This window comes from Podarcis gaigeae (assembly GCF_964106915.1).
Source record: "Podarcis gaigeae genome assembly, chromosome: 4".
Taxonomy (NCBI): domain Eukaryota; kingdom Metazoa; phylum Chordata; class Lepidosauria; order Squamata; family Lacertidae; genus Podarcis; species Podarcis gaigeae.
The window spans coordinates 30,846,759-30,968,654 of NC_139677.1; the positions used below are offsets into that span (position 1 = coordinate 30,846,759).

The 121,896-nt window shown below is 42.7% G+C and overlaps 2 protein-coding genes and 1 long non-coding RNA gene across 19 annotated transcripts; 2 read left to right on the forward strand and 1 right to left on the reverse strand.

Annotated features, from left to right (window-relative positions):
* The first annotated feature begins 4,881 nt into the window (after nucleotides 1-4,881).
* ST6GAL2 (ST6 beta-galactoside alpha-2,6-sialyltransferase 2) lies at nucleotides 4,882-87,214 on the forward strand. 17 transcript variants are annotated; one of them, XM_083735571.1, is made up of 9 exons: nucleotides 5,097-5,444; nucleotides 5,970-6,055; nucleotides 41,512-41,605; nucleotides 47,213-48,214; nucleotides 56,423-56,520; nucleotides 59,047-59,148; nucleotides 62,000-62,174; nucleotides 72,240-72,465; nucleotides 87,046-87,213. In XM_083735571.1, exons 3-9 carry the CDS (start codon nucleotides 41,533-41,535, stop codon nucleotides 87,149-87,151), a joined length of 1,782 nt encoding a protein of 593 aa, XP_083591697.1. In that variant the 5' UTR covers nucleotides 5,097-5,444; nucleotides 5,970-6,055; nucleotides 41,512-41,532; the 3' UTR covers nucleotides 87,152-87,213. The 17 variants fall into 17 exon arrangements, with proteins under 17 accessions (XP_083591703.1, XP_083591693.1, XP_083591697.1 ...); XM_083735570.1 differs by lacking the exons at nucleotides 5,097-5,444; nucleotides 5,970-6,055 and adding exons at nucleotides 29,799-29,976; nucleotides 30,835-30,959; XM_083735572.1 differs by lacking the exon at nucleotides 5,970-6,055.
* LOC310843098 (parapinopsin-like) lies at nucleotides 67,818-114,606 on the reverse strand. Its single transcript, XM_083735646.1, has 5 exons — nucleotides 114,443-114,606; nucleotides 106,135-106,811; nucleotides 96,566-96,885; nucleotides 89,072-89,305; nucleotides 67,818-70,613 (listed from the first exon to the last, which is right to left on the reverse strand). The coding sequence occupies exons 2-5, from the start codon at nucleotides 106,469-106,471 to the stop codon at nucleotides 70,374-70,376; spliced, it is 1,131 nt and encodes a 376-aa protein (XP_083591772.1). The 5' UTR covers nucleotides 106,472-106,811; nucleotides 114,443-114,606; the 3' UTR covers nucleotides 67,818-70,373.
* On the forward strand, nucleotides 114,466-120,614 carry LOC310843150. The gene is made up of 3 exons (XR_014563536.1): nucleotides 114,466-114,494; nucleotides 116,536-116,749; nucleotides 120,596-120,614. It is a non-coding gene; the product is annotated as an uncharacterized lncRNA (long non-coding RNA).
* The last annotated feature ends 1,282 nt before the right edge of the window (nucleotides 120,615-121,896 follow it).

Below are 121,896 nucleotides of genomic sequence, written 5' to 3' on the forward strand. Positions count from 1 at the left end.
CATCTTTAGCGGGCCATTACCAGTCTGACCCCCTGCTTGTATTTTAACATTCTAAATTCAGTGTCTTTCACCCTGGAATTATAAGGGGGCTCCAGGACTTAGAAGGGGAGTCCAGACTCACCTCAAACTCATAACAATACATGCAAACAAAAAATGTGTTGGATCAGAATGCCATCTTTCTTCACATTTCAATGAAATGTCATATAATTAGATTTCTTTTCATATATAAATAGTCTGTTATGCATGGCTAAGGTCACTTCCAGGTGACCTGTTTATTAAGCATTCATCCTGATTTATTTGTTGAATGTAGGGAGGCTAGATAAATGTTGGCTATCATGCATTCGTGCTGATTTCATTTTGGGGAAGTTAGATGATCAAACATTATCTCAGAATTTCTAATTCATTTTCCTGTCGCTTCTCACAAAAAGTCTAAAATGGGTGGGTGGTTTTTTTTTGGGGGGGGGGACACAATTTGGTTGGCCAACAGCACAAAACCAGTTTAGTTCTGCAACCTGAATTTGTCAGTATGTGACTGAATCTCACCTGAAAATGGTGACAGTCTGGAATCCTAAACTGAATACAAATGCTTCCCATTTAATAGAATGGGTTAACAATACAATGTTGTTAATTTGCATCTGGATATTTCCTGGGAAAATAAAGAGTTTTCATCTGGTGACATGCACTAAGTGGCATTTGGTAAAAGCAGCAGAAAGATATCTCAGCTGAGTAGAATTTTAACTGTCTCCAGAATATCAAGCAGGATAAACATGCCCTCCACACAGATGCTCCCCTATAATTACAGTACAGCAAATCCTCCAATCTGACTTTGGCCCAGTGGTTTGATTTCTGCTCCACTTGATGAATTTCGTACAAGACTAGTATAGACATTGGATAGACTAGTACAATTATATGTCTGAGAAGCATTGCTAAAAACACACTGAGCTCTAGGATAAACGAGAGTGGGGTAAACGAAGGGCAGTTTTCTTGACCTGCTGCAATTATGTGAAGGTCACAAAAGCAACTCGCTGCCTTTTCTTTTTTTTGCAGACATAGCTGCTTTGGTGTTTATAATCACTGCTGATTTCTCCAGATCAAGGGCAATAGAGCCTTACTGCATATTGCATTCTTAACACTGGGGACTGGGGAGTTAAATATATGTGTAGAAAAGCTTCTTTTCCCATCTTCCAGTCAATGCCTTGTTAGATTTAGCATATATTCACAGGATGCTAATGCGGAGAATTATCTTACCAGAGGCTTTCTGAGGACGTATCTTCTACGTTAACAGCAATTGCTTCCTGATAATTTTCCCGTTTAGAGATGTAGCGAAAAGAGAAGAAGAAAAAGTAATCATACCAACAAAGCAACCTGTTTAGAGTTGGTCTCATTTCTAATAGTCTGGCTTGCAGTGCAGTCCTTTCTTTAGTACTTCTGAGAAGCAGCGCTCTCGAGAGCCTGAAGGTGAAAGATCTTTCTGTGTTACAAACACACAAAAGAGGAAGTGGAGAAGTCGGGAGTGAAAGGGAAAAAATAAATTGCACAAATAAAGATATGGACTAGAATGCAGTGACTGCAATATCCACCTGGCAACATACTCATTCGTCTATATAAATACTTGCACAGAGAAATGTATAGACACATAACACCTGTAGCCATACAAGTATTTCAGTTTGTCACAATTTGAAGATGTTGCTGCTGAAGTCTACTAAGTCTGCACTCAAAGGGTTCAGGAAGCAATAATGCAAACACACAAATTCTAATACAGAGATCAGTCTGCATTTGGACCCAACTTTTCCTATTCATTGGGACTCGGGTGGCGCACTGGTCTAAACCACAGCGCCTAGGGCTTGCCGATCAGAAGTTTGGCGGTTCGAATCCCCATGACAGGGTGAGCTCCCGTTGCTCGGTCCCTGCTCCTGCCAACCTAGCAGTTTGAAAGCACATCAAAGTGCAAGTAAATAAATGGGCACCGCTCCAGCAGGAAGGTAAACGGTGTTTCCGTGCGCTGCTCTGGTTCGCCAGAAGCGGCTTAGTCATGCTGGCCACATGACGCCGGCTCCCTCGGCCAATAAAGCGAGATGAGCGCCACAATCCCAGAGTCGCCCCCAACTGGACCTAATGGTAAGGGGTTCCTTTACCTTTACCTATCTCCTATTCATTGCAGAGATCCCATTGGAAAGAACCAACTGGCCATGCAGAAAGGAAGACCAATAGGCAAAATAAAAAGCAAATACTTATGTGTGATGATCATGCAAGTGTCTAACAGTGATCTTAGGCATGCATGTTGATGATTTGATCATACAGTACAGTTATCCCAAGTGAAGTACTGCAGATAGCAAGTGCTGTCTCTGTCACCTTTGATAATTTCAAAGCAAGGACTTAGTAAGAAAGGGCTTTTTCTTTCTTTTTGGTGCCCAGGTTCAGCTCCTGAACATTTAGTAAGATGGCTGATGTGTATGGGAAGATCCTGGTTTAAAAAGAGGTAAGAATTCTCTTAGCTCCAGACAGTATATTCCTCACACCCTGTGACATGACTTCTGGGCAGATAAACAGGAAAGCAGAATGGAAATAACTTGCCTGCTTCTTACTTCTTCACACAATCATTCCTTTTGCTGAGCTGAATTTCAGACTTTAGGAGGGTTTGGGCTTTGGGCACCTAAAGTAAGAAGCATCCAAATAAGAAGTCCAGTTTTCATGACATGCCCAACATCTGTCAGACGTTAAGGCGCAGAGGACTCTTGCAATTATTTCCGCAACAAACTAATACGGCTACACAATCTCTGGAAGCTGCAGAATGGGTGCATACTGAACCTTCAGATTACCATTTAATTCCAATCTGAATGATGCAGGGATCCACATTTGACTCATATTTATATCACAACATCCTCAGAACACACTATTCGGCCACACAGATCCAAGGTATGTCTTAAGATCCATGCACATTCTATGCTGAAGTTGCATGTGCTTTGCTGCAAACACACTGGTGTTTGCCAACATGTACTGTGGCAATGTAAAGTAGGAAGAAAAAACAGTTGTGAAAACATGTCAGTCAGTATGAAGTCACATCCCAAACCACAACCCTAGTATGTTTTCAAATGTCTACACTTTCCATGAGCCTTGCTCAGGTGTTCTGAATTTGTCAATAATCCCGACTGGATTGATATGAAAGTCTGATCAGAGTCTACTCAGCTACACACAAAGAGAGAAACTATGCTGCCAGTACAGTTGTTGTTGGTGATGTTCAACAAGTATACAACTCTGACAAAAGAAAAAGAGTAAACACAAAACAAAACAAAAATACAACCACGGACATGAAAGGAATACATATCATTTTTACAGTACTGAGTCTATATATGGTACACTTTTTAATAGACATTCAATGAAAGAGCACTAGCATCTAATTGTAAACATACAGGCAAGATTAAGTCATGGTTGGAAAAAGTAAAACAGAAAAAATACTAGTTAAAGGTGCTTGCAAAAAAAAATCATAATTTGTAGGGGACGATAATAATATGTGGATTACTATTAAGATATGTCCACCAAATGCACCTGTGCAATTTTTAAGGCTTTATTAGGGTCCAAATTTAGACTTTCAGATCAACAGACAGCGGCTGTAACTAGGCACAGAAATAATGACATTCTTCTCCCCCTTTTCCTTGCCGATTATGAGTGCTTGTTGGTAGGTGTTTATTGTGGGATCAATGCTGCTGCTCACATGGGCACGTTTTTCACAGCGCCCACACAATGCCATTGCCATCAACATGCCAGCCTGCATTCTCCCTCTTCCATTTAATCTGGATTCCCTCTTTCCATGGAAAACCCAGTAATTAAAATAAATAAATCAAAACCTGTAACCAACAGCCCCTTTGCAACATCTACACGACCCTTTTGCTATTATTAAGCCCCCCCCCCAACCCTGGAAGTGTTCTTTTATTAGCCATTAGCATTCAAAACGTCTGGACAGGGCCAGTCCTACTATAAGGCTGCCTCAGGTGTCTAATTTGTGCTGTCCTGAAATGCAGGACATCATTAGCTATTCAGTTTAACTCTCTCTCTGTGTGTGTACAGTGGTACCTTGGGTTAAGTACTTAATCCGTTCTGGAGGTCCTTTCTTAACCCGAAACTGTTCTTAACCTGAAGCACCACTTTAGCTAATGGGGCTTCCCACTGCTGCCGCACCGCCAGAGCACGATTTTTGTTCTCATCCTGAAGCAAAGTTCTTAACCCGAAGTACTATTTCTGGGTTAGTGGAGTCTGTAACCTGAAGCGTATGTAACCCGAGGTACCACTGTATATGTATATGTATATGTATATATACAGTGCTTTTTTTCCTAAAAAAATGTTTACGGGTATTCTCATTTTGACTCAAGAAAATCACCATTTTATAGTTCAAATTGGGAAAAAGAAATACAGTAATTGGACAAAAGTACAAAGATTCACAAAATGTTTTGGGGTATTCGTACCCCTGTGTACCCCCAGAAAAAGCGCTGGATATATATGTGTGTGTGTGTACCAAAAAACTCCAGGGAGAGGCACTTGAAGGGTTCTTTGCCTCTGGCTCCAAAATGACTTAGGGCCATGGCTCGCGGAGGGTGGGCAACCATTTGCCGCTGTGCTTCAGGCGGCAAAAAATATTGAGGGGGGGGGGCGCATCTCACAAGGAACCCAAGCGACGTCGCCGCAGCTGCGCGCGTCAATTTGGTCTCTCCCGTCCCACCTGGGCATATTGGAGTCCGTTCCCCTCAGCCCCAACTTGCAGATGACTTTTGAGGGAGAAGCTGCTCGCTAAGCCTTGGGCGCGAGTTGTGCCGCGGGAGACCATATGAGTGCGGCGCGGGAGAGGGAGAGACACAGCGAGCAGTAGCAGCGGGTGCGCGCGCACACACCCCCCCCCAGAGACCACCGGCAGCATCCCCCAGTTTCGAGCGAGGAGCCCCACCCGGGCGCTCGCTCGCTCTTTCTCTCTCTCCCTGTGCGCAAAGGGGTTGCCCGCCTGCGTCCAAGTCTCCTCGGCCGCCCTTTCCCTCGAACAATGAGCAGGGGCCGCGCGCGCCACCACCCACCCCTCCCCTCCTCTCCAGTCCCTCACCGCTTCCCTCCCGCCCACAGCCCGGGACTAGGAGCCGGCGGAAGCAGCAGCAGCAGCAGCTGCGGCAGTTCCCACCCCTCAGCAGCTACACAGAGACACCGGCAGCAGCAGCAGCAGCAGCAAGACACGGCAACGGCGCCGGGTTTGGTTCAGTATGTCCACCACCGCTCGGCGCCGGCGGCGACCGAGGCTTGCAGCGGCCAGCCGGCAGCAGCAGCAGCGGCTTAGCTTCCCGGGTCTTTAGCTTGACCCTCTGCCTCCGCCGCCTCCTTCTCCTGAGGTAGGGGAGGCAATGGTAATGAACTGACCCGGCGGCAGCGGCCAACAACCCACCCTTCTTCTGCGCTCCCCACTCACGGTAAGGAGCGGCGAGGGAAGCGCGCGCTTTTCTCACCCTGCCGCCCCCACACACAAACACCCGCCGTCACGGGAGGCGGCGAAGTGAAGTCGACCCAGTCACAACAAAACAGCAACAACCAACACAATATTTTCCAAAGGGGTCGAGGGAGAGAGAGGCGCTGCTCTTTGCCGAGGGAAGGAGAGGCAGGCAGGAGCGCGCGCGCGCGCGGTGGAGCCACACAGCGTGCAACCTTCACGGCCATGTGCAAGGAGGGGAAAAGGCGTGGGGGGGGGGGAGCCGGGGTCAGAAGCGGGAGTCGCCCAGGCAAGGGAGCTGTTTTTTTTTGGGTGGGGGGGTGGGGACTAATAATGCAGTGCCACTGAAGTGGGGAGGGCGTGGGAGATAGGAGGAGTTGACAGTTGGGCGGCTGGCAGGCAGCAGGAGGAGCTGGGGGAGGGGGCTGCCTGCGTGTGTATTGGGGGGGGGGGAGAGAAGCTGGTTGGCGCGTGCATTAAAAGGACCCGACTCCCCCCCCCCCGCCAGTTTCCCTCGAGGAGCAGCGAAGGAGATCTGCTGTCTAAAGCGAAGCTTCGGTTGCTGCTGGGTCTTTGAGGAATTCCTAGAATGTGGTACGTTGCTGGGTTTTCTTTCTGCACACCCCTCCCCTCCGTGTGTGTGTGTGTGTGTATCTCTATATGTGCACGCGAGAATTCTTCGCCAAAGGGAAAGGCGTTCTTTTTTTACCCCCCCCCCCCCGCTAATGAGGGAGATGCTGCCTTTCTTTCCCCCCCAAATGGAACATCGCCGCACGGGCTTGGCAACAGCAGCACCGGAGCGAGCGAAGTGGCCCCCGGCGCAGCGAGCACACACACTCTTCTCTCACACCGAGATTGTGGCAGCTTGCAAAGTGCGTGGGAGATCAGAAGTATTTTGCCCTCTGGCTCTTCGAAGAGAAGTGCGGCCGTTTCTTTCTTCCTCTCTCTCTCTCTCTTTTAATAACCCGGCGCTTTTGTGTGCAGGGAAACGCAAGCCTCATTCAAGGAACGGGCTAAGTTGTCCTGCAAATCTCCCAGAGCTTCAGTGATCTTGAACATGAGAACCGGAGGAAGCCGAGATTGGTTCGACTCCTAATCCCTCTCGTATACATGCAATTTGAGGAGTGTGTGTGTGTGTGTGTGTGTTGTTGTTGTCGTCGTCGTCGTCGTCGTCTTTGTTGAGATCAGTTCCTAAACTATTTTATTTATTTATTTTTTCTAATGTTTAGTAGAGCCCAGCCTTTTTGTGTTTTGTTTCCAGACTTCTGCGGCTTACAGTAGGCAGTGTGGTTATTTATTTATTTATTTATTTAGTGAGACTTGGCTGTTCAAAGAGTTGAATAGATATGTTTAGAGAAGCAGTGCTTTCCAAGAATTTAAATGAGGTCTTTTTTTTTTTTTTTTAATGGCTTTCCAGGACTTTTCTATTAGCTCTCGTTGTTTTCTCTGGCTGACCTTTCGGTAGTTTAGCAACTGCATTGAATTTTAAGACAGAAGTATATGGTCACACAAACATTTTGTTGTGCGTCTTTTGTTTGTTTTTCTGTGCAACTGGAAATATTTATCACAATCACCATGGTGGGAAATATTTGCATTTAACAATATGATTTACAGTTATAATAAAAACAATAACAATATGCTCTAATACCAGCTTTTCCTTCAATCAGATGTTTTGTGTTTTCATAAAGTGTTTATGTGTTTTAGAATGGTATAGTCGAATTACAAGGACAGAAATTATTTAGATTGCGAGCCTTGTTACTTACATGCTTATGATTGCACTGAGGTCACAGGTTACATGAGTGTTCACATGTTTCACTGAACACAGAGACATACTGTCTCCACACATGTACAAGTGTTTGTTCATTTGCACAGTTAGACTGATATGTACAGAGACTGTGCACTGGTTGAATATAGCATGTGAATTGCTGAATGAGTGTGCAGCTTAACTATCTCTGTATTTGTACATTGGATGTCCATCTAGACATGTTTACTCAAAAGTAAGCCCCATTGAATTCAATGATCTTTACTTCCAGCCATAGTTTCTGATTTCAAGCATTTGCACTTCAATCCTAAACACTTTGACTTTGAAGCAGTTTCTATTGATGTGAGTAGTTTTGTTGAGAATACATTATATGGAAAGAAGCTTCCCTGAAATTAATGGGTTTCATTGCAAGTGAAACTACTCAGGTTTTAAGGCTCAGTTAGCACCTTGGGGGGTATCTCTGTGTGTAAAATTAAACCAGGATTTCTTCCAAGAAGAACCATTGCACTGTTGCTTTTTAATAGTTGAAGAAAATAGCTCAGATAATTTTTGAGGAATCATTTCAAGTGACGGGGGAAAGTGTATTCTAATTTTAGAACTGAACTCTTTTTCTTTTTCAAGAAAATGCCAATCACTTCACTAAAATGCCTGGGAGTTTAAAGTTGAAATTGGACATGGAAATAGCTAGTACTCAGCAGAAGTGCTTTGAATCTTCAGAGAAGATTTGCCATGATTGGGGCTGAGTTAAAGAACCTGTAGAAAAATCACATGCTGTGAATGTGTGGACTACTTTGCAAGAGGTTTTCCCCTCAGAGCTCATAAACCGCACAACTAAGGGAAACTGTGTGATGCATGCATGAATGGTAAGATTTCATTGTGTAGCATTGCACTGCAAGTTAGGAATGGAAGTCATTCTGCGCAGTATCTGGATGTGCAGACGAGATATGAGCTGTAAATACACTTGGGTGCATCTGCATTTCTATCCTACCTTTCCTCTCGGGAGCTCAAGGTACAGTGTAAATGGTCCTCCCTTCCTTTTATTCTCACAGCAACCCTGGGAGGTAGGCTAGGCTGAGAAACAAGAGGTCCAAGTCACCCACTGGATGGCTCAGTATGGATTTGAAACTGGGTGTTCCAAGTCTTAAACGTTAGACTACGTTCTACAGATGTAGGTAGCCCTGGTCTATATTAAAGATGGTTGATGGGAGCAACTGTATAATTTTGGTATAAAAGTTTGGGTCAGAGCTTCGAGATAGGAGGTCTTAGATTCGATAAACTTTGTAGGAGAAAGCCCTATGAACCTTTTGATCATACACAGTTTATGATATTTGCATTTCTCCCAGTAGTTCCACATACAGTGGTACCTTGGGTTACATACGCTTCAGGTTACATAGGCTAACCCAGGAATAGTACCTCGGGTTAAGAACTTTGCTTCAGGATGAGAACAGAAATCGTGCTCTGGTGGCGCGGCAGCAGCAGGAGGCCCCATTACCTAAAGTGGTGCTTCAGGTTAAGAACAGTTTCAGGTTAAGAACGGACCTCTGGAACGAATTAAGTACTTAACCCGAGGTACCACTGTATATGGAAAGCAAATTTATAAGATGTGTGAACTGTCGAATCTTATGTTTCAGAATTTCTGTGAACTTGAGGTAGAAGACCTGTGAGATTCCTTATCAGTATCATGAATCGCCCACCCACCCAATAAATATAGTATTAGAGCCTATAGCATTGTGAGATAATATCAAGGTCAGGTTGCACATCAAGACGATTGTTGTCATATATGTACTTCCATTTTATGAATGTTGTTTACCAGTAATAATGGCATCTTTATGCATTTGCATGGATGCATGTTGCTTCTGGAAGTATACACGATGCATTTGCTTATGCATATAGTGCAAGGCATACTTCAGTAGGGGCAGTGTTTTGTACATAAACTTTATATAACCTTTCAAGTCTGGGTGACTTCAACAAGGATCTGCCCTCTGCCTCCTCGTTCTAAGGGATCAATACTTAATTTTTAGTTAACATGTACTAAGTACACTGGAACACGAACGCAAGATACAAGGTTTTTCTTCTTTGCAAAGATTTTCAGTGGAAGACTGTATATTTGCATTTGTGTATCTTAGGACTCATTCACACATGCATGTTGACTCATTGACTGTAACACTGTGATGACTGGCATGTGTGAATCACAGATTCATGTCCATTCGCATGCTTACAAGAGTAAGCATGCGTTGAATGTACAGTGGTACCTCGGGTTACATACGCTTCAGGTTACATACGCTTCAGGTTACAGACTCCACTAACCCAGAAATAGTACCTCAGGTTAAGAACTTTGCTTCAGGATGAGAACAGAAATGGTGCTCTGGCGGCGCAGCGGGAAGCCCCATTAGCTAAAGTGGTGCTTCAGGTTAAGAACAGTTTTAGGTTAAGAACGGACCTCCAGAACAAATTAAGTACTTAACCCAAGGTACTGTGGGTTAAACCACAGAGCCTATGGCTTGCCAATCAGAAGGTCAGTGGTTCAAATCCCTGCAACGGGGTGAGCTCCCGTTGCTCGGTCCCTGCTCCTGCCAACCTAGCAGTTCAAAGGCATGTCAAAGTGCAAGTAGATAAATAGGTACTGCTCCTGCGGGAAGGTAAACAGCATTTCCGTGTGCTGGCCACATGACCCGGAAGCTGTACGCCGGCTCCCTCGGCGAATAAAGCGAGATGAGCACCGCAACGCCAGAGTCGGTCACGACTGGACCTAATGGTCAGGGTTCCCTTTACCTTTACCACTGTACATGAGTGAAACTAGAACTCTTAGTTACAGTATGAGACACTCAGTGTTTATATCATTTGTTCTAATGCATGAACTCTGGTTTCAGAGAGCATCCATGTTTGTAGATGGGTCACAAGGATCTACATGGAGGTGTGATGTTATGCTAAACTACTAAACATATTTGAGAGCAAATAACGTCTGTTGCAATCTTTTCCTGGGGTGAGAGGTATATGCAGAAACAACAGGTCTTTGTGAACAGCTTGATTGACATCACTGACCAGTGGAACTGACCTCTGGTTGGAAAGGGATGATGAGAAGTTACTTGCTGAACTTGGCAGAAGGGAGAGCAGGAAACTTGGCATGGTGCAATGTACTCAATGGAATTGGCATGGACAGCATCAATAGGAAAAGGAACATGGGAGGTTTTGATTTAAGTAACGAAACCTAAACCCATTTTCTTTAGGTGGATACTACTTAATCGTTGTAGGGACGTGGGTGGCGTTGTGGGTTAAACCACAGAGCCTAGGACTTGCCAATCAGAAGGTTGGCAGTTCAAATCCCCGCAACGGGGTGAGCTCCTGTTGCTTGGTCCCTGCTCCTGCCAACCTAGCAGTTCAAAAGCACATCAAAGTGCAAGTAGATAAATAGGAACCGCTCTGGCGGGAAGGTAAACAGCGTTTCTGTGCACTGCTCTGGTTTGCCAGAAGCGGCTTAGTCATGCTGGCCACATGACCCAGAAGCTGTATGCTGGCTCCCTTGGCCAATAAAGCGAGATGAGCGCTGCAACCCCAGGCCACGACTGGACCTAATGGTCAGGGGTCCCTTAATCTTTACCTTTACTTAATCGTTTTAGTTCTATTAAGGAGTCTGTGCCACACACCCTTTCTGTAGCAATGCTGTTGTCCCTTCTCATGGTGGTAAAGTGTACCTGAAGTGATTTGAAGAACCAAGGTTTTATATTTTATTTTAGCAACGAGTTTCGGTAATTTAACAGGGTTTCATGATATGGTGGTTTAGACTTCAAACCGTTTCACTGCCTCTGGGTCTGAACTGAAGCAGTGCTGGGACAGCATGTGGATATTGGTTTTGCCTTCTTTGTTTACTTGTTCCTGCAGGTGTGGAATAAGATCTGAGTCTTTGCTTTTCATTTCTTTAAGAGTACACACTGGCCCAGTTCACACATAACACTATGCCTAACAATGGCTTAGAGCAAACAAGAGAATGTATGGATTCTCAGAAAATCTGCCTTCCCTGATACCCAGGCCTTAGCCAGAGTTTGGCTTAGCATTATGTCTGAACCCATGCTCATGGTTTTGTCTTGCTTCAGAGCAACTGCAAATGGTAAACCAAAAACAAACCTTGATTGCAGCTTCTGATTTGTCTGAAGTGAGGCAAACCATGAGCCTGGGTTCAGGCATAATGCAAAGCCAAACCATGGCTTAGGACCTTAGGTGTATTAAGTGTAGTGACAGCAGGACCAGGGGAGGAGTGCAGTGTCTGTGATTTTCACTCTGAGCATCTGCATGTTTGCTCATTCACACTAAGTCATGGCTTGACTTGGCGTTAGGTGGGAACTGGGTCATTGTGCACTTGCTAATGAAAGTTATCTTATAGAGCAGCATTTTCCATGCATAGATATAGTTGACAATATTATAGTTGGTGCTAAAATTGCTGCAGGGGACAAGAACTCTGCTAATCCCCATATTTCTTGAATACCATACCTCAGATTTAAGGCAAAGATTGCACCATTTTCAAATACCTGCATGGCTGCTTTTCTGTGCTGAGTGGTACTGGTTGTCTCTTGATCTGGTAGTTCTTGAGCCTTGGGTATGTTTGTCAACAATGTATTTCAGAAACGTCAGAAAGCAGTTCTGTGTTTATTACTGCTATGTTAAAAGATATCCAAAACACTTTTTTTTTCAAATTAGAGGCCTTTCTTTCTGACAAGTGCTTGGCAGCCCTTCTTATCTTCCTTAGAAAACATTTCCCCAAATATTATATCCTTATTGGCAATTTTTGGACTTTAGCATTACCCAGAAGGCTCCCTCATGATTCGGCAGTGAGATAAATGAACTCGGAGCACACAGACCTCATCCTTTATGAGGCTAAGATGTAGTTCTGTGTTTGCTAGATGGTGCAGCCAATTACTAGGCATTCCTTTCTTATGCTTCCTCTTGGTCGCAGGGAGAAAGCTTCCTATTACTTTAAAAACTTGTTACTGTAGGATACTGACATAGGTATGCATCCATAACGAAAGGTAGGCAGATATCAAAGCTCTTGGAGGACTAGGTTTCAAGGCTAGCACCTGACAGATAAGTAGAGTTGTGGATTCCAGTTTCCAAAAGGTGTTGTTTACTAACTGAATGCCACAGTGTAGTTTGGAAGGTGAGACTGTGTCACAGAGATGAAGCACACCTGCTAAAACTGTTCCCTACTACACAGATTTTGAAGAACAGGGACTTCTTTCATGTCACAAATTGGCAGCAATGCCAGAGAAAATCTGTTCTTTTGCAGTAGTTCACCTCAAGCATGTTATCTATGGTTAACATTATGCTATGTATGTGTTGAACACTTTCCCAAAGACATAATCAAATCTGCAAGAAACAGTGAGGGGAAGGGACTTGACCATGAATGTTGGTGTCAACAGATTGACTCTTTGCTCAAAAAAAATTGCTAACGCCTCTTTCAAAGGTCTTTGATCCAGTGAGCTTTGACATAAATAGTTACAACCACTTTGCAATTGCTTTGTTGAAAAATGGTAAAGAAAATAAAAACCACTTTTGGTACTTTCAACAGGTTTTGCTTTTATAAGTCAGTGTAAAATTCACTGCACATTCTTAACATGCATGAGAAGAATGGGGGAGAAGGGATGGCTGGGAAGGAATTAAAACACAAAATGTGGTACCTTCCGCTTGTCTTTCCACAAAATGTTATAATAGTCTTCCACAACTTGTTTGTTTTGTAAATGGCTTGTTAGGCATCATGTGATCTTTGTCTGGTTTAATTATCAAAGATCAGCATGGCAGTCTATATATGCCATTGAGCTACAATAATAATATTCAGCCCCTAAAATGAGCATTTATTTGTTTAGGAGCAAGCTTGTACATAATGCACCATAAACTTTAAACCTTTCTCATCCTTAATTGTTGCAGTTTTGGTACATACAATTAAAGTGCGTGGGAGAGGGAGTTTGTTTTGCACTACTTAAAAGAAAAGAAAGATAAATGCCACTGGATGTAATTTTTGAAGCTGTGTTATTTAAACAAATATTTTGTAGTTAATTATACACTATACTACATATTTAGGAGCTACAGCATGGTTTCCTGGAACTTGAGTTATTTATAACTATAGTGGGTTTCTCAAAATAATCAAGTGAGGTTCCCATCTTTCAGGCTCAGATACGTTTATTTGAAATCATGTTTGCTAAAAAGTCAGGTATCTTTATTCTTTCTCTCTCTCCCTTTGCCGCACTCTGCTATGACTACGGCAGCAGTCTTATGCACATTTACGTGGGAGTAAGTTCTGCTGAAATCAGTGGGGCTTCAGGTTTTACATGCATGGTAAGAAAAAATACCCAATATGGTACTCTGCTGATAAAAGCAACCCTAGTTGGTAGTGACATGTATCAAGCTGTATGGAACAAAATAAACAGGCTGTAATCAGCAAAATTTTGAGGGTGTACAAAACTAAATCACCCTCTCAAAAAAATAAAATGGGGGAGAGGGTGATATTTGGACCCCACGCCCAATGTTGTCACTAAGTCTGCACCTTCATACTGCCACATATTACTTCTAGAGCTGGGCGATACATCAATATATCGTCCAAAACCGGTTCAAAGTCCATATCGTGATATCGGTTTCATATTTTTTGACCGGGCAATATATTGCAAATCATGGAGTGTTTGTGTATGTGTGCTATGCAAAAATCATCATGCGGGGAAAACTGTGAAGTCAGCCAATGCCTCTACAGAGCTCCATCCTTACTTCCTGATATATCAGTATATTGCGATGTTTAGCTGGTGATATATTGTGATGTATGCTGTAGATTTGGGTTTGTGTAATATGTGTGTTTGTGCACAAAGATGCAGATAAACTCATGAGTTCTCGAATATATGGATCTTTGCCCCATTGTAAAGCTGGGTGTTTTATTTCTTATTTTTTGATACTTAGTTTTTATTGTTTGTTTGTTTGTTTAACTTGCATTCTGCATTCCTCCCAAAGGTGCCCAGTGTAGCAAACACATTTGCAATAAAAAGCGATGTAACTAAAAAAACAAAAACAAAAAACATACGGATACATTAAAAAAACTTAAAAGCATTTAAAAACAATAAACAGGGGGGAAATGTTGAACAAAATTTTAAAGCGGCAGATTGTTGTGTCTGGATAGGCCAGCTGAAAAGTTTCCAGCAAGCATCTTAAACAGTGAAGTGAGAGTGCCTGCCTATCATCAAGAAGCAAGGAGTTCCCGTACCTCACTGATGTGGTCCAAAGGAAAGCAGAGCAATGCATTTTGCTGGAAGGAGGCGTACAAGGGGCTATCCAACCACCTTAGGGACTCTAATCCGGATTTGTGTAGGGTTCACTTCTCAGCTTTTTCTTTTCCCGGAGAAATAATGGATCAGAGATATGCTTCCTAGATGGGCTACCTTCCGGGTAGACCAGTCCCCATCTGCCACTCACTTCCCTCACTACAGTATGTCCATAAAATTGCCTTCTTGACCATTGGACCAAGTATTGGTCTCACCTGCTTGATCTGTTGACGTCTGTCTTCACATGCGGGGGAAGTTCCTAACTCACCAAGGGTTTGAGACACATCAGCTACCCTCACCTGGTTCAGCCAGCCAGTTGGAGCCATTCCCAGAGTGTGGCCACTGTGTCATCCTGACAGCTTCTAGGAGCCACAGGTGAGAGCTGAGTGGAGGGTGAGGACTAAAGGTGGACAAACTACACCAGAAGGAACATGGTGTGTCCCCCCACCAGAGGTACTACCCCTCCCCTAACATCCCATACCCCCCAATCCCCCCTGAATATATATATAGAGGGGGGGGAGTTTCTCAGGATGTCATGGACTTCATTGATGCTTTATATTTTTAAAGATCAGTTTTTAAAGATCAGTTATTGGTGTGGTTACAAAGATTCCCTCCCCATGCCATGAACAAGAGTTTTTACAATCAACCTTCAAGGTGAATTTCATGGTTAGGGGTCTTGTCCCCTCGCAAAGAATTCAGGCCCAAGTGCAATAAGACACGGGAGAATTTATTTACTCTTAAAAACTGAGCTGCACTGTTACAGTTTTATCTGTCCAAAAGACATCTTTATCCCACCTTTCTGTTAAGAGTGGCTTCCGAGAAGGTTTACAGATTCAATTTTAAAGCCATCAAATGACAAAAACTAATTAAAAGTTCCAGATCTCCATATCTTTCCAAACCTCCAAACCTTGATGTAATTATCCTTAAAGAGATTACTATTCCTATTTGTTAATCAGATACCCAGATATTTTGTTTTGTTCACTATTGCCAGACCTGATGTTTCCTGTAAATAATCTCTTTCCTGTGTTGACATGTTTTTTGCTAGCATGTTGGTCTTACTTTTATTTAATTCGAATCCTGCAACCTTTCCAAATTCTGATATTCTTTCTAAAAAATTTGGCACACTTTCCACCAGATCTTCAGTTGTTATTATCAAGTCATCTGCGAAGGCCTTTATCTTATGGGATTTCCCCCAAACAGTTATACCCTTTATTTCTTTGTCTTTTCTAATTGCGATCATTAAGAATTCCAAAACCATTATAAACAGTAGGGGCGAAAGAGGACAACCTTGTCTAGTCCCTTTATTTATTCTGATTTCCTATGTCATCTCATTGTTGATAATTAACTTAGCTCTTTGTTCTTTGTATATTGCCTCTATGCCCCTGCTGAAATTTTCTCCAACTCCTATCCTCTTCAATGATCTTTTCATAAACTTCCAAGAGATGCCATCAAAAGCCTTCTCCATGTCAATTAGCATTAAGATAGCATTTTTAGCCGATCCTATTTCTAAGTACTCCAAAATATCAGTAATATTCCTTGTATTGCTATGCATGTGTCGACCCAGTAGAAAGCCTGATTGATCTCTGTTTATTACTTAATTTAGTACTTTTTTTAACCTATCAGCCAGAATGCTCGCAAATATTTTATAATCATTGTTTAATAGAGATATAGGTCTGTAATTGTTTACTGACGTTCTATCTGTTCCTTGTTTGGGTATCAGCGTGATATACACTTCTTCCCAGGACTTTGGTATTTTCCCTTCTTTCAATATACCATTTAGTATAATTTTCATTGGTTCCAATAGCACATCTTCTAATTTAATTAAAATTATCATTACTAGGTAGAATATCTGTGGTTAAAATGAGCATCCTGCCCAGGATGATATTCTTATTTCAAATGATACCAATAATTGGTGGGGTAGGATGATTTAAACAATGGGGGGAAAATCTAACCAAGTTTATTTGGCAATATAAAACATAGAAAATTAAATATAAATTACTAAAAGATAGTAAAAACACAGGTTTGTCATTACCTGACTTAAATTTATACTATGATGCAGCATGCTTTATGTGGTTGAGAGAATGGCTAACATTAGAAAATGGTGACCTATTGGATTTGGAGGGGTTTGATAATTGTTTTGGATGGCACGCTTACCTAGGGTATGAGAAAGTGAAGGTGCACAGAGGTTTCCTTAATCAGGTCATAAGAAAATCATTATACAAAACTTGGGATAAATACAAAGAACTTTTAGAACCCAAAGTACCCTGGTGGCTGTCACCCATAGAATTGTTAATGATTAAGAAGAAAAACATGGGAACAAATTGGGCCAGCTATAAGGATTTGCTAGAAGAGAAGAATAAAAAACTAAAATTAAAGGTTTATGAAGAAATGAAACACCACCTAACAGGGTGGATTCAATATCACCAGCTACTAGTAATCAATATCAATATCACCAGTAATTTTAATAAAGACAAAAGAAATAAAGGATTTGTGACAGAAGTCTCACTATTGGATAAAAATTTATTACAAAGCAAAGTAAAAGTAATTTCTAAAATGTACAGATTATTGTTAGAGTGGGAGGTTAAAGACAAACAAATTAAAGAAGTAATGATAAAATGGGCCATAGACTTGGGTAAAAACAGTCAGATAACACAATGGCAAAAACTTTGGAGGAGAAACTGGAAGTTCACAGCATGTGAAGCTATAAAAGAAAATATGATAAAGATGTTCTTTAGGTAGTATTTGACACCTACAAAAATCTGTAAAATGCATAAAACTAAATCCAACTTATCCTGGAGGTGCAACCGATCAGAAGGCACGCTTATACACATGTGGTGGCAATGTGAAAAAGTTAAGGGCTTCTGGGACTTGGTTTTTGAAGAAAATCTTTAGATATAATTGGGGGGGGGGGGGAGAGAGAAGCCTTCTTGCTGGGATTAACTGATACAGATATACCCAGAGAAGACAAGAATCTATTTTTGTATGCTGTGGCAGCAGCTAGAATCCTGATCGCAAAAAATTGAAAAAAAAGAAACAATTCTATCTAAATGAGAATGGCAAGATTCATTTACATTGAACTAGCCAGGCTGACGGGACGCAGGTGGCGCTGTGGGTTAAAGCCTCAGCGCCTAGGACTTGCTGATCGAAACGTCGGCAGTTCGAATCCCTGCGGCGGGGTGCGCTCCCGCTGCTCGGTCCCAGCGCCTGCCAACCTAGCAGTTCGAAAGCACCTCCGGGTGCAAGTAGATAAATAGGGACCGCTTACCAGCGGGAAGGTAAACGGCGTTTCCGTGTGCGGCTCTGGCTCGCCAGAGCAGCGATGTCACGCTGGCCACGTGACCCGGAAGTGTCTCCGGACAGCGCTGGCCCCCGGCCTCTTAAGTGAGATGGGCGCACAACCCCAGAGTCTGTCAAGACTGGCCCGTACGGGCAGGGGTACCTTTACCTTTAGCTTTAGCCAGGCTGACAGACATGATCAGGGGCCACAGCAAACAAAAACTTGAGAAAGACTAGGGAAAATATAGTGATTATCTGAAGAAGCAATGCCTGCAAATTACTTCTTGGACTTGTTTTAATTCTGTAAACTGATGTGGGACGTGGGTGGTACTGTGGGTTAAACCACAGAGCCTAGAACTTGCCGATCAGAAGGTCGGCAGTTTGAATCCCTGCGAGGGGGTGAGCTCCCGTTGCTTGGTACCTTCTCCTGCCAACCTAGCAGTTCAAAAGCATGTCAAAGTGCAAGTAGATAAATAGGTACCGCTCCTGCGGGAAGGTAAATGGCGTTTCCGATCGCTGCTCTGGTTCGCCAGAAGCGGCTTAGTCATGCTGGCCACATGACCTGGAAGCTGTACGTTGGCTCCCTCGGCCAATAAAGTGAGATGAGCGCCGCAACCCCAGAGTTGGCCACGACTGGACCTAATGGTCAGGGGTCCCTTTACCTTTAAACTGATGTACGGTTAGAATAAAGACAATCAAAATGGAAAATAAGTTTAAAAAGAAGATTAAAGAAAGCAGATTACTATGGTTGATATTAGACGCGCGTAGAGGACGAAGGAAGTCAACAAAGAAAATAGAGTCAAATTTAGGTTAATACATATCTTTATTTTTTGAGATACGTTCTTTTTTTCTTATTTGTTCTTTTTTCTATTTTTATTTTCACGTTTATATATTATTTGTATTTTGTTTGTAATATATTGTATGTCTATGTGTTGTTTTCTGTATGTTTGTCAGCATATAAATAAACTATATATACAAAAGAAACCACTAATTAAATGTTTAAGTGAATACAAGAAATAAAAAGACATTTTAAACGACCGGCGTGAAACAAAATGAATTGTGCACTAAGTATTGTTAAAAGCACAGGCAAAATAGGACAGACTTTACCTGGCACCTAAAAATAGTAACAGTGTTACCAGGCAAACTCACAGTTTGGGTACTACCAGTCCCTGTGTCCAGTAGCCACCCATTAATTCTCTGATGGTGGGAATATACAATTCTGGCAGATGTTTAATTGGCTGACAGGCTCCTAGGACAGCAGTTGGTCCTTTAGCATGGTACAAACCGCTTAAACCTTTGCAGTATGGTGAATGTGGGGGGTTTTGCCACTTCTGCAGGATATTGCAATATAGATGTGAGAATACAAACGTTAACATTTCAAACACCACCGTGATAGTAATAATAATTTATCTTAATACTTAGGTGCTAAAGTAATTACTTTGTTCCTGTTCTCTTATGCTCATTGCTTTCATAGGGGGAGAGCTAGGTAGGCAGTATAGAGTATATTGATTCTGCTGGGTCTTGTGTCTGGAGCAGGTCTTCTAACACCTAACACTGCCTGTCAAAACCGTATTATAACAAACCCTGGTTCTGTGTTTGTGATTTCCAAGCATTCATTTCAATTCTAGTGCCAAGCTCCTAAGATACCAACCCTATCCTTGACATATAGCCTGCTGCAGAGATGGGGAACCTGTGCCCCCTCCCCAAGATGATGTTGGCCTCCAACTCCCATCATCCCTGACATTGGAGCAGTATATCCAGCACAAAGTGCAAAGAGTAAGTATGCACTAAGGGCTGCTTCTTTACTGCTGCCATTGGTGAAAGCAGTGGGGAGCGCAGCCATTTTGAGCTGGGGAAACACCACACGTTCCATCCTCTTCATTCCTCTAGTAGACCATTCATAAGGTGTCCTATCTTTCAGGATGAAAGCTGAGGCATCTGCAGCAGAACGCACAAACAACATGCAGAGCGCTCCAGCGTGTACGGGATGTGTGAGTATTATATTAATGACTACTTTGTCCTCCCCCAGCAAACGAGTCTGCAAATGCAGACATCAGTGGAAGGCAGAGCTAGTCTGCAGGTGTCTCCCTTTCTCGAGACCTCACTCATGAGCCCCTAATGAACCCCTGGTCATTATACCTTTTGGTTACAGCTGTTACCCATTATGCATTTTCATGTACATGTTTCTCACTTCTCTCCACAGGCAACCAGGCAAGCATCCAACACAAGCAGAGGAAAGGATGTTCCTCGCTTCTAGTCCAGTGCCCAGTGGAAGACCAGTTGCTCATCTGGGAGATTGCTCTGGTATCTTTCTAGAGTGCATGGTACACAGTATTTAGCAAATGCAGCATGGACCTGAGATGATGATGGAATGAGCTGTCTGGTGTGCAACTGTCGCAGGTACAGGAACCCTGCTGCCCTAAATCCCCATGTTGTGATACAGTTTAATAAAAAAGCCATGACTGTTTCATCTGTGTCTTCACGTTTATTTTATTTATTTGGAGAGTTTATATACCACTTGATCAAAAAGAAAATCTCCAAGAAGTTTACAAACAAAATCATAGAGAAGATGTGAGTAAAATCAACAAACGAATTGGAAACAAATACACACACACATCATTATTATTAAAGATGAGGGCGGCTCTGCAAGCCACTGTGACCAAACCACACCCACCTGGCCTGCACCTGACGTCATATATGACATCAAGTGTGTGGCAGGTAAAGTCACACCTGGGACAAATGGGGTTTGCAGGGACTGCTGATTGGTTGGTTTGGTTGCCCCTATGAAAACTTTGAAGACACTCTGAAGCCCTGACTATCAGCTGATTGTCAGGTTTTCAAAGCACAGCAAAGAGCTCTCTGCAGGCACCAATGAATGGTTGATTGTTGGTACTTGAAGAGGTCCCTGCACAGCCAAAGCCAAGCCAATCATCTGGGACTGGCTGTACTAGTGCAGTCAAGGGGAATGGAGGAAGCAGCCTGGAATCAAAGTGCTTCCTCCATTGCTTTATAAGGACATAAGGTGGGTGCTTCCCCCCCCCCCATGTCAAAGTACAGTGGTACCTCGGGTTAAGAACTTAATTTGTTCCAGAGGTCCGTTCTTAGCCTGAAAATGTTCTTAACCTGAAGCACCACTTTAGCTAATGGGGCCTCCCGCTGCCGCCACGCCACCGCTGTGTGATTTCTGTTCTCATCCTGAAGCAAAGTTCTTAACCCAAGGTACTATTTCTGGGTTAGCGGAATCTGTAACCTGAAGCGTCTATAACCCGAGGTACCACTGTAGGCCTAAGCAAACATAGAGTCATAGAATTGTAGAGTTGGAAGGCATCCAGCCCAACCCCCTGCAGTACAGAAACCACAACTAAAGCATCCAAAACAAATGACTATCCAACCTCTGCTTAAAAACTTCCAAAGAAGGAGAGTCCACCACCTTCTGGGGGACTCCATTCCACTGTCGAACAGTTCTTACTGTCAGAAAGTTCTTCCTGGTGTTTAGTCGGAGTCTCTCCTTTCTTGTAACTTCAATCCATTGGTTCAGGTCTTACCCTCCAGAGCAGGAGAAAACAAGTTTGTTCCCGCTCCTATGTGTCAGGTCATTAGATATTTGAAGATGACTGTCATATCTCCTCTCAGTCTCCTCTTTTCTAGACACAGATAACTAAGTCATGCTTCTCAATAGGTTTGCTGAAATGCAATGGTTTTCATCAGGCATCTAAAACAATATGGTGTGGGTACCTGCCTTGGGGCAGTAAGTTCCAGAGCACAGTAGCTGCCCCACTAAAGGAACGACTCATCAGGAGTTAGCTAGCAAATAGGGTCCCTAACCCATTCTGATTGTTAACCTCCACCATCTTCAGGATGGTACACAATGGGAGGAGGGCTCAATTAAGGGTTGTGACTTGCCTACAGTACAGTGGCTGGTCCAGCAGCAAGAAATTAGGGGGTGGCTCTTCCAGCTTACTGCCCTCCTGACCCTTCTCCTTCCCCAGCGGTTATGGTGTATTGTCAGCCGGTTGCGTGAAGTGGGCAGAGAGGAAATGGATAACAAGCTCTTGTGGGGAAAGGGCTGGTATCTGCTGGTCTTCAACCAATTTTGAAATGTGGAATGTGTGGCTGGATTGGATGACATGAAGCTTGGGGCCCAATTAAGGGATACAGCTGTGTGAGGTCCCAGATGTGTGTTCCCCCATCAGCTCTTTCTTCCCGTGTTCTGTGGCCAAGTCAGCCCCCTGCCTACTGCGTCTGTGCTGCTCCACTGATCTACAGCTCTTCGTAGACCTCCTTGAGTAGCAGGCTTTGTGGTCAGGGGCATGATAGTCATGGGAGACTATCGAGCCCCCCTCCCCCAATCATGAGCTCTTCTTTCTGTGGCTGTGTGGTTAAAAATGATTAACTGAGTGGAATGGGAGTTGTGGTTTCTACTCTTGCTGACTCACTCCCCTTTCTATCTATAATTATTGTTGCTCACCAGGCACTGTCTCTATAGAAGGGCTTTAGTTTGTGGTTGCCTGTCCATTTCTTTGGTGTGAGATTCAAGTTCATCCTTCTCATTTTTCTGCTCTTTTCCGTTCGTTAGGTCTTGGAGCGACTTCCTGCTTATGCACTTCCTGTTGTAGCTTCCTCCTTGTGGCCCATTCCCCTCTCCGTGGCAAATGCATAAATACCAACATAGGCATTGTGCATGCAGTGTTATTTGCATGGCTTGCTTGGAATGTTTAGTTTTGCAGGAGGAGTTTCTCTGGAGGGCTTGTTGTCCATGTTTTCTTCATGCAGATTTCATGCAGCTATGGAACTGGTGGACTTTTTCTGGACCGGATTGACCATTTCCCCTTCAACCATGTCTAATTTATTGGCAGAAGAGTTGCTCTTTTGGTACCTGTGTCCTGCGTATATCTGAGAATTTGAACCCTTGCCTAAAGCAGCCATAGTTCGATCTGAAAAAATATAAATATTTAGGTTACAAAACTATAAAAATTAAGAAAAATTAAGTTTGCAAAACAATCATTACCATGTGGTTAGGGTAGATCAACGTGTCAGTGTCCACTTCGCCCCAGTGTAAATATGACATACTGTATCAGCAAAAGTCAGAAATTGAAAGATAACTATAGCACATACACGAAAATTGATTTCAGATTTGAAATCAGCATTGAAAGAACATATAAGAACAGTTGAAAAATCTCATGCAACAGAAAATGAAGAAAAAAAAAATTGTTCCCCAGTATACTCTGTATCCCAAGGGAATACATTTTTTTTGCATACCTCCATCTGTACATAGATATACATGTCATTTTCAATGCTATACATATCTTGTTCAATGCTATATAAGTCACTTACATTTATATTCATACTGTATTGTACTACTTCGGCTATGTTTAATAAAATATTGAACTCTTGCATTGTGAAAAAGAAAGATTATGGTGAAAAGTGAAAAACACGAATTGCAAAAAAACGAGCTTACAGAACAAAACCAACTTCAGATATGAAATCAGCACGTCAAAATTAGGTTAGAACAACTGCAGGTGTCAATGCAACAAAATTTTTGTTTCGCAGTGTTACTGCATCAGGTGTGGCCCTTTCTAACCATTAAACTAAGAATTTGCAACTGTGCTGGAAGAGGTGCTGTGGGTTCACCCAGTAGCGGAGCTTCATGCTCTGGGGGGCAGAGAGCAGGCGGCAAGGCTGGCACGCGTCCCAGGGATGTGGCACCCAGTGCGGGGGGGGCAGCTGCAGTGGCACCCCACTGGGATCACGCTGCCAGGGAAGGTGTGCTCCCCCCCCCACTCCCCTTCGTCCACCAGTGGGTTCACCCTCACAGCGTGGTTTTGTCTTGCATATGAGAGAGGAATTGTGCGGGTTAAGTGATGTTGTCATAGTGTTTATGCTGTCACTGCATGTTAATTGGTAGTTTTCATGAGAGCCAGTGTGGTGTAATGGTTAAGAGCAGTGGACTCGTAATCTGGGGAACTGGGTTCGCGTCCCTGCTCCTCCACATGTAGCTGCTGGGTGACCTTGGGCTAGTCACACTTCTCTGAAGTCTCTCAGCCTCACAGAGTGTTTGTTGTGGGGGAGAAAGGGAAAGGAGATTGTTAGCTTCTTTGAGACTCCTTTGGGTAGTGATAAAGCGGGATATCAAATCCAAACTCCTCCTCCTCTTCATGCCATGTGGAGGCAACTTGACTGGTGGATGGTGGAATGGTTACAGGGGTGCCCAAACTTGTTTCAAAGAGGGTCAGATTTGATGAAGTGAACGTACATGAGGGCCAACCAAAGTTGAGCTTTTTTTACAATTTCACCCCAAAGATATTGAGGTTGCTTTTTTTACAATTTTGCCCCAGGACATATACTGCCATGGGAGCCCAGATTAAATCGACTGGTGGGCTGGATTAGGCCGCCGAAATGGACTTTGGACATGCCTGGGTTACAGTCTCTGCATGGGAGTAGCCATGCTGCATTTCCTCTTTTCCCAGCAGTGTTCTTGTGCTTTTATCATTGCTGCTTGGGAATGCATAGGAATGCAGCTTGCTACACCAGTGTAAGCTATAGCAAAGTGGCTAGGACAAAATGGAGAAGTCCTGGCTTCCAGGCATCCTTCAGATCCCCCTAGTGACTATCTGCAATTAAATCCTATGCCATTGTTACAGAAGTTTCCTTGAAACAACCAAATGACGGGATAACTGGAGAATTGAAAATTGCTTTAATTCTGGATAGTGCCTCTTAGAGGGCTATAGAAACATTGTTCTCCCAGGAGCTATGGGATAGGTAAGAACATAAGGGAATTTGATTCTGAGCTATTGCCATACAGGGCTGTGTGGATAATGGAGGGCTGAACTCCGAGATAAGCAAATTGTTCTATTCCCAGACACACTGTAGTGGCGTACTTTAAATGCAGAAATACATACACAGTATTTAAGCCCTGCAAATAAAACATCTCTGACAAATGCATGATTAGCTAAGCCAAGAGATGAGGAAAAGGCTTTGTACAGACTATTCTCTTGAGTAAATAATCTGAATTTTATGGGTTTTGTAGGTTTGAGGCATAACTTTAATGTTATTTAAATGTAAGGATTTCTTGAGTGTGGTCAGCTATAATAGCGTATTGATTTTTGAAGATGCAGCGAGTAATTGCAGACACTTGGAAGCTTATTCTCCTTTTGATGCACTCTTGTAACTTCCATCAGTGTGGCAGTCATGCATGCATGCATTTGAAAAGAACAGGCTCCTTTGTGGTCGAGCCATTTTTTCACTGTAGATACATATTTGCAGAAACCGAGGCGTAAATCCAAGTTAAAATGGAGCCTTGGATTTTCTATTAGCTGATACTGCATGCAAATTGTAAATGACTCACAATGTTAATCACCCACAATAACCACAAATAAAAGGAGAAACTACATATTTTCAATAAAGTAATTCCCCTTCATATCGTATGCTCCCTGGTGGAGGTGGGGAATAAGTTAGAATTAATAGAATCAGAGTATGTGGTAATCCCTTTTCGATGGTCGCACCCAAGCATTGTTGCCATGCAGTCACTAACGATTAATTTCACTGGGACTTGGCTTGGAATTCTGGTGTAAGATCCTCTACCTTGAATGGAGAGTCTCTGTTAACAATTGGGCAAGGGTACATTTCTTTGCTTTCATTTTTTCGTGTAGCTATTGAGCTTGGAGGTTGCTATGTGAAATTTTGATACACTTGGACCCTGCCTTGGGCTGGTCCTGAACACCATTTTTTTCTATCACATAGAAGGTTAAGCATTTTGCTTGCCATTTTGTCACAAGCCATTTCCCCCCTCTTAAGTTACAGCAGCATGCAATAAGGCTTAAGTCCTGCACCTTTGCAGAAGTAGTAGTCCTTCTCTATTCTGCCTTGGTCAGATCACACCTGGAGTACTGTGTCCAGCTCTGGACACCACAATTTAAGAAGGATTTTGACAAGCTGGGGCTTGTGCAGAGGAGGAATACCAAGATGATCAAAGGTCTGGGAACCAAGCCTTATGAGGAATGGTTGAGGGAGTTGAGTACGTTTAGCCTGGAGAAGAAGAGACTGAGAGGAGGTGAGATTCCTGCATTACAGGGGGACAAACAAATGGTCCTCAGGTTCCCTTCCAACCATATAATTCTATGATTCCATAACTGATGACCAACATAGATCAAATAAGTTGCATGGAGGAAGAGAACGGGTGGCCATCCAGATATAGTTGGACTTCAATCTCCCATCAGCTCCAGTGGTCAGGGATGATGGGGATTCTAGTCTAGCAACATTTGGAGGGCCACAATTTATGTACCCATGAGCTAATATCAGGGGTGGCCCGGGATGTTCTGCCACTGTAGGCACCAACCCCAGTTAACTCCCCCTGGAAGATCTGGGCCCCCTCCCTGACCATACTGTCAACACCCACGCTGCTACCGGCCCCACCTCTGCAACTTTGCCTGTGGCTACACCTGCACTGTCACCTTGATGCATTGGCAAGAGTAAGGGCAAGGCTACTGTGGCAGCAGTGGCAAGTGCAAAGTTGGTAGTGGTGCAGTGGTGTAGGAGAGGGTCAGGTCTGCCACCTGAGTCAAATTGCTTTGCCTTGTCTCAAGGAAGCACAGAAGGAATTCCAAGTGACTGTCTTGTTGAACGGTACTGCCAGTGTGAACTGGACATAAGTCACATCTTACTACTTACATATAGAACTGTACACGTACGGCATGGCATACATGGGCTTTTACTGGGATCTTCGGTATCTGAATGAATCTGTGGGTTAGGTTCAGTTAACCCACTGGCTTAGTTGAAACCAGCCAACTAGCACAACAGGGCTTCCCCTCTTGCCCCCCGTGCGTCCTCCAAATCTGCTCTGGAGGATCAGGAAAACTCGCAGAACAGTGCACATCGTGGAGACAGGGAGATCGTTACATCAAGCAAGCAGAAACGCTTGCACCTGACAGAACAATCATAATAGCATGACCTTGAATTCCTCCCATTGTGTTAACAATAATTGCTACTCTCGCTCAGTAATTTCAGTATAGCCATTTCAAATATCAATGAATTTATGTTTTAACATCCTAAAACTATAGTGAACTCGTTTTTGACTACCTAGCCTGATGTAGTGAGAGGGGTATAATCTATGCACAAAAGGGGAGGTATCAGCAGACTTGTGGAAGCTTCAAAGTTTGCAGAAGTTGTCGTCTCCCACCCACAAAAAAGCATTTAGAAAAATTCCATAAGGATGGGGGAAACCCTAATCAGCTGGTGAGCGTGGCTAAAGAATGATACGGATCTGTTGAGAAGGCTTTGGGAATGAAAACCGGAAGACACAGGGAACCCTGAACAGGAGCACTAACTCAGTGCAACATTTTTGGGTCATGCACGCCTAACTAGTTCTTTCTGATAGAAAACTTGGGTAATGGCAAAAAAATAATAATTATGCATTATGTAAGGTTTAAGGAATATAATTGTAGACACAATACTTTTATGTTAAGATGGAATAAATTTCTGGCTTGTCCTAGGCTATGTGGAATACCTTTGAGTGTTAATTATGTATTTCCGGTGTTTTGAGGGAGCTTATCTGTATTATGTTTTCTCTTTCTGTTGTTGTTACCGTTGTCGATATGGAATGGAAGTTTGAGTACTGAATAAATAAAGGTTTTTATAAAAAAAGGGGGGGAGGAAATAATAGTAGCAAACACAGATACAGAGAGCCAAGGGGATTCTAGCCAAAACATAGCAATGAGAAAAAGGAGCGAGAGTATCAGCATGCTCAAGGGGAAATCAAGGTTTGCAAAACCAAAAAATAAAAAAGCAACCCATTGAGGCCTGAGATTGTTCCAATACCTAAGGAGTATAGAGTGGCAAACTGAAAGCAGATTGGGAGGAGTGGAACATACTTTCTTGGATGGGATGGATGGAACCCTGAACAGAGGTTCTCCTTAGTGCCATGCCACTAGACTACAAGAGGAGGCTGGGCCTTTTATCTCTGCACAAGCCACAGCTGTGGGTTTGCTTTTCTCCCCAATAAGGAGAGAAACATGGAATTGCAGGGATGAACTCTGCTGAGGTAACTCTTTGTTCCTTCATACTCTAAAAAGATCAAGCCTTCATGAGTTGATTGCTTCACGATGGAATGGAACATCCTCTCAAGAATGAAGCATGTCTTCAGTTTAATATTGCTGTTGTTGGTGTTGAGGAGTCTTAAGCTATTAGAAACTTGGTCCAGCGTGGTTTCAGATTGGACGGGGGACCACGTGTTGAGATTCCTGCATTGCAGGGGTTTGGAATAGATTTCCCTTGGGGTTCCTTCCAACCCTACGATTCTATGATTCTGTGAAAGGGTTTCTGATTTGGGACAGACTTCTTCTGTTGCAGACTCTTCACAGTTTTTTAAATTTGGCCATTTGATTTTGCTTCATTCTTGCATGGGGGCTGGCGCAAGGTTTCTTTGTTTAGTGGTTGTTTTACGGTTCTTTAAGAGCAAGGGGTTCGTGTCAAGAACGCCACTTATTCAGCCTGCCTTAGGTAACGTGGGTTTAGTTTGGCAGCTGGTAGCAGATAGACACATTTGGAACTAGAATGGGAAAACCAAAAAGGGGCAGAGTAGCAGGGAAAATGTAGGAAAGGAGGGTATTGGGCAAGAAAAATGTGGTCTGCAGGAAAGGTGTGGCAGCCGGCCAAGATTCCACGGCACGACACAAATTGTGTTACTTTGGCTTTCTCAAACTCAGATAACTTTACTACAAGCAAATTCTAAGCTCCCAGGGGGGTCCCTGCAGAGGTTCTTTTTGTAAAGCCCCTATTTATGGAGAAGAGAGACACCTGATTACAAAAAAAAGTATTGCTAAACTGCTGGTTTTGGGGTTGTTTTTTTAACCTGGGAGGGAGGAATGGAAAACTAAAGTCCACTAAAACCCCAGGGTCTACTTCATTATTTCAAGACTAACTATTACTTCCCAGAAATTGTTAATATTACAAGCTGATGGCTCAAGTTTATTCATTTGGCTCTGATCATTGTAAGACCCCACTTCTCCAGAGCGGAGTTTTTCTCCTGCCTCTTAAGCATGGGGGTGTTGCAGATTTTGAAATTGTGAGTATTTGGTGGACGTGAAGTTACTGAGCTTGTAATATGTCTGTAAAATATTACTGAGGAGGAAAAGGAGGCATAAGAGCTCAGTCTAAATGGCCTGAGAACTACAATCCTAAATACTCATGGAACTGTTAAGTTGTACAAGCAGCTTTTACCACACTGGCGCTAGTTTTTCCACTGTGCAAAAATGTCAACAAGTGGTGTTGGCAATGTGTTGGGACTGATATTCCGCACATAATTCAATTTCAATTAATGAGCACCCTCAAATTAGTCAGAGGCACTAGCTTTTGCCAAGATAACATGAAAGTAAGTTTTAATTTTCCGAGCCAAGCCATTTTGAAATTACAACAAGCCAAAGGAAATTAGGAATATATCCAAGAACAGTAGAACACCTCATTGGGGGGGGGCAGGGGGGAGGACTCATTTATCTTCAGAATGCCCAGTCTAGTATGTCTCAGATTCGATAAGTAAACAAACCCTCAAACTCTATTATAAGAAAAGGTGATGCCTGTAAGTTGGCATTATGTGAAGTTTGCTCTGCTGAAAATATGTATATGTTGTGCTTTTGCTAATGTTTCTTCCCCCACCCTACCCCGGCAGAAATCATTTACGAATTTTCTACTACAGAGGATTTTTAAATTATTTATTTTTTAATTTTGTTTGGGTAATTTTATTTACTTACTTTAGGAGTTTCTAGCCTATCCTTCAGATATATATTTTTTTCTTGGATGGCTTATTCAATATTATTAATAATAATAATAATAATAATAATAATAATAATAATATGCAGAGGGGGGAAATAGACATATAAAAAACTAAAGCAGCAGGGACAGCACATTGTGCCAACGTGAGAGATAAAGATCCAACTTGAAGTGTGGGTGGACAGGGAGGATGACTCTCCCAGTAGGTACCAAGTGAGTTTACCTGGAAAGTTTATCACGAGTTTATCATGACATCATAAGAAGGTCTGATGGCTTATTGCCACTCACCATCACTGTGACAGTGGAGGAAACCTGAAGAAAGTCTTGCAGCAATAATCTTGGGAGTATTAGCAGATGGACTTGCCTTTTCAGACTCTCTACATTCCAGGACACACTCTGTATGTGAACTTGTCTTCCACATAACTGTGAGTTCTTGGGATTGGTCTAGAACATGCATTCGGTTTATAATAAGATTCTGAGCAGCTCAGTAGTGCCTTGCCAGTGCTCTATATGCCACAGACAAGGTCCTTTAGATGTAGCCATCACGTCATAATTGAAGGTAAAAAGGTAAAGGTAAAGGACCCCTGGGCAGTTAAGTCCAGTCAAAGGCAACTATGGGGTGCGGCGCTTATCTCACTTTTCAGGCCAAGGGAGCTGGTGTTTGTCCACTGGCATCTTTCTGGGTCATGTGGCCAGCATGGCTAAACCACTTCTGGTGCAGCGGGACACTGTGACGAGTGCCAGAGCGCACGGAAACGCTGTTTACCTTCCCATCCGGAGCGGTACCTATTTATCTACTCGTGCTGGTATGCTTTCGAACTGCTAGGTTGGCAGGAGCTGGGACAAAGGAATGGGAGCTCACCCCGCCAGGTGGATTCAAACTGTGGACCTAACAATCGGCAAGCCCAATAGGCTCTGTGGTTTAGACCACAGCACCACCGGTGTCCCCTCTGTAATTGAGGACAGTGGACCAGCTGCCTTTCAAGGAAACCATTGTGATCTCATTGAGGAATCCTTGATAAGCTTCCACAGAACCCATTTCTGTACCACTTTGAAAGCCACTGGAGTAAAGTAGGAGGGGACTGTTCAAAATGCAGCGGACTAAAGATGTTGCAAATGTTGGAAAGGGGATATCGAAAACGCAGCTATATTTTTACAATATATGGTACGAAGCAGCTCTAAGTAGGTAGTATTTCTGGAGTTAAGAGACTGAGGCTGAAATTCTTTATTCACTTATCTGGCATGAATATACATTGAACTCAATGAGGCTTACTTCTGAATAGACATGCATAGGATTACGTTGCCAGAATTAAAAAGGAGAAGAAGACGATTATGCTTTGCCTTCAGAAAAAGTGGGAAATGGCCTACTTCCTTCAGCAACTTTCTGAGCTACAAGCAAGGTAGACAGGTAAATAGTTTCTCAAAATAGAGAAATGTGGGGAGATTCCACTTCCTGTATCAAGCCAGGTAGTTAAAATGCGCGTTCTCTGCAATAACTACCTTTTGGAGCCAGGCCAATGTTAATAATCTGGGGCTTCTGTCAGCTGTTCTGGTCCTATCTAATTCCTGTCACTCGCTTTTGATAAGCCAAAACTCCATTTATCCCTGTTCACCATGCTGACTAGCAATGATGAGAGCTGGGAGTCCGCAGTTGGTGGGCACTAAGCTAGTTACCCCCTGCAGTATTCGTTATAAAAACAAAAGTAGTTAAAGAGGTTTTTCCTAACAGCAACAAGTATTTGATGTATTATTATTATTATTATTATTATTATTATTATTATTATTATATTTATACCCTGCCCATCTAACTGAGTTGCCCCAGCCACTCTGGGTGGCTTCCAAGACATATAAAAACGTAATAAAATATCAAACATTAAAAACAGTGCTGCCTTCAGATGTCTTCTAAAAGTTGTGTCGTTCATTATCTCCTTGACATCTGATGGGAGGGCGCTCCACAGGGAAGGTGCCACTGCCGAGTAGGTCCTCTTGCCTAGTTATAATAATAATTATTTATTATTTATACCCTGCCCATCTGGCTGGGTTTCCCCAGCCATTCTGGGTGACTCCCAACAGAATATTAAAAGCACAATAAAACGTCAAACATTAAAAACTTCCCTAAACAGGGCTACCTTCAGATGTCTTCAAAAAGTCAGACAGTTGTTTATTTCCTTGACATCTGATGGGAGGGCGTTCCACATGGCAGGAGCCACTACCGAGAAGGCCCTCTGCTTGGTTCCCTGTAACCTCACTTCTTGCAGTGAGGGAACTGCCAGAAGGCCCTCGGAGCTGGACATCCATATCTGGGCTGAACAATGGGGGTGGAGACACTCCTTTAGGTATACAGAGCTGAGGCCGTTTTAGGGCTTTAAAGGTCAGCACCAACACTTTGAATTGTGCACTGAAATGTAATAAATTTAGCACTACTGCTCCTGGGATAGATCATACACAACGCCTCTTTACTACACTCCCCTTGGTGCTCCACAATTGCACATTTGTCACCTACGCTGGCTGGTTCCTTCAAAGCAGACATTGACACTCGATTTCTGATTCTTGTCTGCCAAACAGAGCTTGTAATCATGTCTTCCTCCACCCCCTTCTCTTTGAAATGCAATACTTTTCTAATCAAAAGACTTGTTCACTTTTCTTTTCTTTTTTAATCTCTCTGGCTGAGAGACAAGAGGAAGAAAATAACACAGCGAGTGTAAAGTAAGCGAGGCATTTGAAATACGCTCAAAACACGCAAACAAATAACACTTCATGACTGATTGGCTTAAAGACCTTGACAACTGCTGTGACTCCCCCCCCCCCCCCCGCAACATCCTTTTTTAAAAAAAAGAAATAAAAAGATAATGCAATCTGAAGCCAGAGCTTAAGAAAGTGCATTAACGCTAGAAACTATTTGGATGGCATAATTTAGTCCTGGAGTGCATGAAGTAGAAATTAAAGGAGAGTGTACTTTTGAGCATGTGAAGTGTTTCAGATAGGTCTTCCTAGCCCTACTTGGAAATGCTGAGGGATGGACCTGCGACCTTATGAATTAAAAGCAGGTGCACTACTGTGAACACCTTTTTCTGTTATTCGCAGGAGCTTGAATTTCAGCAGTTCTCAATTGGGTAGTGATGGGAAAACTCCTCTAAGTCTGTTCCAGAATTAATGTGGGGTTGGGGATGACTAAGATAGTGCTACTCTTTTGGCCGTGGTCCAGCGGTCCACCCATCCCATCAGATGTCTATATTCAGGGAGAAGGCTCAAACTGTGGTCAGAGGAGTTCAGAGTCATTCACACCATTATGCCCTGAATGATACCATTTCGTGTTTGAAGGGGTCTAGAGGCCTAGTGGAAAGCCTATTTTAGGGTGTACTAAGTGGCCTGAATGCCTCTAAAACAAAAACAAGTGTGAGATCACGGTGGCCATTTTGGCTGCTGCAATCTTGCACGGCGGGCTCTCGCTTTTTGGGGGCCATGATCTCGTGTGGCACCCAAAAACACACCTCCCCAAAAAGCGCTTTTTCAGGATGAGGGTGAGGCCTGGGTCACATGACGTGGCTGGGAGTGCGTCCCTGTTTTGGGTCTGAAAAGTTTGGATGGTGTGAAGAAAACCAGATACCAAAATGAGCCCCAAATACCCTCAAGTGACCTGCCTGGGTGTTAAAATTGTCAGATGATGCCCTGTTTGCAGTACAGTCATACCTCGGAAGTCAAACGGAATCCGTTCTGGAAGTCCGTTCGACTTCCAAAATGTTTGGAAACCAAGGCGCAGCTTCCGATTGGCTGCAGGGAGCTCCTTCCCCTGCAGCCAATCGGAAGCAGAAAAACACGTGTCGGCCATTCGGGTTCCAAAGTGTGTTTGCAAACTGGAACACTCACTTCTGGGTTTGCGGCGTTTAGGAGCCAAAACGTTTGACTCGTAAGGCATTCGACTTCTGAGGTATTACTGTACTACCATTCTACGTGATCCTAAAGGTTGTGGTAGTTCATGAGAGGGCCTTCTCTGTGGTTATGGTATTTTACCCCACCATTGTATGCTTTTGGTAAGTGGTAAAAACAAACGTGTACTCAGGCCTTTGGATATCTATCCTTCTGTATTACTCTTCTGGACTTGTGCTTTGTTAACTCTGCTATTGGTTAGTTTTGTGGGTTTATTTTATGTATTTAATGATAATTTGTATATAATTTTTGTAACCCACCATGGGATTATTTAGGGAATTGGGGGTACTATATATACAAATAATAAATCAGCAATAAAACAGTTTGCAGAGCTCCAATTCGTGAAAAAAACCAACACTTATATTAGGTAGAAGTAAGCACTGCTTGTTTGCCTCAAGTTGTATGTTAGGGATATTCTTTGAGTCATCTAGAACAGTGTTTTTCAACCACTGTTCCACGGCACACTAGTGTGCCGCGAGATGTTGCCTGGTGTGCCGTGGGAAAAATTGAAAAATTCAAAAGATTTAAAAATAAAGTATTTTATAATTTTTCATATTTCTGTTTACTTACTATTTCATAATAAAGTAATTATAAAATACTTCCTTTGTGTTTATTTGATTCCTATTCGAGAGAATTACTTTATATATAGTCAATATAGGCACAGAGTTAATTTTTTTAACATTTTCTAATGGTGGTGTGCCTCGTGATTTTTTTCATGAAACAAGTGTGCCTTTGCCCACAAAAGGTTGAAAAACACTGATCTAGAATCACAGGGTAGCCACCAAACAAATAATAACATATCATGCCTAAAATAACTGGGGGGCAGGATAAGAATTGCAACATGATCGGTGTCTCCCCTTTCTGTAAAAGCTGGGATATTTCATCATCCTCTAAGTGCTTTGATCCACACCAAGCCTAGCAAACAAAAGATTGTTTTTTGGTGCATGTAAGTGTGCAATTTGCTCTTCTATTTCTATTAAATATGGATGGCTAACCCTCAGTTTGGGGGCCTGATCTAACCCTCAGAGGTTTCTGCTGTTCCAATCAATAGTGTTCTGTATCCACAATTTCTGTTGCTTGCACAGTGGCTTGGCATATTGGAGCTGGGAAGCTCAGTGCTAATTGCAGACTGTCTAGGCTGCATTCCTGTGCCCATTAATTTGGGAGTAAGGGCCATTGTTGAGTAGACACATACAGGACTGTGTTGATACTCCCTGTGGTTAAACCCCTCATGCTATGGAATGTCTGGAGGAGTCAATTTACTGTGTAGGTGGATACATTTGATTGACCAAAGGGTTTCAAATCTGTGAGCTTGTGCAAAACGTACTATACATTCAGCCTCATCTGATTTTGTTTACTTTGAGCATCATGTGCAAAGGTTAGTGCAGCCAGCTGCCAATTAATCCCCAACCCACCCGGAAATTAAACTGAATAGAATCAGACCAGGGGATCTAGGATACTCATTTGCACTGTAGCATCAGGAATTTGAGCATGGGAGATTAAAGCAGCGACTGTCTGGTGGGTGTATCTGCAGTGCTGGTGCCTGAGAATTCTGGGATGGAAATTGTATTGCATGCTGATGAAAAATGCTGTTCTCAGAAAAGCATACCCTTAGGCATGTTTTGTTTGAAAATATGTCATTATACTTCATGTAATTCCATATCAGTATGGGAACAGTGACATTTACTGTATCTGCAGGCTGCAGCTCGAGTATTTCCTGTGCATTACCCCCCTTTTTTAACAGTAATCAATCATTGCTCATTTCAGAAATTTCAAAGTATGAGCTCAGGAGTCTATGACACGAGCACTTAATGGTTCGACATGCACATCTGTCTCAAGCAATAAACTTCAGAAAGTCTTCTGAAAAGTTTTTGCTTATGTATGATCCATCCCCTCCAAACATAAAAGTATGTTGCTTGAGACATTTTTTTTTAAGGAGCTTAAAAGTAGACAACATGGAAAAACATTTTCCGTTGTGAATTGTAATAATGTGGTGTTTAAATACTGCATAAATTCATAACAGTTAACCCTTCTTATGTAATCAGGAACTTCTAAAAAATCTATGTCACTGATAGCGCAGTTAATAAATCTTTGAATTGACTTGTAAACATTAAACCAGAAAGCAGAATTGTTGCTTTTTAAAAGATACTGTTACGAACATTTTCTTGGTGCTTAATTAGGACTTCAGCCCTTTATAGCCAACACTTTTAGAATACTGTACCACAATACGAAAGAGAGAAATGAAAAACGACGCTTATAATAGTTTTAAATCAATCTCTCTCCCTTTTTCCAGTTCAGTAGTTTTAATCATTCTTCGAGTCATAAAAATGTTAGCTTGGAAGTAAGTTTCATCTGTGGCCAAGTAGCTATGGATTCTAACTTGGTGCTTAAATATCTGGCTGAAATGTATTTTACCTAATAAAAATTATTTGAATCACAATTGGTAACCCAGTCCATTTTTATTTAAGTAGCTGAGGGAAAACTGTGCATAACGATTTAATATCAGCAGGAACAGAATACTGCATGTTTTCCTTCTCACAGTGAAGTTAGAAAGACTCTTCACTTTTTTCTGCTGCTGCTGCTTCTTTGGTGATCATTTGTAGCCAAATAAGATTGTTTTTCATAAACACGGTTTTAACAGTGAGTCCGTAAGTGACTGTGGGGCCAATTCTGGATCCGCACATGCTTCCACAGTGGGGACATTGGTTTCCAGACGGGAGCTGATCATGGTGAGGGTTTGCCAAGCGTGCCTTTCTCTTAGCACGTTTCTCCCTTTCTTCCTGAGTTCAAGTGTCTTCAAAGCCCATTTACAGATAGGTAGCCGTGTTGGTCTGCCATAGTCAAAACAAAAAAATTCCTTCCAGTGGAATTTTCAGATACCTGAAGAAGTGTCCATGCACACGAAAGCTCATACCAAGAACTGACTTAGTTGGTCTTTAAGGTGCTACTGGAAGGAATTTTTTTGTTTTGTTCAAAGCCCATGACACCTTTGGTAAAGGCTGTTCTCCAACTGGAGCACTCGCAGGCCAGTGTTTCCCAATTGTCAGTGTTTATACTACATTTTTTAAGATTTGCCTTGAGAGAGTCTTTAAACCTCTTTTGTTGACCACCAGCATTACGCTTTCCATTTTTAAGTTCGGAATAGAGTAGTTGCTTTGGAAAATGATAATCTGGCATCTGCAGATGACCAGCTCAACAAAGTTGATATTGAAGAAACATTGCTTCAGCACTGGTGATCTTTGCTTCTTCTGGTACACTGGTATTAGTTCACCTGTCTTCCCAAGTGATGTGTAACATTTTTCGGAGACACTGTTGATGGAATATTTCGAGGAGTAATACTTTAAATATGAAGTGTGTCTGCATCCTGGAGCTCTGGTTTCCTGGAACATCTCCGGGCTCCCCTGTGACAGCTGCCCCATGGCTCAACCCCGTGTCCTGATAGGTGTTTTGTTAACTTTAATTCTTTGGAATAGTATAAACAAGTCTAGCGACGGAGGGGCAGGACTTACAGGCTGGGATGTTCATTTGCTTGTAAAGGCGGGCTCCTTGACTCCCCTCTCATGTGTCATTAGGTAATTCCTCTTGTTCTCGACTTCAGATGTAAACCGTTATAAATTGGGAATAATGACGATCCACCTCAGAGGCTTGTTGAGAGGGCAAACGCAGAGTAGACGGTAAAGCACCTTTCCAGTTGAAATGCTATATAAAATAAGCAGTAGCATCAGCACTCCAAACACAATAGAGATGATGAAGCTCCTTTCAGTATGAAATGTTATATGAAATTAGCTGTAGTCTCTTCAAATGCCAACCAGCAAAGTCTTTGTGCTTACTGTAACTTCACCTCTTCCCCATTATGCTCCTTCCTGAATGTTCTTATCCCTGCGTAACTTTTTTCTTCCTTTCATTTTTCTTCCCCATATTTCTGCCTGCCCCCTCTTAAATAATACTATGCTTGTACCACTCCCCCCCCCCTTCTTTTTCGAAGAGGAAAGGTAAGGCAGCCATGGGCCTGGATCAGGCATACATATCTGGGCTAAATAATCTTTTCTCCTTAGCATGCCCAGAAGTCTGAAAAAACCAGTATCTTAAATCACTGTTTAAAGTTAGGTTAGGATCCTGGCTTGTTCCAAACTTGATAACCATAGTTTCCAGTTTAAATGTGCACGGAAACTATGGATAATTTAAAAAAATCCCTGGTTTGTTGTTGCATACCGAGCATAGCTGTCAGCTTACAGATTTGAAAATAAGGGATCAGCAGCCTCGAAAATAAGGGATCAGCAGCCAAAATAAGGGATTTTCAGAGCACAGGTATGTTCAACTTCTGAGCCCCTCCAAGCCAAAGGCACAAAGCCCAGCCAGCAGCCAAACGAAGCCTCAAGCAGTGGTTCCCACAGCGCAGCAACCCGGCAAAGGGGATGCAGCAAGGAAAACCACCATCACCTCTCCGCTGGGAAGCGCTGAGCAAAGCCAAGTCCTCAGGCAACGCGGCCAATTTGATCGGCACAAGGCATGCAAGCTCCACCCCCCAGTTGTTCTTAGACTCCTTATTGGGTGAGCAACACAACCAAGCAACACAGTTGGAACCTCCCTCCTCCCTGGCCGGCAGGGAGGGAGGGAGAGGAGCTGCTTCCTTTGAAACCCAGGAAATTTAAGGGACATCATCAATAAGGGACAGCAGCAGGAAACGGTGCTGGGATAAGGGACTTTCCCGCCAAATAAGGGACGATTGACAGGTATGATACTGAGTGGAGAGATGCAGTGCAAGAATGGTCTATGTGGACAGTATTCCACCTTATACATCAGAGCTGAGCCTTAAAGTGCTTGTACTGAGATCCTCTTCCAAACACCACTAGGTTGGTGGCCTGGAGGAGACGTGCAATAACACAGCCCCACCTGCAGACACAGCTACCTTTTGCAGCTTAGCTCCTTGAGGTTTAACTGGCATCCCTTAATTTTAGGAAAGGGGGCAGGGGAAGAAAGTGTAATCGCCTAGGCACCAGCCCTAATAATATCATCATTTCTAGTAACTGAATTGCTGTCTTTCTGAACCCTTACATGTCGGGATTTGTATCCCATCCCAAGAAATTCTTTGAGTTCATCCCAAAATTACTTATTTTAATTGAAGGTGTGTTTTAACATAAAAAACCTGAAGATGAAGCATTAGAAATTTGAAGACTGTTAAATGTTGCATTAATTGCATTGGAGACAGACTTTTTATACTATAATAGTAAAAAAAATGGTGGCGGCGAAGAAAATGATACCAGAAGTGAAGTTGTTTTGTCGTGTATTTTTGGAAGCAACATTGTTAACAAGTTTTACCATCACAAACCCATATATGTGTGTATATATATATATATATATATATATATATATATATATACCGTATTTTTCCTTCTATAACACGCAGATTTTTTCTTCTAAAAAGGAAGGGGAAATGTCTGTGCGTGTTATAGAGCGAATGTGTGGTCCCTGGAGCCGAAAAATCATGCAAAAATCAAATCGCAGCGCTGCACGCTGCACGGAGAAGCGAAACCTGAAAAGAGGAAGCGGCTGCTTTCCTGCATTCTGCCTCAGGGTCTTACTGCCCACCCTCCTCTGTTTTGTTGCTGTGTTTGCTGAAACGGAACAAAGAGCAGGGAAAGCCCCTCCCCTCCAGGCAAGCTCCGGTGCTGCTGGGGGAGAGGGAGAGAGAGGGGGGAAGGGAGAGAGAGGGGGGAGGGGGAGGGAGAGAGAGAGGGGGGAGGGAGAGAGAGAGAGGGGGAGGGAGGGAGGGAGGGAGGGAGGGAGAGAGAGAGAGAGAGAGAGAGAGAGAGAGAGATATGGCTGGCTTGGGTGGGGGGAAACTTTTGCCTTTCTCTCCTCCCTCCCGTTAAATCCCTCTCCTGCATTCTTAGCCAGCTGCTTCTCTGCACACCCCTCTAATGTCCCTTCTTTGTTTTTCCTTCGCTCCCCACTTAAAATGTGGTTACAAAGCATGGATCCTCAGGATCTTTGCATTGGGTCACCCCAAATTCACCATCAGATCACATAGCATGTCCATGGCTACAGCCTGCACCAAAAAAATCACGCACCCACTGTTGCCTGGGGCTGCAATGGTGCAAAAATGTGGTTAAAAAGCATGGATCCACAGGGATTCTCAGGATCCTTGCATTGGGTCACCCCAAATTCACCATCAGATCACATAGCATGTCCATGGCTACAGCCTGCACCAAAAAAATCACGCACCCACTGTTGCCTGGGGCTGCAATGGTGCAAAAATGTGGTTACAAAGCATGGATCCACAGGGATTCTCAGGATCTTTGCATTGGGTCACCCCAAATTCACCATCAGATCACATAGCATGTCCATGGCTACAGCCTGCCCCCCCAAAATCACGCACCCACTGTTGCCTGGGGCTGCAATGGTGCAAAAATGTGGTTAAAAAGCATGGATCCACAGGAATTCTCAGGATTTTGGCATTGGGTCACCCCAAATTCACCATCAGATCACATAGCATGTCCATGGCTACAGCCTGCCCCCCAAAAAATCACGCACCCACTGTTGCCTGGGGCTGCAATGGTGCAAAAATGTGGTTAAAAAGCATGGATCCACAGGAATTCTCAGGATTTTGGCATTGGGTCACCCCAAATTCACCATCAGATCACATAGCATGTCCATGGCTACAGCCTGCCCCCCCAAAATCACGCACCCACTGTTGCCTGGGGTTGCAATGGTGCAAAAATGTGGTTAAAAAGCATGGATCCACAGGAATTCTCAGGATTTTGGCATTGGGTCACCCCAAATTCACCATCAGATCACATAGCATGTCCATGGCTACAGCCTGCCCCCCCCCCCAAATCACATACCCACTGTTGCCTGGGGCTGCAATGGTGCAAAAACGTGGTTACAAACCATGGATCCACATGGATCCTCAGGATCTTTGCATTGGGTCAGCCCAAATTCACCATCAGAGCACATAGCATGTCCATGGCTACAGCCTGCCCCCCAAAAATCACGCACCCACTGTTGCCTGGGGCTGCAATGGTGCAAAAACGTGGTTACAAACCATGGATCCACAGGAATTCTCAGGATTTTGGCATTGGGTCACCCCAAATTCACCATCAGATCACATAGCATGTCCATGGCTACAGCCTGCCCCCCCCCCAAATCACATACCCACTGTTGCCTGGGGCTGCAATGGTGCAAAAACGTGGTTACAAACCATGGATCCACATGGATCCTCAGGGTCTTTGCATTGGGTCAGCCCAAATTCACCATCAGAGCACATAGCATGTCCATGGCTACAGCCTGCCCCCCAAAAATCACGCACCCACTGTTGCCTGGGGCTGCAATGGTGCAAAAATGTGGTTACAAACCATGGATGCACAGGGATTCTCAGGATTTTTGCATTGGGTCAGCCCAAATTCACCATCAGATCACATTTCTGTGGCCACAGCATGAAGCACAAAAATGATACATCCACTGTTTCATTCAGAATGTTTTTTCCCTTGTTTTCCTCCTCTAAAAACGATGTGCGTGTTATGGTCAGGTGCGTGTTATAGAGCGAAAAATACGGTATATATATATAATTTTGAAAGCTGCTGTTCTCTCAAGGTCTCTGCATGGTATAGGAAGACTCTGACATAAGAGCAGCATGCAGTATGTTAGCAATAGTAATGGGAGGTTCAAATTCCTTTGTGGCCATGCTGAAGCTCACTTGCTTAGTTTTGGGTGTTGCTGTATTTCTGTTTAAGTCTACCTTGTATAGAATTGTTGGGAGGACAAAGCAAGAGAAATAAGTTTCAAACTATTCTGTTTGGATAGAACAGTAATAAAATACAAGGCTAAGTTCATAATCGGGCCTTGTGTTTGGGGGATATGGAAGGCAGAGATAAATTTACAATCCAGCTTAGTTTTTAAAGTATTAATTTTAAGTTAAAGTTTGTAGATTATTTCCCTTTCCCACCAACCCCACTACGGATCTTTTGCTTAAAGTAGCCTTAATCGTTTGCTTTCCCTAGCCTTTGTTCAGCATCCTCTTTTGCTCCTTGTAGAACCATGTGTAGGTGTGCATAATGAAGACTAAAGGTCCTGCAAAGAAAATTGCCTCTTTTGCACAAGGTTCTGAAAGAAAAAGACTGAAAAAAGGTATGTTTCCAGAGAAATGCCGGCTAGAACAACTCTTGACTAAAAACATTGTGAAAATGAGGGAGGAATTGTTATGATTTGAGTGGGCCTCCTCTTTGCGCGATTTCTATGCTCATGATTTATAGACATGCTGCATGGTTGCAAAGAATTCTAACCAGGTAGGAGCCACGACTAAATCCCAGTGGCTTGTGTTAGGCTACATATACAACTGCATCACATACAGAAGAAAGCCTTCTTGATCAGATGCTGGCTTAAAGTACTAAAATCTCTCAGCCATGTGTGAAACTGTGCCAGAAAAGAGAAAATGTATGCATTAATACTACTTTATTTTCCTTGAGAAGGCCAAATAAAATATCCCAGCTGGTGTTCGTTGGCTTGTCATCAGCAATTTAGCCTTATTATATGTTGTTTTTTGTTTATTAAGTTATACAAAAGAAAACAGTGTTAAAAGTCTAAGAATTTCAGGTTTTTCATCATGCTTTATGCATCACCAAGCAATGAAACTGATATTTATCTTTAGTTTTGGCAAGCTTCCTCATAGATCAGAGGTGGCAGTAAAAGTTTAAATAAGATTTCAAATCAAAGTTGCTGATTATATGTCTGGTGGCCGTCGCGCAATTGCATTTGGAGTGTCTAGGACCAACAGCGATGGGCTCATGACCTCCTGATTTTCTTGTGGAGTGTTAAGTTGTGGGTGAACATATCAGACGACACAGCAATTCTTCAAACAGCTCTTGTTTATTCACAGGCCAGAACAGAACTGAACTGAAGGGTTCAGCCAGCCTGCTTATATAGAGCTCCACTAGAACGCAACAGTAACCATTTCCTGTAACTATCCAATCACTGAACGTCACTTTCTATCCCTTATTTGCATATGTGGACCTAAACTATCTACAGTATCCCCCTCCTGGCTCAGGGTGAGAACTTCAGTACATAACATGGAGTGTTTTGTTTTGTTTTTTAATGACTAGGGTCCGATATGGTTTCTCTTTGTGGAGCTATGCAGTTGTAGCAGCCCCACCAAAAGCATGATATATATATAATCAAAGCTACAGTAGTAAGCATCTGTTTTTCACTGATATATTATTATTTACTTAGTCGTCTGAAAGTTCACTAGAGTGCAAGGTCTGAAACATTAACACAACAGACTGTGTGACATAAGCATCACTATTAGATATTAGCGACTATTCTAAATCCTGTATTATTGCAATTGAGATACTAAAGCTTTTATTATAATATTTGTCTGAAGGCACACTAATGCGAGTAAGGCAAAGAGGATTAGAAGAGAATATTAAACTTTGAAATAATATTTTCCAGAATTAACTCCAAAGCAAGTATCTGATTAATCTTATATTGCTTTATGAGCCACCAGCAACCTGTTGAACAGCAGAAGGACTAAAAGGTACAAAGAGAAAAGGAACTGGGCTGATATTTAAAATATTTGGTACAATTTATGTGTACTTAGCAGTTTTATTCTAGAGAATACCAGCGCTAGCAGTGCAGTCCTCTGTATGTTTCTTTGGATGCAAGTCCCACTGTGTTCAGCGGAGCTAACTACCTAGTATGTGTGCTAGGAATGATGCTTAGATTTCTATAAGGGGGAACAAATGAGGTGTCTTTGGCCATATGACCCTGAATCTTTGTTCCTTGAGCCTTAGTGGTGAAGTAAGGACACTCTGTTCAAGCACAGAGGTTATGAGCAGTTCCCTGGGAGGGCAGAGGGGGAGAAATCCCAGGGTTGCACCATGTTCAAAATTAAGTTCCACTTACCGTCTTCAAACAAAAACATCTTGGAGGTGTCGGGCCACAGAGAGGTTAGGAGCCAGGGCTTTTTCGGCTGTGGCTCCGATCTGGTGGAATGCTCTGTCACAAGAGACTAGGGCCCTGTGGGACTTGACATCTTTCCGCAGGGCCTGCAAGACAGAGCTGTTCCACCAGGCCTTTGGCCAGGGCACAGCCTGACCCCCTCCTTTGGCAATCCTCAAGAACTCTAGCCCAATGGTTGCCGTTGCCATTAATTTGAATTAATTTTATAATGAAATGATTTTAGTATGTTGTGTTATTTTACTGTTGTTAGCCGCTCTGACCCTGGCTTTGGCTGCGGAAGGGCGGGATATAAATAATTTATTATTACTATTATTAAGTTTTCAACCAACCTTTGAAAGTGCAGACTTAAGAAACAGCAGTACATGACTGTTTAAAATACTGTGAATTCAGGGCATACAAAGTTGAATCAGCATTAACAGGTTAAGATTAATAGGTTAAGGAGGAAGAAGAGTGGTGATGCACAGGTCAAGGTAAGTTTCACTTCCGTTTTTTCAACCCACGCTCTGTTGTGAGCAAACAAACTTGCGCCACAGCATGGAACCCAAAAACACACGTCTTTCGGTCTGGCGGTTTGGCACAGCCAGAGCATGGGATCCAATATGGGACATCTGAGATGGGGATCAGAAGCTGGGGAGCATTCTGTCAATCCAGAATGTCCCACTTAAAAAGGAGCCCCTGGAATATATGCAAGTTCAATCCCTGCCATCTTCAGATAAGGCTGTTAATGAACCCTGGAGAGCTGTTGCCAGCGGTCAGTGTAGACCACAGCTTTCCAAACTTTTCATGCTGGTGACACACATTTTAGACACGCATCATTTAGTGACACAGTAATTCAGTTTTACTAGCAAACCAGACATACTAACCCAGACATAGGCAAACTCTGGCCCTCCAGATGTTTGGGACCACAATTCCCATCATCCATGACCACTGGTCCTATTGGCTAGGGATGATGGGAGTTGTAGTTCCAAACATCTGGAGGGCCGGAGTTTGCCTGTGCCTGAACTAACCCCTTCTTTCCAGCCCCAGGAGGAGCGCGGGGAGTGTTTGCGCAACACAACTACACACTGAAGCCAACACACTAATGTGTCGCGACACACAGTTTGGAAAGCTCTGGTGTAGACAGTAGCAAGCTGGAGAGAGCAATGGCCTCACTTGCTATACTGCAGCTTCTTATCTTCCGATTCCCATTTTACAGATGGGAAGTAGAGGTTGACAATGACTTGCCCAGTGAGTGCTGTATATATGGCAGATGTGTGTTCCATATCCTAACCCAACTCTCCATCACTGCACCACAGTTGTATTCTGTAAGCAAAAAAAATTTATCTTCCATTTAGAAGACTTAGCATAATTTGTTTGAATTAATGACTAAAACTTTGTAACTGCTGGTATGTAACTTTTGGAATGATGATTTCCAGTGCTCTCGTGGCTGGAAACCTTAGAAATTTTGTCTTGGAAAGCAATTTCGTTTGTTGCTCTCAGCTGCGGTTACCTCTGTTGATGCAGAGTAATGTAGCAAGAGCAAATATTTGTATAGCAAAGAAAAGAAACCTTTATTCTGATCATGCTGAGAGCAGATATAAAATGAGTTATTGCATATGGAGTGTGAAACTTTGTAAGGGGCTATAATATCTTATTTCTAATGGCCACGTCTTGCACCCAGTCACAGAGGTACACATAACTTTCTGAGACCACAGATTTATTTATCCTGTCAAAATGTTTTAAAACTCCTCATTTTGGCTGTTTATTATGTTTCTTTAAATACGGTGTCTGGAGTCAAACACAAAATCCATCCCAAGCTATGCACACTCATTTGTGCAGGTGTGATTAATGCAGTTCGTAAAAACGCTGCTATAGGCCGTTTCTGACGTTGAATGGTTCATTCATTACCAATAACTCCTTCTCCCAGCAGCCATTTCTGGTTGTAATATACCACAGAATACTCCTGCAGTCATGCACAGTTACACATGATGTCAGAGCAGAGGAACGTGCTGCTTTGAGCGGCAGTTTTTCAATTCATCTGCTCTTCTAAATTGAATGAAGTAGGCTGAGAGAAATCAGTTCCATAGGAGATCAGAAAATGGCTTAACAGTTTCTTGCTTGTACTCCCAAATTAATAGTCTCGCTGTGCCAATTCACTTGTGTTGCCTTTCAACTACGGAGTGCTTAATAACACTACTGTTAACATTTCAAATACATGTGGACAAATACCTGGTGGGTTGTGTGATAGAGGATTTTCTTTTCTATTGAGAAGTTGGGGTACAGAAGTTGGGGTAAAGGGTTAGCAGTGTCTCTGTGCTTTGAAGAGAAACTTCCTTTGCTTTATGTTGGAAAGGTTCTTTAATTCCTCATACCACCAGAACTTTTTCCACCTAGGTTGCAGAGTTTTCCCATCAAGTTTGAATTCCCAACACCATGGGAATGTCTGGCCACAGAATTCACAACCCCTGCTAACCCTGAGACGAACTTCCAATTGAAAAGCTGCAGTATCCCTCCTCCCTTTCTCTTGAGGGAAGAAAAGGGCCTATTTAACATAACAGTGCCTAACGTAGAACATCAACTTGAACCGTCCTGACCTCATAGCTGTGTGTCTTTATATGCTCTTTCTTAGCAATGGAGAACCTTGACAATACAAAAGCCTGAAAGAGAGGAAAGTTTGAAAAGGATAAAGACTCTTCTTCCACTCAGCTCCCCTCCTGTAATAAATAGGAGGCCTAGTTTAGAGACATTAAAAGTGCCTTCTGTTGCAAAACAATGGGAGTTGTGACACAGGGGCTGCAGTCAGCCACTTGAATAGGATCAAAGGAGGATGAAAGCTTCAGCAGCACAGTATTTTCACTTGAGAATATCCTTTGTTTTAATGCAAGCTAAGAATCATGCGGTCGATTCTTGGGAGTCTTAAGGAAGCATGACTGCCACGCTGCCACTTATTTAGGATACCAGAATTGTCATAAAAAAACCAACTCCTAATAATAGTTAACATTTATATTCCTTTCTTTATGTGCTTCTTTGGCATAACACTTTCAACATCCCTGAGACGCAGGATGGTTTAATCCCTAAATTGCAAATTGAGACAATGGCTTGCATAAAGCTACCTTGGTAACTGAAATTCTGGACTAAAATTTGAACCAGGGAATTTTTTTATTCGTAGCTGTGCCTATTAACCTGCTCTTGCCTTCAATCTGAAATTCAGAAAAGAACCTGCATGGGGACTGTGCTAGATATGTTAACTGTTCTGAGATATACAGTATTCTGTCTTGATGAGACTAGATCAGATTTTCTTCAGACCTGTTTTAGCCCTTGAATTCTGCCATTTGTATAACTTCTACAAATGAGTCAAAACCCCACTGTGATAAAATGTCTTAAACCTCCAGTGCACTGTGGACACATGTCTCATGTGGAATAGTAAAGATTTGCATGGGCCCTTCAGTTCCATAAATGTATGCATAAGTGTGTGTGTGTATACCCTTGTTTGAAAGTTTGAAGCTGATTGTCACTTGTCAATATAAATTTTAGTTCAGCATGAGTTGATTTGGCTGTGGTTTGCAGAGCAGCATGCAAAATGTGCTTAAAGAGGGACATTATCCTGTGTTGCTCTGAAAAATTGACATTATGCCATAAATATCCTAGGTTTGATATCTGTTGTTGAGGAAAACAATTTACCTACTGATAAGTGTTCCTACGTTGCATAGTTTTCGACACATTATCATTGACCTTATAGTTGTTTGTTTCTGTCCTACCTTGAGAGACGTTCTTTGCTAATACTGAATCTTCTTATTCCAGGTTTGATGCTCCTTCACTGGGCCTTTAGCATACGGCAGAATAGGCACAGAGTTGCCATGAAACCTAACTTGAAGCAATGGAAACAACTCATGCTGTTTGGAATATTCGCGTGGGGTCTCCTGTTCCTGGTTATTTTCATCTATTTCACAGATAGCAACACGGCTGAAGCAGTTCCAAGCTCCTTCTCCTACACTGAGACTAAAAGACTTTTGTCCATTCAAGGCAAGCAGAGAGCTATCATGGGAGCCATGCACGACCCGTCCTTCTCTGATACAGCTGATGAGAACGATCTGCTTCTCAGTAAAGACGTCTCGGGTTCACTCAAATCGGGGACTGGGAGCGTTAAAAAATGGGCTGACCTAGATGATGGCTTTGAAAGTGAAGAGGAATTTTTCCCTCCCCAATTAGGAAGAAAATCAAAAAGTGCTTTCTATCAAAGGTCTGGTGATTATTTATTTGCTGCTGGTCAGCGTCGGTCACAGAGCAGTATTCAGAGAATAGGGAGATTAGTCTCAGCAGAGGGGGCGGATCAGAAGAGCAATGCCTTGCGGGATAATTGGCTCCCTCAAAGGAAGAAAAAGAAAAGACATGCAAGACACAGGAGAGGCCAGATGTTTGAAGAGTCCAATGAATGGGATGGAGTATATTCCACAATGTCGAAATCTTTCCTCTACAGGCTTTGGAAAGGGAACGTCTCCTCTAAGATGCTTCTCCCTCGCCTACAGAAAGCAAGGAAAGGTTACCTGGATACCAATAAGCATAGGGTGCACTTCAAAGGGAAGCGAAACCTCAAGTTGACTTCAGAGCAACTCCTCTGTGAGCTCAAGGCACGTGTGGACGTCAGGACCATCGATGGCAAAGAAGCTCCCTTTTCTATCCTCGGATGGGAAAGGAGGGTCCCCAAAGTTTCCCTGAGCAAGCTGTACCCACGTGGGTTTGGTAGCTGTGCTGTCGTCATGTCCGCTGGTTCCATCCTGAATTCTTCTCTAGGGGATGAAATAGGTGAGTGGAAGGATCTCGACAAAATGTGCAAAACCATGCACATGTGGACCAGGACTGTCCATAATAACATAGAGCCCTGATAGGTCAGATCAAGGCCTATCAGCTTGTTCCCCTTGTTGGCCAATAGATGTCTCTTAGGAAGCTCACAAGCAGGCCAGGAGCCCAATAGCCCTCCTCACTCATTCCCCAGAAAATGGTATGCAGAGGCATACTTCCTTTGAAGCTGGGAGCCACATATAGCCAGCATGATTTGTAGCCAATGATGGACTTAATCCCCCATTAATTTGACCACCGACCTTTTCAAGTCACCTGAGCTAGTGACCTTATGGCAGTGTATTCTATAAATTAACTAGATTGTGTGCTTGGCGTTTCAAGAAGATGTTAGTAAAATCCTTCACCCAAGGCTCCTGAATGAGCTTAGCAGTCGTGGGATAAGAAGACAGGTTTTCTTATGGATCAGTAACTGGAAGAGGAAGCAGAGCGTAGGAATAAATGGGCAATTCTCGTACTGGAGGGGTATAAGAAATGGGATTTCCCCAAGGATGTGCTCTTTAACTTGTTCCTAAATGACATGGAGTTAGGGTTGACCAGTGAGGTGGCCAAGTTTGCCGAGTATTAGGAGGGAGCAGGCATTAAAATAAAACGACAAACAGGGTTAATTGTGAGCAAGTGTAAAATAATGCAAGAAATTCTAAATCTGCACTATACCTAGATAGGATTAGGGCCACCTAGTGCTTGAAGGCAGGAAGTTCAGTTGCTTTTAGCCGGTGGAATTTTTCACATTTATGCATGTGGGATCTGAACTGTTTGACTGTCCAGGAACAAGACTTTTGGGTTGCAATGGATAACTCACTGAAAATGTCTGTGTTGATGTGTGTGGCATCTGTGGAAAGAGTAAGTTTTCATGTTAGAAATTGGGAAAGGCATTAAAAATTAATCTGCCCCATCATAATGCTGTTAGATAAATCTGTGGCATGGCCGCACTTGGAATGCTTCATACAGTTCTGGTTGCCACGCCTCAAAAGCATATTGTAGAGCTAGGAAAAGTATGGAGAAGGGCAACCCAATTGATCAAGGGTTTGAGCAACTAGTGATGTTGGTTTTTAGAAATTTTGCATATGTAAACTAGAGTCATTTGCATAAGGAAATGTTCTGATGCCCTACAGAATAATCTAATTTAGCTCTTTTATTTTACTTGTATTCAATAGACAAAATCAAAACTGCCGAACTTGCCTAATGATTTATTTACAGTTAGCATCTATTCATCGTTACTTTAAGAAATGGAAAAATTTCCACAGATTTTTAGTTTATTTTTTATCTAGAAAATGTCCCTTTCCATCTTATTGGTAGAACCTTTCCCCATGTGAAACCTTTACAATATTTGAAACTTTTTAGTTTAGAAGTGGTAAGTAAGGGTGGACTGATAGAGCTATAAAAGGTTGTGCTGAGAGTGTGGATCGAGATAAGTTTTTTCTCTCACACACCCATCATACTAAATCCCAGGGGTCATCAAATAAAGATGAAGCCAAGCTCATTGGTGTGCTTTAAATTGAGTGTGACGCTGCAGTATATTGGTCAAAAAGCTGCAGTTCCATAAGGAAGGTAAAGGACGCCTGGATGGTTAAGTCCAGTTGAATTCTCTTGAACTGCTAGGTGGGCAGGGACAAAGCAACGGGAGCTTACCCTGTTGCACGGATTCAAACTGCCAACCTTGCGATCGGCAAGCTTAAGAGGCTCAGTGGTTTAGACGACTGCGCCATTCATGTCCCTATGCAACAGACACTGCTGTGTGAAATGAAGGTTAAAAAATGTAACAGGAGAGCTAGCATAATAGTCAGGAACACTCACGTAATAAACGCTATATCTGAATGCACCCCTAATCAACACACCTGTGTCCCATCCTGAGTGTGATCTGTTAGATGTAGACTGTGGCTAAGGAGGCAAAGGGAAGAAATGTTTTGTCACTTCACTTACTGAACACGAAAACAATGTTCTTCCCACAGATTCTTTAAAATGAACTCTGGGTTAATCCTCTAGAGCCATTCATATTGTCATATCCGGATAGGTTTCCCTTTAAATCTCTTATGATGAAGTAGAACTACTCTCATTATCCAACTACTTTAATAGGCTTCCTGCTCAGAACATGTGCCAAACTGTCCTGGTAGCTTCCAGTCAGGGTAGCTTCCAGTTTTGAAGGATAATAATCCCACTAGTTTGAAAACCTCTGAGCTGTGAGAACTCCACAGGTTCTCTCCCCTGCCTTTTCCTCACAGATAATGAAGCAAAATATTTCCTTTTTCTAGTTTGTGTTTTAAAGTGCCGTTGCCCGTCTTCCGCTTTATACCAAACTGCGAGTTCAGTATCGAAGAAGCTGTTTTGTTTGTATGTTTTAAGGGTTTTTAGAAGGCATGTTGACCTTTACCTTGCGAAAAGGCCGAGATACCTCCGAATCAGTGACTTTTTGACGCCATAAGAAGTAACATTTTTGTCTCCCATATACCCAGTTTTAGGGGTCACTCAGTGTGTTGTACGTTGTAGTTGTGGAACTCTCCAGTTGCCCACCCACAGTACTTCCAGGTCACCTCTCCCTCTCCCTAGTTGACCTAGTTTTGCTTACTAAGAAAATAATGTTCCTCTAGGTGACCTTCTTGTCGAGTATTCATCATTTGCTTGCACAAAGCTTTTTCAAAGGTTAAGCAACGCCTGCTCTTTCTTGATAATTTATTCTGATTTGCATGCAAAGAGGTTATGAGTATTCCCATCAATTGGTCATTTATTCCACTCTTTTTAATAATTCTCCCCGCCGTGTTTCCAACAGCAAAAAGCCAGTTTACTGTTGTTGTTGTTGTTGTTGTTGTTGTTGCTGCTGCTGCTGCTACTCTTTGTTTGTTTGTTTAAAAAAAAGTGTTGTTTTTTTGGAGTGGCGGAGCACTTTAATTGCACAAATTTAATTTTCCAGCTGAATCCCTCCTGCAAAATATTGACAATTTGGAGGCAACCTTGTTACATTTTAAATGCTTATTTGCATGCACAACCAGAGTAAATGGCAGATTCCCCCTTCCCAAGTTTTCATTGCAAGCTTGCATGTGGAACAGTGAGTCATACATAGCCATGCTAATGATTGAGAGGTATGGCGCCTCAGGGTGATGCCTAGTCTTGATTGATTGATTTAACCCAGAATAAAAGAGCGTGATACAAAGTGTTTATCCTGGGCTCGTTCTTGTGTCCTACTGCTCCTATTTCACTAAATCCCACGGATCAGCGACATTCTGCCCCAGCCCCGTTCTCTTAACACAGATGCGTATATTAACAATGGACTTCCCTTCTCTTCATGTAGGAGCCTGGATCTGTTGCTAGGGGGATTCTGGAGGGAGGGAGAGCCTATTGCAGTGAGATGCTCCACAATGACTGCCCTGCTGCATTTGCCATAAGCTAAACGGGTGTCATGACTCTGCCAACAATTTATAAGGCATTATGAGAATGCGTGCTGTCATGTTCACCTCATGGCAGCCTGACTTTTGTTCTGCTTTCTTGTTCTGTTCTAGGAAAGCCTCGGCTTTCGTTTGTTTGATAAAAGAAATATTTGTGGTTATTGTCAACCTCACCCCCCTCCCACATCAAGATGCGTTTTAAAAATTCCAGAGACTTCATGTGTCACTCAGTACCCTCTCTTAATGCTTCGTTTATGTGCCTCCAGGTTGTTGTTGATGATCGCAGTAGTAGTAGTAATAATAATATGATGTAGTATTTATGTGGTATATTTCAATAGCTCAAAGCACCTTTTTCTTGCACATTCACCTCAGCAGTCTCGGGTTATAGTGTTTGGCTGTAACTCCTCTGAGGGAATCACAAGGCACACAGCACCTGTTTCTTCCACCCCAGCTCCCTCTTGCCACTCTTCTGTTTCTTTCATAGACTTGCCACTCTTTCCCTTCCTTTGCTGACCCTGGTGATGATCCCTGGGGACTTCCTACTTTGGGGAGTGAGCTGCTGTCACTGCCACCCTAGCCATTGGGGATAGAGAGCATCAGAAAGGGGTGGGGGGGAGACCAGCTGTTCTCGTACCACCTGCACACAAGCTTCCTTTAATTCTTCTTATGTTCTTTTTTATTGAATCGTCTGTTTCACTCAGTCTGAAATAAGACACCATGCTTCACATCTGAGGGTGTTCTTTCCCTGGCATTGAACTCTGATAAAGCCTCCTCCTGGTCTAAATGGAGAACGCAGAGGGGGATTTGAGCTAGCCTACTGTACAAAGTAGGTGTGGGTGAAACCACAGAGCCTAGGACTTGCCGATCAGAAGGTCAGCGGTTCGAATCCCCACGACGGGGTGAGCTCCCGTTGCTCAGTCCCTGCTCCTGCTAACCTAGCAGTTCGAAAGCACGTCAAAGTGCAAGTAGATAAATAGGTACCACTCCGGCGGAAAGGTAAACGGCGTTTCCGTGCACTGCTCTGGTGCGCCAGAAGCGGCTCAGTCATGCTGGCCACATGACCCGGAAGCTGTACGCCGGCTCCCTCGGCCAATAAAGCAAGATGAGCGCTGTAACCCCAGAGTCAGTCACAACTGGACCTAATGGTCAGCGGTCCCTTTACCTTTACCTTACAGTACAAAGTTAGCATTTGCATTCGTTGCACCACCCACTTTCACCTTTGGCTCCACCCACCCGTTATCTGGCCCTTGGAAGATTTTCCAGAAGGAAATGGGGCCCTCAGGGTGCAAAAGTGCCTCACCCTTGACTGAAGCCTGTCAGTTAACTATGAAGTTGTTGTGCATTGTGCAGGAAGGGTCGTAGGTGTAAACCCCCAGAGTATCTAGGGCAACTAGACAGCTGGCAGTGGGAAACACCAGGATGATCTGGAATTATTTGGGGTACAGTGGTACCTCTACTTAGGAGCACCTCTGGTTATGTATCCTTCGGGATACGCATGCGGTAAACCTGGAAGTATTTGTCCGGGTTTCGCCGCATGCGCAGAAGCGCTCTACTGTGCTGTGCACATGCGCAGAACAGACACCTCTGATTGCGAAAACCTCAGGATCCAACCGTAGCTCCCTTCCGCAACCAGAGGTACCGCTGTATTTTCACACTACCTAGAAACCTGAATGTCATTTAAAAAAACCAAAAATCTGAAAATGGATTCCCCCACCCTGCGCTTGGAGGTCGAAAAACAAAATGCAAACTATGCCTGTAGTAGTGGTCAGACTCTTATCAGTGGAAAGAAGATAAAAGTCTGGGGTTATCAGACAATGCCATTTGGTAAGAATAAGTCCTGCTTTAATACTTCCTTCACTGGTTGATAGTGACTGTTCTGCAGTGCGACACTCTCAGGAAGCGTGATCATAGGTCCGGGATCCAAGGATTGTAACATGAAGCAGTATTTTTTTAAAAAAAATATATGGGCTGAAAGTGGGCAGGGGTCAACTGATGATGGGTCCTTGAGATCTTCAAATGAACACAGCCTGGTTAACTAGCAGGGCAGAGCAAACCAAGTCTTGGATCTCCAGATGTACCAGTAGACTTTGGGCGCCCCCTTCTGTTTTTGTGCTAGAAATGTGGTATTTAGGTTTTACTTCTGAGCGTTGAAAGTGTGGTTTTTTACAAAAAGGGATATATGCAGCAGGCTTGAATACTTTTTCTGAGAGATGCTTTTATAGTGAGCTGTTTTAAGCAGAATAGCATTGTTGTTTTTTTACGATACAATTCTAGGACATGGTGTTCTTGTAACCTGAGGTGGTTTTTCAGGACCGTTTCTCAAACGTCCGTATCATAAATCTGAAACGGAATGTAATACTAAAGTTAAGAGTAATGCCATTTTATACAGGGTTGTGGGTTTTTTTTAACTGTAGATGTAACATCTGCTAGCACTTGGTCTGCAGGAAACTTTGGATTTGTTGTGGTTATTCACAGTTTAGAATTTTCTAACAACATTGCTTCTAAAGTAGAAGTTATCAAATTGCAAATGTGCTAAAGGCAGAAAGGTAGACTGGTGACCAGCATTAAAAATTCAGATATGTAAGCTATGTTCCAAATGGCTCCTTAAACCAGGGTTACAGTCGCCTAAACAGAATGCCTAGTTGCCATTTTAGGACCAGACGACTGAAAAGTCATATTTTTCAATATACAGTAACTTTTTGGTTCCTGAAATTCATTCTGATTGGATAGAATTCTACAGGATCTGTTGCTAGTGTGTGAAAACAGGCAAGATCCAAGGATCCCCAAGCATGCACTTCCAGATGGTGGAGACGTCAAGTGCCCATCGTGGCACCTAGGAATCATCACTCGGTTGCAAGTGGCCAATAGCCAGCGCCTGGCGAATATCGAACGCTGCTAGAAACCAATTTGCAAGTAGATATTACCATTTATTGTCCTTGCAAGCATGGCACTGTTATGTGTCACAGTAGAGGAGGGGCAAGGAACTGGACCTTTCCAACAGAATACATTGTTATTCCCCCCATCCTAGAACCAAGTTTGACAGTTGAGTGGGACTGCAGCACCTACCGATCACATGATGTTACAGTAACATTAGGTGACATGTTTTTGCCCATGAGGTTTGAAATCAAACAGCAGACAAAGTCACAGCCTGCAAAATGACAGCAATCAGCTGATGGTTGGGTCTTGTGAATCACTATGCACAGGGCTTTTGAAGACCCAGCCATAAACTGATGGTCGGTGTCTGGCCAAACCTCTTTTACCTGGCCCACACCTGACATCAGGTGTAGGGCAGGTGAGCTTGTCTACAATGGCCTGCAGTCAAGAGTTTCCCCCCCATTGTTGTAGCAGAGCAATATTCTGTTTGCATTCACCGCTGATCTTCAGATACTATTATTTAGAATGCAAGACTTTGCATGTCCATTTTGTTTCAGTGGGACTTACATAGAATTCCACCCAGAGATTGCACTTGTAAAAAATAATAATAATCTTTTAAGAAATCGGCACCAATGAATGCAGCAAGAAGCTGCTCTTCATCTGTGGTTCCAGCTTGCACTTCTGCAACTCAGTAGGCGGGCAAGGGAGAACCATAGCCAGTGAGAAGGACCACAGACTCAGACTGTGAATGAAAGAAATTAAACACTTTATTGATATATAATGAATGGGAAGCAACTGATGTGCTCAAAGCAATTTGCAAAACACAGCAATTCAAAATAGAAGAAAGTACCAGGCAATTCAAATAAGAAAAAAGAATGTGGAGTGATTGACAAAGCAAGTACTAATTAAGCAATTAGTAATAAAGCGATTTCAAACATACTGATTTCTAGACCCCTCCCTTATTTTAACTCCCATCTAATTTGATTCCAGAACACCACAGCGTTTCCCCATAGCCCCCAATCCAGGGTGGTGTGTCTAAGGATGTTTCCAACAGGGTCAAGCAAAACACACAAAAAATGTGGGGAGATGAAACAACCCACGGGAGTCCAGCAAGTTTGGAATGAACATTTGGAAAACAGCAAATCTAGGGTAAAACAGAACCCCAGTAAAAACTGGACTGCTCCTACAACTAGTGCAGGCATAAATGAACCCTATAAGAGCTTCATTTTTCATCCGCCAAACATTTTTCCTTGTAATTATCAGAGAGGGAACCAGACCTCTGCATCAGTTTGGAACTGAGTCCAAAGGTGGAAATCCTGTCTTCTGTACAGGCTCAGGATTCTCCAGAAAAAAATAATCCTTGCTGTAGGCTTCTTGTGCTGTACCAACCTACTTAATGTGGCCAGCACTGCACTTAAATTTTCAAATCCATTCTTTTAAAAAACCACCACCACAAAAGCAGCAGAAACTTGCCCCTACCCCTCAGTTTTCATGAGAATATTTTATGGAAAGTGGTTTAGGGGAGAGGGGGTTTCATCCCAGTGTAAATAACAGCAAACCTCTCTCTCAAGAAAACAAAACAAAAACCAAGCATATTTTGACTCCTGCACCTACTGTGTTCTTTACACATTCATTCCTTGTCCAAGTGCCAAGATACCACGCAGGAAATCAGTTCTCAGCAGAAGTTGCTCACAGCTTGCTTGCGAAGAGCCTAGGTTTCTTGTCACTGATGCTTCTCATTTTATTCCCTCACTTGCTCCCTTCATGTGTGCTGACTACAGTGGTTCTTGGAGCCCAGCAGGAAGGGGTCGATGCTTACTTCCAAGTAAACATGCAGATGATTGTACTACACGATTACTCTTGTCGGTTACTCACCTGAATGTCCTTTCCTCTGACTTTATAGACTCCCACGATGCCGTCTTGCGATTCAACTCTGCTCCAACAAATGGATATGAAAAAGATGTCGGAAATAAAACAACCATGCGCATCATTAATTCCCAAGTAAGGCACTTGAACATCTGCATACTTGTATTGTTTTCCGTATGTCGCAACTCCTCCTAGAACTGAACCAGAAATCCTGGGGAATTCTGCTTTCATTTTAAATAACAGGCTCCAGCTTTCACCATTGCTGGGAACTGTTAACGTGGCCAGCAGTGCTTCCTAAAGATTACATACCAAGGGGAGGAGAGAGGTGATGGATTAGGTGCTATAGCTCCTTGTCTTTTGTCCCTCTCCCCTGCCTCCAGGGCATTCCCAAACTGTGGTCCATGGGGTACCAGTGGCCCACAAGCTTTTTATTCAGGTGGTTGCTGGTGTGTTTGGATTTGTGGTTTTAGATGGAGTATCCATCGTATTACATATTCTCATTGATTTTTATTTTTATTTTCATAGTTTCTTTTATTATATTTCATTTTATTGTGTTGCAGTGTGAATTATAGGTAAAGGTAAAGGGACCCCTGACCATTAGGTCCAGTTGTGACCAACTCTGGGGTTGCAGCGCTCATCTCGCTTTATTGGCTGAGGGAGCTGGTGTACAGCTTCCAGGTCATGTGGCCAGCATGACTAAGCCGCTTCTGGCAAACCAGAGCAGCGCACGGAAACACCGTTTACCTTCCCGCCGGAGCGGTACCTGTTTATCTACCTGCACTTTGACGTGCTTCGAACTGCTAGGTTGACAGGAGCAGGGACCGAGCAACGGGAGCTCACCCCGTCGTGGGGATTCGAACTGCCAACCTTCTGATTGGCAAGTCCTAGGCTCTGTGGTTTAACCCACAGCGCCACCCGCGTCCCACAGTGTGAATTATATGGGGTTCAAAAAGCAATACAATAAACCACACTAGATAAGAAATAAAAGAAGCACTAAAAGTGCAATGAGATATCATACAGTACCTTGCTAGTTCCGCTGGCAGTGCATGAGACTCTTCATCTCAGGGTGGTCGTGGGTTTGAGCCCCACGTTGGGCAAAAGATTCTTTCCTTGCGGGGGGTTGGACTGAATGACCCTCGTGATCAAACTCTATGATCCTGTTATTGCAATTGCTACAACAGGGAGACAAATCATTAATTGGTCTGCCAAGACCCTCGGAAATGTTCAAGTGGCCTGTTGAGAAAAACATTTGCAAACTCTTGGTCTAAGCCTCTCCTAATTCTTTTTTTGTAGTTTTATATGATGCAATATTTATTTATTAGGCTTCTTACTTGTCCTTCCCAGGGCAGGTCACAGCTACCTAAAAATGCAACATTAATATATGATGAAATAGTCTACAATCTACAAAAGAAATGCAGTAATGTTGCACAGTTATGGTGATAATATGTTCAACTGAGGTGGTTGATAGTGCAAAACAACAACAACAAATAAGCAAGGCATGGGAGGTGGAAACAATATAGATGAGGTGTTTGACAAAGTCGCATGAAGGAAGCACACACGCAACCTGTCCATCTATATACATGTATGTACAGTGGTACCTCGGTTGTCGAATGTAAACTGTTCCGGAAGACCGTTCGACTTCCAAAATGTTTGGCAAACGAGGTGCAAAGGGCTTACTGCAAAGTCAATGGAGAAAATTGAAAAAAAAATCTGCAGCAGAAGCCGTTCGACTTCCGAGGCAATTACTTCTGGTTTTTTTGGCGTTCGAAAACCGAAATGTTCAGCTTCCGGGACGCTCGAAAGCCGAGGTACTACTGTATAGATATATATAGAGATAGATATATGTAGAGATAGATAGATAGATAGATAGATAGATAGATAGATAGATAGATAGATAGATGATAGATAGACAGACAGACAGACAGACAGACAGACAGACAGACAGATAGATAGATGATAGATAGATAGATAGATAGATAGAGAGAGAGAGAGATAGATAGATAGATAGATAGATAGATAGATAGATAGATAGATATGCAGTGCCCTCTTGTGGTGGACACATTGTATGTTTATTTGTAAGGACAGTATTTTGATTTTTCGTTTCCTTATCTTTGAATTGAGGATAATAACAACGTGTGTCTCACAGTACGTCCATCCAATAATTCTTTTACGTGGGGTGGGTGCATGATGGGCACAGCAGAACACATGTTCCATGCCTACCACTCTATGTCATCACGAAAGTATAGCCAGAGACATTTGGTCAAATTTAACAAAAACCACCTGGACAGAAATTGCTTTCCTCTTCTCTTCTCCTGCCCCCCTCAGCAATATATCACAGATTCGGTAGCCTACATATCGTAGGGGTATTTAAAATGAGCGCCGTCGTTTCATCCTCTTCCTTTGCTCTTCAAAATATGGCAACCCTACACTGCAGGGATGGAGAATTTTAGACCCAGGGCTGATTGTGGCCCTCTAGGCCCCTCTGTCTTGTCCTCAGAACTTTCCCCAAGTTATACCCCCCCAAAAAAAAAGGCTGAGGGTTTTTTTAAGGGGGGGTAGTATGTTGAGAGGTAATGCCATCTTTTGATCTTATGAGGATGTTTCATAATCATTTGGAAATGTTTTAAATACGTGTGTTTGTGTGTGTTTTGTATTTTGCAGATTCTTACCAATCCTAAGCACCAGTTCACTGACAACCCCTTATATAAAGATGTTACTCTAGTCGCTTGGGATCCTGCACCCTATTCTGCAGATCTGACTGTGGTAAGTCAGCAGCCAGGATGAGTTCAGCACCCGCTACAACCTCCTCATTTAAAAGCAACTAGGTTCAACAATGCCCTTTTTCAAACTGAGAGAGTGTTCCCAGGTCACAGATTTCCCATCGCAGGAAGCCTAAAACTAGGAAGTACTACAAAGGAGAGACTTCTGTGCTACTGTTTAGCGCTGCTCTCACTGACTTGGGCCAGCACAATAAATCTAAAAATGGTTTTGCTTCCAAACTGAAGCAAGCCAAATTCCTACCCCATGTCTAGATGAGAGATACGTTCTCATGAAATCCACCCTAATCAGAGTACATTAAGTATTTGAATGAACTTGTGTTGTCGTTTTAGGAGCTTAACTATGGAACAAGCAATAAAGAATGGGAAATAACCTAATAAACAGGCTCAACCTATCTGCCTTCTTTTTCCACCTGCAATCTTGACTAGCACATAATTCCTGCTCCTTTTTAATCGGCTCCCTTAACTGTCTCTTCACAACAGACGCTCCTTGCCTGTCAATCCCTCTCTCACCATTTCCATCTAACTCTCCTGCTGCCCTTTTTATTCTTCTCCACAGCTTTTTGGATATAATATGCCAGTTGATATTATACATGGGAGCAGCAGAATGTATTGCTATAATTTCTGCAGTTTACAGGGGAGCAGAGAGTAACACACCCACCCACACCCACACAGAGTTTGTGTGTTTAAAATTTATTGTGGAATTAATTTTTTTGCCAGCTTTATTATAAATATTTCATCTCTTGACACTAGTAGGAGCCGTCTTATTGCAGAGAACACAGGAAACTGCCTTATAGCTGCCCTGGGTGGCTAGGGAAACCCAGCCAGATGGGCAGGATATAATTAATAAAATTATTATTATTATACCGAGTCAGATCATTGGTCTATCTAGCTCAGAATTGCCTGAACTGATCGGCAGCATCTGTCCAGGGTTTCAGGCAGGAGACATTACTTGGCCTAACTGGAGACGTTGGTGGCCTTTGGCATGCAAAACAGATGATCTACCACTTGAGCTACGTGACCAGTGTCTGCAAGTTTTTCCTGTTACTATGGCCTTGCACAACCTTCCTTCCTTGTAGCACCTTCAAGACCTCCCACCTCCCTGTCCCCACATCACCTGGTGCTTGTTAACTCAGTCATCCTGATCTAAGTGCCTGGCCACCTGTGATTATCTTTCTTCCTTCTCTTCTCTCTGCCAAAATTCATTTCTGTAGTTCAAGTGCTGCTACCGGCATACCTTATGAAAATTTAAGTTTGCAGGAGTTTAAATAATGCAAACAACTTGCGGGAGTTGTAAACATGCAAAGAAATCTGGAGTAACTGTGTTGCGCTTGGGCTTTTTGTTTTCTTCTTGTGTGAGTGGGGTATGGGGCCTGCACATAGATTTATGGAAAGGAAAAGGGGGAGTCCTGTCCTAGCTGGGAGTAAAATGCTGCAGCACAATTCCTATACGTATCATCCTACTGCCTGCAAGCCTATTACACCCTTGTGCAAATTAATTGAAACAAACAATGTAGTTTATTGTACAAAACTCACATCTACATGGACAAAACTCACATATACGTACATTAGTAACGGATATGACCTTTGTTATTTTTAAGCAGCATTTGAACATGGTTTGGCATGGAGTCTACTAGTTTTGAACAGTCACAGTGGATTTTCGGATCCCTGTACCACACTTGAATCAGCGCCTGAATGAACTTCTCCATAGTCATACAGTCTACAGCACGGAGGTGACATTTGCATATGGCCCACAAATTCTCAATGGGATTTACGTCCAGGGAATTCCCTGGCCAATCATGTACCTGTATTTGCAGTTCTGGCATGAATTTCTTCACCACTTTCGATGTGTGACAGAGGGCTAGGTCCTCCTGCAATATCCCAGTACCGTCAGGATACGTCTTTTCCAGCTCTGGAATAACTCTCTTTCGTAGAACCTCAATATATTGTGGTGAGCGCATCATTCCTTCTATCGGCTGCAGGCTTCTGACACCATAATGATCAACTTACTTTTCGTGTTTGTTTTGAGTACAGGATTACGAGTAAGATAGAAAACATGCTTTGTTTCAATAATTTGCACAAGAGTGTATATTGTCTTTGATCCAATGTGCCCAGCATAGCTCTTGTGACATCCAGCAGAAAGACCTGCATGGACTAAGCACGGTACAGTCCTGCCCACAACTGGTGTAAAACCACCCTAGAGAGTTCCCTTTTACCTGCCGTCGCATAGCAGGGACACCCATTGGCTAGGTTTCACCATATAGCAGAACGTTCTCATTCTGAGAGCTGCCTGATGGTTCTCCCAGCTTGTTTACCATGGGAAAGCTTCACATAAGATTTGGAGTTTTGTCTGTTGAGCTCTAATTCTTCCCAGAGAAGAGGGTTGGTAACTTGGCGCCTTGTGGGTGTTCTTGAACTGCAACTCCCATCATCTCCAGCTCCTGGATGTTCTAACAAGGGCTGATGGGAGTTGGAGTTCAGCCACATCCGGAGGAATGCAGATTGGCTGCACCTACCTTAGTGGCAAAGCCCAGTTCTTTGTCATCTAAAAGTCAACTGTAGAGCACACCCAGATATTTGTTGGGATTGATTAACAGGCATTGAAAACTGTATCAGTTCTGCTGCTCTATCTAAACTGACTGCGACATCAGGGCACCCTAACACATGCTAGTAAGAGTTGAAGAAATCCATATCCACTTTCTTCTATGCTTTGAAGGTGTGTTTTTATATCCACAGGGAGCTGGCAAATGTGATGCTTTAGATGCGCGTTGGTATGTGTTTAGCACTCCCTAGAAAATGTCTGGTTTTTTCCTTTGTTCTTTGTTTTCTCCTACCAGTGGTTTAAGCAGCCAGACTACAACTTGTTTACTCCCTATGCACTGCATCGCAGGAGGAATCCTAAACAGCCATTTTACATTCTCCACCCCAAATTTATATGGCAGCTCTGGGATATCATTCAGGAGAACACCAAGGAAAAGATACAACCCAACCCTCCTTCTTCAGGTTTCATTGGTAGGTGTGTTTATCGGTAGATTTCTTCATTAGCTGCGTCTGTAGAGTATATGCTGAAGTTTAGCATGTGTGTCTTGACTGTGGTGGTAATGAAATTTAATTTGGAGGTGGATGGAAGAAGGCATGCTGTTTAACAAATAAGTACCATATATACTATTAAACGCACATGTCTTATGAACTTTCCAGGATTGTGCATCTGCAGGACTTGGGAGAAACAAAGCTTTGTCTAAAACCATTTATTACTAAAGTATACTCCAAAATTTATATAAGCAGTAGACATAGAAGACATCATTTTAACCAGGTCAAAGTCTACTACTATAACCAATATTCCAGCAGCAGGTGCTTTGTGGAGCTGGAGTTACAAAACAGTCTTCATTTTATGACCTGTGCTGTACCGGTGCCTTGAAAATGTCTTGTGTGTTCAGAATGTGAAACACTGATCAGAGGGAACTGTGCATTGTCCTAAATCGCGCAGGTATGGCTATGACTTGCTTGGGTTCAGTTGTGTGTAATTGGGGGTATGAATGGAATGTGTTGGCACAGCAAGGTGAAATTGTGACTTGTGACCTCATCTGACATTGGGGACACTACAGTGATAGGTGCAACAAAAGCCCAACAGGACCCTTTGAATATACAAGCCATATTCAGAGGAACAAAACACAAACCTGTGATAAGAGCACAGAATGGCTTTTACACACCTGCTTTTCCCTAGCTCTTGGCTCTGAACTGCAGGGTCTTTTTACAGCTCTCTGGCCCTGATCCAAATCTACATAGCAATGCACAAGTAGCTCCAATCAGATAACACTGTTAAGCACAGAGGAACTAAACCTAGCTGTTCCCCCAATTCCCCATCCGAAACAGTTGAGTGGTAATATTTGGAATATCTTAACTGGGGCAGCGTATTGGATAGGAGAAGTGAGCATACAACAGTTGTATCTGCCCCGGATTCAGATCCCTAGCTGGATGGAGAATTGAGTATAAAAGGGAGATAGACGCAGGAATCAGACTTAACGAAAAATAAAGGTAAAAACTGAAAGCAAACATTTGATGCTTGTGTCACCACTGAATATGAAACATACACCACATCAATAACCAGATAACCATGTAATGCGCTTGAAAGTGGAAATTGTATAACTGTTTATTTGAGAGATGAGTGTCGAGGGCAGAGTCATACATCAGCATCTGATGCTATCAGTCAGCATAAATGTTTCAGGGATGAATTTTTCAGTGTGACTATACATCACCAAATCTCACAGAAGATTGCTGATTCAAGCTAATGCTGGCGGACTGGAATAGCTGATGTTGTGAATGCCAAGGGATGTAAATTAGAGAAGATCCTGCTGGGTTATTTGCAATACTAAAACCTTACATTTATGAACGAATATTCTCGGTGGCAAATTTCGGCATAAATGAATGAAATAAATGAGGACTTGTCATAATGTGAAAGACCTTTATTTTCTCATTTATATTATATTATATTATAATATAATATAATATAATATAATATTATATTATATTATATTATATTATATTATATTATATTATATTATATTATATTATTATATTTATTATACACACAGAGAGAGAGAGAGAGAGAGAGAGAAGGAAGGATGTTAAAACTGACCTATTTTCAAATGAGCTTGAAACTGCCCTTTTGTTAAAAGGCAGGGGGATCATAATTTCTTGTGGATGAAATAAAAATAAAAGTTCAGCCCATGTCCTAATTCACTGGATAGCTCAGGCTCATTCACATCCGTGGTCTAGATAGCAAAACTCAGTTTCAATTGCAAGGCATGTGATGCTTAGTGGACACCGTGCTTATCTCTAGTCAGGACCAGAAATGCTAAATATCCTCATCCTGGACTTGAAAAGTGAAAGCAGGTCATAGTTGCCAATGCCGGAAACACTGGGATTGTGGGAGCTGGCCACATCTCTTACTTTAAAACAGGGATAGGTTTTGAGGAGAAGCTTTTCAGGTGGCTAGGAGGTGACAAGTAGGAATGAGGAATGATATGCCTCTGTGCACTCTTTACTTTTTTGTCCACACGCCCAGAGTGTGTGAAGTGTGTAGAGCCAGAGGAGGACTAATGTATCACCAAATGCCCAAGTTACATACCACACAGAGGCGCTCTCATAAAGCCATGGAGCTCATTCGCAAAGTCTTACTGTATGAAACACTCCAAAACGCTTACGCTTCCCCATCTATTTTTTTTTTAAGCATCGCTGAGGACGACTCATTTTGCAGCAACACGGTCCATACCCTTCTCCATTTTACTCCCATGGCCATAGGTCCAGATTTGCTCAAGTGTACATCTTTTTGTATTTTTATTTCTGGCATTTGTATGCTACCCTGTAGCAAAAAGCTTAGAAAAACAAAGTGGTTTTGTGTGTGTGTGAAATGTGTTTGAAATAGGTTGATGTTTTCCCATCCTTCCCATCCCATCTGTGTTTGAGCCTTAGGTTAAATGGTTGCTAATGGAAGTGCAAACTCAAAATAATCTCTGGCAGCTGCTTTTTCCTCTGACTGTTTGGAATTTAGGACTAAATTCTGTTTGCGTGTTCACCTTTTGATCTCTCATAACTTTTAGAAGTATTGGTTTTGGCAGCCAATACAAGAGAGAGAGATGTTCTCTCTGTGACAGCTAATTGGTAAAGAAAGCTACTTTATATGTGCAATTCATTATCACACAAATACCCTCACATTGACTTGATATTACAATCAAGTAAGTGGTGAACATACATGTGTGAGCTAGCTTTCATGTCACTTGATTGTGTGCTAGTGAGAGCCAGTGTGGTGTAGTGGTTAAGAGCAGTAGTCTCGTTATCTGGGGAACTGGGTTCGCGTCTCCGCTCCTCCACATGCAGCTGCTGGGTGACCTTGGGCCAGTCACACTTCTTTGAAGTCTCTCAGCCCCACTCACCTCACAGAGTGTTGTGGGGGAGGAAGGGAAAGGAGAATGTTAGCCACTTTGAGACTCCTTAAAGGGAGTGAAAGGCGGGATATCAAATCCAAACTCTTCTTCTTCTTCTTCTTCTTCTTCTTCTTCTTCTTCTTCTTCTTCTTCTTCTTCTTCTTCTGCTAGTCAATCCATCTGTTGGTAGGCCTCTAACTAACGAATGTTTCAATGTTTTCACTCTTTCAGTTTTCTAGCTTTGCCGTAAGTTATCACTGCAGCATGCATTTTAAAGTAAAGATGAACTCAGTTTGAAAATAGGAGAATCTGCATCTGTACTGCAATGAAATTTCTCCAAAGGCCACTCAGGATCCTTCTCACATCTGCACAAGCATCTGCCAGGCAGGCATTTCCGCCAAGCCTGACATATTAACATCTCTGCTTGATTTATGGCCTGCTAGTAGCTTATCAGACCCAATCTCAGTGCTCAGAAATTAACATAATGCTTGCCCCAACACCTGCTAGAAGTGTTATGACTTAAGAAGGATTGGGAAGCAATTTGGCTTTAGGAAAGCAAACTATGTGTGAACTAACCACAAAATATTTTATTGAATTCCTGTTAAAGGCTTCCAGAGGTAACATGACATAACAAAAATACAACAGAGCTTCTTGGTAGCACTATATCTGCTCCCCGTTTGTGCAAGAACTGACATGATGGAACAAGCAATACTATTATGAAATAGCTATGTAAGACTGCTGTGTGTACACACACAAGCACACAGAGAGAAAACCCCACATAGATATGAAAATAGATTTAAGCACCAGAAGCAGGTGTAGGCTTGAGAATCACAAGCCATGCTTAAAACAGAGCTGTAGTCAGGTGGCATAATATAAACGTTTGTGCACGTAATGGGCTTCGAAGGAATAGTGTTTGAATCAGTGGTGGGAACCAAGATACAGATGATGCTAACAAACTTTTATTAGTGTGTGTGCACACATACACACCCACAAAAACGCTCTCTTCAAATAAGCCTAGAAAATATCAAGATCTGAAAACGTTCAGGGCTACTTTCTCTTTTAGGGAATTAGGGAATGAGCAATGTGCTCCAAGGATGTGTCACTGTGTGCATGAAGAAGCCCTGGCTCAGAGAAGGGGGCAGTATGGAGAAGACAGAGTAATGCTATTGGGTGACTGGGAGAAGGCAGAATTACTCAACACCTACTTTGCCACTGTCTTCACCTGAAAGGAAAGCAGTGCCCAACCTGGTGATAACAGAACAATGCAAGGAGGGAGCTGCAGCCTAACACAGGAAAAGAGATGGTAATGGAACACCTAGCCACTTTAAATGAATTCAGATCTTCAGGGCCTGATGAGCTGCAGTACCAAGAGAACTAGAGGCGCTTGCTAATGTAATCTCAGAGCCTCTTTCTATAATCTCTGAGAATTCTTGGAGAACAGGCGAGGTCCCTGAAGACTGGAGGCAGGCAAATGTTGTCCCCATCTTCAAAATAAGGGGAAAAAGAAAACTCAGGTGTAAGCTACTGGAACCAATGGGATCCAAGTTACAAGATTCCAGCTAAACCTCAGGAAGAACTTGCCAACAGTAGGAGCTGTTCAACAGTGGAACAGACTACAAGAAGTAGTGCACTCTTCTTCCTTGGAAGTTTTAAAGCAGAGGTTGGATGGCCCGCTGTCATGGATGATTTAGTTGGGATTCCTGAATTGCAGGGGACTGAACTAGACTACCCTTGGGGTCCATTTCGACTCTATAGGTCTGTGAAAGCATGTTTAGAAGATCATTTTTGCACAAAAGATCTGCTGCAAAATGGCAAATTAGTGTGGTCTTATTTTTACTTCTTCTTTTTTTAACTTATAAATAAAACATGCCAGTCTTGGACTGGGAACCAGTAGATATTTTGAAACCATTGGTAATTTCTGTGATTATATTGCCAACGTTTACAGATGTAGGTCCACAGGTGTTTTTTTAAATTTCAATGGGAAAAGCAGCTATGATTCATGTCAATGGGTACGCATAAAGCCACTTCTGGGACCTGGCAAGGAGGTGGGGTTCCGGGCATCACACCCACCCCACGTGAGCGGGGGCTGGTTTGCAGCCCCCGCGAGAGCAGGGGAATCCCGGCCGCGTCGTCTGCCCAGCCAGCCAATCAGGTGGCTGGGGAGGCGTGGCCTGCCCTATTTAGGGCCGGCGCGGCCGGGGCTCGCCCTCTTTTGCCGGCCAGCCCTCACGTGCATAAAGATTAGTTTTCCTCCAATGAAGAGAACGTGAAAAGATTCCACGTTGTGGAACTTCTCTGGTCAGTTTGCCACATGAGAATCGGAACACTTACAGTTTTGCAAATAGTGCTGTGATCATTTGAATATATGTATCTTGAAGTCTTATAGCTACTCCACAGTTTTGAATGAAAGTTGCAGGAATTGTTAGTGCTTAGTTTCTGGAATATGCAGCATTCAAAATGTTCTCAAAATCGAGTTTTTGCTAAACTAGAAGCTGAGCTGAATCCCAATCAGTTTTCAAAATATATTATTTCTTTCATACTAAACAGTTGGTACAATAAGGTAAATGAAATTACATTCTTGTGTACTTCCAATCTACTGGAAATGACTTTTTAATTATCTTGCTAATTACATAGTGTAATTGCATTGCACAAAGATACATGCTGGAAGTTAAAAAGCTCTTGAGTGATTAAAATTGCCAAGGACAAATTAAATTTCTTCCTTTTTTAAGAATCGTTAATATCCATTTATATTTACTATTCATACAACGAACTTAAACATTTATTTAATTCTGATAAAAGAACTTCAACACAAACCCCAAAATCCCAAGAGTTTGATCTTCTGCTATTGAGCTAATTTCAAACCATTGTATAAAATTCCTAAATACATAGCTGTGCGATAAGAGCTTGTGACATAGGTAGCTGAACATTGCACTGTTTTTGGCTGACAAATCCTACATTGATGTAGAAGATAATTCTGTGTAATGGTGCATGGATTGTCATTGCTATGTATGAGAGTCTACAATGGAAGGAGAGTCCACCAGCTTTCAAGGGAATCTGATCCACTGTTGAACAGCTCTTGCTGTTAGAAAGTTTTTCCTGGTGTTGAGTCAGAATCTCCTTTCTTGTAACTTGAACTTCGGGTCCTTCTCTTCCCAAGCATGAGAAAACAAGCTTGCTCTGTCTTCCATGTGACAGTCCAAAGATATTTGAAGATGGTTATCATAATCTCCTCTCGGTCTCCTCTTTTCCAGGCTAAACTGCTAGCATAGTTCAGTAGAGCATGATACACTTAGATCTCAGGGTCACAGGTTCACCCCCCACATTGGGCAAAATATTTCTGCATTGCAGGGAGTTGGACTAGATTGGCTTTGTGGTCATTTCCAACTCTACAGTTTTATGATTCTGGAAGACATGCCCAGCTTGACCACTCAATAGCTCCTTGAATCTTCTTCTTTTGCCCTTTTTGAAGATGGGGACTACATTTGTCCGCCTCCAGTCTGCAGGGACCTCACCTGTTCTCAAAGAATTCTCAAAGATTATAGACGAAGGCTCTGAGATTACATTCACAAGCTCCTTTAGGACCCTTGGGTGTAGCTCATTGGGCCCTGGAGATTTGAGTTCATTTAAAGTAACTAGGCGTTCCCTTACAACCTCTTTTCCTATTTTGGGATGCAGCTTCCTTCTTGCATCATTCGTTCTTCTATTGCCAGGTCGGGCACTGCAGAGAACCTACCACAGTGGTACCTCGGGTTACAAATGCTTCGGGTTACAGACTCCGCTAACCCGGAAGTAGTACCTTGGGTTAAGAATTTTGCTTCAGGATGAGAACAGAAATCGTGCGGCAGCAGGAGGCCCCATTAGCTAAAGTGGTACCTCAGGTTAAAAACAGTTTCAGGTTAAGAACGGACCTCTGGAACGGATTAAGTTCTTAACCAGAGGTACCACTATACTTGCATGTTCCTCCTCTTGCTTCAAACACAGCCGAAGAAACCTTTATAATTATTTTTAAACCTTTTGCCCCAAGCCTGAGCTTCTTTCTGAGCTTTGCCTCACCCCGGACATTCCCCCTGCAACTGTTGGCTACATGTGTATACTCTTCTTTGGTGATTTCCCTTTCTTCAATTTCTTAATACATGGCCTCCTTAAATCTCACCTCATCTATAAGCTCCTTAGGCAGCTGCACCGGTTTCTTTAGACACCACCAACGTTTCTTTCTTGTTGGAATTGTCTGCATTTGTGCCTTCATTATTTCACCTTTAAGAAATACATAGGGCAGGGGAAAGTGGGAAACAGATTCACATCAGGTACCTAATGGTGAGCAAGGGCTGAGGATAGTGTTGTCCATGCTGACTTCTTAGGCATGGGAGTGTGCTTTACAAAAGCAGTAGAAAGCACATACTGGGTAGGGATAACTCAAACAGTAATTAAAATGAAGTTTCCTGTTACAGCTGTAGATTTCTAACCTGGAGCCAATATGTTTTTTCAAAAGTTAAAACCATAAATATGTAGGTTACATGTGGCCTCTTCACATGTAGATTTCGAAGGGACTGTGGGGGTTGTCTAGTCTGACCCCATGCAGGAATCTCTTGCCCAACATGGGGCTCAAACCCACAACCCTGTGATTAAGAGTCTCATGCTCAACCGACTTGAGCTATCTTGGTGCGCATATATTGGCTAAAATGAAGTTGCTGTCCCATCATCATTTAATAACAATGATGATGTTCCTTATAACCCTGCCCCTTCCAAATCTGACTGATACTAAATCACTGTACTTGCTTGAGAAGGGAGATCTACATTTTGTGTTGTGAAAGTGAATCGGAATATTTAAAGCTTATTACCAGCCTCAATATGAACCAGCAGATGTGTGAGCTAGCGCATATTTACTACTCTTTAAAAAAAACCAGTTAATACTGTGACTTAGTACACATTTGAAAACTATTCTAGCAGTCAGTGCTTATCAGGTTACAAAGATCTAGAATGAGATTTTTGTGAAGCTGAGGTGGAGGGAGCTAACCTCAACAGAATGGGCATTGAGGCATCTACCGTTAACTTCAAGCAGCAATAATACATTATTCCCTTGCATATCTAGAGCACCAGTCTTTTTTTCTTCCTTTTTTGGTGCTATAATCACATAATTCCTACTTGATTCAGAGTTAGAAACAGTTAATAGCAACACGTTTTGTTCCTGCTTAACGCACAGCAGATTCCCTAGGGGAAAACAAAGCAAGCTGGCAATAAAACTGCAACATATATGATATAGATGGATTAGGCAACAGCTTGCACTCGTTCACAAGAATGAGTTTTCCTTGGACATCTGGGGCGGGCTGTCTGAAACAGGCTCTGGGCTTGACTCTGGGCTCAGAAGGCGGTCCATTTTCTCGTCCATTTGGGGAAGCGCTTGCCTAGTGGTTCCACCTTCTACTTTCCGGTTCAGTTGGATGACTGTGACCTTTGACTGGCAGGTGGTTTCTCCGTCAGCTGCCGAAGCAGGTTGGCAGTGGAAAAGCATCAGAAAGCATTTGTAGAACTGGAAAACAAAAAAGGATAAAGATTCATGCATTTAAAAAGTTAAGTGAAGATTCAGATTCTGCTGTTTACATTGCAATCCACCTTTTCCCAAACCTTTTCAGTTTGGAGCCTTTGAAGAACGCGCTGCATCAGCTCCGGCGCCTCACAGCTCGTTTCTCCCTCAGTTTGAGGGCCACAACACGATGGCCCTCGAATTGGTCCTGGGCAATGTACTATATTGGCTTGAATATAAGCCACTCCTGAATATAAGCCACACATTTAAAAGTCATGGGGGAGGGGGAGAAAAAAGACAATAACTGAATATGCTGCTCCCTTCCTCGCTTTCTCCCTTCCTGGCCTTGGGGGAGAGGATGGGGGGGGCTATGTGTGGGGCGGGCGCCGCTGTGCTGCACTCCTGCTGCTGTTTACCCCGCGCTCCTGGCTGCATACTGGATTCTTTTTGTAAGGTCGTGAATATAAGCTTCACTTTAACTTTTCACGGTCAGAATTTGGAAAAAAGGTTGAGGCTTATATTCAGGCCAATATATTGCCCAGGCCTAATGCTGACCCCACTGGGCAGAATGGAGCCTCCTTGACTTTAATAGGAAGGAAGGCCAAGTTAAACATAATACAACCAGACACGATAGCATTGGTTAGCATTTTGCCGTGTTGGCTCTAACCTGCAAATCACCCTCTGAGAGCTGCTCCTCATCTTGGGCAAATTGGCCCTGCAGCAGACAGGATGTCATACAAGTCACTGACAGGCTTAGTTGTGCAGTGCCAGAGGACCACAGTGCTGTTGCAGGCAAGAGAGGCAGGTCCTGAACCTCAGGAAAAGCCACGACTGCTGCTTTCCGCTTCTTTAGCTTGGAGCCCCCCCCCCCCCACATGCAGGTCTTAAAGGAAGGCCATAGGGGAGGGGGCTTATCTGGTTTCCTGGAGGACTTGTGAAGTTTAGCAGGAACTGGTGGGTGGTGGGACTGGGAGCTCAGGGCTTGCCCAACCAAAGAGTAAGTAGGGCTGGCCAGGAACATCTTTGTCCATTGAGGCAGAAGCCCTAAGAGAGGCTTTCAAAACATGTGGCACAGTAGCACCCAAATGTATTCCCTAATTCACAAGCTGAGATTCCTGCTTGATGACTCTCGAGGCTTCCAACTCTACAGCAGGAGGGAGGGAAAGCAGTAGCAAATTAAAGGGGGGAAACAAGGGAAAGAGGCAGCTTGAAAGGAGAAACAACAGCGCTCTCTACCCCTTCACCATTTAAAAAAAAAAAAAACAGAAGGAGAGAAAAATGAAGGCTGGAATTAATTCACAGGGGCAGCAGAAAAACTCACAAGAAGAGAGGAGCTATGAGAAAGGGAACAGGAATTTGGCTGAGGTCAGTGGCAATGGATCAACTCCTGTTTTCTTCATACTACTGGTGCATTTCCTGTTCTTGGTCACCAGGTGGCAGGCAAAACCCACTCAACAGCCGTTTGTCCAAAGAAAATATATTGATTCAGCACCGCCGCATGCTAGAGATGATCAGCAATTTAGCAAACAGAACTTGACTTGGTTTTTGCATGTGCAGTAATTAAAAAGAAACCTGAGTTTGGAAACTTATTCTGGCATTTTTAAATACCCTAAACGTTTTCTCTGTTTTCAGGGATTCTCATCATGATGTCCATGTGCAGCGAAGTCCATGTATATGAATACATTCCTTCAGTCCGGCAGACCGATCTCTGCCACTACCATGAACTCTACTATGATGCAGCTTGTACCTTGGGGGCTTACCACCCACTGCTTTATGAAAAACTGCTGGTGCAGAGGATGAACAGAGGCTTCCAGGAAGATCTGTACCGGAAAGGAAAAGTGATTTTGCCAGGGTTCAGGTCAGTGAAATGCCCTGGATGGAAGTGATTCCCATACAACACTAAGAAAGGATATTTCTAGAACAAAGTGCAATAAGGTGCTGCTGTCGTACTAATAAACAACAAAGAAATACTTGAAAAAAAACCCGGATCCTAGACCAATCTAGTCTTGAGTCTATAAACTGTAATTAAGTAGCAGGCTTGGGGGAAGTCCTTGCTTCTGAGGCCTGAGTATTTATTATTGCTTTGAAAATAGGTTTTGGGGGGTTGTTTTGGTTTTTTTTTTTTTTTTTTAAAAAAGGCTTGCTTTTTGAGAGATGCAAACTATGGTGAAGGTAAAATACTGTGAGGATATATGCCAGAAATCATCAAGCAGTTATACCACATGTGCCCGATTGCAGTCCTTTAGACCAGTGTTCCCCAACCTTGGGCCTCCAGCTGTTTTTGGACTACAACTCCCATCACCCCTCGCTAGCAAGTCCAGTAGTCAAGAATGATGGGAATTGTAGTCCAAAAACAGCTGGAGGCCCAAGGTTGGGGAACACTGCTTTAGACAAGGCAGATTAAACACGAAGCCTAACTTAGTGAAGCAGTCCTTACAATCAAATAAAAGCAAACTTCAGCTATATTTTTCACAGCATCTTTTAAGATTTTCCTCTCTTCCTTCTTATAAAAAGTGCCAGATGTTTACTGAATACAATGAGCCATGTTTTCGTTTTATTTAAACTGTTCTGGTGGCTGAGCTTGGAACCCTAACCTTAAAACACTGGTGCTGGACTCTTTTAACATGTGTTAAGACATATTTGGTCAAATACATAAATTGGTAGCATGCACAGGAAAGGTTGAGTAGTAGAAGACCACCAACTGGCTGTTTCAGAAAATAGCATATTGAAATTTGTTTCCGTGCCAACGTGCTGGCACCAGTGTCCATATTAGAACAAAGATATTTTCTGACCTTTTATGTGGGGCTGAATTGCCACACATTCATGTACGCAGGCCTGCAGGCTGATTCTCATTCATCACGCCATGACGACTCCCTCCAAACACCCTCATGACAGCTACTGTAGTCAGGATGAAAAGTCTTACCTGCGGATGAGCCATCAAGGGGTGTAGGTTGTTGTGTGACAATCACAACCCACAAGCAAACAACAACACAGCTTATCTGTAGAAAGCAGTTGCTTCCTAATGCTTTGTTTCCGCTACCACCTGTGTGGATGTGCCAGGATGCTGTCACTGGCTCCCGGCAGTGGTTGCCCAGGAAAGTATAAAGACAAGGAAAAGTTTCTTACAGTCCTTTTTTATTCCAAACTTTACAGAGAGAGGCTATAGAACCCAGCCTCATGGATAATGGCGTTGTCCCAAGTGAATCTTCACACACCCCAATCTCTTCCACTTCCTCATTCATCATCATCATCTTCTCTACAGGTGTCGCTAAGTGCCCTCTGTCTTCGAGCTCTTTGCTCTCCTACTTTTAAGGCTCGCTGGGTCCTGGGAGATGGTGGCTCTGGAATGCTTTCTAGTGACATGTCAACCACCTCTCCCATTACAGTGGTGCCCCACAAGACGAACGCCTTGCAAGACGGAAAACCCGCTAGACAAAAGGGTTTTCCGTTTTGGAGGCGCTTCGCAAAACGAATTTCCCTATGGGCTTGCTTCGCAAGACGAAACAGTCTTGCGAGTTCCTTCGAGGTTTTTTCCCTTTCCCCCCCTTTTCCTAAGCCGCTAAGCTGCTTATCAGCTGATCCGCTGATAAGCCGCTTAACAGCTGATCGCTAAAAGCCGCTAAACCGCTAATAGCGCTAATCCGCTAATGGGCTTGCTTCGCAAGACGAAAAAACTGCTATACGAAGAGCCTCACGGAACGAATTAATTTCGTCTTGCAAGGCACCACTGTATTTCTCAGCTTTCCCCCTCATCGGCCTCTGAGCTGTGACCTCCCACACCCCCCCGTTGAAAATCGATACTATCTTCCTCTTCCTCCTCCCTGGAAGGTTCAGGATGGGAAGGTGGTCTCCACCACTCTTCCTCCTCTGCCCAGTCCCTGACAGGATGTTAGACTAGAGATCTTCAGCAGCCTTTTCCATTTTAGTTTTTCTTTCGCTGCCCCAGAGCCCAGCTGCAGTGCTATTCAGGGGTAAGTCAGGAAGAAAGGTTGGGGCAGAGGGCAGCAGGGCTTGTAGTCTTACGAATGTTCACTACCACTGCAGTATTTATTGGCAAGCCAAGTCAGGGGGAAGCGAGTGAACAGAAGAGAGGAGCTTTGGGGTTGTCAGAAAGTAGTAAGAAGAGAAGAGGGAATTCATCAGGTTGCCTTGTGAGCCAAAGATGCAGTGTGGCAGTGAGATGCCAAACCCTGTAGGTTCTCGTTGTTAGAGCAGCAATTCAAAATTCTGGCCCAGAAATATTCAAGCAATGCTTCTGCATTTGCAACATTCCCTTTCACCCCCACCTCCAAGTTTCTAGCAATAGGTAGCAAGATCCTGATTCTACTTCTAGGTCTTAAGAATGTAAAGACAATTTAGCTGGATCAAGCTTGAAGGCCTATCTCATCTTGCATTCTGGTTCCAGCAGTGGTCAATTAGGTGCCTCTGTGGAGGTTTGCAAGAAAGGCATAAAGGCAGTGGGCTTCCTCTGTTGCTTGTCCCCAGCCTCTTGACATTGACAATATCTCCAAACACAGAGCATCTATTGGGCTGCTGTGTCAACCTGCCCGTGTGTCACTTATCTGCCTGTCTAATCTTGTTTCCGAAGGTGGTGTTCATCTTCCACATCTTATTTTTCCCCCAACTATATTTTCTTTTTTAAAGTGATGAGTTCCATAATTTAATTCAAAGGAGGATGGATCAGGTCTCCCCCTTCAGGCCTACATAAGACTCCTGTCAAATGCAAACTCTCTCTTGCAAAAGACTGCTGAGCACCAACAGAGACGTTCTATAATCTTTCACCTTGTTGTCGTGGAATGATAGCCCTCCAGGTGTTGGGAGTGCAGCTTCCTTCCTTCCTTCCGGTTGGCCATGTTGGATGGGGCTGATGGGAGCTACCGTCCAACAAAGTCTAGAGATACACATGTCCCCCATCCCTGTTGTGCTTGCTCAATCAGAAGTATCCCAGTAAAGGAAAATATAGTGCACATATCTCATTGCTTAGGCTCTTAAAAAAATAATAATTACCCAGCTGGGGAGAGAGAGAGAGAGAGAGAGAGAGAGAGAGTTTGCATCCATGCTTGTATGCACATGTTTCTGCTGTATTCTTAACAATAACCACCTGCCTGAAGCATAATTCAATTTAAACAAATAATTGTGTTGGGTTCAGCATAATTTAACCATGGCTTAACTTAACATCCTATTTGTTTCAGTGGGAGCTAATCTCATTATTGCTAACACAGCAACACACACCAAATACTGGATCATAGGAGTCAATTCCTAGGGGCCGAGGTCCCTTCACCACACCCTATAAAATATCGGAGGGGGCTGGGCCCCACCCAAAGTTGATGGGCATTGCCATTCATATGGTGTGTGTGTGTGCCATGTCATGTGATCCATTATGTAGGGTGGGGCTTGCCTAGGTTCCCCAGTATTTTATTCAAGTTGGCACCCCTATACTGGATACTTTTCTGAATAGTGCCATTTTAATCAAGTTTTATCTAAGGATTCAACTGCTTAGACATTCCTTCAAGAACCTTAAATTAGTGGTGGCCATGTGGTATCTTCTTAAATGTAACTTAGAAGCACTGCTTGTCTCCAAACTGAGGTCTAGTACAAACCCAGGGATGCCACCACAGATCCTGAGTCAACCTTCCAACAAAGTCTGGTTTTCCCTCTCGCCATTTAAGTTCTCCTAACTCAACCACTTCACATTCGAAACTGTAGTTGTTTATTCCACTGACTTCAGCAGGGTTCGAATTGGAAACTTTAAAAATATTATTATTGGTTCATCTTCTGATAAGTGTTCACTTTGCAAAATTCCACAGATGAAGAATAATGCATTTTACTTCAGTGTTGAAGGGAGATGAGAGGGGAATAGGAAGAAACAGGAGGGGAACTTCCGATTTTGTTTTTTAAAAGTTGCAAGTGAAAGAAAGAAAGAAAGAAAGAAAGCATTAGCAAGTGATAGCTGATTGAAAGTTCAGACTGTTCAGTTTAAGACAGTAAATGAATGTGTATTAGATGTTAAATAGAATTTTGTATGTTTTTAGGCCACCTTATTATATATATATAGATATATATATAACAGTGCATTTTTAATCTATATCAGAATTATAAATGTTCAGTAAATGTCTGCAACTCCTACTTGAAGTCCGTGAGAAATCTCACTTTAAAAAAGTATGAAGTCTGTTTAAGCCTTTGCTGCTTCTTCTTTTTACCAGTTTAAAAAACAAAAAAAGCAAGGGTTGCTGGGAGAAGTTAGTTTTGATTGGCATAAATATGTTGAAAGCTTCACACTTTCTCTGCACTGATGGCTGTACAGTTGAAAAGTTGCACTCAACACCTTGGGGTAAAGCATACTTGTTTTCTGTTGTTATTATCTGTCATGATCTACACTTTCCACTGTGAATTTTTTTAACGTGGTGCTCTCTTAATTTTTTATGCATAACGCCTTCAGAGGGTCACTTTGAGGTGTTCTCATGTTTGTTACAGGGAAATTGATCTATAAACTGTTGAGCCAATCTTTGTTTTGCTAGCAAAAACAAAACGTTCATCTCTTGTTGTTTCTTCCATGGTCATGTGTGACTTGGAGGCATGGCCCAGTACTTGCTTCACCTTCTCAGTTTTTCCCCTCTGCTTGCTATACCAGAGTTACTCGTGTTGAGTTCAAAAGCACTGAATGTGGCACTGGGCACAAAATCCAGCTTCCAGCGACTTTTATCATATATTTTTTTAAAAAAGAGGTGCTTTGTAGCCTGTGTGGCTGGTAAAAATATCCCAACAGTGTTGAGCATTGCCTCGTCCAAACTCAGAGAAGTCAAGAGGCAGTGCTTTAAAAAAATATTATAGGAGCCTAAGGCAAGGCTTCAAGTACCCAGTTTTCTTCCTTGCAGAATCAGATTAAAAATATGGAAATTAAGAAAACCATGCACCCTTGTTTAATTAGCTGACACACAAATCACAGTATCCAGCTTTTCTCTGCACAGAATCCAGATTATTTTGCAGGCCAGTTTCCCCCTGCACATATTCTTTTGCTCAAAGATAAGTTCCACTGTGTTCAAATGGATCTTGCTCCCTACAGGTGCATATAAGACTGCAACCCTCACATGGCCCCTGGGAGTAAGCCCCATTAAACTCAGGAAGGCTTACTTTCAAGTAGATGTAGGATAGTTCTGTCAACTAGCCTTGTGGCAATCGCACGGCTAGTTGGGAGATGGGAAGTGCCTAGTTTCCACTGAATTGCGTAAATAGCAATCCTAACCCCACTTAACTTGGAGTAAGCCCCATTGAATTCACTAGGACTTACTTCTGAGTAGGCTTGGTTAGGGTATGGCCACAACAGCTCTGCCCACCCCCACGCCAGACAAAATACTTAAATTGTGACACCCTATTGCCGTTGAGTAGGCCCTGTGGCGGTGTGAGCTCTCATCCCTAAGTCAGAGGAAACATTTAGGGGTGTTACGGTCATCATGCAAAAATATTTGAAGTGTTAGTAATGAAAGCTGCAAAATGCTCCACACTTGTTAAAAATCACCCTTTCTAAAGTGGATCATTAAATATAAATGGAGGTTTTTGAAAATATTGCGTTAAATAATTCTTAGTACTTGAAAAATATCTAGCTAGGAGTTGTTCTTTTGATTTTGTTCAACGAGGTTTTTCTATCCCAATATTCAACTCTGACTTCATTAATTTCAGAATGCCTTGTCTTGGACAGATTGCAATCCATAATTTTCTTAACAAGGTCCTCATCTTTCTTTCTCTCTCACACACAAACCATACTAGGGTAGTTTTACATGTGCTGAAATTGAAGACAGACAAGGTTATGACTGGGCTTTCCGCATTTTCTTCTTAAATTATTTGAAAGTTCAGCTGCTTGCATGGCATGCAAATTTGGAGTAAAGATCAAGTGCACCTATAGAAGGAAGGATGGGATATAAAAATAAATGATGGTGATTGTATTTATTTATTTATTTTTAAAAAGTAACCAACCTCTTTCCCTCCCTTCCTTATACTTTGCAATTTGAACATAAAATACTGAAAATGGCGTGAAATTACAGGCACATTTCAACGAATTTTAAAATCTCATATAGAGACATTTGCAGCCATAAAACTGCAGCTTTCTGTGCAAAGAGAACATCTGGATTAACTGTTTATATAAGTACCTCATGTCTGTTGAAGGTTTATTTAAATAACCGCCCTGAGATCTTTGTGATGAAAGGTGGTGTATGAATTGAATAAATTAAATAAAAATAAAATGCATTTTTATATCGCAGGTTTCCACTCTGTAACATGGCAACATAATTTGAACCTCTGTTGTCACATGGCCAGCTGTGTACATGCCTTATATTCACACATATCATCTCATTTTCTAAAGCTGTAGTCACTGAGCTACTCAAATAGAAGACTGTGTACTTTTTAAATAGCCTTGAGAATTATTTTGTATGATAATTTTTTAAGTGAATGTGCACTCTTCAAGAAACGAAAGCTTGAGATTTTCCAGGAGTCGCATTTTTAAAAACAGTGTTTGTATACATTTTAACACTTTTGTATTTTCTATTTTGGTTTTATATATTTTTATGTATGCACAGTGTACAGATTTTTCTTGTAAATAAAGTTTGTTTGTTTGTTTTTTATTTGATTGGATGCCTCAGTCTCTCATTATTTAACATGAGGGGATTAAAATGTGTATCTTACAAAACAAATGTTGCCATTAAGGAACTAACTGCACATGTAGGTAAAGATAAAGGGACCCCTGACCATTAGGTCCAGTCGTGACCGACTCTGGGGTTGCGGCACTCATCTCGCTCATACATTCCGAAAATAAGCTAGGTATTAGTCTCCAAGCTACTTTTGATGAATAGCCTTGTGAGAAGTGACCTATCCCTGAGACCTACCGTATTGTTCGCTCCATAGGACACCGCCCTATAGGACGCACCTAGTTTTTTTGGGGTGGAAATAAAGAAAAAAAATATTTCTCCCCCCCCCCCCAGGTACGGGGCTGGCGCAGGGGAAGCCTGAGCTTCCCCCAACCCCAGCCCCCAGAACAGCCTGCTATCCGCAAGCCCAGGGAGCCGCGCCGGTCTCCCCAGGCTTGCAGAGAGCTGCGCGAAGCCCGGGCGCGCTGAAGAGCGCCCGGGGCTTCAGAATGCAGGCAGCTCTGCGCAACCTTTGGGAGCCCGGCGCGGCTTGGCGCCGGGCTCCCGAGGGTTGTGCAAAGCTTCCTGAAGCCTGGAGAGCGAGAGGGGTCAGTGCGCACCGACCCCTCTCACTCTCCAGGCTTCAGCGAATGCCTGTATTCGCCCCATAGGACGCACACACATTTCCCCTACATTTTTGGAGGTGGAAAATGTGTCCTATAAGGCGAAAAATACGGTAATTTGATTCCCTCCTGCTACAAGTTACAGAACGGGGGGGAAAGGCAAGTGTGAGCAAAAAGATCTATAACTGCTAAGGCATACTGAATTTTAAAAAAACTACTAATTCACAGACCTCGCAAAGGAAGCTCTGTGTTTAAGAAGGCTTCCACAAGCTAGCCTTAAAGGTTTCCTAAAGACTGTTGGCATCGCACGACTTTACAGCTACCTGGTGTGCTCAAAAGGCATGGATAAAGTGTACCAGATCTTGTGCTCCTCAAAAATACCTTTCTGGAGTAGAAGTCAAGTCCAAATGGGTAAAGGAACACCATTTCCCTCAGTAGAGACCTAAATGATCTAGGCTTATTGGATGACATCATCTCACTCACTCTGCCTTCACAGCTCTTAACATCTTATAATCTCTACTTCCATGGCCTTAAATAATACATGGACATTATCATGCCACCAAGCTATTCAGAATGGATAACACACACATGCTTAAAATTACAAGGAAAGCCATTCCCCACCCCCCAATAATTTTTACATGGTCTTTAAAAAGATAAAGGCCATAGCTTCTACTTTTCATGTTGCGCTAAATGTAAATGTCTACATTTTATTTCTGAGTACATGCAACTGACTGGTTGTCTACAGTACTCTTTTCAGTAGGAGCTGTAGTACAAAGGTTAATTTGAAGGGGCACAAGCTTTTTAAATGCCAGTCGTACAACCTGTAGCCCCAGTCACTTTTTCTGAGATCTGAATGGCTCTGCAAAAGGTCTTCAATCCATTTGTTTGTCATCAAACATTAAGAATACCTAGGCTGAACCCAATTAGAATACCTAAGCTGAATCCATAGTCAACATTGTGATTGTACAAGGTCCTAATAATCCAGCTTTGCAGACTGCACACTTGCATGTGGGTTTCATCAACAAATCTGATGCCCAACAAATCACTATTAGTCAACTGCTGATTTATCATTTCTGTTTGTGAACTTATAATTCCGTCTATGTATGAATGTCAGAAGCAGTAATTCATGAATGCACAATTTTAAGTCAACGCCATGTGTTTGAGATAGTGGTGGGAACCCTGTAGCCCTCAAGATGCTCTTGGAACAATCCCACCCACCATCCCTGACCCACCATTAATGCTGGCTGGCAAAAACAGGAGTTGAAGTCCAAGAACATCTGGAAGTTCACAGGTTCTCCATTCACTGCTTTTAAGAGAGAATCTATGAAGGGTGTGTCTGCACTGCACCTAAGCCAAATGTTTCCACACTTCTGCTTCCAACAATTTAGCCAACACTTTATTGATTTGTTGCCTGCCCTTCACCCGAAGGTCCCATCATTAAAACACAACGTTAACAATAACAGAACAACTTGTAGCCATAAAAAATAAGGCGGGTCCTAACAGTATATACCCAAAGTGTCCAAAGAGATGCCTCTTCAGTACCTTCCTTCAGAAGCCAGATACACCTCTGTGAAGATGGAGTTCCACAGCTTAGGGGTTGCCATGGAATGCCCTCTCCTGGAGCGCCACCCTCCCCCAAGCCTCTTAGGGTAGAGGCACTACCAAAAGGGCCCCAATCTGAGCACTTGAGCTAGTCTGATGGGAAGGAGGCATTCACTCTGATACTTGGGACCTCAAAGATGGGGAAGCTCTGAGGAGAGCTCTGTGCTCTCTATTCCCCAACAAAGCTCACTTGGGAGGTTTTTTCCCCCTGAGGATAATTGTGGATGCAGCAGTCCCACACTCCCAATAATCCCCTTGTTTGGGTATTCTGCTAAAGGAATCCAGCGGTGGATCCTGTACAATGCCCTGCTGGTGGCTAGGGCCATGGCATGACCCCCAGTGACATGAGGGAAAGCTTCCAGGTGTATTTGCATCAACAAGCTCCTCCCACTGGTTGTTAACCTTAGGATAACTCCCCGTTGCCCGGGGTGGAGTCATGTATAGATTGTTTGATCCAATGCCTAAGCCAATGCCCCTCACATGCTGTAACCAATAACGCTGTGGCCTTCTTTAGCCCATTAACCTAAATACATGTGTCCCTGTGTCTTATTTATCTCAAAGCGGGTGGCGGGTCCTCGACTCACAATGAAGACTACTGGGAATGGCAGCTGCTGGCTCTTCCTTCCACCAACACGGTCATCATTTGCTGCCTTTCAAATTCTACTGCCCTTCTAATTTTGCTGCCCCTAAAATTCTGCCACCCTGGGCAGCTGCCTGATGGTTAAAACTGGGTTTGCTTCCAAACTGGGGCTAGATATGAGTGCCAAGGCCCTCTCGTGACATCCTAGACATTTTTCTATATAATCAAGGATAGCTTCAGAAGTGAGCAATAGAATAAATAATTGTGTTTGTTTCCATAATTTATATCTTGTCCTTTGATGCGTAGGCACACTCAGGGTGGCTTGCAAACCTCCAGATACATTTATAGCCATTATACCAGCAGTTAATTTGATAATAAAGTGGATTCCTAATGTTTTCATTACGCATGTGTCAGGGCTGCCTCTAGGTCCCAGCTCACAGAGGACCAACGCCAGGTTGATGTAATGTACAAAAGTCTTTATTGATGTTTGGTTTCCATTCCAACGCCAGAGCGTGCAGCCCTACGTCTTAACCTTAGATCGGCGAAGTCCCGTCTGACTCATCACCCCTTCTGCACCAGTTTAAGATCCTAGCCCTACTCCACCTCTTCCGTTGTTCTTTCCTCCTCTGGGTCCTCCTGCCCCCTGGGGCTTCCTCCTTTCTGGACTCTTCTGACGCTGACCCCCCTGAGTCTTGCCCCTCCTTCCGGCGGGCTTTAGGACCTGGCTCCCTATCCGGGCTACCTGCTGTGCCGCTCGCCTGTACATTTGAACTTGGCGCGCGCGCCCAGCCGGTAACCTTCCTCCTGACCGTTTCCCCGCTCTCCGATGGAGGCGTGGTCAATCCTGACTCATCTCCTCTCGCTGGTAGTGAGAACACTGGTCCCGATTCCTGGGACTCCTCCCCCCCACTGCACTCTGGTGGGGAAGCTGGTCCTGATTTCCAACTGCTGCTCTGGGAGTCCCAGCTGGCCCCTTCCTTCTGGGGTTTCCCCCTTGGCACCCCCCTTGCCCTGGCCATCGGCGCTCCCTTCTGTGAATCTTCCGATTCGCTGGAGAGGCTCGTGGAATCCCTCTGACCGCTGTCACTGCCTCCACCCCCCTCGGATTCCTCCTCCTCGCTCTCCATCTCCGCCCACTCCTGTGCCTCTGCTCCTGAACCGCTGACAGCATGCAATAGACATTATGCTGTATTTGTGACGCTCTGTTACGTTTTATCGTTTTGTATTATTTATTGTTTGTAAGCTGCTTTGAGATTCGTTTGAATCAAAAGTGCCATAGAAATATGGTCAATCAGATCAAACATTGTGACAAGCTCACTTTAAACCTAACTTCTGTGCTCTAACGAAAAGTAGCATATCCCAGGGCGGAAAGTCCTCCTAACTAAGGCAAAGTTTCCTTGAAAAATGTCCCTAAGTAATTGTTGGCAGACCCAAGGACTTCTAACATACAGCTTGGAAGAGAACACTTCACCTAGCTCCTTATCCAACAATACTATGCCAGAATTATTTAGCCAAGCGAATTATGATTGATGGATACAGAATGACATATGCCCATAGGCCAATCTTCAAGTCGTCATTTCAACATCCAGCTTCAATTGGAAATGCATTTATTAATGGCAGCGTTTGATAAACAAGTTTAGAATACTGTTTCTATAAGAGAAAGTAAGGTTCATTCCAACACTCTAATTCTACGATTCCGTGTGTAAGAGAGAGGGTGGGAGAGAAATAGAAGAGGGCAGGGACCTTGAGAACCGTTCCCCATAAACCTTTATTATTATAATATGTTTATTTGTAGCATCAGTATAGCACACTGAGCAGGGACACATCACCTGGCCACAGTTTTCTTCACTATGATCAGAGTGTGGTATTCCTATTTAAATTATAACAGTAATTTCTAATTCTGAATCTATAAATATGAGTTAGTATACACAAAGCAATGTTTTCCTTGTTCTTCTCTTTTGATGATGGATTTCCCTGAGTTGTGGGTGGGGAGGGAGTATGCAGGACTATTTATTGTTGTTTTGGGAATGATAGTAAGCTGTTTCAGAGGTAATGTTTGCATGGGGGGGAGGTAGTCTGTTCTCATGTCAGTACCAATTTGGAAGATAAACAGGCAAAGACTCCTAAAAGTTTTTAAAGACTTCACGCACTTTTAGTCCTGCCATTACCGTGGGATTCATCTTGAAGGGTTAGAATGTAAATTTCCTTGAACGATGTTGAAAGAACAGTTTGTGTAGGAAGGATGTAACAAGTACAGCCATCCTGTGTGTGTTCTTGCATAACTATTACACACATCTGTGTGTTTTAATGTCAATTACTGTGCTTTCAGAATCAGTTTTACACATCTTGGAGATGGAAAAGGAATAAAATTATAAGTGTGCTAGAAAAGAGTCATAAAGCCTGTAGGCTGTGGGAAGCAGCTAATTGGGTTATTAAATAGTGACTTAGCCACAGGCTGTCACACTATATACAAAACGAAAAATAACATTAAAAATACAGAATATAATTTTAAATTACAATGACAGGCATCAATTGAGAATAGCAGCATTTAAATATGAAATGCCAAACTTTTAAAAAATTAATTCCACAGACTATTAAAGCCATCACATTTTACAGCCTTGGTAGTTTTATAAAAATTGTCACGGTCAGATTAATTGAAACTTCTATTATAGCTCATTATGACTCAATCATCCTTTCAATCCAGGCCAGTGGTTGCCAAATGTTTTTCCCCCCCATAGATCACTTGAAAATTGCTGAGGATCTTGACGCACAACTTAAATTATTATCATTCTTTTTTGTCTGGTTATAGCAATTGTAACGTGCTGTGCTGTGCTGTGTGGTTTTTCAAATTGTATTTTCATTGTTTCTTAAATCTGGCCCTACTCATCATAGTCGTAGACATGCCTTAGATTTGGTGTTTACCTCTGCAGACATGGGTGACCTGAGACAAAGTTCCAGTAGAACAAAAGAAGTGCCATGGTCAGATCACTTCCTGGTGCAACTAGACTTCTTCGTGACCCTTCTCCTCCAAAGGGAGATGGGAACCAATTCAAATGGTCTTTCCCACCACTTAATGAATCCAAATGGCTTCCAGAGAACCCAATCCAGAATGAGAGTCCTACACCTTGCAGTTAGTGGCCTGAATGGACTGGAGAAAATGTACTTTTCCTCTGTAGTTGTACAGAAATACATATTGCACCCTTATATATACAGTGGTATCTTGGTTCTCAAACTTAATCCGTTCTGGAAGTCCGTTCCAAAACCAAAGCATTCCAAAACCAAGGCGCACTTTCCCATAGAAAGTAATGCAAAACAGATTAATTCGTTCCAAACTTTCAAAAACAACCCCTAAAACTGCAATTCAACATGAATTTTACTATCTAGCAAGACCATTGATCCATAAAATGAAAGCAATAAACAATGTACTGCACTCACACAATCAATCAGTAACTGAACTGGGTTCCACGCAGTCACAAAAACAAAATAAAAAAGAGCCACAAAAATTCAAAATAAATAGCAAAAACAGACAGACCTCAGCGTAACACTCAAATCAGAAATGTGGCACTCAAATCGGAAGCATAACACTTAAAACAGAGCACGTTCAGCTTCCGAAGAGAGTTCGCAAAGCGGAACACTTACTACCGAGTTTGCAGTGTTTGGGTTCCAAGTTGTTTGAATATCAAGGAGTTTGAGAACCAAGGTAGCACTGTAAAGGGAGGGGATCTTACATCTAAAATGGGTGAAGATGATGGTGAAGATGGTGAATATGAAAGGATGAATTATGCAACCTTTTTTGTTGTATCTCTCACTCTTCCTTTCCCCCTCTAGCCCTTACTAGTTTTTTTATTGTATTCCTCTTGGTGGAAGGTTGTCTCAGCTCGTTAGTGTGAACTTATTGTGCAGACTCCAAAGATATGTAAATATTACATAATAATGAAAAAGAGATGAGATCACAGTGGCTACTGCTTTAAATAATATATGAGGTAGTGAAGCATTCTTTTCCTTGATTATCTGACTCTGACAGAAGAATTATTCTTACCAACAGCTCTTGGAAGTCTACATCCCATTTTCAAAATATACTTGCAAGACAAATGAAAGGGAGAGAGGAAATGAGGAGAATATAGTACATTTCAGCAGGTTTCTACCACCGTACTGCCACATCTTTCCAGCTAACTGTTCACGTTTTTTAAAAGAACTGTTCACGTTTTTTAAAAGAATTATGAAGATTTCTCTACAACCTGCCATCTTGAATAAGACTATAGGTTGCTATTGTTATTTTATATCCTTTTTAAACTAGCAGTAAGATGTCTTGATGTCTTGATGTCTTGAGTAAAAACATGCTCTAATGTTTGTGAAATCCTAACATGCTGTGTTGAAATCCTAACATTTTAGAACCAGAAGTGAGGTATATATTTTTTAAATTCTTATTATTTATTCAGTTTGTATAATGCCCTTCATCTGAGAATTCATAGCATAAAAATACATAACGTAACGAACAAAACAATACCCTGCAAAATGATGTTTGTTAGATATTTCCAGTATATAGATTTAAATATAACTTAACTGAATTCTGTAGGAACAGTGTGATAGAAATAGCTAACAGCCCACTCCTATGACCCATTGTACTGAGGCAACAGTTCACAGGTGTCTCTTCAAGGTCTCAGCACTGGGCTGTTGTGTTGTAACATTGCTGGGTGAGCCCAGTCTCACCACAAATACGGAAATAGATCTAGAAAGAAACTCACTTGGATGAATCCTAGGTTTCCTCAAGGATCCTAGATCCAAACATGAAAATGCTTTTAAGAGGCATTCCCATGAGAACCAAGAATATTTCTACAAAGAGTCACAAGAGAGCACCATTCAAGGATGACACTTTTCCACTGGCAAATTAGATCTTGCCTATTTAAGCATATGACATGCTGACATGTACCTAATTTTCTGAAGGTATATTATTTAAAATCACAATGTATCCCTAATCTGCAAATGGTGAATTCCATGCTTTTGCTCTCGGGCAGGGAGAATGACGCAAGAGACTTTCAAGATGTTCAGGGAAAACAACAAGCATGGGTCTACGAAGAGGCATTTTTCCAAGTTTCCGAAAGTCAGTACAAGCAGTTATGATGACAAAGATGAATTTCCTATTGTGGAAACCCCCGTGGTGTGAAAAGAGGTGATTCAGAGAGATGAGCACAACATACATTACATGCCTGACAACTCTGACAATGCTGCGATATCTTAATATATTAGTGGGAGAAGCTGCAGTGTTGGCCTGTGGGAGTTATCTTAGAAACTCAGTCAGTAGCTCCGGATCAGGAAAAGGGGAGGTTTGCACTGCGCAGACTTCCCACTGCCTCGCCCATCTCCCTACCAGTGAAGAACACAACCCCACCTGCAGGGAAGCTAACATAGGACCTCCACCACACCTGGTGACTTGCTTCTCGTAGCTACATCACCTCACCACAACCCTCATTTTCAAGGGCCAAGAAGTTGTCCCTTGCTCATTGAGGGAAACAGTGCACTTGAGCAGGTTGCTACTACAATTTTCCCCAGAATTGCCAAGACACACAGGATGATACTGAGATTGCCATTCTCGCCCATGACACATGCTTATCAAGATACGGTTCCACCGTAAGATTCCATCCCTAACACTTTTGTGCCGCCGGAGCACGATTTCTGTTCTCATCCTGAAGCAAAGTTCTTAACCTGAAGCACTATTTCTGGGTTAGCGGAGTCTGTAACCTGAAGCGTATGTAACCTGAGGTACCGCTGTATTGTTAACTGTTTTAGTTGTTTTCATAATTTTATGTTCGAAATTAATCTAGGAAAGCAATAACAAAACAAATGTTCTCTATCTACCTTTAAAGAAATTCATCAGGTTGCCTCTTCTAAAGGCAATGAATCGTTATTAGGTCTCCGGGCGGTTTACAACATAAAAGTTACAATGTTGGAAGTACAAAATACATTATGAAAACAACAGTGGTACCTCGGGTTACATACGCTTCAGGTTACATACTCTTCAGTTTACAGACTCCGCTAACCCAGAAATAGTGCTTCAGGTTAAGAACTTTGCTTCAGGATGAGAACAGAAATCGTGCTCCGGCGGCGCAGCAGCAGCGGGAGGCCCCATTAGCTAAAGTGGTGCTTCAGGTTAAGTACGGTTTCAGGTTAAGTACGGACCTCCGGAATGAATTAAGTACTTAACCCATGGTACCACTGTACTAATGTATACGAACTAATACAGTGGAACCTCGGTTTTCGAACATAATCTGTTCCAGAAGACTGTTTGACTCTTGAAACATTTGAAAATGGGCTGCCTGCAAAGTCAATGGGGAAAAAATGAAAAATGCACCTTGGAAGCCATTTGACTTCCGAGACATGTTTGAAAATGGAAACAATTACTTCCGGGTTTTTGGTGTTCGGGTTCCGAATTGTTCGGCTTCCGAGACGCTTGACAACCAAGGTTCCACTGTAAATACATTCCCCAACAAAAGCCCCTAAACAGTATCCCAGACCACAAATCCAAAATGCATATTAAGATATAATATTTAAAAACAAAGAACATCACCTCCAAAATAAAACAATACCCACCCAAGTTAAAACCCCACCCCTGTTAGAACCATAATTTTAGCACAAAGGGGCCAGCCCACGCCCTCATTCCACCCCCAAAGCGCCACTCCCAAACTGCTATTATTTACTAGTCAAAATAACTATTGAGCTTATTGCTCAACTAAAGTAATCTTGGTTGTCCTGTGAGTTTTAATCTACTAACTGTGCAATCCTATGCATAACTACTCAAAAGTCTATCCCATTAGGTAGAGCGAGGCAGCCACAGAATAAAACAGCAAATTGTTGAGCACCAGCAAAGGTGGAAATTATTTAACTTGCCTTGGGGGGAAAGTCCTCCATTTTGGGTTTTCTGCTTCAGATGCTAATAACTCTTAATCTAAGTAGTCCTCAAACATAGGAATATTTCTTTGGGAGCACAGAAGTCATTTTCCGTTTACATAAGACTTTATGTAACGCTTTAACTGTAATGCTCACCTGTTTGTTCATAAGTATGTAGATGATTGGATTGCATACGGTGCTGCTCTTTGCCAGAATAGATGGTATGACGCTTGCAACCGGGGACACCAAGCCTGGTCTACCGAATGTCGCAAGGAGAGCTATAACTCCATAGGGCATCCAGCAAATCAGGTAACAGATGATGGTCGTGATCACCATGAAGAGGACATGGAATTCTCTTTTACGGGCAGAAGTCTTCCTTATTTTTCCAACCTGTTAAAAATTACAGTCTTATTAGTAAGCAGTCCAAAATATCAATTTAGTCAATTTAAATGGTCAGTGAAGTGTAGGTGGGTTCCCACCAGGCAAGACACAGTGATAACAGCAAGAACAAACCTTTATTGAACAAACAGAACTAAACAACAGGGGCAAAGCAACTGCTTATATACATTTCTGAAGGTCTGGGCCACTCCCACTCCCAACGTGATTGGCTGTCTAAACTTCCAAGCTGCGAATCATGACTCAAGAGTTTAAGGGCCAATGGCAGAGGCCCAAATCCAGAAATGTTCTGTGATTGGATATCATGTATTGAATCAGAACACAGGGGCTCAGACTCCTTAGTCCAGACTCAAGCTCAGGCAAACACAGACCACTGAATACATAACAGTCAGGCCCTTGTTCTTTTGAGCAGGACCAGCCTTATCATTATGCAGAACAAGACAGGTGCCTCAGGCTGGCTTTTCTTGCAATTTATTGGCTGTTAACTGCTCCCAGATACTGGTTTTAAGCACCCCCACTGCCTCACCCCTGAAACAAATCCAAAGTTAAAATAAAATTGGGTGTCACATGGCATCCGCAAAATACCCGGTACACCAGATTGTTTTTAATTAATAAGCTTACAGGGCAAATCTTAAGCATGCCTGCTAGGAAGCTAATCCCATTGAATTAAATGGGGATTACTCCTAAGCAACTATGTGTAGGACTGCAGCATCATTTTCTGTTTTGGAGCACCCTTTGGCATGGATTTGCTTTGAATTGGCTGCTCTTCACCTTGGAAGACTTTAGAATCTGAACAATGGATGGTCAGACTTGGCTCCCAAATAGATCCCCAGGGGACTACTAAATGGTTATGTGTGTGTGTTGATTGCTCAATTTAATTTGAAAGGAAAATAAAATATTCTTTAAAAGTTGTAAATATTGTCCCTCTCTTGGAGTTCTGTAGGTAAATGTCCTTGAAAACAGCTGCTGAAGAACCAATCAATCATCGCGTGTAAATATATTGTACTACTACCTCATACAGCTCCTAATTAGTGTTATATAACTTCTAAGTCGATATTGACAATTGGTAGCAACATTCTAGAGCCTGACAAGTGTGCGCAGTGCTCACAGATCAGTGCCTGAACAACAATCCTGATGTACAGAAATGGACTATCCCTGACCTGAATCATAGAGGTTACTCTTTGGAATGTCTTTAATAAATAAGATGCAATGTCTAAGTAGAGGCACTGCACACTGGCACCTATTTTCTTTTTTTAAAAAAGAACTGGTTCCAACTCAAGCAAGTACCGTATTTTTCGCTCCATAAGACGCACCAGACCATAAGACACACCTAGTTTTTGGAGGAGGAAAACAAGAAAAAAAAAATATTCTGAATCTCAGAAGCCAGAACAGCAAGAGGGATCACTGCGCAGTGAAAGCAGCAATCCCTCCTGTTGTTCTGGCTTCTGGGATAGCTGTGCAGCCTGCATTCGCTCCATAAGATGCACACACATTTCCCCTTACTTTTTAGGAGGGAAAAAGTCAGTCTTATAGAGCAAAAAATACGGTATGTTCATTTGCCCAGTACAATCGATGTTAACATTTCATACTGCAAACAGGAAACTTCCGCCTGAATGCCCACACCCCAAACCATATGTTAATATTTACCTAAAAAAGCTGCCTAACACCTAGGCAGACTCACTGTTCCATCTGTTTCTGTACTGCCTACACCAGGCATGGCCAAACTTGACCCTCCAGATGTTTTGGGACTACAACTCCCATGATCCCTAGCTAACAGGACAAGTGGTCAGGGATGATGGGAATTGTAGTCCCAAAACATCTGGAGGGCCGAGTTTGGACATGCCTGGTCTACACTGACTGCAGCAACTCTCCAGGGTATCAGACAGGGAGTCTCTCTCAGACCTACTGGGAGATGTTGTGGATTGAACTTGAGATGTATAAAGCAACTGTTTCTGCCTATCTGTTCCACCATCTGTGGATTCTGAGAAGGTGAAAGCAGCTACTGGGGAGGGGAGAGGCCAAGACCAGTCACCCTGAATGGGCTCACACTGTTGACTCATAATTATCACAAGGCAAGCACTTTCACATCACACCGGCACTCCTCATGTTGGGCCTTCTGGGGGTGTGTTTACCAGCATCCATCAGAAGACAAAGCATTTTGGAACATCACAGAATCAGCTTACTTACAAAAACTTTTGTCGGTGTGTGACTTTCAGAATTGGCCTGAGCCTTGTTAAGAAAAGCATGAACAAGTGGAGACTGCGACAAAACATTGCAGAATGTACTTTTGTCCAGTGTTCTATCTAGCCATTTCCCCTTTCAGGATATTCTAGTCCCACTTTCCCTCTGTCTCTTGATTATTTGTGCCTTCCTCACCCAAAGAAACTCAGCATTCCATGGCCACTGAGTAATAATAGTCATAATATGTATGTATGTATGTGTGTGTGTGTGTGTGTGTGTGTGTGTGTATCCCACCCATCTTGCTGGGTTTCCCCAGCCACTCTGGGCGGCTTCCAACAAAATATTCAAATACAATAAAACACCAGACATTAAAAATTTCCAATCATCATTGGATTGGGGGGAGGGTTGCCTCATGAAATCTCCCCCAAATATTGTAATACTTCTTTAAACCCTAGTGTTCTGAAAACACTGTAAACGCTATGGTTTTCTGCAAGTTTCCTCCCTCTTGTTTCTGAGCAGCCTTATTTTGGCAGCACATCCATCCGAACTTGGCACCCAAGTCTGTTATATACGTAAGGTTCTTGTATGTGTCTGAGGCACTATAGGGCACTATAGAGTGAGAGGCACAGAGTAAACAAGTCTTCAAACTTGGCCTGAATTCAGTGTTTGAGTGCTCACAGCGAAAGCGGGCAAGTTACAAGCTGCATAGCTGGGCCCCCTTACAAATATAGCCTGCAAAAAGAGTTCATTACAGAGGCACAATTCCCTCTGGGTCCACCCAGAATTCTGCATTTGCCCTGAAGCAAAATAAAAAAAAATCCATTTACCCACAAACCAAAATAGATGCATTTATCCCCAGAGAGACATAAACTATCAGGATGTCCCAGGGTTGGGGATCCTGTCACAATGCATTCATCCAACCAATGCTCAAGAAACAACGAAGTTCCTTCCGGGTCTCCCATCCCAGCAACAACTGGTTGCCAAGTGAGATTATACAAGCTCCTTTAAACAGATGCAATCCTACGGTGCTTCCTTCTGTGTCTGCATTCAGCTACTCCCTCTAAGGAAAAGAGAGGCTTTCTCTGATGCGCCTAAGCATGTGCCTCTAGCAAGACATCCCTAGATTCTTTTTGACAGGTGAAACAACTGCAACAGGTCTCTAAGGGAGATAAAAGTGAGGAACACAAGGAAGCCATCGGGATTCAGCTCAGATAGCCTCTGAGACCTGCAGCGGCAGGTACTATCACAATAGCTTTAGAAAGCGGAGATGAAATATTCCAGGTAAAAACATAGCCAGGATGAGACATCAACCACCAGCTTTCCCCCCATCTCACCGTACAGCAGCTGTTAGACTACAGGTGAAACTCAGAAAATTAGAATATCGTGGGCAAGTTCATTTATCTCAGTAATTCAACTTAAAAGGTGAAACGGGAAAATGAAGTCAGCATCCGCATAAAACTCGTCTGCGGAAGGAAGCATGAAGTGCCCCAAAATCTCCTGGTAGACGGCTGCGTTGACCCTGGACTCAACAACAGTGGACCAACACCATTAAGTCCAGGGTCAACACGGCCGTCTACCAGGAGATTTTGGAGAACTTCATGCTTCCTTCCGCAGACGAGCTTTATGGGAATGCTGACTTCATTTTCCAGCAGGAATTTGGCACCTGCCCACACTGCCAAAAGTACCAAAACCTGGTTCAATGCTCATGGGATTACTGTGCTTGATTGGCCAGCAAACTCGCCTGACCTGAACCCCATAGAGAATCTATGGGGCATTGCCAAGAGACAGATGAGAGACATGAGACTGAGCAATGCAGAAGAGCTGAAGGCTGCTATTGAAGCTTCCTGGTCTTCCATAACACCTCAGCAGTGCAACAGGCTGATAGCATCCATGCCACACCGCATTGAGGCAGTAATTGATGCAAAAGAGGGCCAAACCAAGCACTGACTACATATGCATGCTTCTACTTCTCAGAGGTCCAATACTGGTCTATTTACAATCCTTGTTTTGCTGATTTCATTTAATATTCTAATTTTCTGATATTGTTAATTTGGGGTTTTCATCAGCTGTACGCCATGATAATCACAATTATAACAAATAAAGGCTTGACATATCTTGCTTTGCATGTCATGAGTCTATCTCATATTAGTTTCACCTTTTAAGTTGAATTACTGAAATAAATGAACTTTTCCACGATATTCTAATTTTTCGAGTTTCAACTGTATCTCCAAAAGAGAATATTTCCATTTAAAGGAAATGTGTTTATATTAATAAGCAATTTGTTTGTGGTAACAGGTAAGGATTCCTAAGAGGACACGAAACATTGAGAAGTTAAGGGATCAAGGGCTTTGAGGTGAGGAATCCTCATCTGCATTTAAGCGCAAGTTCCAATATTGCTGCCACTCAAACGTTAGAAAGTTCAAACAAATTTCTTTGCTTACTATTCTGTGGGTAATTTTCCTGTGGAATTATTGCTCTGCCCTGTTTGTTCTTTAAGGAAATTCTTGCTAACAGGTACAAGGAAGTATTATACTGGAAGCATCACCAGATGTTTATGGCTTTGGTCAATGGCATATAGTATACAGACAGAAGTATAAAGCCAGAAGAGATGTCATTTCCTAGTACATGGAACATTAATGTGTTATTTGTGCATTCTACTGTGAAGAGTGGCACCAGACAGAAAGTCCCCTTTCCTTTAGTAACAAACAACCCCTAGAGAAGACAACCTCTCTTTGCATTCAGCCAAATACAGAATACAATAAGAAATGAATTTTCTTATTGTTGTACACATCCAGATTTTTTTTAAGTGCACAGTATACACAAGAGACTTCTAACAGAAGTAAAAAGTGGTTTTTTGAATGAATATGGAATTTTGAAATGGCTAACACCACAATCCTAACCATGCCTACTCATAAGTAAATCCTAATTCTGTTGAATTCAATGGGGCTTACTCCCCGGTAAATGAGGTTGGGAGTGCAGCCTTAATTAACAATTAAAGTCTGTTGTTAAGAATTCTGTGCCACATTCTCACAAGATACTGTGAGTGATTTCCAATTAAGACGTACTGAGTAGCTCCACTGAAATCTGTTCTTTTGGCTATTGCCATATGGAACATAGTGCAAATAGTTGTGTACAAAATACACACATCCGTTATGAAGGTTATACATATGTTTTAATTCTAGTTTTGCCCTTTTTAAAGGCAGTTTAACGAAGTTTATTATTTCCCCTGAAATAAACACCATATGACTTAGCAATAAACAATCCGGAATAATCAGTCTGATTGTAGTAGATCCTAATGTCCTACAATCTTGGCTTTGAAATGTTAGAGCGCTTTGTGAATATTGTAGGTTCCTACTGGGCAGGTATTTAATTCTTGAAGGTATTTAGGTAATAGCTTTTGCTCTGACAGGAATCCTCCAGGAGTTAGCTCCTGAAATCAAATATATCATCTAGCATTACTCATAGCCCTAATTTCTAAATTCTGATGCAAAGGCCAACCCTGCTTACTCATGTACTTAGAACCTGATTAAAATTGGACTCTCGGGGCTTCAAATGAGAAAAACATCACTGAAAGCCAGGAGATGTCTACCACACTGAAGAATAAGTAAAAACTGAAGACTTCTCCAGACAATCAATACATGCATAACCCTTCCAAATTTTGTCCTTTGCATGAGAGTTATCCAAGTTCTAATTCTAAAGCAACATCACAATATCCAGCCAACACCTAACATGTGGTGGAGCCTGAGAAAGAGCAGAGCATAAGCAAAGTTTAACTGCTGTGCATGTTTTTGCAGAAATTATAAAATGCAGGAATAGCTGCCATGGTGCCCCTCCAGACATTGCTTGACTACAGCATCCATCATCCCTCCCCACTGGGTTTGTTGGCTGGAGTTGATGGGAGTTGGAGTTCAACAACATCATAAGTCTCATTAATCAAGGTAGAATAAATTAGGCTGCAATCCTAACCCCGTTTGGTTCCATTGAACTGAAGGACTTACAGTAGACACTGTAGTAATTAGAAGTGCAATCCTAAATAACAAATTAATCACAAATACTGTCAACTCATCAGATCCATGAGGACAATCAAAAGGCACCTGGTTCATTAAAGCTAATCAATCCTGCAGACAACCCTTAATGATGCTGAAGTTGGTTCATCCATTTACAAATTAGGTAAAACCATCTTATTAATGGAGAGCAATGGATAATTACCAGTTCAATTCATTATTCAACCTAAACCATTTTCAGTCAGTTCATCAGTGTCCAAGACAGATAACTCCTATTCATTGATGGAAAGGTTTGATGGTCTGGACTTGGTGAGTTTACCTGTCATAGATGATGCTATTGTTACCCTGTCTGATCAGAGGAACAGCCTAGGTGTTCTCCTGGAGCCAGGTCTTTTCTTCATCTGCACTCAGAACCAAACTGCATGAGTTTACCTTCAAAGCCAGCATATAAATATTTTAAAGAAACAAACAAAATGTTTACCCTGAAGGAGCAGGAGATAAACGATCTGCTTTGGATGCAGATGGAGGCAATCCCTGGAATCTCCAGGGAAGGCTGGGAATATTCTGTGTCTATACCTTGGATACTGTAGTAACTGTCAGTCAACGTAGACAGTACTGAGGTGGATGGACTAAGAGGCTCACCTGATGTAAAACAGCTTCGTAGAATCACAGAATTGTAGAGTTGGAAGGGACAACAAGGGTCATCTTGCCCAAACCCTGCAATGCATTAATCTTTTTGCCCTATGTTCCTAGAAAACAGTTTATGAAGACATGTAGCTCTGCTACTGAGGGAAAGTATCTATGGCCCTGAAAGCTTCCTAGATAGGAGACGATTGCTCTCAAAGGAGGATAGGATAGAACTGTAATAAACAAACAGAGATGCCACTAAGTATAGGGGACTTACTCTCAAGTAAGTGTGCAGAGGATTAGAGCCTTCGAATATGAAATGAGAGAAATCTACCATCTTTGAAATCCTTCAATTCATTTTTTAACGTATGTATATTAGAGGGCATGTATCTGAAACGCAACCTTCCTCAGAGATAGCATATAACGCTTGTGACGCACTTACCTGTTTGACATCATAAAAGAGGCGGGCGTAGCAGTATATCATCACTATTACGGGGATGACTAAGCAGAATATGAAGAGGCAGATGATGTACGACACTGACTCTGGTGTTTCAGAGGTCCATCGGACGGAACAGCTGGTGCCTGCCCGCTCGAGCCCATAGCTGCTCCAGCCAATGAGAGGGGGCACAGTCCAGACCAGAGAATAGAGCCAGGAGCCCCCAACTCCTAACAGAGCCTTTTGGTAGTCGGAGCCACGTTTACTGGTGAGGGTGCTGTAACGTTCGTAAGACAGAATGGCCAGCGAGATCAAAGACACAATGCCTGCAACAAGAAAGAAGTGGGGACAAAAATAATTAAGAGACTCACTTTGTGTTATTTCATATGACGTAAAGACTTAAAGGGTAGAAAGCGAAATGCCATTTTCTGCATGATTAGAATGTCAAGGGGGAATTATTATTATTATTATTAGTTAAATTTGTATACTGCCTTTCATCCATAGATCTCAGGGCGGTTCATAGCATAAAATTACAATATAGAAAACACAAAAATACATAATAAGAACAAAAACAAACCAATAATTCCCCCTCAATAGGAAGAAGCTGGCAAGGCAGACAAGGTCAAGTAACACATTTTATTTTCCATTTTCCCTTCTATAGACACACAAAAAAGGCATGACTGAACTTCAAACTTGACATTTATTACAGTGATGTCTCCCTCCACTGAGAATAATTTTGCAAAATTCACCCCAAGCTGATTAGGGAACTTGACCTCCTGGTCTCCATTGATATTTATGGTTACTTCCTTGTCACCAAAGGACATACAGAAGCTGGAACCAAATAGTATAGTATAGTATAGTATAGTATAGTATAGTATAGTATAGGTCTGCTTTTAAAGCTTTTGGAAATCTCAGAATTATTCAAAGAAAATATTCAAAACTCCTGCCTCTGTCTCAATTGAAATACATTCCCTTTGGTAAAGACAACTGTATCTGAATGCATTTTTTGTAAAGTCATGATGACTGCTTTAAAAAAAAATCCCAAGTTTTCATCAGGACACAGGACAATATCCCTGCCAGCTGGTCCGCCTGTGAGAGTGCTGGCAGGCAAGTGAGAAAGAACCAATGGAAAATGCACTCAGCTTTTCATGGTCATCATTTGCTCACTCATCCCCTGGGGGTTAGGAAGAAAAATGACAGAAGTGGGCAGCTGGCAATCATGAGGTGGTGCCAGGAAGCTTTTGGGAGCAAGAATGAGGGCCTAAGAAAGCAGATGACTATGCTATCCTCTGATGACCATGACGCTGAGTCAACCATTTCAGTGTGACTGATATTCTCAGGAAGATACAGACTACAGAAGATGTGGATCCTATGCCTATATCTTCCTTTCCTGTGGGATGGCTTGTGCTAGTGTGGGAAGTAATCATACAATCCGCCCATCCTAGATGGTTTCCTCCTACAAGTGAGCCAGTGTGGTGTAGTGGTTAAGAGCGGTAGACTCATAATCTGGTGAACCGGGTTCGATTCCCCGCTCCTCCACATGCAGCTGCTGGGTGACCTTGGGCTAGTCACACTTCTCTGAAGTCTCTCAGCCCCACTCACCTCACAGAGTGTTTGTTGTGGGGAGGAAGGGAAAGGAGAATGTTAGCCGCTTTGAGACTCCTTAGGGTAGTGATAAAGCGGGATATCAAATCCAAACTCTTCTTCTTCTCTTCTTCTACAGACATGAGTGGACAGCTTGAGTTCTAGTCTATAGTCTTCAGGTTAGAAGTCTATTTTCTTAATGGCAGAAAAGTATATGAAACATTATCATATTTGTATCTTATTACTGGGTTTCACTTCCATGAGTCATGAAAGGAGGGGGGCTTGTCTAGATGTCATCATTGGGTTCCTCTCCAAGCCTGTGATTCGATATCTGTAAGATGGGGTTTCTGCAAAGAAAAAGGGACTGCCATAGTGGTTAATCTTAGTGTATTTTTGGTGTTTGTTGGAAGCCACCCAGAGTGGCTGGGGAAACCCAGCCAGATGGGCGGGGTACAAATAATAAATTATTATTATTATTATTATTATTATTATTATTATTATTATCCAAACTAAGCCTTGGCCCAAGAACATTCTGACTTAGGCTAGCATCTAGACACTTCAACCTTCTGAAGTTTGGCATATAGATCAGATATGTCTGCAAGTAAACTCAGAAAGTATTTGGCAAGATGGCCTCACCCCCCTTTATCTTATAATGGAAGACTGGGGTCAGCAATGGGAGGTTTCTGGGACAGATCCAGCAAAGGGGTAGCAGCAAGCTGTTCAATTGCCAAAATGGGGCAGAAAAGATGTTTGGGAGGAGCAACAGATGTAGCAATGGGACCTGCAACTTTTCCAGTTTTAGAGAGGGAGAGCTGGGCTCTGAAAGGTGCTGTCCACAATCAGAAGATCCAAGTGATCTATCATTTGCAAGGCTGTCCCCTACAGATTGCAGTGAAGGATCAAATATTTGAATTAAGAAAGCTGTAAGCTACTGTTAAGGTACGTGTTCTGCCCTGTTTCCCCTTCTTTGGCATGGATATATATGCTCCTTTTATTTTTACATGGCAGAGAATTCAAACAGTTCCCCCTTTATGGTGTGTTCCAGCAACAGATATCATGTGGGCTGCCAAGTTCATGCCTTGTCTGTGTCCTGGACACAGGGATAGACTGAAAGATATGGACATGGGGCTCCCATCATAAGAATAAGTACAACTGCATGTGTTGGCACCTAGAGAACAGGGTGAGCCAGCACATTTTTTGGAAGCCACTTCACACATTCAATACCTAGGCATACCAAATGGCCAAAATGGGCTACAAATTTACCAGAAGCTAATTCTTAATCCACTAAATTGAAACAAAGTTTGCTTGCACTGAAATGCATATATAATGACAGCAACATTGGCATTTGCACACAGCTGATGTATACATGGGCAAGTGGGAGAAGTGTTTTTTTTATAACAGGCAGACAAGAAGCATTTGGAAACTAGCAGGGTTTGCTATGGATTATACAAGTGCGTAATTGTAGTGTTGTCTGCAAATCAATAAAGGCTGTTGTTTATTGACCTGGAAATCGTTTAATGATGCCCCAATTACAAAGGCATTGCCACCTCTACATAAGATTTGTCCCCTTTGATGTTTAGGAAAATACCAATGTAAACAACCAAGACACGTCCACTTAGTTAACTTCGGGGCGGGGAGGAGAGAAAAAGAAAAAATGCTTATCAAAAGAAAAAGTATTTCTCTAGGTATGCCAACAAATTTAGAGGATTGTGCTTACAGAGAAAAAAAAGAATGTGACTTTGATTCAATAGTGACTACTTCCAAGTGATGGAGACAGATCTTGATATTTTCAAGAATATTCTCAAAAATGGAAGAACCACCACTAAATGTTTCTGCGTCCCAGCAGTCCTCAGGACAATCCCAGGTGCAACAATACACCTAGAAGAGAGGCTTGTCTAATATTATTATTATTATTATTATTATTATTATTACCACCATCTCAGTGCAGTAACTAAATCCAGACTCTATGAGGATGGAGAAACTGTAACCCTCTGGGTGTTGTTAAGAGTCCAGCTCCCACCGGCTCCAGTCAACATAGGCAATGGCCAAGGGAGACAATTGCAAAGCAAGAATCTTCCTTTGATGGGCAATGCTTGATGACATATGATGTGCACTCTTTATAAAGACATTCCTCAAGTCATCACCCGTCTTATTGTCCATTCCGGGTCATCCAGCCACTGCCACAGTGTCCTTTCTCTTGACAGATCAAGATGAGCAGGTGACAGCAAAGGCTGCAAGCTGGGGCAATTAGAATAAGATTCCCTGTTGATTGTTGACTGTTGATTCAAAACCCTAAAATGTACAGTCATACCTCATGTTACCTCCGCTTCACGTTACTTTCTTTCAGGTTACATCATGTGGTGACCAGAAAGGGTTACTTCTGGGTTTCGCCGCTCGCACATGCGCATAAGTGCAAAATGACGTCATGCGCAGAAGCACCGCTGTGGGTTGCATTCTTTTCATGTTGCGAACAAGCCTCCAGAATGTATCCCGTTTGCAACCAGCGGTACCACTGTATTTTATATAATTCACTTTTATCATTTTATATAATTGACTTTTTCTTTCTATTCTTTGTATATCGTATTGTTGTCTTATCGCTATTGCCGATGGCCGACGCAAATAAAGATTCATTCATTCATATGATGTGCTTGACAGGGGCCCACAGCCGTGCACCTATTAAAGTTTGCCACAGAAGGACTCTCCATGTGGGGATCTGGTGCTCCAGTCGAAAGTGGTTCACCACCTCTGGCCTTGGGGTACACTACAGAGTATGTGACTGTTTGCTCCCCTTCAGTTTAACTTCCAGCCCTGACAGCTAAGGGCTTTGTCTACACTGCACTGCTGTTTCCTAAACAGCACGAGGAATCCATATCGGAGCAGATGGGAGAGATGCTACATTAGCACATTAGCAAGTAAAACCATCACAGCCAACCAACACCCCCAACTCCATGGACTCCACACACACACACACACACACACACACACACACACACACTCGTGGTAATTATGCTTTGCAAAGTTGCCCCGGGTCATTTGACCATTTTTTAATAGTTCTCTTTTCTCCTACAAAAACCATGCAATGCTTGCCTTTAAAGTTTAAGATGACATATGACTTTTCATTGCTGTACTTGCTCTTGTCAGACTGACTGTACAAGAGGGGGAAACCCTCAGCACTACCCATATATAAGACGAGCCCCAATTTTAAACTTAATTTTTTGGTTAAAAAAACCTTGACTTATACACAGAAAAATACGGTAATACTCATGGATGTGCCTTATATTTAGAAGGTCACAGATTCCTTTCCTGACTTTCCCCATTAAATGCTTGAGCACAAACATTTTTATAGGATAAAGGGGGCAAAATTCACACACACCCCAATGGCAAGAAAGGGGACATGACTATAAAACCAGCATATGTCTCTCATAAAGATATACGCTAAGTTCTAATCGCTTATTGTGTTTTTCATTTATTCCGGTTAGTCCCTCCCCTTTTGTCCTTTTTTAAAATTCCTGAATTACTTCTGCATTCTTGATAGGACTCTGATAAAGTACTTGGATCTTTATTTTAAAACTAAGGCAAATTTAGGCTTTAAGGTGACAACACACTAAAATGGCAGATTGATTTCACCAAAATCAAGGTTACCTACTTTTAAAGGAACATATATCTGGAGCTGAAAGGGATAGGAATAAGGCTCTTCATCAACTCCAGTTATGAAAGTGTTATTAATCACAATGCCTGGTTAAATAGGCCAGATCCAAAGACTCTAACATTAAAACTATCCAACTGAAGGTCAAAGCCCTGGTTACAGCTAAAGAGCGTGTTTGTCCTTGAAACTTATTTATCTAGAATTAATTTTGCGATCATTCAATTAGTAATTATGGTCTTCATGTTCTTACAAATTTCCTTAATAACTACAGAAGGCCTGCTACTTGTTAAAAGTTGAGATTTGCTTTACAAACATTAATTTTAACAGATTTCTTATCCAAAGGAGGTTCTGCAGAATATAAATGCAAACATCCAAGTAGATTCTTTTCAATTATTCTGCACAGAACCAACACTGCCTAGGTTTGGATCCAGTTTCCGTTTATTAAAACCCCCTCTAAAAATAGCCAAGCAACTTCTCTTTAGTTATGCCCCCTTTTATTTATCATGGGATGCTATGTTCTTCTGTACCATTTTAAGGGTTCTTCATTTATATAAGGCCAAACACACTAAAACTAAGATACAATTTTTTTAAAGGTTCAGCCGTCCAGAAATGCTATCATGAATGCTGACTCAAGGCTATTTAGGACTACGTATTTCACAGGGACACAAATTATAGATTTCAGCCAACAGTGACATTTCCCAATGTTATCTGGATAATAAATAAATAAATAAATAAATAAATAAATAAATAAATAACAAGGGGGGGAAACTATTTCGGTTTTACAATTCAGGTCAATATTGAAGGCTGAGAATTATTGTCTTATTTCTTTTTGACATTAATGAATACAGTACAAGGCTTTGTGGATCTCTCCAGAACCTGCTGTTGTTGCCACTTAATTCCGCCACGGTGCAGGGGTAAGGGCAGAGTTGTGGAGGCAGTGCGGCAGCAGGGCAATGGCAGGGCAGCACTTCCCGTTCCACCTCAAGCAGCAAAGTGGAACGTGACACCCCTGATTAAAGGGACCATCCACAGCTTCAAATAACTGTTACGGCAGCCACACCTTCTCGGGCTACATAAGATTTGTGTAACCCAAGTACAAAGTACCAGAGCCGCCTTCTTCTTCTTCTTTGCTGCCCATAGCAGCCATTTTGTTCTAGAATGAATGACACTTATATCAATACAGTCGTACCTTGGATCCCAAACACCTTGCAATTCAAACGTTTTGGCTCCCGAGCACCGCAAACCCAGAAGTGAGCATTCCGGTTTGCGAACGTTCTTTGGAACCCGAATATCCAACGCGGCTTCCGTTTGACTTCCAAAGTACCACTGTATAAGAATACTGGCATCTCCTTTTCTTTTCTTTTATAACCAAAGAAAAAGTACTGCTTGTAGGCCACACAGAAAGCAGGAGAGTGTGATCAAGCAACCTAGCAGGAGGACAGGAAAAAGGGCTCCCGTTCATTTGGTCTTTTTTTTTGTTTTGTTATGTAAGTGGTAGGTGGGAGTGACATACAAAGCAGCTGGGCATGAATCCACATACAGCTTTGCAACTGAGGTTGCAATCCACATTTACTAAGAGAGAGAAAAGCCCCACTGAAAGCCGAGGAACTTTGCTTCCAAGTGAAGATACTGTTATAGATCTGTGAGTTCTAAATGCTTGGGCTTCATAGGATTTAATCAGAACTGGGAAATAGCCAGACCCAAGTGTGTGCTGGGGGTAGTTAAGAGGTGTGGACCTGCTGATAAGCCTCTGTCATTTGCACATGTAAAAGCAGCAATGCAGGGTTTCAGACAGGAGTGTTTCCAAACCCTACCTAGACTGTAGAATGTACCTGAACACTTCTACATGCAAATAACATGACCTGCCACTATGCTACTGTCCTTCACCCCTGTACTTATGCGACAGGAATGTTAAAAACAGCATGCAGGGAGAGGGCAAGTATGGAAGCCATAGGAATAGAACCTATCTATATACTATGCAACAACAGTCCTATTTCTGTTTGCTGAAAAGTAAGCCTCATTCATTTCAATGGGGTTTAACCCTCCTAGGTAAATGGACATCATATCACAGCTCAAGGTAGCAGGGGAGGAGTTAAACCTCACTAGTAGCAACTGCTTCTTTCACAGATCTCTCTCCTCTCTCACAATAATTTATGCCCGCAAAGAAAACAAACACCCTTTAACATTCAGTATGAACCACACTTTCATTCATCTGACAGGGATGATATAGTTTGTTCAAGATGAAGAATACCAGGCAGAAGAATGCCAGGTAATTTGGAATTACGTGGCTGAGAATTTTCTCAAATTACATTCTTCCTCTTGAAGCTGAATTGACAAGTATGTCATGCTTTGATCTACAAAGAGAGGTGTGTTGAGTGTCTTTCCTAGCATCAGTGGAAGTAGGCAGAAATGAGGAACCAGGTATAAAATGCCTACATTTCTAAATAGCAAGTACAAATTAGTACAGACCAAATTGCAAGAGGTTATTGTTTGATGGCAGCGGATTAAAGAAAGTCTAATGGGCATGTGCTCCAAGAGGTCGACTTTAGATTACACATTAAGACAGGATGGCCTTCCCATTGTAGCTGGATTGCAGCCCTCATCATCCCTGGTCATCAGCCATGCTGACAAGGGCTAGTGGGAGCTAGGGTCCAGCAACATCTGAGGGGGCCACCAGGTCACAACCATTGTTGTAAGAGGAGGGATACCAAGAATGGAAGAGAGGCAATTCAACATTCTTCATTTTCTTTGTTCATTCATGAGTTATATGTGCAAAGCGGGTGGGAACCCGATACATACTCTTCAGTAACTTCTATAAAAGAACTTAACCACCCTGTTCACACATTTTACAGGACATCTCTGACCCGGTGGATTCTGCTTCCAACCAAAGTCAGATGAGGTGAATCTTTTGTGTTTTATTAACTGCTTTATTGTGCAAGGGCACTGGGCCAGAAGGTTGACCGGAAAACCTGCCTCCTAACCAATGAAGCAAGCATCTGTCTCCATAGCAGTCTTCCCTTTTGGTGTGAAAAGGACTGTTAATCTAATGGAAGATTATGAAAGCAGCCGTGACTAGCAGGACAAAATCAGTTCATAAGTCAGAGGGGAACCCATAATTTCTTCTGAATAGGCTCCTTGCCACTTCCTGAACAGCAGGGGAGGGAGACTTTACTAAGGATCTATTATCTTGCTGTTCTAACCATAGCTGTTGCTGTACCTGTACAAAGGCAGTCAGTTATGCTGCTATTATAGATTGATCTTAGCAATAAAGCTGTTGCTGTTGGGGAGATTGTTGTTGGAATAACGCATGAGGGGACTATGCAGGGTAGACCATCCTGCATGTGCCAACATGCAAAACTGCCAGTCCCCCAGTACTGATGGATACCATGTGTCTACTGATATATGCACATAAAGGTCCTCCATGGGAGGATGATCCTGGCCCTGTCTTACAAACTTTTATCAGTATGCAGACAGAGCCCTTTCACAGAATATCGGCATGTGTGTAGCAAAAATCTATGTGCATGATGTGCAGATGTTGGAGGTAGCCAATGCACTCTTGTAGCCCATGCAATCTTATTACTACCCCACAGCCATGTTCTTTCAAAGTGTGGATCTTCCTTCTGTGGCTGCTAAACTGTGGAGAAACCATTGCTTCACCACATGATAGGTGCATGATAATCAGTGAGAGAAAAACCATCCTGCCATTGGCTAATTGCAACCAGACACCTGCTTCATTGGTTCAACAGTCACCAAGTCGACATATTTCAGGACGAAACAAAATTGTGTGTGTTTATTTACCAATGGCAAGCAGTAAGCAGAATGCAAGCACTTATATCTTCACGTGTCCATGAAACCTTCCTTGCAACCCCAGCAGCACCAAAAAAAAGCAAAACTATCTGAAACCCCAGAATGGGAATAATCTTTCCCCAGCCCACTATGGAACACATAATTCAACCCAAAGATTATGCTCAGGACAATTATGCCCAATAAAGATGTGTGATTCAGAGCTTGGAATAAAAATGTGGAATGAGCTACAAACATCTAAGCAGCCTAGGAGAGAATAATGGTTTGTATTCATCTAAGTTTTACTACTGAAATTAATGAACATGACTGAATCGGGTCCATTCATTTCAATGAGTCTGTTCTGAGTAATTCTTGGTTGAATACCACCCAGGATTTATTTACGAATCATCTTCTTGTAGAAATGGGTTCATAGCTGCCAACTTTTCCCTTTTCTTGCAAGGAATCCTATTCAGAATAAGGGAATTTCCCTTAAAAAAAGGGAAACGTTGACAGCTATGAATGGGTTACCAAAGCAGTGAAACGTAAGCTTCCAAACTCTTACCGAAACAGGAATTGACAAAGCCGTACCACCGGCAGCCATGCTCCCCTCCAATCCACTTGCCATAGATGTTGGATACGAAACTGAATGTGGTACCCGAGATGCACACCAACATATCGCTGGCACTGATGTTCAGCAGCAGCATGTTCACAGGGTTGCGCAGGGTTTTGAACTTGCAGAAGAGAATGAGGACGATCAAGTTATTCAAGAAGCCGAAAAGCAATATGAACCCAAGAAAAACTGCCACAATGGTGTGACCTGTTCTAGAGAGGCCAGTTCTTGGCTCATCTGTAGACGTGCTGAGGTTGACTGTCAAGTTGGCATTAATTTCTGACATCATAGTAAGTGGGATAATATTGAAGAACCTTATTTCCAGATCTACCAGCTTCTGAAGGCCACCATCTTTCCATTACCAGGTTTGGGGGCTTTATTTAGTCTGTCAATCTAATGTAGATGTTGCATTGCTCACTTAGAAACACACTACACTGTTCCTCTCTGCCCCAACCTATTATCTGTGCAGAAGAGAAGATATGAATCATTTCAACATGTCCATGATAGCCCAAGGATAATACTTTTTTCAGAACTGCAGAGCTGTGGTTATGCCTTTTCTTCATCCCAGCTCCATAATATATTTTCATAACGCTCTACTAAGAAGCTTCTCTCACGCTACTTCTGGCAACCTGTATACAAAAAGAGGAAAACATGTAAGTGTTGCAATCAAGGCAATAATTTTAAAGAAGGACATTACATAATGTACTGTCATTACATAATTTACGTAATTTCCCCATGTTATTACTCTTTCACCCCTTTTCCTGGATGTTAGTTTGAGGGTTACTAGGATTCTACAGCAGTGGTTTATTAGGGCATAAGGTAAAGGTAAAGGGACCCCTGACCATTAGGTCCAGTCATGACCGACTCTGGGGTTGCGGTGCTCATCTCACTTTATTGGCCGAGGGAGCCAGCGTACAGCTTCCGGGTCATGTGGCCAGCATGACTAAGCCGCTTCTGGTGAACCAGAGCTGCGCACAGAAACGCTGTTTACCTTCCCCTCGGAGCGGTACCTATTTATCTACTTGCACTCTGATGTGCTTTCGAACTGCTAGGTTGGCAGGAGCAGGGACCGAGCCACGGGAGCTCACCCCGTCACGGGGATTCGAACTGCCAACCTTCTGATCGGCAAGCCCTGGGCTCTGTGGTTTAACCCACAGCACCACCCGGGTCCCTTTTATTAGGGCATAGTCACACACAAACACAGTACAGTTGTATCTTGGAAGACGAAAAGAGCCTGTTTGACTTCCAAAATGTTCAAAAACCAAATCACGGCTTCTTCCTGCAGCCAATCAGAAGCCTCAGAAGCCCTGTCGGACGTTTGGCTTCCAAAATAATGTTCACAAACCGGAACAACCACTTCCGGGTTTGTGGCATTCGGGAGCCAAAACATCCGAGTACCAAGGCATTCGGGATCCAAGGTACGACTGTACTACAATGAGTTTTTGCTATGCCTCTAAATACAAATGAGGAAGCAATGGCTCTCTACATGTCATTAGACTCCAACTCATGAATGGCCAACCTGTGGGGCAGTACCACTTTCCAAATGCTGGTATTCTTGCCAATTACCCGGACAACGCAGGAGCAGGGCAGGCTGGCAGCTAGGTCAGGGCTGGAGTGAGTTAGTAACACTTAGTTTCCATTGCGATCAATAGGAAATGTTCATCACAGCTAGCTTTTCAAATCCCACAAATATCAGTGAGACTGAAGTGGAACAAACTTGCTTCAAGTCCAATCTCTTCAGTTCTTTGATTAAATTGTAATTGCTTAGTAGTCAACACAGAGAGTGGAAACAAAAGCAATTTGTAAAACAATAACATCAAGAATATATAATTAACAACTCCCACTCTGGTTCTAAATAAATCATCTTGTTCTTAAGTAACACTGAGAGTTCAGTGTGTGTTTTTTGGTACTACTTAAGAAGAGATTATTGAAGAGAATGGAGTAAAATGTTTGACATTTTATAAATGAGTGCTTCTAAGGCAAGGTTTTGCCTCCTGTTCCTCTCTCATAGCACATTTTTCATTTCATGTACACAACGTATTACAATAAAATGGAAATGGAACATTAAAGCAGGTTGTGCTGAAGGCAGCATAGGCTTAGGAGAGCATTCTTACAAACTGCACTTTCTGAGAAGTTTGCTTAGATGGTGTTACTATTTTCCTAGTGCTTTGCAGTATATTTAGTAGTGCATAGCTGCTATCTCCATTTAGGAAATGCCATGAATTCTCCCCCACCCCCTGTCAATTAGGAAACACCAGCACAATAGTGGGGTGCACAAAGCATTCATGGTTGCTGCACAGTAGTATGTGAAACCCTTAGCTGGCTTACACCGTATGGTTCTCTGCCTCTGCTCTAACCTGTCAAACAAGGCAAGGTTTCCACAATCAAAATGGACTAGTATAGAATTCTGCAAAACTAAAACTGAACATTGCTTTTAAAAATAATGTCTTCTGGCCATTTAAGAAAAGAGGGGCTCTGCTTCTATGTAATGAATACTGAACACACTACTAAAATTAAATGGTGTGTCATCAATGAAATATGTAACATCTGTATCTTAAGTAGTGTTGCATCTGGAACAATACGAGAAAAAGCCATTACCTATGACAGGCTTCCTCCAACTCGGCCCTCCAGATGTTTTTTGGCCTACAACTCCCATGATCCCTAGCTAACAGGACCAGTGGTGAGGGATGATGGGAACTGTAGTCTCAAAACATCTGGAGGGCCGAGTTGGAGGAAGCCTGACCTATGACCTGTGTCTACACTAGAGTCTTACTGCATAAATAGGTCTCTATGTCTGTTGTTGTCCCCTCTCCTCAATTAGGAGGTCCCCATCCACCATAAGTTCCCAAAACCCAAAACCTCATGCGGGCATGCATGCAGGTACAGTGGTACCTAGGGTTACCTACGCTTCAGGTTACATACGCTTCAGGTTACAGACTCCACTAACCCAGAAATAGTACCTCAGGTTAAGAACTTTGTTTCAGGATGAGAACAGAAATTGTGCTCCGGCGGCGCAATGGCAGTGGGAGGCCCCATTAGCTAAAGTGGTGCTTCAGGTTAAGAACAGTTTCAGGTTAAGAACGGACCTCCGGAACGAATTAAGTACTTAACCTGAGGTACCACTGTATTTGTGGATTTTGTTTTATAAAAGATGCATTTCTGAAATCCAAGGTTTTTTAATATACCTGGTTTGCAGTAAAAAAAAAAATTAAAACAATGTGCATGTGTGACACTCGAAGCCAGGAAACCTTAGGTCCACTGTGGGTATGTGTGCACATCTTATTTTTATTTTACTGCACAAAATAGCAGTATTTTTTAAAAAATGTGCACCACTCCTAGCTAGGTAAGGATTTGAAGCTACTCACATGAAAAGCTGCCACTTCCTTTTTTTCTTCCCCCTTTTTCAATTTCTGCCTCCTATACCTCCAATGACAAGTTTTATTTTATTTTTATTACAGCTGTTTCACGCAAGAGAGCTGTTTTAAAAATAAAAACACCAGAACTTGCCTTCAGCAATAACCAGTGGAAAAAGGCAGGCTGCATATTCTTCCTATAGGTTGATGGAAACAAAATAGAAGTTGGGGAGGCAGGTTGATAGAAGGAACCTAGCGATAGGTCACCACCCATGTAAAAATAAATAAATGACCCAGCGATACAATGTGTTCCACTGCATCCATAGTCAGGTGGTAACATGACATTTTACATTGGATTTTCTTCCCTTATTGGATTATCTGTAGCTCAAGAAACCCCAAATTTATCAGGGAGAAAGTGTAGCCTACCACTCGGATAAGGACACTGTGCGGATGCCACAAAAGCAATAGAGAGAGACACAAGCAGCTTAAAATCTGTCAAGCTTCAGTGTGGGCAAAGCCCTTAGAATCAAGATATGCTAACTCCACACACACATTTCAGCAAATTTCACCTATCAATCATATTCTATCCCATTTCAGTTAAACATATTTATTTATACTGAGTTATCCAGCAGTAATTAAAATGCAAATTTTAGGGTGCAAGTTAAGCATTTTAATTTCAAAATGGTTCTCTGGACATTTCCATGAATGCATGAAAAAAAGGGTTTGCTAAATTTAGTAAAGGGGTTTCCTAAACCTGCAAGAGAGTAACAATTTTGAAAGTGTGCCTGGGAAGGAATGTTGTTTTGGTTGCACCTGTCCAATTTAAAAAGGGAAATGATTAACAAGATCTGAACAGAATTTCCAGGTGTTGTAAGTTTCCAAATCCTGGCTATGTCCTGTATACTGCAAACTTTAACAACAGGAAAACAGGTTAAATCTGAACACCTAAATATTCCAGGTCGAAGAGGGGTGACATCTGGCAAGTTAAGAACAGCACAGAATGCAAATCGCAAAGTGAAGTAAGCAAATTAAGCTCAAATGAACAAAAACGATGAAAGAAAAAATATTTATGACTTAGGGTGACCTCTGGCATAACATTTTTGTTTATATCGGGGGCTCTTCTCCAAGTTAATTGTCTTTCTTAAAAGAAATGTTTAGCCTTAAGCTCCTTACACGCATGTGCATATAAATGGAGCAAGTCTGAATTTATAGCAAATCTGTTCCTTGAGATTCACAAGTGAGGTAAAGACCTAACTACACGATTGTGTTTAACAAATCCCTGATAGCCACTCATTTCAGCAAACAGCAGCTTTGGGGTGGGAGAAACAGCCTAACCATTCCCACTCAGAAATAAATTATGCAGAATTCAACAGGATTATTCCCGGGTAGATGAAGTCAGGGTTGCAGGCTAAATTCTTCTACCTGCCCGCATGCCACTTCTTTGTTCAAAATTGCCAGTTCCCAAAGTTGTTTCTGCTTGGAAATTGCATTATTTTTGTGGGTTCCTGGTTATTAAACTGATGAGAAACAGGAAAAAGTCCCCACACCCCACAGTTTTAATCCAGTACCCATAAAAAAAAACCTTTAAAAGAAGTCTCTCCCCCCAAAAAGGCTCCCCCCCCCACCTCTTAGACCTCACTCACACATTCTGCTTTCAGAAAGCACAGTTACTCTACACCAGTGTTTCCCAACCTTGGGCCTCCAGCTGTTTTTGAACTACAATTCCCATCATCCCTGACCACTGGTCTTGCTAGCTAGGGATGATGGGAGTTGTAGTCCAAAAACAGCTGGAGGCCCAAGGTTGGGAAACACGGCTCTACACTCTTGTGAACTAAAATCAAACTAGTAGCATCAGGTACCAACAGGTCCAGTACCTCCAGAGAACCTCTTTGTTTTGATCATTCATACCTCTTTGTTTTGATTCATTTGCGGGGAGGTCAGATCACCTGGCACCAAAGCCAAGCGCAATCCTGTGTTTTCAGGATTTCCCTCTCACTTTCCTTACAGCACCAAGTCCAAGTTTTTGGGAGGGGTGTGCAGCAGGTTTGTCACACGACAAGGCAACAAAGAATGACTTCGTTGTGCAAGGCAACCAAGAATCAGCTAGAATGGCGGAGCCTGTATTTGCCGGCTGGGATTCGAGCCCACCTGAGAACAGCTCATCTGGAAGCTCGCGCTCGCAGAAATAAACTTTGCAACCCTAAGAAACACTATTGAGTGGACTGGACACCTAACGGGTAATTATGAGGGAAGTGTCCCTGTTGCTTCCCCCTCCCTTCCTTCTTTGCTTTGAGCATTTGCTTCAGAGAGACTCTCTCGCCTAATCCTCCCCAAAACCAGCAGGATGCTCTGAAGCATTTCAAGGGACTTTAGCTCTCATCAGCAGCTCCAGAGTATGAATGCCTTTTGCGTGAACACACACACACCCTCTCCGAATCCTGAGTTGCTGCTATCTGTGTAGAAGAACCAACAGCCTCAATTCCAAAAGTATCAGAAGAGATTTTTAAAAATTGGAGAAAGAGCAGGTCTTAAAATTAACAAAGATAAAACCAAGCTCCTGGTAAAAAAACAACAACCATGAACAATGTAGTAAAAATACATTACAAAATGTATCAGGTCTAAAGACTGACAAGAAGGTTAAGTATTTAGGTGTATGGTTAACAGTGAAGAATATAAATCTATATAAAGATAACTATTTTAAAACCTGGAGGACATTAAAAGAAATTTGCAAATATGGGGTAGAATGAGACTTTCGTTGCTAGGCAGTGTGTTGACCATAACTATGAATGTATTACCAAGAATGTTATTTTTGTTTCTGTCACTACCGGTGATTGGCAAGACAAATTGCTTCAACAAATGGCAAAAATATATTTCTGAATATACCTGGCAAGGGAAAAAATCGAGAATAAAATATAAAATACTGAAAGACATGAAAGATAGAGGTTTCTCCCTGACGGATATGAGATTATATTATGAAGCATCTTGTCTGTGTTGGTTGAAGGAATGGTTCCTATTGAAGAATCTGCATATTTTAGATTTAGAAGGTCACGATAATATTCTTGATTGGCACACTTATTTGTGGTATGAAAAGGTGAAAATACATAAAGGTTTTACAAACCATATAATAAGAAAAAATTGTACAGAATATGGGACAAATATAAAAATGTATTAGAAACTAAAATACCACTTTGGCTTTCACCTTTAGAAGCCACAGCAGTGAAAAGGAAAAATATTACAGAAAGTTGGGCGACTTATAGAAATTTATTAGGAGAGCAGGGTGGAGAATTTAGATTAAAAGTGTTTAAGGAACTACCAGGAATGTTAACAACATGGTTATAATATCATCATTTGAATGAAATATTTAAAAAGGATATGAAGTGGGGGTTTGGGAAACAACTACCACAATTAGAGACCTGTTAAACTGTAATGTTACAGTAATGTCTAAAATGTATAAGATGTTATTGGAATGGGAGACAATGGATGAACAAAGGAAATCATCAATGATACACTGGGCAATAGATGTTGGTCATAATATAGAAAATGGGAGCATGGGAATGATTATCAAATACGGATATAAAATTTACAGTATTTTATGGTTTAAGAGAAAATTATATGAAAATGCAATATAGATGGTATTTAACACCCAGTAGATTGGCAAAAATGTATAAAGCAAAGACAAATAAGTGTTGGAAATGTAAAGAAAAAGAAGGCACTTTTTTCACATGTGGTAGTCTTGTAATAAAGTTAAAGCTTACTGGGAAATGATATATAATGTATTGAAAAAGATGTTTAAGATAACGTTTGTTTAAAAAAAAAAAACAACCAGCAGCTTTCCTATTGGGAATTGTAGGATTAGAACTACCCATACAGTACAGAAACTTATTTATGTATGAGACTACAGCTGCAAGAATATTCTTTGACCAAAAGTGGAAGGATCAAGAGGTCCAGACGAAAGAAGATTGTACACAGAAACTAATGGGAGTATGCAGAAATGGCGAAACTTACCGGAATAGTAAGAAATCAAAACAAACTTTTTAGAAAGGAACAGAAGTGGTTTATTGAGTATTTATAAACTGTAAACAGTTCAAGACATTGGCAGGATGACTGTAAAAACCTGCAGCTTTAAAAACATATATGATATATATCAGAACAGACAAATAAAAGAATAAGTTTAGGTACCGGTAATTTGGAGTATGCAGGAAAGGACGAAAATAAAAAGGAACCGCAAAAGGGGGGGGAGGGAGTAGAAAATTGAAAATGTTAAAACTTGGCAAAATAATTGCTGTAATGTATATAAATGAAAATTATATTTATATAAAGAGTTGCTGCCCCAGCTGCTTCCCCACTCCATGTCTGCACCATAGGAGCCAACGTCTAGGGACTTGAGGGGTCTTACCCCCCACCCCATATATATATGGGGCCAGGGCAGCAGCTCTTTATATAAATACAATTATATAAATATATATATATATGGAGGCTCGTTGATGCGCATTGCCACTCATATGGTATGCCCCGTCTTGTAATCAGTTATGTGGAGCGGGGCTTACCTGTGCGCCCCCCACCCTCATATTTTATTGGCACCTCCCGTCTGCGCGACGCGCCAACAGAAGCGTTAACCTTCCTCGCGGGATTCGCAATCAGCACGCGAGGAAACGCCGGCAGCCTTTCCCACCCGGGACCCCCTTTAAGGGAGACTCGCGAAGGCTTCCCACGTCTCCCCCCTCACTCGAAAGAAACCAAGCCGACGGTCGAGGAGGAACTGTGGCGCGGCGCGTCCCGCCCGGGGGGGAGTCGTGTCCCACCCGCTCCGCGTCGGAGCTCCGCGGGAACCGCGCCTCCAGGGCTCTAGTCCACAGCGCCCGGACGGAGCGGCGGCTTGGAGAGGACGCGCGCCCCTTCTCGCTCACCTGCTGCTGCTTCGGAGAGTCCCGGCTTCCCTCCGCGCTCGGGCTCGCTGAGGTAAGGGATTCCGGCGCTTGGCGAGCCGTTTCCCCTTCCTTCGCTTCTCGCCAGCCACAACTTCCAGCGCCCTCTGCCCCCTCAAGTCCGCCCGCGCGCTTCTCTCAGCCCTGATTTTTTTGGCGGGGAGGCGACGGGAGGCGGGGTCTTCTCGGCGCTGCCCGCCCGCCTCTTTCTGGCGAAGGGAAGCTGGTTGGAGGCGAGCTGCCTGGCGCAACAGGGACCGCGCTCTGACTCCGCGCGGGAATCTTTGGAAGCTCAGGGGAGCGCTAGAAAGTAGGCGAGCGGGACTTTGCGCAGGTGCGGGCGGGGGGGGCGGTGTGTCCTACCTGCGCGGCCGGAGGTATGGGGAGAGAGCTGCTGAGGTCGGGGGCTGCTTTGCGCGCTCGCCAAGGGCATCTAGCTTGGCCACCGTGAGAACCCTGCCGGGCTGCGTGTACCTGAGATCTATAGAAAACACATTGTTTCTCCCAAAGTATCCTGCGGAACTGTAGTTTAAAGGGACGGGGAATTGCAGCTCTGTGATGAGTTAGCTACGTTTCTTTGAAGGAAATGTTGCGCTTTGACGAATTAGATGGGATTGGGGGCTGTTGTTACGTTGCTGTAACCTCTTGATTTAAAAGCGTGCTTCATCTATGTATCTTTAATATGCGCTTTTATTTTCAAAAAATTAAGATGGTGTTCAACGTATGCAAATGAAATAGACAAAAACATCCAAATGGTGAGAAGATACAGTGGTACCTCGGGTTACATACGCTTCAGGTTACAGACTCCGCTAACCCAGAAATAGTACCTCGGGTTAAGAACTTTGCTTCAGGATGAGAACAGAAATTGTGCAGCGGCAGCAGGAGACCCCATTAGCTAAAGTAGTGCTTTAGGTTAAGCACAGTTTCAGGTTAAGAATGGACCTCCGGAACGAATTAAGTACGTAACCAGAGGTACCACTGTACTGCCAAGAACCAACTAGTGACTGGTCAAATACCTCTCCTCTCAAAATCTCTGTCTGGCACCTTGAAAAGGCAGGTAGTTCCCAGCAAAGCTGTGTAGCCCACTGGACTCCCAATGCCAAGTTGTTTTAGCCCACAAGTGGGCCGTGGTTGCATACACACCAGAAAGCACTTCTTTACACCCAGAGAATCCTGGGAGCTGTAGTTGTTAAGGGTGCTTGGAACTGCTGCTGTGTGAGGGGTAAACTACAAGTTCCCAGGATTCTTGAAGGTCAGGGAAATATGCTTTAAATGTATGGTGTGTACACAGCCCATGTCCTGCGTCAGGTGGGTTGCACTAGCATCATCTTCATGTTCTTATTTTTAAGGTTGAGGTTCATTTAAAAGGAATAAGGGGGCAGGGAGTGAAAGAAGAGGAGAGAGAGGGTGGGATAAAGAAGAAAGGCAGGCGCCAAAGCAAGATTAAAAGCAGGGTCCCATTTTTCAGGTTGAGAATAAGGTTCCAGTCCTCTTTCAGTGGGATTTAGTTCTGAGACAGCATGCTTAAGAACTCTCTGCTCTAATGGGTCCTGGGTGTGTGGCCCAGATCTATCAGATGCACGGTTTCATTTTAGAAAGTGGGTGCCAAAGACTTTGGCTTGGGGCGGGCAAGATTCAGGTGCCTTTACTCTATATCCCATGTGTTCCTCAAGGGAGTGCTGCATACATGGTTCTAACAACTACCATCATTTTATCCTCTTGACAGCCCACTGAGGTTGGTTATGCAGAGAGGTGGTACCTATTATTAGAGGTCTGTGGTGTCTGTTAAATAAGCCCTCTGGGGAACATGGTTGACGCCTCCAGACTCCCCGTAATAGGCATCCATAAACAAAATGCAGCGATCCCAAATTAATGTAGGTAAGGGGAGCTTGCAAAAGTGCTGTTGGCTTCTAGTCGAGGTGAATAAATGTGTAGGGTGGTTCTGAGCAGCTGGGAGCAGGGAAGAAAGGCAAACGCTGCAGATTAGTCAGTTTATTTCTAGGAGCAGAAGAAATCAAAGACTGCAGATTAACTGTGTAATCCTGATTGTAAATTGATTCCCTCCCTTGTCACAGCACTTAACAATGGCAGAACTAGTACAGCTGTGGCCGGGTCTCCTACTCAGTGTAAATACATGACTTACAGAAAGCGGATTTCTTCTTATCTCGCAGCATCTCTAGAAGGCTGGCTCTCTTTTGCACCAGTAATCCTCTCCACCACTGAGGAGGAACAGCCAGCTAGGAAAAGTAAATGCAGGAGGAAGAGAGAGGGAGGGGAGGGAAAGCCTGGGTGAGTGGAGGCTTGAGAGAGGAAGGAAGATGTAGATTAGAGGTGGGCAGAAGATGAGGACCTTTTGGTGGATCTCCTGAGTTAGATCTCTGAGCTAAGCAGGAGTTCGACAAAGCAAAGCTTCGTGAGCCTATTCTCGCTTGCTTGTACAACTTGCACATGAGTGGAATAGGGCTTTTTATGCCTCAGGAATGAGGAGGAAAAGGTTCCTGGGGAAAAATAGGAATTCATGCAATGAAAACAAGCCCCTGGGTTTGCATAGGTGCCCAGAGGTACCTTGTTCGATAATTCCTTTGTTTTTCTTCCTTTGCACCTGGTTCAAGTTAGTGGACCTCAGGGTTCTGGTGGGAAGCAAAGGAGATCCCACAAACCTAAATGACCTACCCCTAGGCTTTTCTCTGCCACTGTCTGGAACAAGGGTTTGGGGGCAGCAACGTTTTCTTGGGCCATAGCACAACAAAGCCAAGCACTAACTAAACTTGGTACATATCATTTATGGTGGGAATATTAGTTGCCGCAAGGTTTTGGGGTTTTAATTTTGACAGAAAGGATAACTGTTACTAAAGAACCTGTTGTTTGTTGCCCAAAATTAATGTTACTGAAAATTTTTGATGATGCCAATGTAACTATGTTATCAAAAGGATTGGTTATATATTATCTTGGCAGCACAAACAGTAATTGCAACTCAATGGGAAACAAACAATTGAATGTTTGGTACTACTCGCTATGAAATATAGCTATAATGGAGAAACAAATACATAATTTGAGATTATTTTCAAGACAACTCTTTGTCACAAGCCTGGCAAATATGGAGCTATGCTTGATGATTTGATAAAGTTTACATAATCTTTACTTGGACTTTGTTATTTTAATTCATGTGCAGCATTCTAATTTTTGTCTGTTACTCGTAATTGTTCTCTATGCTTTATAAACATTATAGAATGAAACAACAATAATAAAAACTTTTACCAAAAACAAAGCAGAGCACTCTGTGGAAAAAGAAAGATCTCAGTCAGGGACATTCTTAAGTTTATATAAAGCCTGCTTGCATGCATTGCAAACTTGTCCATTGTTAATCCCTGGTGAAGTAGTGAGTGAGAATGTCCTCTGGGATCTGGACAGCAAAAGGCAATCCATTCTTAGAAACACAAACTGGTGGTGTTCTTTCTTCTTCTTCTTTTAAGCCTATCCTCTGAGACTCCCCTGTCCTATTTGTGTGTGCATGTGAATACATTAATGCAGGATCAGGACAGGAGGCACTTAGGGATGACAAGGTAGTAGGACCTTCCTTTCTTCCAACCATATGTGGTTATTTGCCAGAAGCACCTGCATCTCTGATGATTAAGAGATGGGAAAAGGTAACCATTACACATTGGCTTTTATATTTCCCAGACTGCAGTATGCTGCCAGTTCTTGAGGTGTAGCTCCATAAATACAGTGGTGGAGGAAGAGGGTGCGGGGGGTGGGGTGGGCTGCCCTGGGTGTCATCACTGGGGTGTGTGTGACAAAATGAGTTTTTAAAAATGGGCTGACGAAACTTGTTAGGAGTGACGTGATGGCTTAGGCACCTGCAGATTACGCGCTGCCTGAAATGGCAGTGTGGGACTTGCGTCTGCCTACTGCCTCTCCCTCAGCCCCGCCCTACACCTGAGGGGGAGGCGTCAGAGAGGCTTCAAGCGTCAGAGAGGCTCGCCCCACCCCCGGCTGCAGGACACGCCCCCGCACCAAGCACCTGAGCAGCTAGCTATGCTGCTGCATATATATATATATATCTTCCCTTCTTGTTGCTTATGCAAGAGTTTGGGTCAAAATGTCTTTGTAGTGGAAACCTTGTGTGGAATACGAGTAAATGAAGAATAGTGGTCCTACCTTATAAAGTCTAGTGTGAAAGTACAATTTCAGCAAGAGGTTTGGTGCAAGGCTTCTCTAAACAGTGAAGGCAGTCACATTGTACAGCAGTGTGGGCACTTCTCATGTATGGAATTGGAATGTAAAATATTGGCCCCTGCAGACAGAGAAATTTAAATATGCTCTCTGGGATACCATCGTCTAATCTTTGTAAGATTGTTATCTGGTCACCTTTCATGTCCCAAATTGTTTAGTACTCTATCTTACATGAGGCCTGTGGGCTTAGAGCTGAACTACACCTTACACACCATTCACATGGAAGTATCGTATGCTCCTGACAGCATTCTGTGCTCGTGAGCAATTCTTCCAATGACCATTTTGCAAGAGCACCAGCATACATAAATAAGCAACTCAGCCCTAGTGCATGTTGCTTACTTGGTAGGAAATCCCACTGCGTTCACTCGGGCTCCTTCCCAAGTAAGTGAGCTGCCTTCACTTGAGATATATACATTTTCATAATGGCCCAAGTTTTGAATATCTCAGTGTGTCATTTTGAAATGTTTTCAGTATACTGTTGCTTATATGTTTAGGGCCTTGCTTACCATTTGTAGTGATATAGTTGTGTCTTATCCAGCATTTTTAATGTTGGCTGCCCACATGTTGCTATTACCACATGTCAGACGTGGGTGGCGCTATGGTCTAAACCACTGAGCCTCTTGGACTTGCTGATCAGAAGGTTGGCGGTTTGAATCCCCACGACGGGGTGAGCTCCTGCTGCTCGGTCCCAGCTCCTGCCAGCCTAGCAGTTCGAAAGCAGGCCAAAAGGTGCAAGTAGATAAATAGGTACCATTCCAGCAGGAAGGTAAATTGCGTTTCCATGCGCTCTGGCACTCGTCACAGTCCTCCGTGCACCAGTAGCGGTTTAGTCATGCTGGCCACATGACCCGGAAAGCTGTCTGTGGACAAACACTGGCTCCCTCGGCCTGAAAACTAGAGGCCACAACCCCATAGTCGCCTTTGACTGGACTCTACTGTCCAGGAGTCCTTTACCTTTACATTTTACCTATTAACACATTTCACTAGAGTGAGTTTTCCTTTCCACAGTAATGGTGGGTTATGCCGAAACAGAGAAAAATTCCTTGACTCTATAGTCACCCCAGTATTCCCTGGTGGTGGTGTTTAATGCCTATTCTAGAATACTGATCTTGTGAGAGGTTAGAAGAGGAACTACATGCAGTGGCGTAGCGTGGGTTGTCAGCACCCGGGGCAAGGCAAGTAATTTGCGCCCCCTAACCCGTGGATTTGCGCCCCCTAACCCTAACCCCAGATGTTGCACCCGGTGCGGCCGGCCCCCCCTGCACCTCCCACACTACGCCACTGACTACATGACTGTCTAAGCTATGGTAAACCTGGCTACTGTGATGAAACTTTGTCTGCAGCTAATGATTGATGTCATAGGCAGTACTTTGACCCAATGCCGTCATCTCTGTCTCCAACAGATGACACTCATCAGAGGGAAGTGTCATGATATTGAGTTCTCCCAAACCACACACACACACACCCCAACCCTCAACCCTTCCGCAAACAAAATGGGATGATGGTTGTTCACATGCCACACAAATGAAAATACTGAGGATCCAGTCTGGATCTTGCACAAAAGTTTGATGTTTTTGAATATATATTATTCTGGCATGCTAGCTGACTGATGTTGACATTGTGTGGTAACATGCCGTAAAATTGGGGTGGGGTAGAGTGGGGGAGCCAGCAACTATTCTACCATAAATGGCAAGTGCAGAAAGACCCTTAGAGTAGAATAGGCTAATGGCTCAATGTTAAAGTAATGAGGAATGTTTTCAGGAATACATAACATCCCTTTTGCAAAAAAATAAAGCATAACAGCTGTTTTTCTCTGGCGATGTTGTTTTGCAAGTCCCGCAGGAAAGCATTACAGGTCAACATTAAAACTGCAGCTCACAGTTTAATTGCATCTGGTTTCAGGATTTGTGTTTTGAGGATGAAGCTAAGCACAACGGTTGAAGGTGCCAGATTGCAATTTGGTGATCAGTCTGGCGGCTTGGTAAGCATGTACGTACAACACTCTGTGGGTCTTGCTATTTAAATGTATTACATGAATAGAGATATAAATGTTCACTCAGAGAATATTAATGTTCTTACCCCAGACATCACATTGTGTTGTGAGGAATTCCTGGTCCCCCAAAACATTTAGCTACAATATTTTCATTGCTGGACAAATTCGTCTTCTCTTCCCTCTGCCAGCTATCATATCTGTTGTGATAGTATGGCCTGGAATGAGCTTTGCTTCTTTTGTTTCTTTTCTCACATTTATATGCTTCCTTTCTTCCATTTTGGCTGGCAAGGCATGTTTTCCCGGGTCACCCTTCCTAGGCATTGAACAGACCAGACTAGCTTCAGCTAGTCAGTAGTCACATGTTCCTACCACTTAATCTGTGTCTGCAATGTCATTGTTGGATTATAGTGTCCAGATCGGGTGCGGCTTATATTCATATTGGCCCTAATATAAGCTTCTGGTCAGATACATTTTGGACTGTGACCTTTACACAACTTCCAATCCCGAGCTCATGGGGTGGTACAAAGTTACTTTGGCACCTGTTTCCATCGCGTCATTTTCCTCTTGCAGAATGTATGATGAAGGAGACAAAGGTCACAGACAGGGCACGGCAGACCACTAAGGGAGCAAAAGGTTAGATAGAGGGCAAGATGTTCAGACAGCTGTGGCTTTATCTGTGGGGGGGAGTGTGCTCCACAACCCAGCGATCATTCCTACATGCTCTCTCTCCCTTCCCGGCCTTGGGGGAGAGGATGGGGGACTAGGTGCGGGGTGGGCGTGTTGGGATACTGCCAGGGAGACATAGGCCATCACTGCCTCCACGCCGACTCCGGACGTCCATCGACCTCCCGTAGATACAGTATCAGCAATTAGCGACATGAGCTCCAGAAAATAGCCTTCCACATTCCAGAACTGATGCACGCTCTATCAGCAGAATTCACACAGCGAAGGTTGAACTCAGGAGAGCATTATTTAGAAAGTTTATTCAGCGTTGGTCAGAACAAAGAAAAACATGACCGCCTGCTAGCGTGTTCAGGCAGCGAGAGAGAAACGAAAGCAACAGAAAAAACATAAACATCCTGTGAACAGGAAATACGCAGACTCTGTGACTCACAAAGCCTGCTCCCTTTTAAGGTGGAACGGAAATATCCTAACATCGCGTTGCTTCGCCGTGCTCCTGGCGCTCCTGGTGCTATTTACCCCACGCTCC

What these genes read in the sequence shown, in the direction of transcription:
- LOC310843098 (XM_083735646.1), bottom strand. Translation starts at nt 106,471, where the DNA reads ATGATGTCAGAAATTAATGCCAACTTGACAGTCAACCTCAGCACGTCT. An exon ending in CTTTGTCAATTCCTGTTTCG is followed by an intron (nt 96,886 to 106,134) that starts GTAAGAGTTTGG and finishes TTCTTGTTGCAG; the next exon opens with GCATTGTGTCTTTGATCTCG. An exon ending in TCTTTTATGATGTCAAACAG is followed by an intron (nt 89,306 to 96,565) that starts GTAAGTGCGTCA and finishes AATTTTTAACAG; the next exon opens with GTTGGAAAAATAAGGAAGAC.
- ST6GAL2 (XM_083735571.1), top strand. Translation starts at nt 41,533, where the DNA reads ATGAAGACTAAAGGTCCTGCAAAGAAAATTGCCTCTTTTGCACAAGGT. An exon ending in AAGAAAAAGACTGAAAAAAG is followed by an intron (nt 41,606 to 47,212) that starts GTATGTTTCCAG and finishes TTCTTATTCCAG; the next exon opens with GTTTGATGCTCCTTCACTGG. An exon ending in TTCTCTAGGGGATGAAATAG is followed by an intron (nt 48,215 to 56,422) that starts GTGAGTGGAAGG and finishes CTGACTTTATAG; the next exon opens with ACTCCCACGATGCCGTCTTG.